General features: G+C 41.9%; 3 protein-coding genes and 2 pseudogenes across 3 annotated transcripts; 3 read left to right on the plus strand and 2 right to left on the minus strand.

The window, feature by feature from the left end:
- The first annotated feature begins 36,930 nt into the window (after positions 1-36,930).
- On the plus strand, positions 36,931-39,552 carry LOC131219150 (G-type lectin S-receptor-like serine/threonine-protein kinase At2g19130). The gene has a single exon (XM_058214159.1). The coding sequence runs from the start codon at positions 36,932-36,934 to the stop codon at positions 38,465-38,467; it is 1,536 nt and encodes a 511-aa protein (XP_058070142.1). The 5' UTR covers position 36,931; the 3' UTR covers positions 38,468-39,552.
- Positions 38,528-39,358, plus strand: LOC131218109 (G-type lectin S-receptor-like serine/threonine-protein kinase At2g19130). The gene has a single exon (XM_058212791.1). The coding sequence runs from the start codon at positions 38,528-38,530 to the stop codon at positions 39,356-39,358; it is 831 nt and encodes a 276-aa protein (XP_058068774.1).
- A 39,756-nt stretch (positions 39,553-79,308) lies between the features above and the next one.
- Positions 79,309-88,820, plus strand: LOC131219151 (G-type lectin S-receptor-like serine/threonine-protein kinase At2g19130; annotated as a pseudogene).
- A 1,012-nt stretch (positions 88,821-89,832) lies between these two features.
- On the minus strand, positions 89,833-90,317 carry LOC131218110 (G-type lectin S-receptor-like serine/threonine-protein kinase At2g19130). Its single transcript, XM_058212792.1, has one exon. The coding sequence runs from the start codon at positions 90,280-90,282 to the stop codon at positions 89,833-89,835; it is 450 nt and encodes a 149-aa protein (XP_058068775.1). The 5' UTR covers positions 90,283-90,317.
- A 7-nt stretch (positions 90,318-90,324) lies between these two features.
- Positions 90,325-92,290, minus strand: LOC131218374 (G-type lectin S-receptor-like serine/threonine-protein kinase At2g19130; annotated as a pseudogene).
- Positions 92,291-144,179: the final 51,889 nt, after the last annotated feature.

Below are 144,179 nucleotides of genomic sequence, written 5' to 3' on the forward strand. Positions count from 1 at the left end.
CACACTAGTTCGGTGACTTGGTTACTTTGATATTGATGTTGCTTACCAAGTGTTTATTGAAATGACTCAAAGAAGTGTGGCTGGTGGCAAGGAATGTATGTATATGAAACTAACACCCTTTTTTTAAAAAAAATTATGCTTCTTAGAAGGTGTTTGATAAAATACCTGTAAACTCATCGGCGCTATCTCAAATACAGTGAGATTTTAAAGGTGCAGTCCACGTGTTTGTGAAAATACCTCAATTGCAAACTAGGCTCGATATTGGCTCGAACTCGGCCAGAGCTGCTGACCAAACTGAGCCGAGCTGGCCAGTCAGGCCTCAAGAATGAGCCAAGCCGAGTTCGAGCTGAGGTCAGTTAGTGGCCGAGCTGAGTTGAGCTGAGGCCAGCTCGACTCATGTACACCTCCAGTCACAGGCAATCCTTACGTCAAAGAGGCTCTTCAGAAGACAATATATACGGTAGGAAGCGCGGGTGTTTCCGTGGTATTGGTGGGTTTTTAGTTTAGATTAGTGAGACCACTGATTAGTTAATCTAGGCTACAGAAAGCTTGAGAATAACACTGGCTTGAGTATCGTCTACTGAAATTCTCAATAAAACAATCTAAACCGTTCAAATAATGGCACAAGGTTATAAGAGAAAACAGCAACAGTCAATATTCAGTGAAAATGTCTCCCAGTTTTGAATGTTTCAATTCTTTTTCCAGCAACACGTATTGGAAATATTCCATCCACGTTGTTGCACTTAAAACCATCCGTGTAGATTATTTAACCATGGCCCTAGTTGTAAGAATAAGAAAAGTAATGCATATAGAAAAATAAGCCCTCAGCTCATCATATAATTTCTCACTTAAGGAAGATAGGATGCGGATTACATGACAATCCCAACGCCACGTAGCTAAAGTAAGGTGATAGTGACCCCACCATTGAAACCTTTCAAGGGGCTCACAGTTGAAACCTTCATAGGGCTCCCCGTGTTGTTTATTTTATCCAACTGGTTCATAAAGTCAGATAGACCTGGATGAAGGGAAAACACAAATATCAGCTTGATCCAAAACTTTTGTGGCTCCCAAGAGTTTTATGATGGTAGGCATTCAATCCTCATTGTTTTCTGTAATGTGGTCCACTTAAGATTTTGATCTGCTTCATTATTGGGCTCATGCCCTAAAATAATTTGTCAAACTCAATGGACTGTCTAGATTAATTAAACACATAGATCATGGTGGGTCCCATAGATCCCCTGATAGGACCAATTGTCTCTAACAATGGCAATTGATCCCAACCGTTAATTTGGTGCCCCACCATTATGCGTGCTTCATTCAGATGGTTCATCAAGTTTAGAAGCTCATTTTAGGCCATTATACAAAATACCGGGGTCATCTCAGCCAAATGTGGACCCCAACAAACAAAGCTACGATTTAGATTTACCTCATTGTTTCAACTCATGGCTTGGAATTATCGTACCAAACATATGGCGGTTTTAATCACTCGGTCGGGTGACGATAGGCCCCACATACTACCCACTCGTCCCAGACATTGGGGTTATATTTGTGAAAACGTGTGCCATTAATGGCAAAAAAGTCATTTTCAAGCCTTAATGGTGATTTTCCATCCACCACCCACAGTGTCTTTTGAAAGAGTCGGGATCCTCTGTTATCAGGTTAACAGAGAAATCCTGTTACCCTAATTCCTTTTGACATGGTGGGCTAGTTACTTTAAATAACTTGAAAGTAGGCGAGTTTCGCAATATCTACTAAAACTCCTGAGAATCTATTTCATTGATATGCTGCAAACAATTTCATCATCAACAGAAACCAGATGAATCCATTGCGTTGCTCCTAAATTTCAATGAACTTGCCTGAAGTGGCTGCAGGGAGATGCCAAAGTTTCTGGAAGATAAAGGCACACACTTTGATTTCTTTGTCCCTGCCGCAACCATAGATGGCTCTACAACCATACCAGTCATAGAGGCTGATCTGATTCAACCATGAGGCGTCACCTGAAGTCAGGGATTTTGAAGGTCTTGACTGATGTGCAAGTAATCCACGTCCGTGTTTCAAAAGTCATCACTGATTTCTAAATGGCACGTGCGTCTGACCCTATCTTGGACTTGGATTGCAATGTGACCCAAATGCCATACAGCTACGTGTGGTGACAGGACTCCATGGGGCCTACCATGGTGTATGAATTTATACACCATATTAAGGGCATGACATGAGACGCCGGCCAATTATGGAATGAGGAGTTCACCACTCTACAGCATTACGTGAATTTACCATGGAGCCCACCATGATGTGTATGTTTTATTCACACTGTTCATCTGCCCAAGTAGACCACACCATAGGAAAACGTGGGGATTGAATGCCTGCCCTTTGCAAGCATCTGTACGCCGATTAGCTACGGATAGGTTGAGTAGCGACACTCGCTACTGAAGTGACGTAAGTCACCTGATTCTGTGGATCTTACCATGATGTATGTTTTGTATCCACACCATCCATCCATTTGGAGATATCATTTTAAGGCATAAAACAAAGAATGAATTAGATGCAAAGCTGGAGTGGACCACACCACAGAAAAACAGTGGAGGGAGTGACCCGCACCATTAAAAACTTCTAAAGGCTAAAAAAGTTTCGATCAAGCTTATATTTGTGTTTTCTCTTCTTTAATGCCTTTATTAACTTATGAATAGGTTGGATCTCAAACAAACATCACGTTGAACCTTAGGAACGTTTCAATGGTGGGTGTTACTCTTCCCACGGTTTTCTATGGTGGGCTCTACTTCAGCTTTCTATCTACCTCATTCTTTGGATCATACACTAAAATGATCTCCCCAATTGGATGGACGGTGTGGATACAACACATAAATTATAGTGGGACCCACAGAACTAGAAAAAGCAAAAAAGAAAAATATTGCATTCCCTTCTATTCAGGGCTTTATCACCAGGTTGAATGACAAATGAACATCACCGTGTACCCTTGAAAGGTTTCAATGGTGGGTCACTATCACCCTACTTTAGCTACGTGGTGCTGGGATTGGACGAGGATTGCGTCCTACTCCGTCCGACCGGGCAAGGCTCTGTGGGGCTCATCCTGATGTAAGTGTTTTATCCATGCCGTTCATCGTTTTTATCAGATCATTTAAAGTACGAGAAAGAAATTTACGACTGTGGACCCCACCTTTTATCCAGCAGTTTTTTTGAAGCAATACAAACTTAGAATACGCAGTTGGACCTCCTCGTACAGAGTCGGAATATCAGGACGAAAATAACCCTCCTCCTGATGGAAACGGGTCTTCCTCTCCATTTCCTCTCTCTGCTTTTCCTCTCCCTTTCTACTGCGACTTTCCCTGCCGTTGCTTTCACCCCCCATTTCCTCACTGCATTTCCGGTAGAAAGACCAAAAGAAACACCCTTTTTGTCAGCCCCATATCAGTATTTTGTCTTTTCTTCTCGAAATGGTGGGTCCAGCGAAGAAAGCACACAAGACAGTTATATATATATATATATATATATTATTTAATTATTATTACACACAGACACACACCGCACACACTCACGCTGCACACACACCCCCACACACTCACGCTGGTGGAATTTCACCACCTATGGCACTCGAACTCTTGACCGGGAGTTGAAACTCCTGAGAGTTTACCACCCGAGCAAGAGTAAGGACCCCACCTTTTATATTTTAAACTCAGTTGGGCCCACATTGAATTTACTATCCACGCCGTCCATCCGTTTTTCCATCTATTTTAAGGGGTTGAGCCCCAAATTGAAGCATATCAAAAGATCAGATGGATCATACCACGGGAAACAGTGGGCATAATGATTTCCACCGCCGAAACCATAGTCGGCCCAACAGTGATGTTTGTTTGTTATCAAACTTATTCATAAGATCATACATATATGGATTAATAGAAAACACAATTATAAGCTTGATCCAAAACTTCTGTGGCCCTTAAGAAATGATCAACATTAGAAGTTCAATTCAAAATTTCATGTGGTGTGGTCCATTTCAACATTGGATATGTTTAGATTTTTCAGCTCAAGCCACGAAATTATTTGTTAAGTTTGCCCCGCTGATTTTCATGTTTGTCCCGCTGATTTTTCAGTTTGCCCCGCTGATTTTCTAATTTCCCCCGCTGATTTTTCAGTTTGCCCCGCTGATTTTCTAGTTTTCCCCGTTGATTTTCTAGTTTGCCCCGCTGATTTTCCAGTTTGCCCCGCTGATTTCCTAGTTTGCCCCGTTGATCTTCTAGTTTCCCCCGCTGATTTTTCAGTTTGCCCCGTTGAATTTAATGATTTGCCCTGCCGAATCTCATGTTTCCCTCGCTGAATATCAAGTTTGCCCCGATCAATTTCATGTTTTCCCCACAGAATTTCATGTTTTCCCCGCTGACTTTAATGTCTCCCCCGCTGAGTTTACTTATTTGTTAAGTTTGCCCTACTGATTTTCATGTTTGCCCCGCTGATTTTTCAGTTTCCCCCGCTGATTTTCCAGTTTCCCCCGCTGTTTTTCTAGTTTGCCCCGCTGATCTTCTACTTTCCCCCGCTGATTTTCCAGTTTGCCCCGTTGATTTTAATGATTTGTCCTGCTGAATCTGTAGTTTGCCCCGCTGATTATCTAGTTTGCCCTCCTCAATTTCATGTTTTCCCCACTGAATTTCATGTTTTCCCCGCTGACTTTAATGTCTCCCCCGCTGAATTTCATGTTTGTTCCGTTCAATTTCATGTTTGTCCCGCTGAATGTCTAGGTTTCCTCCCTCAATGTCTAGGTTCCCTTCCACATATGGGGTTTTGGTGTATACATATTGCGATGAAAACGGATGGGTATTGCATAATCCAATGAACATGATGTATTACAAATAAAACACCATTATGGGGCGTAGCAAGCGTAATCGGATTGCGTACTGAGTTAGTCAGTACGTTCCCATTGTACTATGTAAACTCAGCTGGGCCCACAATGAATGTATGTAATATATCCACACCGTCCATCCGTTTTTTCATTTATTTTAAGGGGTTTAGCCCCCAAATTGAAGCACATCAAAAGATCAAGTGGATCATACCACGGGAAACAGTGGGCATAATGATTTCCACCGCCGAAACCATAGTCGGCCCAACAGTGATGTTTGTTTGTTATCAAACCTATTAATAAGATCATACAGATATGGATTAATAGAAAACACAATTATTAAGCTTGATCCAAAACTTCTGTGGCCCCCAAGAAATGATCAACATTAGAACTTCAATTCAAAATTTCATATGGTGTGGTCCATTTCAACATTGGATATGTTTAAATTTTTCAGCTCAAGCTAGGAAATTATTTGTTAAGTTTGCCCCGCTCATTTTCAAGTTTGCCCCGCTGATTTCCTAGTTTTCCCTGCTGATCTTCTAATTTTCCCCGCTGATTTTCCAGTTTGCCCCGCCGATTTTAATGATTTGTCCTGCTGAATCTGTAGTTTGCCCCACTGATTATCTAGTTTTCCCTCCTCAATTTCATGTTTTCCCCATTGAATTTCATGTTTTCCCCACTGACCATTATGTTTTTATAAAAGGGTTTAGGCATGCCTCTTTAAAGATGACAACTCTCTTGAAGAAGAAAATATGACCAATTCACCAACTATAAAACTAGTTGCAAATACCATCTTCTTGTTGATACTACCACTATAAATGTTCACTAATTTGGCCAACGTTGAACTTGGTAAAATGTCCAGCTTGCCCTGTTCAATTTTCAATTTCTTGTTAGCTCCGATCAATGTATAGCTTATGTTGATGGTTTGTCTCTGTACAATTTTTGGTATTTCCTTGCTCATTTTCTATTTATATTTCATATGAAGCCTGTTCAAATTAATGAAATGCTACATTGTTTTCAGAAATGATTCTAATTTTGTATACTATGTTTATCTTGTGAAATTTATGTTGATATGTTTTTCAATTCATTTTTACAGGCGACGAATATTCTGCCGTAATCTCCAACCCAACATCTAGGTGTATACTGACATGGTGGTTTGACAAGGTGAAGGCTGGAGTGGAAAAGCACAATAGTCGCCTAAATCTGTTTAGGCAATCCCCCTTCTCATTTCTATTGCATGTTACATCCTTTAGATTTATAGGGGCTATATTTCACGTTCTTTTATTAAGATACAAAGGTGATTCAGTATTTGAGATCAGGGGGAGGCGATTGCAGTTTTCGGAGATGGACTTCGCCCTCATTACCGGTCTTAAGATTGGAGATCTTACTGAACCGAAGAATCGTTGCACTAAGAGTACACTAAGAGATTAATACTTCAAAGAATATCCAGTCTCAAAGAAGCACCTAATGGATGTGTTTGAGAGATTAGTTGACACCAAAAAACATGAGGACGTCATGAAGGTTGCCCTACTTCTAGTTGTAGAGTGCTTTCTTAGGGGAACCGAACCGAAAACCATGTGCAACTTGGATTATATTCACCTGGTGGACTCGTTAGATGATTTCTATATGTATCCCTGGGGTAGTTTGGGATACTATACAATATTGTAAGGAATCGAATCTGCCGTTGCCGCATCAAGGTCCCCTCGGTACACTGTATGTGGTTGCGTCCTTCCCCTACAAGTAAAAACACCTTTTATTTTCTATATGTTTTCCTTCTATATTAAATTATGAATTTTTAACCATATACAATTTCATTCTAACAGGTATGGGCAGTAGAGACATTTCTGGCCCTATAAGTGTGTATTGTTTCATATGTTCCCCATCAAATTCCATGGTTCATTCAATACCGAGGCTGGAAATGTTGGAGGTACAACAGAATAAATGATATTTTCGATAGTAAAGTTGTAAGTTTATATATCTCCAGCATTTACTTTGCTTAAGTTGACGTATACGCTTAATTATTTAACATTACTCTTTGTTCTTTTCCAGACATTAGCAGTAATGAAATTAGAGCCAACTCTACGAGAATGGGAAACGGATGCCGTTTGCTCTGTGCGTGACAGTTTCCAAGTGAGATGTCATGAAAAATGAACTATAATTTTCTGTCATTGTAAAGTTATCCTTACTCTTACATATCCATCTATACATCTTGTAGCTTACCGAGACCCAGGAAAATAATGATGATGAGGGTAATGAGACTGATCATGAGGAGGATGAGTCAGATGATAACGATGAGAAAGGCGTGGAGAGAGAGGGACCGAGGGGGGGTGTGGAGGGAGAGGGACCGAGGGGGGGGTATTATGAAGAATGTTGTTTTTATGGAGGAATTTCGAATTGAGAGGGAAGAATTGAAGAAAGAGAGAGAGGAATTGAAGAAGGAGAGGGACGAATTGAGAAAAGAGAGGGAAGAGATGAGAAGGAAAGAAGCAATGTTTGCTGAGAGGGAGAGGTTGTTGAATGAGAAAGAACAATTGAAGAGGGAGAAGGGTTTGTTTTTTGAGGACAAGGAAAAGTTAGTGAATGAGAGGGAGGAGTTTATTAAGGAGAAGGAGTGTAGTCGAACACGGAGGGGATGTTTTGTGATGGAGGAGGGTGAGGAGTTGAGGAAGAGAGGGAAAGTAAATGATATTGAAGATAAAGAACTTGGACATGAGGACCTAGATGTGCAATTGTATAGTAAAGTCAAAGCTAATGTATTGAATGCATCCACTTCTTATCCTGTTTATGAAAGGAGAACCAAAAGGATACCAAAGCCATCATATTATAAGATTTCTCCGTACTTGTCCCTGTCTGCATTCGATACAACCCCTGCGGCGGTTTCCGAACCCGAGCAAGTAACAGCTTCTGCAACTTCTCCGATACCATTTCCGCTACAGATGGATCCTTTCAGGATACTATCCGCACATGAGGTAGAAGAGGCAAAGGACTGGGACGAAGCAAACAAGGCCATGGCAGCGGGAAAATGGTTCAGTACAATATGGCTGAAGGATGCGTGGGTTGATAGCGAGGTAAGCATTACTAATTTATTTTCGATATGCATTGATTGACATATAATTATGTGTTATATTAATCTATGACTAAATCGTACTATCCTATTGATTAGGCTATCGACACATACATCGAGTTTCTTGAGAAAAGGCATAACGACCTTTCAATAGCATATCCTCAAGATTGCAAGTTCTGTCCTACGTATTTTACGGTAACTGTTTATTGCTCTAATCTGTAATCTATTTGAAAATTTAATTTTCTTACATGACGTGAACTTTCATCATGTTTGTAACAGCAAAGCCTTGAGGGATGTTTGCCTATTTTGATTGCATACCAGGCCTCCAAATCGACGTCAGAACAGGCCGAGCTATTAGGTCAGATGGGTATGGCCTACGCAATTGCCAAGCAGCGAGATAAACCATACGCCAAAGCAATTTGGTGTTATGAACGGGTAATGCACTTGTCACAGAACATCATCTCTTACTGTTATGTCTTCTATCATGTTTGACTAATATATTATTTTGTGAATCATGAACAGGTCACGCACCCATAAATCACGAAAATTCACATTGGTTTCTGCTAGTCATCTATCCTAGAATAAGAGAAATTGTTGTTGTGGATAGCTTGTGCACCAATTTATTGCCAAAGTACAAGCAAAAGATGAAGAAGATGACTGATGCACTCCCCATCCTCTTCCATGCCACTGGAGACAGCACTATGCTTGAAGGGAAGAAGTGGACCGTCAGAGTCGATGAATATGCGCCGAAGCAGGACAATGGTTATGACTGTGGCATATTCGTAATGAAATACATCGATATTTTGTGTAGTGGTCTCACCTTGGCGGGAATAGACATGCAAAAATTCACTGCCGTTTGGAGGAAGTCAATAGCATATGATTGCTTATCTCTAGTTTGTAGATGATATTTGTTTAGGGCATGGGATGAATTTTGAAAATATGTTGTATACATTGTATTATATACATCGTTGAATGTGCATTGTAAGCTATGATGTATAGCATACTTTGTAAGTTTTGATGTATAGCATACTTTGTAATTTTGGTGGATAGCATACTTTGAAAAAATTTGGCATATTCGCTGGAATTGTAAGTTATGATGTATAGCATACTTTGTAATTTTGGTGGATGATGAAATGAACTTTATACTTTGTCCCACTATATTTTTCGTTTGCCTCGCTATGCTTATCGATCAAGTATGCTGTTGCTGTGACTCAGTGCTTGAGATTGGCCGGCTCATTTTCATGCTTGCCCCGCTCATTTTCATGCTTGCCTCGTTGATTTTCTAGTTTGCCCCGCTGATTTTCATGTTTCCCCCACTAATTTTCTAGTTTGCCCCGCTGATTTTCTAGTTTGTCCCGCTGATTTTCATGTTTCCCTCGCTGATTTTCTAGTTTCCCCCGCTGATTTTCATGTTTGCCCCGCTGATTTTTCTGTTTGCCCAGCTGATTTTCTAGTTTGCCCCGCTGATTTTACAGTTTCCCCCGCTGATTTTGTACTTTGCCCCACTGATTTTCTAGTTTGCCCTGCTGATTTTCTAGTTTCCCTCGCTGATTTTCTAGTATCCCTCACTGATTTTCTACTTTGCCCCGCTCATTTCCTAGTTTCCCCTGCTGATATTTGAAAGTGATGATGGATGAATGGGATGGAAGGATTGGGGCTAAAGCATAAACGTAGGTAAGAGCCACAATGATTGGTTGAGTTTATTAGAGATTAGGCAATGGAGAGACACTGGAGTTGACTCAACTCTGTTAGCTCCATTAAACCAAAACTGTAAATAACATCCATTTTATCACTTGATTAGTACTCCATGGAGTATGGAGGTCCAATTGGGTAATGTTGGACAATGAAGTTTCCATAAGTGTCAGGCTAGCACATCACGAGATTGCTGCTTCAAATGATAAAGAAGGATTTCTGACTTATGAGGAAGGTTTTAAATAATGATGTGACTGTATCAGCCAGGCCCTAAAATGATACGATACTGGGCGTATCAGATTATAGGATCCATATCGGCCGAAATTGTCTCTTTGCACACACACACACATCAAGAAAATAAGAAATTAATACAATGGAACATGCACAACAAAAAATAGAAAAAGTTAGTGAATGAGAGAGAAGAGTTTATTAAGGAGAAGGAATGTAGTCATACACGGAGGGGACGTTTTGTGATGAAGGAGGAGGGTGAGGAGTTGAGGAAGCGAGGGGAAGTAAATGATATTGAAGATAAAGAACTTGGACATGGGCACCTAGACGTGCAATCATATAGTAATGTCAAAGCTAATGTATATCAAATTGGCCACACCAATGGGCCAAATGTTTATCAAATTGGGCCCACCCTTATGTATTTTGAGACCCAACCTATTCATAAGATAACATAGAGATAGATGATATGAAAACAATTATTAGCTTTATTGGAAACTACCGTGGCCCTTAGAAGTTCGAACGGTGGATGTCACTGTCCACTATTTAAATGGTGGAGTTCACTTGAACTTTAGATTTGACCCGTTCTTTTGCTCACGCCATAAAATGATAGACATGCAAAAATTCTAGATTTTGTAATTTGCCCCGCTGATTTTACAGTTTCCCCATTGATTTTGTAGTTTGCCCCGCTGATTTTCTAGTATCTCCCACTGATTTTGTAGTTTGCCCCGCTGAGTTTATAGTTTGCCCCGCTGATTTTTCAGTTTCCCCCGCTGATTTTGTAGTTTGCCCCGCTGATTTTGTAGTTTGCCCCACTTATTTTTCAGTTTCCCCCGCTGATTTTGTAGTTTGTCCCGCTGATTTTGCAGTTTCCCCCGCTGATTTTGTAGTTTGCCCTGCTGATTTTCCAGTTTCCCCCACTTATTTTGTAGTTTGCCTGGCTGATTTTTCAGTTTCCCCAGCTGATTTTGTAGTTTGCCCCACTGTTTTTCTAGTGTCCCCCGCTGATATTCTAGTTTGCCCCGCTGATTTTATAGTTTCCCTCGCTGATTTCCAGTTTCCTCCGCTGATTTTGTAGTTTGCCCCGCTGATTTTTCAGTTTTCCCCGCTGATTTTGTAGTTTGCCCCGCTGATTTTCCAGTTTTTCCCACTGATTTTGTAGTTTGCCCCGCTGATTTTCCAGTTTCCCCCGCTTATTTTGTAGTTTGCCCCGCTGATTTTCCAGTTTCCTCTACTGATTTTGTAGTTTGCCCCGCTGTTTTTGTAGTGTCCCCCGCTGATATTCTAGTTTGCCCCGCTGATTTTATAGTTTCCCCCGCTGATTTTCCAGTTTCCTCCGCTGATTTTGTAGTTTGCCTCACTGATTTTCCAGTTTCCCCCGCTGATTTTGTAGTTTGCCCCGCTGATTTTTCAGTTTTCCCCGCTGATTTTGTAGTTTGTCCCGCTGATTTTATAGTGTCCCCCGCTGATATTCTAGTTTGCCCCGCTAATTTTCATGCTTGCCCCGTTGATTTGAATGATATGATCGTTGAAAAGATAATATGAATAGTACTCTGGGGTCTTCAGTTTATTCAACTGTTACACATGGTTTGGTGATTCAGTTGAACCTACAACATCTAATAAGTCTTATTTTGGGACACATACCCATCAATGCAATGTGCTTATTGGAATGAACTTTTCGAGTATGATCCAAAGCATTTCTTAGAAGATCCATAAAGTATTCTTTTAAGACACCTCCATAGTTTAATAGTGAAATTAAAGTCTTATTTAGATACGTTTTCCTTGGCTGGTTGCTAAAAAAGGAAGATAACAAGCCATCTATACATCTTCAAAGATAAAGGATAGCACGCATTTAACTGTCATGCGCAAAGACAACAGGCCATTTATACATCTATACAACTTTGAAAATAAATATGAAAATTAAAGACCCGCTGATTTTTTGATTTCCCCCGCTGATTTTCTAGTTTGCCCCGCTCATTTATATGTTTCCCCCGCTGATTTTCTATTATCCCCCACTGATTTTCTAGTTTGCCCCGCTGTGGTTCTAGTTTGCCCCGCTCAATTTCATACTTGCCCCGTCCAACTTTCACTTTGCCCCATAAAACACGGGCCATAGAGCCGATCTGTGCAAATTATACTTGGCAACTGTCTTATCAGGCTATGCATCGCCCAATGAAGGGCAAAAAAATCTGACTGAATGGGAGGTCTTTGGGCTCACTGGGCTTGTGGTACATCACGGACGATAGATCCGGACCGCACCCGTAAATAAACGAATCGCATCGACCAATGGGCACTTGTAAAGTGCAAATCGCTATAGTCCTGAAATAAAATCTTGTGTTTTTTAAACAAATGGCCCTGCCAATTGGGACAGTCAACTGGGGCATTTCGGCCTTCAGATTTCACCTAAATTTACGCTTTGAATATTGAAGATATGTCCTTGCAGCGGGGCAGTCAAATCTGACCCTTGATTGAGAAATGGTGACCGGAATAAAGTCCAACAAGGCCATTTGGGTGAATTAGCGAAAGCCGGGGCCAACTGACCTAAAACCAGGGTATAAAACCCTTTAACCCCTCTCTCTTTCACTCACTCCTACAACAATTCCAGCAACATGGACGAAGTGTGTGTGGGTGTATTCGCCGGGGACCTCGGTCCTACCATAGTAGATGCGAAGTGTGGCTGATAAAAGGTAACAAATTCGAGCTCTCTTCCAATTTTCGTAGCTATGGCCGCATGCATGTGTCCTGACATAACTAACACAAAGAGAACCGGAAGACAAACCGTTCGGGGAATTTCAGCACTAAAGTCTTATGCTATGATTCATGCATGTGCCTCGCTAGAATCATAGCCTAAGAACTCCTTTGTTGTTCGCTAGAATCAACTAAAAGGTGAGATCCGACCCTTGACCCAAATCCTAGGTTAATTGGATTTTCTCTTTCCAACTATCCTTATAAATTTTGTGTGTTGGATAGGTTCTGACGACCCTTAACCCAAACCCTAGGTTGAAGCATTTAATCGAGTTTTCTTTTTCTAAATATCCGTAAAAATACTATACATATGTTATATTTGAGGATTATATAAATATGCAAACCCACCGATGTGTATTGTGTTCGACGAAATGCCTGTGTGGGCCTGATAATAACATTACTTGGTAAGTATGGTTGACAAAATGAGTTGAAACCTGGTTTTGCTGAGTGAGGTTGACAAAAAAGAAAAATGCCATCAGGATTATCAGTCAGGCCCTAAAATGAAGGAAAAAAGAAGAAGCAAATATCAGCTTGATCCAAAACTTCTGTGGCCCACAAAAAGTTTTTAATATATGGTCAATCACCATTGTTTCCCATGGCATGTTCCACCTGAGATTTGGATCTATTTCATTTTTTTTTAATTTTATGGAATATGCCTTAAATGATCTAGAAAATTACCAGATGGACGGCATAGATATAAAATATTTACATCAAGATCGGCCCCACGGTGAGGGTCGCATCATCTTGGGGAGGCCAGGCTACACCTAATCCCCTCCCAATTATCAAACATTTACAGTAATCCTTTGAATGAAATATTTTTCTTTGAATTCAATATCTCGTATCATTATCACATACCCCTAGTTAGTATATAAGGGGCCAACTTTTCCAAGGAATAAGGAACGTCTATTTTGTACATCAAATCTGCACATGTAAGGCCCATGTTTGTTTTATCCACACCGTTGATTTAATGGCACCCTTCTTGGATGGACCCTGCTCAAAAACTTCCAAATAGTAAGATTCTATTTTTGGTCTTTTCACCGTTGAATATGAATTGTTGGTGCATTTCTTCTTAACTACGTATTTGTGTGCTAACACTAGAAGGGGCATGGTCCATCTACAATAGTGATAATTATACTTGTTGTTGCTCGAATTTGGATGGAAAAGGACTACCCTGTCCATCTACAGTGTGACCTTACCCGGTCGATCGAGTGGACCCAGTCGACCCCATCTGGCTCTAATAGCCCTTTACCTGGTCAACCGGGTCTACCCAGTGGACCCCAAATAGCCGTTTACCCAGTCGACCCCATCTTGCTGTGTAAATGGTGACCCGGTCGACCCCATCTCGCTGTCCTCTATGTGTGGCCGGTCGACGGTTTCGACCATTAATCTGCCTAACAACAGGCCCGAAGCCTGAAGCCCGGTCGAAATGTAAGTTATATCATCCTAAACCCATTGCCTAAAACCCACTTCCTCTTCTTCCACATACCTTCTCATCTTCTAGTCACGTTCCCTTCTTCCACAATCCTAAACCCATCTTCATCTTCATTCCATTCTCTAAAATCTTTCCTACTATTTTCTACACCCTTTCTCAAATCCTCCACAAATCCAACAAACCTTCCCTATTTTCTAAATCTTTTATCAAATCCTTCTTTACTCCCTTCTTTACTCCCATACAAATCCCATAACCCACTTTCATTTCCTTCATTTTCTCCATTTTTCTATCTTATTCCACCGAAATCTACAAAATTTCAAACAAAACCCATTGATAATTTCCAATGGGGGCTTCTATTGCTCCCATTAATAGTGAGCCTTATGGCTAAGAAGCGTGGTGCACAGGAAACAGAAGAAGAACAATACAATCGTCGCTCCAAGCGAAGGGAGGACATTGGAGCGCCAACCTCAACGGTCGCAGCTACCCGGGAGAAGAGAGTTAGCTCGGGACCTCAAAAGGGTCCATCCACGTCTCGGGCGAGTCCGTCAACGTCTCGCGGCCGGGGAGTCGGGGCAGAACAAGCAGTGGATTTTGGAAGATTCGCCAAATGCAAGATATGCTTTGAGCGGTACGTGCATAAGGACTTGTTCGCCGATACCCAAGAGCGCAAGTGGCTTGCCTCACTTGGGTGGAATCCCATCTTCACACCCTACAACAATGCCGACGCCGATACTGTGTGACATTTCTATGCTTCAATTAAAAATCCAAGTCTACAGTCAATGACCTTCGACGTGTTAATTGGTAATTCCTTGAGAACTTTTAGTATTACTGACATTGAGAGGATTTCTGGGGTGCCATGTGGGACAGTGGTTGTTCCATATAAGGATTCGAAGAGGTCTAGGTACAAGGAGGAGAGGACTGTTCTTGTTTGTGGTGAAAATAAGCCTTGGATACAGGATGATAATTGTTTGAAGGTAACAAAGATGCTTCCAGTTTATAGGTTCCTCCACCTTGTTTTCACGTACAATGTGTATCCTAGATCGGGTAATCATACACAACTAACACAGTATATGTTGGAGGTTCTATACTTAGTAGGTACCCACAAAAAGGTTTGCTACCCATCTATTGTAATGCGGCATATATTGATGGCGGCCACCAATTCCAATCTGTCCTTACCCTTTGGACGGTTGGTCTGTAAGATGGCGAAGGACTGTGGGTTTAGTTTCATCTGCAATGCGAGGCTTGAGCCGCAGCATTTTATTGACGCTAATTCTATTAAAAGGATGAAATTGAACAAGGAACAAGAGGTTGAAAGAGGAGAAGGATATGAGAAAGGAGAAGGAGAGGAGGAGGAAGAAGAAGAGGAGGAAGAGGAAGACGATGACAAAGACATCGACGAAGATTTTGTGGCCCCCCCGCTTATACATGAGCGCTTCAATCGGGTGGAAGAGGAGTTGACATCGGTTCGGTCTGAATTAACTGATTTTAGGACTGAAATGAAGGCCAAAGTGACCGAACAAGAGCAATGGAACAAGAAGATCTTACGCACCTTGAAGGAAGTGTTATGCTGCGTCCAAAAGGATGGAGCAGCGCCACATCCGACTGATTCACAGGACCATTAGGTCTCGGGTGAAGCCATGGTTGTGGTTATGTGTTTTGTGTCTTGTGGGTTGTAAGAAATGGAGAATTTCCACCTAATAGTTTAATAGTTTGTAGTTGGGTTCTTTATGTTTTTTCTACTGGTTAGGTATATAGGGGAAGAATGTATGGATGTAGTTATGTTTCGGGTGATATTTGCTGGGAATTCTTGAATCTATGGTTTGTTTTTAATGTTCTCTGCTAATATGTATACTAGCAATATCTGAAAATCCCCCCAACAAAAAGTTTGCTCACAATTCGTAGCCACCCTTCCTAGGCAAAGCACCCTAACATTTTGATGGGCTAGATTTTGATGTGAAATTGTCATTATGGCAACTCATCCATGTTACCTATTTGGCAACTCATCCATGTTACCCTTCATAGCTCCGCCCATGTTTGTGAAGGAAAAATGCCATCAGTTGTTTACATCAGATATGCAAGAAAAATGAATAAAGCTATCAGTGCCTTGGTGGCTCAGAAGGGGGGTTGCTCAAAAGGGTGTTTATGCATCAAATGCCCCTTTTGAGGGTGCGTCCAAATGGGCCCAGGAAAACTATTATATTCTACCAGTGCCTTATCATGTTCTAAAATGCAAGGGGCACATCTTCAGGATAATTAATCTGCATTGCTCCAGTAGTGCCTTAGCTATATATTTTTCATGGAAAATTTGAATGCTTCGGTTGATGTTTTCAAAATTTGCATACACCTGTTTTCAGAAATTGCATACACCTGTTTTCAACCAATGCATGGTTCTCCTAAAGGGCATGTGAGGGCATGTGAGAGTGGGGAAGTACTTATTTCAAAATGTAAACAAGTATAAATAGTTAGGAAGGGGGAGAGAGAGTCCTGCAACTATGCCTTGATGTCAAAATCCTCATTTCAGCTACACTTATTCCATGAACACGTAGTTCCACTGTGCTTTCTATGACGTGCAAATGGTCATCTGATTCTTTACACTGCTACTTCCATGGAGAAAGCAGTATCATCAATTAGCCAAACTATTAAAGATAGAATGGAAATCCTTGAAATATCACTAATAAACAACCCCACACCTGTGGACTTTGATCTACTCTTCAGTTAAATGTATGATATATCATGGACATAGTACTCAGTTTCAATTATCATCCAGATTAGTTCTCTATGGATGGCTTGGATACAACATCAACATGCTTCTTCTTTTTGGAGCAGTCATGACAAATCAAGAAGAATTAGTGTTAGCACCATATACAACCTGAGGAGAAGAATGGAAAGATAACGTTTAAATTGTGAACAACAGGTACACCTCTGACATTGGTGGCTTGAATATCACGCGATGTATCTACCTTTCATTTCAACAAATCCAAACATGCCCTTTAGGATAACTATGCATTGGTTGATCCTTTGATATTTCTCTTGCGAGGCTTTTTTGTGGTCCAGTACATTGAACAAGACTTTTACAATTGATATCATTCGAAAGTGTCATCGGTTAACGGGTGTTTGATGTGTAAAAAGGAATCACAATATGCAACCATCTTTTCATTCAGTGCAAGACAGGGTGGTACATTTAGTCATTTTTAGGAGATACTTTGAGGTTGATTGGGTTATTCCAGGATTCATGTGGGGCTTGTGGATGGACAGCACAGTGGTCCCTTTAAAACCAGTTGGTGGATTTCACTACAAATTCTAGGTAGGTACTGTCTTAAAAGTTCAAAGCCTCTAGTTCTGCAATTGAAGTCTTGAGGTCCAGTTGTGTATGCAGCCTCTATTGACAGGGTTCCAGCAAAAGCCCAATGAGTGGAACACTGTGAATGTTAAGGTTTGTCTCCTATAATGGATTTTAGGCATGGATGCACAGTGTTTTGAGAAGGGTGTCGAATGCCCCAACGCAATTCATTATTGAATGCTTAGAAAATCTGGTGACAGAATAATTGGTTCATTACTCTTTCACAGCTGGGCAATACAAACTTAGAATACGCACTTGGACAGTAATTCCTTAGATGGAATGTGTTGTTTGGAATTGGATTGAGTCCACTATCTAAATCAGTAATTCACTGCATGCATAATTTCATTTTAAAATTACATTGATTCATGAGGTGTAGTGGGTTTTTACTTTACATCGTATCCTACACTATTGCTATTGAAATGATGTCTTAGGTTTGTTGCAATTTTGAAAATAAATTGAGGACTTTTACTCTTTCATAGCAAGTGATTTCTCTTAGGTGGCCATGATTGTTAGCTATGAAAAAGATGGACCCGATGGAATCTTGAAAAATAACTTGGTTGGTTGGCTAAAGTAGCTACTCCTACCCCCAAAATCTTATGTGGTAAGTTAAGTAAATCATTCTAATTTAGGAGATATGCATGTTAAATAAATAGACAAAGAAATGAATTAAAAGATAGAAAAATATTTTTATATACTTATATATATATATATATATATATATATATATATACTTATATATATATATATATATATATATATATATATATATATATTTATATAATTATGTATTATAGAAAAATGTAAGGGGGAAAATTTTCTCCATGTAAAAAATAAAAATAAATAAAGATAAAAATAAAAAAGAGAAAAAAGTATATAGCACTACAGTTATGGCTACGGTTATAATCCGTAGCCATAGGCCAAGCTCTGACCCGGTCGACCCCAACTCGCTGGTTCTATTTTAAGTAGGGCAACCTATGGCTACGGATTTATAGGCCTCTATAGCTGCGGTTTATCACCGTAGCCATAGGTAACGAGAATCCGTAGTGATAGGTACCTTGATCCAGGGACCTAATAAACTCAATCAGCTAGATGGGGTCGACCGGGTTGGGACCCGGTCGACCGGGTATGTTGTCCTGCCCACTTATTTTTTTAGATTTGTCTAATTTTTTGTCTTATCTCATAATGAGAGTAGTCAATTCATTTTTTTAGATTTATCTCATTTTTTATATTTATTTATGTTTTTTTTTTATTTTTTATATGGAGAACTTCTTCCCCCTTACATTTCTCTCTAATACATAATTATGTAAATATGTATCTACAAGTATATAAAAATATTTTTCTAACTTTTAATTCATTTCTTTGTCTATTTGATTATAGGATCCATATCTCATAAATTAGAATGATTTACTTACCACATATGATTTTGGTGTAGGAGAAGCTAATTTAGCCAACCAACCTTGTTATTTTCCAATATTTCATTGGATTGGAAAATCTCTTTTGACTCTTCTTTTCAACTATAAACGATGGAATTCTCTATTGCGATATATAAAAAACGATCACTTTGAGAAAACATTGAATGGGGCAAATTAGAAATTTGATCGAGGGAAACATGAAATTTAGTAGGGAAAACATGAACACATACCCCCACACACTCACACTAGTAGAATTTCACCACCTACGGATACTCGAACGCTTGACCGGGTGTTGAAACTCCTAAGAGCCTACCACCCGAGCGGGGCAAACTGAAATATGAGCGGGGCAAACTAGAAAAATAGCGGGGCAAATTAGAAAAGCAGCGGGGCAAACTAAAATATGAGCTAGGCAAACTTAAAAAACAACGGGGCAAACTGAAATATGAGCGGGGCAAACTAGAAAAACAGCGGGGCAAACTGAATTATGAGCGGGGCAAATTAGAAAAACAGTGGGGCAAACTTAAGTATGAGCGGGGCAAACTAGAAAAACAATGGGACAATCTGAATTATGAGCGGGGTAAGCATGAAAAAGTACGGGGAAAATATGAAAAAGAGTGGGGCAAGCATGAAAAAGAGGGAGGCAAACATGAAAATGAGCGGGGCAAATATGAAAATGAACGTGGCAGACATGAAAATGAGCGGGGTAGGCATTAAAATAAGTGGGGCAAACATGAAAAAGAGCGGGGCAAGCATGAAAAAGAGCGGGGCAAACATGAAAATGAGCGGGGCAAACATGAAAATGAGTGTCGTCCATTTGAACATTGGATACGTTTAGATTTATCGGCTTAAGCCATAAAATTATCTGTTAAGTTTGCCCCGCTGAATTTCATGTTTGCCCCGCCGATCTCCTAGTTTGCCCAGGTGATTTTCGGGTTGGGCTATACAAACACCAACCCGATAAAACTTAGGCTGGGCTTAGGTTGAGGTCTCAGGTTGCCCGACCCAACTCAAACCCGATTGTTATATTAGTTACTTATAAATTATAATTGAGTGTGGATTGTTTATGTAGAAGGTACACTAATGATGTCGGGTCCCATTTGTCCACGTCATTTCCAAGGACTCACGTGTGTTCTCCCATCGTCTATGAAATGTTTACAACTCATCCACCGTGCATGTAATTTAAGTCAATTTAGGCAATTGCAGTCATGTGGCCCATTTTGGATGGAGAATCAAAAGTCACTCCTCATTGGATTATCTTAATCATCTAGTTGGTGGCCACTAGAGGCTGGTTTGCAGTCCAAATTTTGTAGCAGATCTCAGGTGGATGTAATTCACCTTATTGGTGTGACTTTTTGCATGTGCTCCAATCCTTAGTTGCATAATCCTTCTATTCCCGGTGCCACTTCGACCTCCGATCGTGCTTTGGAACTGTGATCCAGCCCTGCTTTGTAGCCATTTAAACTTGAGCGGGCCAAACTAGAAACGCAGTGGGGGAAACATGAAATTGAGGGGGGCAAACAAGGAATTCAGTGAATTTCTCATGAAAATGAGCGGGCCAAGGGGTTTCCCTTCTATGCCTATGAAGTTCTTGTCTATCAGCCATCAGTTTTTGGTTTTGCTCATTCTAGTATCTTGGCAATTGCCTTGCATTGAGTTCCATGTGCATTTTCCTTTTCGACGAGCTTAGCGGGACAAATTGAAAATACGGTGGGACAAAGTAGAAAGTTCATTTATCATCCACCAAGATTACAAAGTATGCTATACATCAAAACACTAAAGAATTTACAAAGTATGCTATTTTTCAGATATGGGAAACTCGCACCTCCGGCGATTATGCCCAGTTTGTTTGCATCGCCCACACTTTGTTGTTTTCGATTCTTCTCCACGCGATGGAATTCTAAGTTTTTGGGTCTTCCAGCTGACCTCCTTTATCCTGGGGGTTTAATTTGCGCACAATACTCCTTGAAGCCCAACGAAATTTCTTCCCACTCACTCTGGTCACGTACTGGGTACACCGATTCGCTATACGTGGCTCTGTAATTTTGCACCGTGTAGAATGGGGAACAGTATGAGTAATGAGGGAGATTGTAGTTTATATATGCTGACAAGACATGCATATAAGGATACCCCTTCACGCTAAACTCGCGACATGTACATGAAAACTTACTGAGCTTGACTGTATCATTATAATCTCCCACAACATAGTACTCGTCTCGAGAAATAGGATGACAGCGAACATCTCGCGCCTTCTGCACAAGATCCTTTAACTGCTGCTCCGCCCATGGTGTCAATGGTCCTATAAACGATGCCGCCGATTCTCTTCTCTTATAAAATAATTCCTGTATCTTCAATATAACCCCTTCTATCAATTTCGTAATGGGGTATTTGCATGCTTCTTTGAAGAGGGCATTGACACACTCGGAAATGTTTGTAGTAACCAAGTTGAATCTTTTTCCTGAAAAGTGTGAAGATGCCCATCTCTCATATCTGATTTCTGTCAGCCATGCATGTACTGCGGGGTTGGCCATTTCGATATCATGCATTAATTTTTCGAATTCAGCCACCCTACATGTCTTCACCGCCCGCTAGAAGTACATCTCCAATGACTTGTCTTTAAAGGTGTCCACCAAGTTTCTGTAGATATGATAGGCGCAGTAGCCATGAATTGCACGTGGGAAGACATGGGGTACCTCTTTCAGTAAACCTTTATGTCTATCGGATATAATCACAAGATCCTCCAGAGACCCTATCGCATCGCTAAGGTAAGTAAGGAACCAATTCCAACTGCTACCATTCTCCGATTCCCCGATGCCAAACGCAACTAGAAATATATGATTGTCCCCATCTAAGGCCGTGGCGATGAATAAAACACCCTTTTATTTTCCCTTTAAGTGTGTCCCGTCAATGGCTAATACCCTCCGCAATGATTTTTGAAAACTTCTAATGCATTGTCCGAGCGCAACAAAACATCTTTCGAACCTGAAAGTCTCTTTGTTAACATGCAGGGCAGTCACTGTCCCTGGGTTGACCGTCCTCAATTCATGTAAATACAAGGGGAGTTGATTGTAGGAGTCTTCATAAGACCCCATCACCTGATTCATTGCAAGCTCCTTGGCTGCCCATGCCTTCCTATAACTGATAACAATATTATACTTCTCTTGCATGGCGAAGATAATATCACGTGGCCTCAACCCTAGGCGTTGCTCTATGCGGCTAACAATCAAATCACATGCTAACTTACTGCTTGCTTGCCGGTGATCACTCCTCATCCATGACATGCCACACGTGTGATTTGGCGTATAAGTCTGTATCTTGAAAATTCCTGAATCACCCACGCGTGCTGCATGAACCCTCCATTCGCATCTTTCTTCGAAGCATACAACCGTAAATCTCCTAGAATTTGAGTACAGTACCATGTATTGAAATTTATTTTGAAGGGCAAATTGGCTCAAAACATGCTGACACCGACTCTTGTCCTTAAATGTTTGCTCAACGGCTATCTCGATCGATTCACTCAACGAATCCGTATATTCCAGCATTGCTGCATTAGTGAATGCAGCATCATCAAACGGCACAGGAACTTGACGGGTGTTGAAGTTTGATGTTTTGGGAAGGTTTGGATGTGGGATGTTGCTTTCAGGACTGATGTATCTTCGGGCTGTGGATGATGACGGCAGATCTGCTGTTGTTGCTAGAGGCGGTGTCATGTAATCACAAATGAGGTCAACGTCACGTGCACCGCAGGCTTGGGTACTCACAAATTTTGATGTTTGGGGCGGCTCGGACAATTGATCATTTGTTCCTACTACTTGTAATGGATTTGGCTTATATTCAAATTCCACGCCATGCTCTTCTACCACACTGTCAACGTGTGTTGTCATATTAATGTGTTCGATTGTCTCGATGACTAAAGGGATGAACTTTTTCGAATGCTCCAACTGTGTTGCCAGGAACACTTTGACATCATTGTCGTCCTCAAGTACGGTTGGAGGGATTGATTTATTGGAGCAGGGATACAAAACTTTCATCTGAATATCACAATCTATTGGTGTTCTCTTAATAATCCTATACATTCTGGATAGAAGTTCCTCGTACGTAGTATCAACATCTAGCGAAATAGTTTTCGTACTTCCACTCGTGTACGTCTATTGCTTGTTTTCACATTCTAACTCCCCGCCATAGCAACAGATGATTCTCGTAGCCATTATCTGCAAAATCCAATACAATGACAAATTATCAATAAATCGTTAAACAACGGAAGCTTCCCATAAGACAAAACTCAATTAAATAATAGAAGACCAAAAACTCGCTTTCCCTTATAGATAAGAATGATACAAAGCTTAAGGAAATAAAGAGTAAGCAACGCGTTAAATTTTTATGTAATCAACCAGAGCTTATATGGATTAGGCCTTCTACGAATGATTTCGTATCGTATTTTATTAAATTGAGTAAGGCAATCTAACATGACATTGAGCGGGGCAAACTGGAAAAATGAGCGAGACAACGTACAAATTGAGCAGGGCAAATATGAAATTCAGCGGGGGGGTAAGCATGAGATTCAACAGGGCAAACATGAAATTGAGCGAAATGGAATTCAATGAGCATAGCATGGAATTAAGTAGGGCAAACTATTAATTAAGCTATGCAAGCAAACATTAAACGAGTGTATGTAATCCCCATCAACGCATAAAATTCAATAAGCCTAACGCATAAAATTGATTAAGCCTAACACATGCGCATCAACTTGCATTAAATTGACCGTAGCTAGCATCAAATAAGTACATCAATAAATTCATTGAGGTAGCATCAAATAAACAACCAAAGCTCATACATTGAAAATATGAGCGGGGCAAACTAGAAATTGAGCTGGGGAAACATGGAATTGAGCGGGGCAAACATGAAACTCAGCAGGGTAAACTAGAAAATCAGCGGGGCAAACTAAAATTGAGCGGAGCAAACATGAAAATTGAGCGGGACAAACTAGAAATGGAGGGGGGCAAACTACAAAATTCAACAGGAAAATCTAAAAAATCACCCGGGCAAACTAGAAATTGAACAAGGCAAACAGAAAATTGAGCGAGACAAACTATAAATTCAGTTATGCAAGCAAACATTAAATCGAGCGAGCGTCGCATGATATTGAGCTGGGCAAATGATATTTTGAGCGAGCATAGCATGATATTGAGCTGGGCAAACATTAAATCGAGTGAGCATAGTATGATATTCAGTGGGGCAAACATTAAATCGAGCGAGCATAACATCATATTCAGCGGGGCAAACATTAAATCGAGCTGGCATAGCATGATATTGAGCGGGGCAAAAATTAAATCAAGCGAGCATAGCATGATATTGAGCTAGGCAAACATTAAATTGAGCAATCCTAGCATAAAATTTATCGAGGCAAACATTAAATTGACCTTATCTATCATGAAATTGAGCTAGGCAAATATTAAATTGAGCGATACTAGCATGAAATTTATCGAGGCAAACATTAAATTGAACTTATCTTATCTAGGCATGAAATTAAGCTGGGCAAACATTAAATTGACTGATCCTGGCATGAAATTTATCGAGGCAAACATTAAATTGACTTTATTTTACCTACCATGAAATTAAGTTGGGCTAACATTAAATTGAGCGATCCTAGCATGAAATTGAGCAGGGTAAACATGAAATTCAGCGAGCATAGCATGAGATCAAGTGAGCTCTAACATGGAATTGAGTGAGCTTCAAATGGAATTGAGCGAGCTCCACATGGATTGGACCGATCAACACATAAAATTAACTAAGCCTAACACATGAAATTGAGTAAGCCTAATACATGGAATTGACCGAACTTCGCATGCAATGCAATTGTACGAGCCGAGCATTTTTTTTAAATATTTGTACCACCGACTACCATAGTACAGGTCAAATGTAGGTTGAAGAGAGGTGCTTTGGAGTGAGGGAATATTTTCAACCTTCTCAAGGATTGCAAATGCAGCCACTTCATGGGATTTCACGTAACCCTAGCCAAGAAGAAAATGACAAATGTAGAATGATGATATCTACATGATTCACTAAGATTCGATGAGGAAAATGAGAAGAATAACCTCCATGCGTCAGTTTATTGTTGAAAAGGAGTGAAAGACTGTTATTTTGAGAAGGGAGTGAAAGCAACAGGGGTGACAGAATGGAGTAAGATATTAAGGAAAGGAAACGGATTGGCTACTCACCCTGCCACCACCCAATGGCTATGGTCGGTGGTCTGTGAGCCCCACCATGATGTATGTGTTTCATCCATTCCGTTCATCCATTTTTTCAGTTCATTTTAGTCCTTCTTCCAAAAAATGAGAGGGATATAAATCTCAGGTGGACCACACAACAAGAAGATAATATTGATTGGATATTGATAATTAAATTTCTCCTAAGGCCCAATAAATTGTTTAATTGACATCTAATCTGTTGATTAGTTCATACAGGCATAGATGAAGGGAAAAAATAAAAATCAAGTTCATCCAAAATTTTTATGGCCCTCTAATGGTTTCTAGTGGTTGACGCTCATTCAACACTGTTTCCTGTAACGTGGTACACTTGAGATTTGGATATACCTCATTTTTGGTCTCACACCATAAAATGATGTGGAAAAATATATGGACGGCATGGATGAAAAGCATACATCATGGTGGGGCTCACAGAACGCCGACCGTATGCCATTAGCTGGTGGCAAGGAGAGTACCGAATCCGTTTCCGTCAGGAGGAGAGGTATTTTCATCCTGTTATTCCGACTCCATACCAGGAGGTCCAGCTGCGTATTCTAAGTTTGTATTGCTTCAAAAAAACCGCTGGATAAAAGGTGGGGTCCACAGTCATAAATTTCTCTTTAAAGTACAATACAAAAAGTGAGGCAGGTCTAGAGATTAAGTGGACCACAAAGTGAGGATTGAACGTCCACCATTAAAAACTTGTTGGGAGCTGGAGAAGTTTCGGATAAAGCCGATATATGTGTTTTCAATTCATCCACGTCTACGTGACCTTATGAATGGGTTGGAAGGTAAAAAAAAAAACATCACATTAGCCCTTAGAAAGGTTTCAATGGTGGGTGTCATTATTTCTGCAGCTTCCTTTGGTGCAGTCTACTGGTGCTGTGGACCTGCTTAATTTTTAGGATAACCTTAAAATGATATGAGAAAATCGATGAACGGAGTGGATAAAACACTTACATTACAGTAGACCCCGCAGACCCCTGCCTGAACGGGGTGGGACGCAAACCGCGTCCGCGGGTGCAATCCGCATCCTATCTTCCTTAAACGAGAAATTATATGATGCTCTAAGGGTTTATACTTCTATATGCATTACTTTTCTTGTTCTTACAACTGAGGCTATGGTTAAATAATCTAGACCGATGGTTTTATGTGAAACAAGCTGGATGGAATATTTCCAAAATTCGTTGCTCATAAATGAATTGAAACCTCCAAAACTGGGATACATTTTCACTGAATACTGACAGTTACTGTTTTCTCTTATAGCCTTGTGCAATGATTTGAATGGTTCCGATTATTTTATTGATTTCATTAGATGATATTCAAACCAGTGTTATTGTCAGCTTTCAGTGGCCTGGATTAACTAATCAGTGGTCTCACTTGTCTGAACTGAAAATCCACCGATACAGTGAAAACACTGGCTTTTCTTACTGTATATAGTCTTCTGAAGGGACGCGGATTAGGTAATGACAGGTCTTCCGAAGGGACGTGGATTAGGCAGGGACAGGTTGAGTAGGGAGACTCCTACCGAAGTGACCTCGCTCTCCCATTCTTTTTCGTGGTGTGTCCTTTGGATCTGCCTCATTCTTTAATTCATGACATGATATCTCCAAATGGATGGACAGCACATGCACCATGGTAGGACTCATATAATTAACGGCGTCACTTCAGAAGCGAGTCTAGCTGCTTAACCTGTCAATAGTTATTCCGACTTAACCTGCCGTTAGCTAATATGTGACGGGGATTAACTAGTGGCAAGTTGAGTGGTGAGACCCACTACTGAAGTAACATAACCAAGTTCCATGGCCCCTCATGAGCAAGTTCGATCTCAAATAAGCATCACGGTAGACCTGGGGGAGGTTGAGTAGCAAGAGTCGGTATTGAAGCGCTGTCACTAAGTTCTTTGGGCCATCGTGATATATGTTTTATACCCACACCTTCTGTTGATTTGGAGAGATCATTTTAGGGCATGATCCCATTAACGAGTCAAATCCAACCCTCAAGTGTAATCCACCATAGAAAATAGGAGAGAGTGACGCCTACCATTAAAAACTTACATGGGCCACAAAAGTTTTTGATCAAGCTGATATTTGCGTTTTTTATTCTTTAATGTATGTATTAACTTATGAACAATCATTGATGGAGGTGGGTCTGGTTTTTCTTCTTTGCTTTGATATGCGTTTTTTGAACTTGTTTTTGGAGCAATCGTGCTTTGATGTAGAGGGAAGGAAAGATTTTTTTTTTGTTTAGAGATTGAAATCCATTCTCACTCTCTCTCTCCTTATATGCGTATATGGTTTTATTAATGGATTAGGGTTTTTTTTTTTTGCTTTTAAAAAAAAAAAAAAAAGAACTTATGAACAGATTGGATCTCAAAAAAGCATAAGGGTGGACAACAATAGGCATCGCTCTCTCCTCCGTTTCCATGGTGACGCTCACTATAGCTTTAAATGTCTCTCATTCTTTGAATCATGACCTAAAATGATCTCTCTAAATGGATGGACAATATGGATACAACACATATACTATGGCGGGGCTCACAAAACTTAGTGGCGTAACTTCAGTAATAGCCAATCTGGCTACTCAACCGGTCAGTAGCTAATCCGCGTCCCTTCCAAAAAGCCACCAAAGTGGATTGCCTGCACTGGGTAAGTTGATATTCCTGTATTTAGTGCTGCATGGGCCCACAGAGATGTACTTAACAATAAATAAATAAATAAATAAAGATATACTTGACCAGTCTATTCAGTTCATCTGTTTTTAATGACCTAAGTAGGATAGGAACGTAAAAATCTAACTGATCCAAAACTCAAGTAGACCATCCCAAATGAAACAGTCGGAACAAAAGCGTCCACTGTGGGAACCTTATTGGAGGTGACCATAATATTTATATGCCGTAGAAATCATTCATAGAGTTATTACCCTCAAATAAATTGTAGACACAAATATCATCCTGATACTGACACCCCAGCCGTTCAACCTCTCTGATTTGCTGTGGTATTGTATGGCATGGCCCACATGTGTGTGTGTATATATATATATGTCCTATTTTGGCTCGGTGAAAAATCTACTCCATCCATCCATTTTGAAAGATCACAGTAAAATAGTATTCTAAAAATCAGGAAAATCCAAAGATTATGTGGGCCATATTGTACGAAACAGTGGGGGTTGAACGCCTTAGGGTGAGAAGTTTTGTATCAGGATAATATTTTTTTTCTTACAGTTTATCTGAGTGGTAATAATCCTATGAACGGTTTGGATGGCATATAAACATCATCGTCAGCTCGAGGAAGAAGGCTACAACCTCAACATTTCTCTTCAACTATTTCATTGGTGTGGCCCACTTGAGTTTTGGATGTGCCTTATTTTTAAATCCTGTCTTATAGTTATCTTCTAAAACTGATAAACAGAGTAGATTTTTAAAGACATCTCTATGGGCCTCGAGGACAAGTAAGTTACTCCACTTCCCTCTCCACCGCTCATTATCTTACGGAAGAGAATTTCAATGGTAATATTACTAGCACCTTGGCTATGTATACACGAGGTTCTAGATTGGTGAAGTTGGGTCCTTTTTTAGTAATCCAAACCATTGGTATGCTGAAACACATTGTGGATGAATAAATTAAAACAGTTTTGATTGAAATGTCCTATTTATAAATAAATTTCCCTCATATGAAAATAGACCGTTACTAAATTTCTCTTGTAAAATGTCATTAATAGAAAGAGTAATATTTTCAAATTAAATATTTTTTAAAATCAAAGTTTCATTAAAAACACAGCCAAAACCAGATGAATGGTGTGGATTTCTGAAAAATGAACCCCACCTATTATAATTTAAAACCCATGTATAGTGGACAAACATGAGCCCCACTTGTTATAATTTAGGGAGAAAATGACCACTGTAGACAAAACCTTTTATCCAGCGGTTTTTATGAAGGAATACAAACTTTAGTTACCAACTTAGACTACCACGTGCGGACAGCAACTTTGAGGACGAAACTACCCCTCCTTTTCACTGCGAAGACGAGCGCTGACGCTCCTCCAACTGAGCGTTGTACGAACGGCTTAAAAGAGATCAAAGTTCCGCAGCTATATATTTATTATATCCACAACGTTCATCCATATTTCGAGATCATTTGGGAGCATTGTCCAAAAAAAAAAAAAATCATATCCAAAGATCAACTGGACCACACCACAAAGAGCAGCAGGGAAATTGATTTTCACCCTTAAAATTTTTGTAGGGCCCACTATAACATTTATTTTCCATCCAATCTATTCATAAGGTCACAAAGGCCTGGATGAAGAGGGAAAACAAAATTTCATAATGATCCAAAACTTCCGGAACCCCTAAAAGGGTTTCAATGGTAGACGTTCAATTCCCCACTGCCTTTTACAGTGTGGTCCACTTGATAGTTAGATCTGTCTTATTTTTCATCTCAAGACTTAATATGAGCTCGCCAAATAGATGGACAGTTTGGATATAACACAGACCTCATGGTGGGGCCCAGAAAAGCAACAAAAATTTCAAAAAAAAAAAAAAAAAATCGGCGATGAATCGCGGATTCCGCGATTCCACCGCAGCTCGCTGTAGGATTTGGGGATGGATCAGGGAATCAGTGATTGATCCGCGATTCAAACAAAAGGCTATGGTTACAGATTATAACCATAGCTATAGCCGTATCCTGTGTACTTTTCTTTTTATTTTTTATTATTTTATTATTTTATTTTTTTTACATTTAGAATTTTATTCTACCTATATTTTTCTCTAACACATGTTTATATAAATATGTATATATAAGCATATAAAAAAAAATTTGTCTCCTTTTTTCTTCTAAACCAAAATTAGTTACTTGACATACCATATATGATTTTAGGGCTGAAAGTTGGGCGGGTTCAACTCGACCAACCTATGACCCACCCGACATTGGGTTGGGCTTGGGCAGGATGTATCGGGTTTGGTCTTGGGGTTGGGCCATACAAACACTAACCTGATAAAATTTGGAAACGGAATCACCAGGATTGACCAACAAATGCATGGAAATGATCGTGAAGTGAAGGGAATTGACTGTAAAGTGCATCCAAATGACCGTGAATCTAAACGGAATCATCGGAATTGACCGTGAAATGCATGGAAATGACCATGAAGTTAAGCAAATTGACCATAAAATGCGTGGAAATGACCGTGAAGTGAAGGGAATTGACCATGAAGTGCATCGAAATGACTATGAATCTAAATGGAATCACTGGAAATGACCGTGAAATGCATGGAAATGACCGTGAAATGAAGCGAAATGACCATGAAATGCATGGAAATGACCGTGAAGTGAAGGAATTGACCGTGAAGTGCATGGAAATGACCGTGAATCTAAATGGAATCGCCGGAATTGACCGTGAAATGCATGAAAATGACAGTGAAGTGAAGCGAATTGAACGTGAAATGAGTGGAAATGACCGTGAAGTGAAGGGAATTGACTGTGAAGTGCATCGAAATGACCGTGAATCTAAACGGAATCGCTAGAAATGACCGTGAAATGTATGGAAATGACCATGAAGTTAAGTCAATTGACCGTGAAATGCATGGAAATGACCGTGAAGTGAAGGGAATTTACTGGAAATTGAGCGGGACAAACTAAAAATTGAGCAAGACAAACTGGAAATTGAGCAGGCTAAACTAGAAATTGAGCGGGCCAAACTGAAAATTGAGCAAGACAAACTAGAAATTGAGCGAGACAAACTGAAAATTGAGCGGACCAAACTAGAAATTGAGCGGACCAAACTGAAAATTGAGCGGGACAAACTGGATATTGAGCGGGACAAACTGAAAATTGAGTAGGACAAACTGAAAATTGAGTAAGACAAACTGAAAATTGAGCGGGCCAAACTAGAAATTGAGCTGGCCAAACTAGAAATTGAGCGGGACAAACTGGACTACGTGTTAAAATTCTACGTAATAGGACAATATTAGCTTTTCCGTTTTGGTTTACCATAGACAGTTCACATTCAACTGAAAAAAATAAAGGTCTAGATATTGAAACTGGGAGGTTCAAATGACAGGTTTTCTAGGACCTGCTTTATCCACCGTTGGACACAACAAACCAACAGTCTGGATTAACGAACTATGTGCTTCATTTATTTGAGATGAAAGACGGTTTATACCGTCGAAAGATGTGTGCTAATCATAACATGATTCCTCCTCCACTGTGATGAAACATGTGGGAGATGCCAACCATTCATCAGATGGGTCTAAAACATATGCCTCACCTACTCCAGAAAGCCATCTCTATCTCCTTATGTGGCGACCCACGCATACAAAGATTAACTATAAGGGTCAGGTCTATTTCATGACCCAACCAGTCTGATTTGTGAAGATGTAATACCCAATCTTAAAACGGCCTAGATCTAAGCATGTCAGCATCCCAATATTAAAACGAGGTCAGCTACAACGGGTCATTGATATATTGTAACAGGACAAGTAGGATTATAGCTGTTGGATTTGGGTCATATTGGAACGATATCAGTTTGGCCCACTTAATTTCCAGTTTGGCCCGCTTAATTTTCAGTTTGTCCCGCTCAATTTTCAGTTTGTCCCGCTCAATTTTCAGTTTAGCTCACTCAATTTCCAATTTGTCCCGCTCAATTTCCAGTTTGTCCCGCTCAATTTTCAGTTTGGCCCGCTCAATTTCTAGTTTGTCTCGCTCAATTTCCAGTTTAGCCCGCTCAATTTTCAGTTTGTCCCGCTCAATTTTCAGTTTGAAAATTGAGCGGGCCAAACTGGAAATTGAGCGGGCCAAACTGATATCGTTCCAATATGACCCAAATCCAACAGCTATAATCCTACTTGTCCTACTGCAATACATCAATGACCCATTGTAGCTGACCCCATTTTAAGATTGGGATGCTAACATGCTTAGATATAGGTCGTTTTAAGATTAGGTATTATATCTTCCCAAATCAGATTGGTTGGGTCATGAAATAAACCTGACCCTTATGGTTAATCTTTGTATGCGTGGGTCGCCATGTAAGGAGATAGAGATGGCTTTCTAGGGTAAGTGAGGCATATGTTTTAGACCCATCTGATGAATGGTTGGTATCTCCCACGTGTTTCATCACAGTGGAGGAGGAATCAAGTGATGATTAGCACACATCTTTCGACGGTATAAATCGTCTTTCATCTTAAATAAATGAAGCACATAGTTCGTTAATCCAGACTGTAGGTTTGTTGTGTCTAACGGTGGATAGAGCAGGTCCTAGAAAACCTATCATTTGAACCTCCCAGCTACCAATATCTAGACCTTTATTTTTTTTCAGTTGAATGTGAACCATCTATGGTAAACCAAAATGGAAAAGCTAATATTGTCCTATCACGTAGAATTTTGACATGTAGTCCAGTTTGTCCCGCTCAATTTTCAGTTTGGCCCACTCAATTTCAAGTTTGTCCTGCTTAATTTTCAGTTTTTCCAGTTTGGCCCGCTCAATTTTCAGTTTGTCTTGCTAAATTTTCAGTTTGTCCCGCTCAATTTCCAGTTTGGTCCGCTCAATTTCTAGTTTGGTCCGCTAATTTCCAGTTTGTCCCGCTCAATTTCCAGTTTGTCCCGCTCAATTTTCAGTTTGGTCCGCTCAATTTCCAGTTTGGCCCGCTCAATTTCGAGTTTGCCCCACTCAATTTCCAGTTTGTCTCGCTCATTTTTCAGTTTGTCCCGCTCAATTTCTAGTAAATTTCCTTCACTTCACGGTCATTTCCATGCATTTCACGGTCAATTCACTTAACTTCATGGTCATTTCCACACATTTAACGGTCATTTCTAGCGATTCTGTTTAGATTCACGGTCATTTCGATACACTTCACAGTCAATTCCCTTCACTTCACGGTCATTTCCACACTTTTCACGTTCAATTCGCTTCACTTCACAGTCATTTTTATGCATTTCACAGTCAATTCCGGCGATTCCGTTTTGATTCACGGTCATTTCGATGCACTTCGCGGTCATTTCCATGCATTTGACGGTCAATCCCGACGATTCCGTTTCCAAGTTTTATCGAGTTGGTATTTGTATGATGACATATTGAGGGTTTAGAACATATGGAAGCCTAATGGACAATAGGGTATTTTCTCGTATTCCTCTTGGTTTTTCTTCTCTATAGTTTTGGGATGCCTCTACACTGAGAGAGTTCTTCTTTTTATAAAGAGAATCCGAGAGGATTAGGAAGAGTTGGTTTACAATAGGGATAAGGTCTTTGTATCCAACTTCATCTTTATCCCCTCTCAATTAGATCCCAATTTGAGAGAGAGGCATGCACATAGCTAAAAGGATATCTACTCGGAGATATTCCATGGGAAAACCATGTAGGACCCACCCACTAGTGGCTGTCCACAAGTGGGCCTCTAGGGCCCATATCCAACACAAATGGGTCAGCTTGACTCAAAGACTCAAATGAATCTTTACATGACTTTGCTCAATATCTACTAATTAAATAAATAAAATTTTGTTAACTCGTTGATTATAATCAAACTATGTAATACTCTATTGCATGCGTCTGTGGGAGTTTTTGTGCTCTTTTTGCCAGTCTCATGCCTATATAAAGGAGGGTTGCATTAGGTTGACAGCCAGAGCGTGGTTGCATGAAGCAAAGTAGCATATATATGTTAGCAAGTATAAATGGCTAGGAAGCGGGAGCGAGAGCGTGATTCTGAAACTTGATTTGAGGTGGGAGTTTGCAATAATTTTCATCACAAATCTGCACAATAGGACATTCCAAAGCCCTTGTTAGAGTGGACTGGTAGAACAGGATTCATGTCTCCAATCCCAATTAATTGGGATAAGTCTTAGATGCTGCTGATGAAATAAATAGTTGTTTTAATTAGTAAAATAGTCATCTTTGCATAATATATATACAAGCAAGTAAACATGTTCACGAGCAATAAAGTGCCGGTGGTATATGTATCCTGCAATTTGGGAGGTTGCTAGTTCAAATTTCTTTGTATGCTTATTGTGAAAAAGAATTGTTCTTAGGCTAGTGACTTGGTTTGGGACGTTGTGAGTCAACGAGTCAACTCAAAGAGTCACACTGAATCACATTTGAAATCAAATTCGCCACTGACTTCGCTTGCAATCTCGTCAAGTCGAGTCAATTCTGTCGAGTTTCAAGATGATTCACTGAGTTCTATAACTGTGGCAGAAATAGAAACTTTAGTCTCCTCAGCATTCAGATTGATGGTGTCTCCTAATTGCAATTAGTTACTTTCAAGTTAGACTTGAAAGGAACACAATTGGAATTTGAGGGTACTTCCTCATTATGAATGCTAGGAAACATATTAATTTTTGTCATTTCCTCTTGATTAAACTCGACTATTGAAAATCCAATCAAGTTGTGCTTCCAAACATTCCAAACACAACACAACATGCATACCTTCCTAGCCATTAGCTTTTGTACATTACTTACATAGAGTTTCAGGTCTTCTTTCTCTTGCTTTGAAGGGTAGTAGATGGGCAGGTAGGTCACCTCCATATAATTCACAAATTGACAAAGAAGCAAAATTACATGGCGGACTTGTAAATATGTATAAATATTGGATCTTGTAGATAGTTGAACAAAGACGAGGGAATCAGACATAGTTTTGGAAGATAGAGAATTTGGTGCTAAACACAAATGCTGAAGCTAGTCATCAAGCACTCAATTCCATGCACGTGGCGTGAATGTAAGAAATCCAGACTGTTCATCCATGGGCCCTAGCTACTGTAGACAACTTTTGAGGATTACGATTGGGCAGGTAAGAACGGCACGACCATGGTTAACATTTAATGGAAAAAAGTGTCCTACATGTTAGCTAGCATCATTTGACTGGTGGGTCCAACAAAATAAATGGCCCACATCTCATACGCAGACACTGTGTGCATAGAGATTGATTTGCTTTAGCACTAGACTTTCCCCCTTCAAATACGTATCTTTGCTTTCAAGGATAGATTTCAATACAATCTTTGAAGCCTCTGGTGAGGAAACTCATTAAGCGATGGACTCGCAAGCTTCCAAGAAACTTCAGAAGCCATGCAGATTAAGTAATGAAAGATAAGCTTCATTACCCCAGTCTTTCACACCTAAATGTAAAATCTTGTTGAAGTTATGAATAAACCAAGGGCTTCTCACTCCAAATATAGTGTCCCATGCCGGACTAAATCTTTCGTAAGGATATCTCAGGATCACTGGAAGGACTGGCGTTTTGGATAAAAAAGCACATGTCTTAAATGAAAGGAGGAAATCTCCATTTGTAGTTGTGCCCTTTGCAGTTGGAAATGGAAATAATCAACCATAGTCCATAATGATGCAAAGAAGCACACTGGCGTTCAATTCGCTTCACTTCACAGTCATTTCCATGCATTTCACGGTCAATTCTGACAATTCCGTTTAGATTCACAGTCATTTCGATGCACTTCACGGTCAATTCCCTTCACTTCATGGTCATTTCTATGCATTTGATGGTCAATCCCGGCGATTCGGTTTTCAAGTTTTATTGGGTTGGTGTTTGTATGGCCCAACCCCAAGACCAAACCCGATACATCCTGCCCAAGCCCAACCCAATGTCGGGTGGGTCATAGGTTGGTCGGGTTGAACCCACCCAACTTTCAGCCCTAAAATCATATATGGTACGTCAAGTAACTAATTTTGGTTTAGAAGATATTCTTATTATATGAATAAAGAAATAAATGAAAAAAGGGGATAAATTTTTTTTATATGCTTATATATACATATTTATATAAATATGTGTTAGAGAAAATTGTAGGTAGAATAAAATTCTAAATGTAAAAAAATAAAAAAATAAAAAAATAAAAAAATAAAAAATAAAAAGAAAAGTACACAGGATACGGCTATAGCTACGGTTATAATCCGTAGCCATAGCCTTTTGTTTGAATCGAGGATCAATCGCGGATTCGACGATCCATCCCCAAATCCTACAGCGAGTCTGCGGTGGAATCGCGGAATTCGTGATTCATCACCGATTCTGTTTTTTTCTTTTTTTTTTTTCCCTGTGAAAATTTCGTTGCTTCTGTGGGCCCCACCATGAGGTCTGTGTTATATCCAAACCGTCCATCTATTTGGCGAGCTCATATTAAGGCTTGAGATGAAAAATAAGATAGATCTAACTATCAAGTGGACCACACTATAAAAGGCAGTGGGGAATTGAACGTCTACCATTGAAACCCTTTTAGGGGTTACAGAAGTTTTGGATCATTATGAAATTTGTTTTTCCTCTTCATCCAGGCCTTTGTGACCTAATGAATAGATTGGATGGAAAATAAATGTTATGGTGGGCCCTACAAAATTTTTAACGGTGAAAATCAATTTCTCCGCTGGTCTTTGTGGTGTGGTCCAGTTGATCTTTGGATATGATTTTTTTTTTTTTTTGAAAAATGCTCCGAAATGATCTCGAAATATGGATGAACGCTGTGGATATAATAAATATATAGCTGTGGGGCCATGTAACCTTGATCTCTTTTAAGCCGTTCGTACAAGTCTCAGTTGGAGGAGCGTCAGCGCTCGTCTTCGCAGTGAAAAGGAGGGGTAGTCTCGTCCTCAAAGTCGCTGTCCGCAAGTGCTAGTCTAAGTTGGTAACTTAAGTTTGTATTCCTTCATAAAAACCGCTGGATAAAAGGTTTGTCTACAGTAGTCATTTTCTCTAATTTAGGAGAGCGTTTCATTGTTTCGGGTTGTCGAGGCGTATAGACCTCAGGTTTCAGCCAGCCGCAAAGATACCTTAATGGTGAAACTAAGCCTAGGGTTGTACGGATGAACCCAAAAAGACCAAAAAACCTTTCCTTCTACAGCTGCTTACCCTAACAGTCAAGGGTCTTTTGGTCAAAATGGCATCTTTCAAAACCTAAAAACTCGCTTTTTGTAAAATAAGTTTCCGGCCAGCGAAAATATCTAACTAGTCCATGCATGTTTCAATAGGCATGGATACCGGAAGAAGCATGCCATCTCTCTCTCTCCTCCTCTTCTTCATCTTGTCTCTCAAGGCCTACTTCTCCAATGGTTCAGATTCTATCACCCCAACTCAACATCTTAGTTGGCCCCATAACCTAACCTCCCAAGGTGGGGCATTTGAACTGGGTTTCTTCACACCAGGCAACTCCCAAAAATACTACATAGGCATCTGGTACAAACGAGTCCCACAACAAACAGTTGTCTGGGTAGGCAACAGAGAAAAACCCCTCCCAAACCCCTCCAATTCAATCCTAAAAATTGCAGAAGACGGCAATCTAGTCCTCCTCAGCCCCTCAAATTTGCCAATCTGGTCCACCAATCTAATATCGAAGCCATTGAATTTGACTGTAGCGGTCCTCCTAGACACTGGAAATCTTGTTCTGAGAGACAGATCCAATTCCTCTGTGGTGCACTGGCAGAGCTTCGATCACCCAACTGATACATGGCTGCCTGGAGGGTGGCTTGGATTGAACAAGGTAACGGGTGAAAACCAACGGCTTACTTCATGGAAGAACTCGGAAGATCCAGCCCCTGGGCTGTTCTCTATAGAGATCGACCCGGGCCCGAGCACACAGTATTTTATTATGTGGAATGGGACTAAAAGTTACTGGAGTAGTCGAAATTGGGATGGGGCAATTTTCAGCAATGTCTCCGAAATGCGATTGAACGATTTCGATTTCATTCAAGGCGAACGGAGGAAATACGGTTTCAACTTCATCAATGATGAACAGAGGAAGTTTTTCAATTACTCAGTGAAAAATACTTCCTCCCTTTCCAGATTCGTGATTGATCATTCTGGTCAGATCAAGATGATTTCATGGCTGGAATACTCCTCTCAATGGAATCTGTTCTGGGCGCAGCCAATATCTCAATGCGATGTTTATGCTCTTTGTGGTTCCTTCGGAAGCTGCGACGAGAAGAGCTCGTCCTGTACGTGCTTGCCTGGTTTTGAACCCAAGTCTCAGAAAGACTGGAATTTGAGGAGTTGGTCGGGCGGGTGCACGAGGAAAACCCATCTGGAGTGTGGTCAGAACGGGTCATTCGCTAGTCAGAAAAACGGGTTTTGGGTGTTGCCTGAATTGGAGCTGCCGGACGGCTCACGCTCTTTGGCGGTTGGGAGCACCAGAGAGTGTGAATTGGCCTGCTTAAATGACTGTTCTTGCACTGCTTATGCTTTTCAGAGCAGGTGTTTGATACGGAACGGAGAATTGTTGAATCTGAAGCAGCTGTCTGATGGAAATAGTGAAGGCCGGACGCTTCATCTCCGTCTTGCGGCCTCTGAACTGAAGATTTCGGATTGTAGTAAGGGGACCAGTACATGGGCTGTTATAGGTGTGGTTGCAGGGGCTGTTCTTCTTTTGGGTATTGCTCTGTTTTTTATTTGTAGGTGGCACCGACAACGGAATATGGTTAGTTCAGAGGCAGTTCAAGGCTCTTTTATTGCATTTAGCTACCGAAGCCTGCAGATCGCAACGAAGAATTTCTAAGAGACATTGGGCAGCGGAGGTTTCGGTTCTGTTTTCAAAGGGACTCTCCCTGATCAAGCAATGGTGGCGGTGAAGAAGCTTCAAGGGCTTCGGCAAGGAGAGAAGCAGTTCCGGACAGAGGTGAGCACAATCGGGATGATCCAGCACGTTAATCTCATCCGCCTTCGTGGGTTTTGCTCGGAAAAGGCTAAAAGACTGCTCGTCTATGATTGCATGCCAAACGGGTCTTTGGATTCTCATCTGTTTGGTGAGATTTCCAACATCCTGGATTGGCCGACGAGGTACAAGATTGCAATTGGGACGGCGAGAGGAATAGCTTATCTACACGAGAAATGCCGAGACTGTATCATACATTGCGACATTAACCCAGGAAACATACTTCTAGATGGTGGGTTCTGTCCAAAGGTGGCGGATTTTGGCCTGGCAAAGCTCATTGGGCGGGATTTCAGCCGGGTTTTAACAACCATGAGAGGAACAAGAGGCTATCTTGCACCTGAATGGATTTCAGGGCTGGCAATCACGTCAAAAGCTGATGTCTACAGCTATGGGATGATGGTTTTCGAGATCATATCAGGAAGGAGGAATTCTGAGCACTTGGAAGTAGGGGAAATGGTGTTTTTCCCTATTTGGGCTATGAGGAAAATCACAAGCGGTGAAATCCATTGCTTGTTGGATTACAGATTGGAGGGAAATGCAAATATGGAAGAGCTCGGTCGAGCTTGCAGAGTCGCCGGCTGGTGCATTCAGGACGACGAGAATGACAGGCCGTCAATGGGGCAGATTGTTCAAATCTTGGAGGGTGTTTTGGAGGTGAGCGTGCCGCCGGTACCAAGATCACTTCAGATTCTCGCGGAAAATCAGAACATGGTTTTCCGCTCTGAGTCTTCGTAGTATCATGGGCCGAGCAATGAATCAACAAATTCGCGGTGCAAGACCACTTAGCAGGTTCCAGCGAGTGAAGATTGTCATGGTGAGATCTCAACCGTCCAAACGTTCCAATATAATTCATGGCCCATAAATTAAAGTTTGTTATAGTCGTTCTGGTTTGTTTATTTTCTTTGTATAAGCTGCATTTGGATGTTTAATTGAGTTAAATTGTGATATTTCAGTCTAATATAGTTGAAATGGCCGTGCTTATTGAAAGGTTGCTACCTATCTGTGGTTTAAATTGTTTCGTATGCAACTTGAAACCGTGGAATTTAGCCTCCCCAACGAAGTTAATTGTTTTGTATAAGCCTGATTATCGCATTTCAGTTGAATTGAGGATCTAAACTGGCAAAGGTAAAGTTGATCACCGCCTTCTAGATCGATACTTACCTTAAATCCATGAGGCTCTCTCGAATTCACAAAAGTTTTTTCCATACACGAGAGATAATTTTTTAAAGGAATTGATTCACTGAATTGATTATTGTCATAAAAATTAGTTTAACCACTTTAAATAATCCTACACAAACCTTGAAAATGTAATTAAAGTGTTTTAGTCAAATTAGAAAATAAATTCAGAAAATTGTGTAAATTTTGCATGTTCATGGACCGGTTGAGTCAACAGGTGGAAATAACAAAAAGTGTCCAGAGATTTAAACTAGAAATTTTGTGATTTTCGACTTGTTGAATTGGATTTCGACTTGTCTAAACCAGTAGAAATCAGGCCCCAAGAAATTTGGAATTTCATGTAGAATTTCGACCGGTCAATCAATCTATTGACTGTTCAAACTAGTCGACTTTGGTCGATCGATTGTATGACAGAACCTAGCCGACTTCAGTCGATCGATCGAAGTTTATGTTCGATCAATCGAAAGTGCAAATTTTTGTTCAGCAAACAAAGTAAAAAAATCGTATCGTGGTCCGATTGATGGAAGTCCAAGTTCGATGGATCGAGGGTCTCCTTGGGTGGTCCTGATCTATCCAGGGTACCAATTGAGAATTACCAAAACTGTCCGGCAAATAAATTGAATTAACCTGGCCCGTTTTGATTTCTTTGGCGCCGTCGTAATCATACATGGCTCTACAACCATACCGGTCATGGAGGCTAAACTGATTCAACCCCAGGGCGTTCCCTGAAGTCAGGGATTTTGAAAGTCTTACTGATGTGCAAGTAATCCACGTCCGCGTTTCAAATGTCATCACCGTTTTCTAAATGGTGCCCAACTGACACATGCGTCTGCCCCCTGCTTGGACTTGGATTGCATGGTGACCCAAATGCCATACAACTACATGTGGTGACAGGACTTCGTGGGGCCTACCATGGTGTATGAATTTATACACCCTATTAAGGGCATGACCTGGGACGTCCTTTGTGTAATTGTTTAATGAGGAGGTCACCCCTCTATAGCTTCATGCGAATTTACCGGGAGCCCACCATGATGTATATGTTTTATCCACGCCGTTCATTTGTTTACCATGCTCATTTTAGGAAATGAACCCAACATTAAAGCATATCCAAAGCTCAAATAGACCACACCTTAGGAGAAAGTGGGAATTGAATGCTAGTATTTTGCCGCTCATTTTAGAAAATGAGCCCAAATTAAAGCATATCCAAAGCTCACCCGAACCATATCATCGGAAAAAGTGGGGATTGAATGCTTGCCTTTTCTACGCTCATTTTAGAAAATTGGCCCAAAATTAAAGCACATCCAAAGCTCAAGTAAACCACATCCCATGAAAAAGTAGGGATTAGATACCTTCAGTTTGCCCGCTCATTTTGAGATATGAGCTTAAAATTAAAGCATATCCAAAGCTCAAGTAGTCCACTTCATTAGGAAAAAGTGATGATTGAATATGTCATTGAAAACTATGTGAGAAAAAAAAGTTTTGGATCAAATTAATATTTATGTTGTCCCTTGGGTAGGCTCCATAGCTCAGTGGTAAACAGACTCCTGCTCTACGGACACCGGGATCAAATGATCATGTAATGTGGATGTGGGTGTGTGTGTGTGTGTGAGTGTGTGGGGGTGTGTAAAAAGTAAAAAAGAAAAACAAAATAAAAATAAAAATAAAAATTGCATTCCCTTCAATTCAGGGCATTATCATCAAGTTGAATGACAAATGAACATCAATGTGGGCCCCTTAAAGTCTGGGATGGAATCTCATTGCCTCAATTTTTGGCATCACCATTCCACATGCATTGTCTGTCGAGCAACGACTTCTTCAATGGTGGTCTACGCTGGTTTCTAATGGACAAAAATCTGCTGCCCACAAACTGGCTCCCTGCGTCCTTCTCTGGGAAGTGTGGAAAGCGCGGAACGCAATAATTTTCTCCGACACAAAGCCTCAACCACGCACGTTGCTGACTCGCATTAGCTGGTGGATTAATTTTCTCAGGGAAAAGACCGGCTCGTCAAATCCTCCATCTCCCTATCAGCATGTCACCCATATTTTGGGACCTCCCCACCAATCCTCAGTGGCTCACTCTCGTAGCTCACTTTCAGTTGTAACCTGGTTTTGGCCACATGTCGGGTGGATAAAAATAAATGTCGATGGGTCTGCAATTGGAAACTTGGGACCTACTGGAGGTAGGGGTCTCTGTAGGGGCAACTCTGGAGGTTTCATCTTTGCTTTTGCGGAAGGCTACGGGACAGCTTCTAACACTCACGCGGAGCTTAGAGCCATTCATGACGGTCTACGGTTGGGCCTTTCGAAAGGGTATCGTAAGATAATTATTGAATCGGACTCTGAACTAGTCATCAGTCTACTGTCTGGCTATGCTTCCCCTGGCTGGAAATGGTTCTCTTGGCTTGCCAGAATTCGTGATTTGGTATCGTCTGTTGAAGTGATCTACTCACATATCCTTAGGGAAGGAAACGCTCCTGCAGACACCATGGCTAGGCAGGGTAGCGGGTCGCAGTCCTCTTTTTTCTCGTGCACCTTGGTGGATCTTCCCTCTCACACTAGAGGTCTCATCTTTTTAGACAAGGTGGGACTAGGCTCGATGAGAAATCGTTAGCTTCTTTTGTGCAGATTTTCTTTTCCACATGATAGGTTGCCCTAGGTTCTTTTTATTCTGGCCAATCCGAAGCCTTTGTAGAGTTTTGTATTCTTTTTTTTTTTTGTATGCAATGAAAGAGTGGTTTTCGATTAAAATAATAATAATAAAAAAAAAAATAAATAAATAAAAAGTGGGCCCCTTAAAAGGTTTCAATCGTGGGTTCACTATCACCCCACTTTAGCGGTTTTGGGATTGCCATGTAATTGGCATCCTATCTTCCTTAAATGAGAAATTATATGATGCACTGAGTGCTTATTTTTATATATGCATTACTTTTCTTATTCTTACAACTGGAGCCACTGTTAAATAATCTACACCGATGGTTTTATGCGCAACAACGTGGATGGAATATTTCCAAAACGTGTTGCTGATAAAGAATTGAAACCTCTAAAACTGGGATACATTTTCAATGAATGTTGATGGCTACTGTTTTCTCTTATAACCTTTTTTTTTTTTTGGGGGGGGGGGGGGGGGACACACTCCATGTTAGCCACCCCCGCTAGGGATCGATACCAAAGACCTCAAGTGTTAAAACGAGGTATCTTCACTCAGTCTGCCAATTGAGCTATGGATCTGGGTGTTTTTCTCTTATAACCTTATGCCACTATTTGAAAGATTGTTTTATTAAGAATTGTTAGGGATTTGCTCTGCGGAATCACACAGATCTCGATCTAGGATAGAAATTCAATAGTAACAAGCAATCACAGAAGAACACAAAGTTTTTACGTGGAAAACCCTTGCGGGAAAAAAAACCACGGCACAAAGCGACAGAGCTCCACTATGAAAAGAAAGTTACAAGAGAGGACTTACCTGATTCAAACAACCTTGAATCTCACCCTTGCTACACCCTTTGATAACCCTAGAACCCCTTTAGAAAGCTTTAGAATAATTTTTCCTACTCTAGAAAAGCCCTAGGAACACCTATTTATAGTTTAGGCAACTTTCCTTTCGCATCCTAGTTGCGAAAGGACTCAGATTTCCGCAATCTGCAAAAACATAGAATAAATCTACGTAACTACGACTAGTTGAAGGGGAGCTACGACTAGTCAAGATATGACTAGTTGAACAATCCCTACGACTAGTCGAAGGGCCCGGACATAAAAAACAGGGCTTGCCAGACTTTGAGTCAAACGGGCTACAACTAGTCGAGCCGCTCCCACGACCAGTCGTGGCTGGCCCACGACCGGTCGAACAACTCAAACAATTTCAGATTAAAGACTTCTAACAACAATCTCCACCAAGTCTTCAATCTTCAACCGTGTAGCTTCTTGACCTTTTCTCTTATCTCTTCATTGCATCATAGCTTCAATCAACGCTTCTCGTGCATACTCCGTCCTTCTTTTACGCTATCGCCAAGCCTAGAAAAGTTGCACAGAACTTGAACTTCTTTGTAGGAACGACCTTGGTGAGCATGTCTGCTGGATTCACACTGGTGTGAATCTTTTTCTGTGACGCCTCCTTCCTCGAGCACCTGTCGGATAAAGTGGTGACGAACATCAATGTGTTTAGTACGTGAGTGATAAACAGAATTTTTAGCCAAATTGATAGCGCTCTCGCTATCACAGTTAACTGGCACGGCCTCCTGCTGAAGTCTCAACTGATTTATCATGCCTCTGAGCCAAACACCTTCTTTAAACGCTTCCGTCACTGCCATATATTCTGCTTCGGTCGTGGAAAGAGCCACCATGGACTGAAGCTTCAATATCCAATTGATTGCTCCACCCGATAGTACAAACAAGTATCCTAAAGTAGACTACCTGGAATCTATACTCCTGCGTAGTCAGAATCCACATGCCCTACCAACTTTGTCCCTGTTTTTTGAAAAGTTAAGACGTAGTCTTTCGTACTTCGAATGTATCGAAATAGCCATTTCACCACCTCCCAATGTTGCTTGTCGGGGTTTGACATGTATCTGCTCACAACACCAACTGCCTGTGAAATATCCGGTCTCGTACAGACCATGGCATACATTAAACTGCCAACCGCATTCGAATAGGGCACATGAGACATATCCTGCTTTTCCTCATTGGATTTAGGACATTGTTCTGAGGAAAGCTTGAAGTGAGCCGCGTGGGGAACGCCTACCGACTTTGCCTGGTCCATCCCATACTTGATCAATACATTTTCAAGGTATTCTGCCTGTTATAACGAAAGCCTATTCCTCTTCTTGTCTCTATGAATATCTATGCCGAGAACCCTCTTTATAGTCCCCAGATCTTTTATCTCGAATGTCCCTGATAATTGAGTCTTTAGTACGTTGATTTTAGACATATCATGACAGGCGATCAACATATCATCAACATACGGTACTAGGATAATGAATTTTCCATCACTCAGTATTTTGTAATAGACATAGTGATCGTATTCACTCCGAGTAAATTTCTGACTCACCATGAAAGAATTAAATTTTTTATACCACCGCCTAGGCAACTTTTCAGGTCGTACAACAACCTTATTAACCTGCAAACCTTTTTCTTTGCCCCTTTAACTTCGTAGCCCTCTGGTTGCTTCATGTACATCTGCTCTTCCAAATCACCATGCAAGAATGCAGTCTTCACGTCCATCTATTCTAACTCGAGATCGTATTGGGCAACCAGTGCCAACACGAATCTGATAGATACCTGCTTAACCACCGGCGGGAATATCTCTATGAAGTCGATTCCTTCTCTCTGAGCATAACCCTTTGCTACCAACCATGCTTTGTATCTATCCTGTTTCCTTTTGAATAACCCCTTGCATCCGATCGCTTTTCGGCCCACAGGAAGCTCCACCAGCTCCCATGTGTGATTTTTGTGCAACGAATTCATCTCATCATCCATCGCCGCCTTCCACTTTTCTACATCAGGCTCATCAAGAGCCTCTTGAATAGTAGACGGGTCTCTCTCATCTATAATGAGGGCATATACAATATTAGAGTCGTCCCTGTATCTTACCGGTAACCTGTGATTACGCGGTGGGTTCCTTCCCACAGGTGGCTGATCCACCTGATCTTGTACCTCTGTCTTCGCATCTGTCTTTGCCTGATATCATCTGCGTCAATCTGGACATCTACGATCACCCTTCCTGGTTCATTTTTCTCCTCCTGATCATTCTTACGAAATAGAGAGCTTTCATCGAATTTGACGTCACGGCTAGTGATGACTTTGCGTGTGACCTTATTGAATAACCTGTAACCTTTCACACCAATACCATAGCCAATAAAGATATATCTTTTGGCTCTATGGTCTAGCTTATCTCTCTCAACTGATGGTACATGAGAGTAAGCCTCACAACCAAATATGCATAGATCTGAGTAGTCAAGTTTCTGACCACTCCATACTTCCTCTAGGATTTTACATTCAATTGCCATTGAAGGAGAACGGTTCACCAAATAACAAGCCGTGTCAACGGCCTCAGTCCATAGGTCCTTGCCCAACGTAGCATTATTTAACATGCATCTGGCCCTCTCCAAGAGAGTTCGATTCATTCGCTCAGCCACACCGTTTTACTCGAGCGTATGGTGCACTGTGTTGTGCCTGATGATCCCTTCATCCTTGCAATAATCATTAAACTCAGTGGAAGTAAATTCTCCACCATTGTCGTCCTTAAAACTTTTATTTTTCGTCCTGAATGTTTTTCACCATTGCCTTCCATTGCTTGAATATGGTAAAAACTTTTGATTTATGTTTCATGAAGTAAACCCAAACATTCCTGGAGTAATCATCAATGAATGAAACAAACCATAACGACCCCTCAATGGAAACTTCTGGCAATGGCCCCTATATGTCAGAGTGCATATAATCAAGCACTCCCTTACAAACATGTTTTTCAGATTTAAAAGACGGTCTAGATTGTTTACCATATATACAATGCTCGCATATATCTAAATCAGAATTTTTCAAAGCTGGAATCAAACACTGATCAGAAAGTACCTTCATTCCCTGCTCGCTCATGTGGCCCAGACGAGCATGCCACATACGTAGAGACGTGGAGTCTGCAATAGCTGTTGCTGCTCCACTTGCCGAAGTGCTCCCAATCAACCTATAAAGGTTTTCATGCCTCTACGCTCTCATAACCACGCGTGCCCCTTTTAAAACTTTAAGGACACCATCAATTCCAATGAATTTGCACCCTATAGCCTCGAGTGCACCGAGAGAAATCAGACTTTTCTTCATATCAGGATTATGCTTGACGTCAGTCAAGGTACGTTCCATCCCATTAAACATCTTGATACTCACTATGCCAGTAGCCACAACATTACAAGCATTGTCATTGCCCATAAAAACCTGTCCACCATCACATTCCTTGTAACTGGCGAACCAACTCCGATGAGGAGTCATGTGATAAGATGCTCCTGTGTCAAGTATCCACTCATCTTTATGATTGTCGTGTAAGTGACCAATCATGGACACAGACAGAACATCACCACCACTTGAATCTTCATCAGATGTGACCACATTGGCCTCCTTGGAAGAAGTCGCTGAATTTTTTTTCTTCGTTTTAGGATTTCTACAATCCTTCTTCATGTGTCCAGACAACCCACAATTCCAACACTTTAATTTTCTTTTGCCCTTACCCTTGGATTAGGATCTAGGTCTTGAGGACCCCGTACCTCGCTCAGAATCTCTGCCCCTCGTAATCAATGCATCGGAAGATGCCCCTATGTCACCGTTTAACTTTCTCATAGCCTTCCCTTGAAGGGCTGAGATAACGGTCTCAACACTAAGGGTTTTATTTGCTGTGCACATCGTGTCCCTGAAAGACTCATATGATGCAGGAAGAGAATTCAACAATATACATGCCTGTTCCTCGTCTTTGACCACTTCCTCCATATCCAGCAATTTGCACATCAATTTATTAAAGTTGCTGATATGGGCTTCTAGATCTCCACCCTCTGCCATCTTGAAGGAATAACAATATAGCTTCAAGTGTAAGCGATTTTCAGAGGACTTCTTTGTATAGATGCTCTCTAACTTCACCCACAAACTAGCCGTAGTTTTCTTCCTCAAAACATTATAGAGAACCTCATCTGTGAGACATAAACGGATAGAGGGTAAAGCATTACTATCAAGGTTTTCTCATTCATCATCTTTCATGGTAGATTTCTGCTCCTCAAGAGCCTTAATCTCGCCTTGCTTGGTTAATAGGCTAATCATCTTAACCTTCCATAACTCAAAATTATTTTTGCCTAAGTACTTCTCAATATCAAACTTGCCATTTTCTATTATTACTAATCCTGCAGATTCAGATCTGTGCTCCAACGATTTCTCTGATACCACTTGTTGAGGATTTGCTCTGCGGAATCACACAGATCTAGATCTAGGATAGAAATTCAATAGTAACAAGCAATCACAGAAGAACACAAAGTTTTTACGTGAAAAACCCTTGTGGGAAAGAAAACTACGGCACAAAGCGACAGAGCTCCACTATGAAAAGAAAGTTACAAGAGAGAGGACTTACCCGATTCAAACAACCATGAATCTCACCCTTGCTACACCCTTTGATAACCCTAGAACCCCTTTAGAAAGCTTTAGAATAATTTTTCCTACTCTAGAAAAGCCCTAGGAACACCTATTTATAGTTTAGGCAACTTCCCTTTCGCATCCTAGTTGCGAAAGGACTCAGATTTCCGCAATCCGTAAAAACGCGGAACGAATCTGCATAACTACGACTAGTCGAAGGGGAGCTACAACTAGTCGAACAATCCCTACGACTAGTCGAAGGGCCCGGACATGAAAAACAGGGCTCTTTGGACTTTGAGTCGAACGGGCTACGACTAGTCGAGCCACTCCCACGACCAGTCGTGGCTGGCCCACGACCGGTCGAACAACCCAAACAATTTCAGATTAAAGACTTCTGACAACAAGAATTCCATTCGAGGATACTAAAACCAGTGTTATTCTCAAGCATTCAGTGCCCTAGATTAACTAATAAGTGGTCTCACTAATCTGAACTGGAAACCCACCAGTACTGTGTAAATAGGCTTTTGAAAGATATACCTGTGCTTAGTGCTGTGTGAGCCCACAGAGATGTACTTATCAAATCTACTCCGTCCATCTGTTTTTAATTACCACGAAACATAAACTCATGCAAATCCAAAACTCAGGTGGGTCGTCCCAAACGAAACAGTTGGAACAAAAGCATCCATCATGGAAACTTTTTGGAAAGTGACGGTTATGTTTATATGCCATATAAACCACTCCTGTATTATTACCATCAAATTAATTGTACGCACAAATATCATCCTAATATAAAACTTCTAGCACCCCCAGCCATTCAACCTCCACGGTTTCGTACAATATGGTATGGCATGATCCACGTGAGTTTTGGATGTGCCTTATTTTTTAATTCTTGTTTTAAAAATAAATGAACAGAGTCAATTTGTCAAGGACATCCCCTGTGAGACCCACACAGCCCCGGGCACACAAATATCTGAATGCCGATTAGCTACTGATAGGTTGAATAACGAGACTCGTTACTGAAGTGATGTCGCCATATTATGTAGGCCCTACCATGATGTATGTGGTATATCCACACCGTTCATCCATTTTGGAGAGATCATTTTAAGGCATTATCCAAAGAATGAGTAAGATCCAAAGCTCGAGTGGATCCCACCACAAAAAACAGTGGAGATTGAATGCCTACCATTAAAAATTTCTAAGGGCCACAGAAGTTTTTGATCAAGCTAATATTTGTGTTTTCCATTTGTTCTATGTTAACTTATGAACAAGTTGGATCTCAAATAAATGTCATGGTGGACCCTCGAAAGGTTTCAACCGTGGGCGTCACTCTCCCCACTGTTTTCTGTGGTGGGGTCTACTTGAGCTCTACATTTGACTCATTCTGTCTTATGTCCTAAAATGATCTCTCCAAATGGATGGACGGTATGGATACAATACATACGTCATGGTGAGGCCCAAAACATAGGGTGAGGTCACTTCAGTAGCCAGTCTTGCTACTCAACCTGTTAGTAGCTAATCCGCATCGGAAGTATCTTTGTGCTCCAGTAACAAGCAATTCGCTTCACTTCGTTGTTTGCCACTCTCCACCAAAAGCGGATTGCCTGTGACCTTCGAGACAATCCACTTCTTTAACTGCCCCCTTTACAACCGGAGAGGATGGCTCGTGGCAGATATATTCCTATGCCTCGGCTGCATGGGTCGACAACGATATTTGTGAAAAATTCATTCCATCTGTTGTTGATGCAAAAATCTGGTTCACCCTCTCTGAGCTCCTAGATCCGAGCACCTGCACGGATGAACGATAATGGAGACCCTGGCTAGATCAGGGGACCCTTCGATGACCCTTCAATGCCAAAGTTAGGCCTGAAATTTGGGTCCAAGTTATGTGGATGGGATTCTGGGGTGAGAGATTTTGCGTACCTATCTCAATGGTATAACTCTGTATTTATAGTGTGTGGTAGGACGTGGGAGTTCATCAATCTCGGCATGATCGTAGCCATTAGGCTAGACGTGCGTGAACGATGACGCTGGCGGTTATGCTAAGATTGCACGCTGGATGTTACTCCTATCGTGTGTTACTGGAGTTGGTTTCTGGGCGTGACTCTAGGTTATCTATCGTCCGAGCCGAGCTTATCAAGTTCAAGCCGAGCTTATCAAGTCCGAGCCTGATGGCTCTTTTGACAAGGACCTAATCTGAGCTGACGTCGAAATAGATGGTTGGTGTTGATTCCTTATCTAATCTACTTGGTTTTAGAATCGGTTTATATCTGAAGTTGGTTTGGTAGAGAGTGACTTTCGCAAGTTACCCCATGATCGGCCACGCCGACATTGTTATAACTTCGCCGAGCTGCAGGACCATATTTCCTCTAACAGAAGTCCCCTACTCTTTGAGTCCGAGTTCGGACTCAAGGAGTAAATGCCTGGGAAGGTGGTTCATCGCACCTCTCATGATGGTGAAGTCAATAGAATCGAAGCAAATCTTGCAATCATGACTCACTGCCATCGAGACGTCGTACTGTGGTGGCAGCTTTTCGGTTGCTGACCAAAGGGAGGTAAGCATGTGGCTACATTCGAGGATTTGTATCGCCAAGGTGAACAAGAAGCCGCCGCGTGGACATTGGCAAATGGAGGGATGACTCTTTGCGTGCAGCATTAACTACCACTTACTGCGGCTGGCGCGGGGCTCTGAAGATATACTGCCAGGGCTAATAGGGTACTGCCACGTGCGATCCTTTGCTCAGTGAGTCAACTCTTCGCATACTGCAATCAATGTTTGTCATGATTGATCTTCGGCTGAGAACAATATAAAAGCCCTTATGACATTCATTCGTCTTATCATTTTCTTGTTGTTATTCTGCTATTGTAACTTCTTGAGTGAGTGAATTCTTGTGAGTCTCCCCATACTCTTCTCTTTACTTTCTCAATTTTTCACTTTTCCATCATTCTCAATGCTGAACGATTTGGATGACATCCGTGAGGGATATGCTTTCGAGGGCGATAGTGAGCCAGAGAGTGTGGATTCTAGGCTTGGGGGATCAACAGAGATCTTGACTGTAATACCTCTGATTCCGCGGGCTAAGAAAACTAAGGGTTCGAAGGTTACCACTCGGGCTAAGGGAAAAAAGAGGATTCCCTGAGCCCCCGCCTTAAGGACGGATGTTGGACCTGTGGATGGGCGACTTGCTGAGCTTGTCCCAGGGGGTTTAGTTTTAATCGACTACCAAATGGCTAGTATCCGAGTAGTATACCAGATCCCAGACTCTGTGAGTATCCGGGCCCTTGCTCCGTTTGACGCTCTCGGGAATCCGGCCAAGGGCGAAATAGCTATCTTCATCTGTGCTCTTCAGTGTGGGCAATAGTTCCCGGTTCATTCGTTCGTGCGGGAGATGATGGCACATTTGAAGTTGGCCCCTGGTAAGCTTGCCCAAATGCTTGGAGGTCGCTACTCGCCGCCTACATCATCTAGCATCAGCTCGGGGACAAGGATCTGACGCCAGATGAATTTATGTACCTCTACCAAGTTAAACAAGACTAGTAAGAGCTGTGCTATTATTACTTCTCGACGATGCCTCATCGCGGTAAAGGCCTTGTCGTCAGGCTCCCAACCTCCAATAAGGACTAGAAAAATATGTGGTTTTGGGCCTCGGGGGAGTGGGAGGCGCCCACCTCCAAGCTTAGGAATCTTGGGGCTAAGGTTCCCACTAAATTCTCCACTCCAAGTCAGACATTTTGGAGGAATTTGTACTTATTTCCATGCACAAGCTTTTGCAGGATAATAAACTGAATTATGTCTTTCCTTGCAGTTTATGCAAAGGGCCGGCCAGAGATCTCCTCCTTTCTCCAAGCCCAGGTTGACAGAGCACGGGTGTAAAAAGAGGAGTTCCGTGTTTGGCACGAGCTAATCACCCTCGAGAATCTCCATAAATCTGGCCTTTGTAGATTATTCCTCTTCCTTCTTCTCTCGATAAGCGTTCGTCTGCATTTCGATTCTTAATACTTGAAGTTTTTCTAAGCGGAACTACGTTATGCAGGTAGGGTCGATCCTTCAAGAACCAAGAAGAGAAGGCAACCCCCACCCCTTAACGAAATGTTTCGGGTGAAAGTTAATGCTTGGAAGAAAGGAACGTCTTTCTTCCCCTGAGCGGTCCCTGATCAAGCCTTAGCTGAGCCCATGCCCAGCCCAGCTCCCGCCAGTGTTACTAGGGAACCTATAGTCATCTCGTCCCAACTTGAGATGCGGGGGGACGAGCTTCCAGAGCTCGCTACCCCTACTCTGTCAGAGGCCAGGAGGGAGGTTGAGAGGATGGACGAGAATACACCCATATATCTCACACCCGCGGAAGTTGACTATCTGATTAACAAATGGGTTCACCGATCAGGAGGGTAGAGGCGCCTGCAGCCGAGCCTCAGGCATCGGTTGCCAGTAGTGTCGGCAGTGCCACTGAGTCCGCTCCTCCCTCTGGCATGGAAGCTCTTCCTCCAGACCATTATATGTCTTGCTTAGTCGACTGGGCGGCCAAGCATGTTCCAGAGGTCAAGATCACTAACCTCCTCGCCCGCCAACCTGAAGCTTTTCTGATCGACCTCGCCTCAGTTTGCTACAGGGTAGGTGCTTTGTTTCATCCGAGCAATTTCCCTTGATTTCAAACTGTCCTCCTTCATTCTGATCCATTCCGCATTTTATCGGTCCAGACGGTCCCTATGCTCCTATCTACTTGGGAGAAATTGAGGGAGATGACCAAAAAGGCAGAGGCGACCCTCCAAGAGAATGAAGTTCTTCGGAGGGGGAAGGCAGAGATTGAAGTGCTCCTAGTAGCCGTTGGTGAGGAGCGAGACGCTCTGAAGGGCCAGCTAGGGGAGTGCCTGGTTATGGAGAGGTTGGTGATGGAGGAGCTTGGCGGGACCAAGTTTCACTTGGACACGACTCAAACCGAGCTTATGAGGGTGAAAGCCTGCCTTGGTTCCATTGAGGATGATGCTTCCAGATTGGCGGCTGATCTGAAGCATTCGAAGGCCGATGCTGCTGCTAAGATGGAGAAGGCTCTTGCTACCCAATGGGCTAAGTTTGATGCCTCGGCTGCGTCCATTACCACTGCTACTGTTGAAGAGTTCAAATCCTCGACAGAAAGAGTTGCCGAGGCCGAGAGTGCCTATCATTACGGCTATGACGCATGCCTTGGGGATGTCAAGGATCTTTATCCCGACCTCAACCTCGACGCTCTTGCCGCCGAAGAAGCTTGAAAGGAACCTGCCGAGCAAACTCCTCCTACAGACCAACCTTCTACCCAGGCTGATTGATTCACCCCTTGTTATGTTAAATTCTTTTTTTTGTTTGATCGGATATTGTGGAAACTTAATGCCACCCTTTTGGAGAATACTTGGATTATTTTGACACTTTTATTTTATGGCCATGCTTTATTTCATTTTTGATTGTAGTCGTAACTTTGCCGCTTAGATTGTCCTTTATAATTGACGAACTGGCCACTTCTTCAAGGGTCAAGTCATCGGAGGTTCATTTTCCTGCACTTGAGGAAAAGTTCTCGGTAGTGGGCAATTTTTGATGAACTGACCTTTTCTTTAAGGATCAGATCATTGGAGGCTCAATTCCCTGCATTTGAGGGAAAGACCTCGGTAGTTTAAAATGGTTAACGAGCTGACCACTTCTTTAAGGGTCATCCCATCAGTAGGGCCCCTTATGTGTTGGAGGCCTTATGTAGAGCGAATAGTGGTATGAAACGTAGGATTGGACGAGCTCGTGCTGAAGAATACATCTTTATATTAAGGAGTAGATTCATCAAAACAAGCGAATAGTAGACTTTTAAATGCTCGACGTTCCATGGGTGTGGTAGTGGTCGACCTTTGGAATGTCCCCGTCAGTTGCTGAGGCTACCTTCATAAGAGCGTCAACCCATGAATTGTCAGCCCTCAGAATTTGGCTGATTTTTCAGCTCTGAAATTTGCTAATCATCTTTCGAGCTTCATCTAAATATGCAATCATTTGAACTTCCTTCGCCTAATATTCCAATGATACTTAGTTAACGACGAGCTGTGAATCGCATCGAACCTTGAGTCTCTGGACTCTTACAGAGGCTGCTAGCTTGAGCCCGGCTAATAATGCTTCATACTCGGCTTCATTATTCGAGGCGCGAAAATTGACCCTTACAACATACTGGATGGTCGTCTGCTTGGGGGCTTGAAAGACGATCCCTGCTCCCCCACGCCTCGAATTAGACGACCTATCTACGTAGAGTATCCAGCTGTTAGAGTCATTCCTTGTCCCAGGATCTTCGATCAGATGGTCGAGCTTGCTCGGATGTGACTTCTAAGCTAGATGGCTCTCCCGAACTGCCTGTAGTGGACTCATCGTCTTGGTTGGAAAGTTCTGCGATGAAATCAACCACCGCTAGACCTTTAATAGCCATCCTGGGCTGGTACCGAATGTCGAATTCTCTGAGCTCGACCGCCCATTTCGTCAGTGTCACACCCCAAACTCAGAAACTAGGCTCATAAAATTTTCGATTGCTGAATCTGGTGCCGACAGCCTTCGTAGTACCCCATTCTCGGCTCCCAGCGTGCATGTGCTAAATTCAATCCTGAGATCTTACAAGGAGGATTTTCCAACGTACATTTATCTCGTAAGAAGCATAACCACAAGTATACCCAAATCACAAGAACAATATTATCATCACATATCCACTAATATAATCATTCGTGTACAATGTTGAAAGAGAAATATAAGATAAATGTCAAAAGCTCCAGAAGCTCTGCCGCATACTCCTGTCTCAGCTCAGCTGCATCATAACGTCACCTACACGCATCTATCGTGTATAAGCTTATAAAAAGCTTAGAGGGTGGTGTAAGTGTGTGAGTAGTATATGCGTGCTCAGAATATAATATCAGAGTAAGCGAAAATACTAACAAGTCCATAAAATATCATCAATCTCATCCAGCATATGCGATGAAAAGACATAGTAAGATGGTGTCATAAACTGAGAAAGTAATGTGGGTTAGTTATGCAATGCAAAGACAGAATGAGTCAAATATCAGATACTGATGATGCAATACCATACGCAATTCTGAAGAGCTACGAATACCATTAGCCTCATCTAAGTCATATGATTGCAGAAATATAGCAGCTCAAAATGTCATATGCCGAGGATGTAATGCAATATGTAATATGTAGTGTGAATGAAATGACCAAACTGCAATGTAAACTCAGGATGATAGTACGTGGTATCGCAGGCTATGGGGCCTATCACAAAGGACTTCTATCTAAACCAGTCTCATACCTAAATTTGGATAGATAGACTCAATGTGGGAAGCTCCTGATCTCAAGTTAGTCGCGCGCCCCAATCAAAATCCTGGTCATTGCGAAAGTACACATAACAATTAGTTGCGCACCACCAGCCCGAGTGGATAGTGAATAAATGAATAAATGAGTATAATCATGAGAATATAACTCCTGCCCAATCAGTTCACAAATCAGTACTGTACATCTATGGGATCATGACCAGGGTCTAGTACACTCTACATGCAATCGCCGCTCACTGACGCGCCACCATGCAAGTGGAAGAGACCTCACCATCTGCCTGACCAGTAGTCAGCTAATATCTACTCGGCATGTTGATGGCGGACCCAATCACGAGCTGGTCAAACTCAGCCTAGCATGCCCCATACTCTCGAGTGGGTAAGGCCACACCCCCTCCCAAACGACCACGACACAGTAGAAGATGTGGCCTACTGGTATTTTGCACTCAAGCGCTCGTGTATCCACTCGGTCTCGACATGGGGGCGTCTGCTGGCCACGGAGGTTTAAGGACTTTCACCTACGGACATCTAAAGTATCCAGATGCTCGAACCAAACATTTTCAGTGTCCCATCTAGCCATCCACGACATACCTGTGGAGGCTACGACCCTGATGTCGCTAGGGCGTACAATAATCCTAACACACAATGCAAGATGCATGAGTCATACAAACCATTCATGCATTAATCCTGCGCATACCATGCACTCTTGTGAGACAATCTCTGCCTATTAGGGAGTCTCATAACAACCTGCCCAATGACATATGCAATGGTCAACCATATCTCATAACAAACATGTAGATGGTGCATATGGGCATGTATCATGATGATATGCTGTCAGATACTCATAATCAGCATCGATAATCGGTCTCGATATCACATACTTATAATCGATATCGATAACTAGCATCGATAATCGGCCTCGACAATCGGAATCAGCCTCAACAATCGGAATCGGCTTCGACAAACAGAATCGGTCTCGTCAATCAGACTTGGTCTTGACAATTGGAATCGACAATCAAGATCGATAATTGGAATCGACAATCTAAATCGGCCTCGACAAACAGAAATCAGCTTCGTCAATTAGACTCGGCCTTGACAATCGGAATTGGCCTCGACAAATAAAATCGGCCCCGACAATCGGACCCGGCCTCGACAATCGAAATTGACAATCGGGATCAATAATCAGAATTGAAAATCGAAATCGGTCTCGACATTTGGCCTCGATAAACGGAATCGGCCTCGTTAATTGAACTCGGCCTCTATAATCGGAATCGACAATCGAAATCGGCCTCAACAAACAGAAACCGGCCTCGACAATCGGAATTGGCCTTGACAATCAGCCTCGACAAATGGAATTGACCTTGTCAATCGGACTCGGTCTCGACAATCGGAATCGACAATCGAAATTGACGATCGAAAACGGCCTCGATAATCGGCCTCGATAAACGGAATCGGCTTCGGCCTCGACAATTGGCCTCGACAATCAGAATCGGCCTCGACAAATGGAATCGCCCTCGTCAATCGGACTCGAGCTCAACAATTGGAATCGACAATCGAGATTGACAATCGAAATCGGCTTCGACAATCGGCCTCAACAAATAGAAATCGGCCTCGTTAATGGGACTTGGCCTCGACAATCGGCCTCGACAATCGGAATTGGCCTCGACAATCGGCCTCGACAAATAGAAATCGGCCTCGTTAATGGGACTTGGCCTCGACAATCAGAATCGGCCTCGACAATCGGAATCGGCCTTGACAATTGGCCTCGACAAACGGAATCGGCCTTATCAATCGGACTCGGCCTCGACAATCAGAATTGATGATCGAAATCGGCGTCAACAATCAAAATCAGCCTAACAAATGGCCTAAGGGAAGGTCATAATGTGGACATTTAACCATCATCGCTCATCAATGTGGACATTCAACCAACAATGCTCCCAAGCAGTGGCCCACATAGAGGCAAACATAAAGTGGGCCCATACCCTCACACAAAGGCCTAATATACATCGCAATGGGCCTTATATAAGGGCTACATACATATCACTATGGGCCGCAACACATGGTCCTAATACACGTCAGGTGGGCCGCATCACATGGGCCTAATACGCATCATGATGGGCAGCAACCCATGGGCCTCATATTCAAGCAGGTGGGCCCCATCATATGGGCCTTAAATAGAAGGCAGGTGGGCCCTATCACATGGGCCTCAAATATACACATGATGAGCCTCATGGATGGGCCGCATCAATGGGCCTCAAGTGGGCTTGGACCACACCAAAAATCATTTCAATAGTTGTAGGTATAACATGTATATCATTGTACACTGTCATTCCATGAGGCACATGGCTCACTAATGATGATCAACACTGTCCAAACTTTGTCCAAGTAAATCAATCCAAACATTGTCTATGTAAATCAGCACCATCCAAACATTGTTGACAGTGTGGATATGGAACATACATCGAGGTGAGGTCTACAACACTGTCCAAACATTGTCCAGCACCGTCAAAATGTCTGGACGGTGTGGATGAAACAAATACATCACTGGTGGTGTCCACGAGACTTGCTAACGTCCCACATATGCATAGTTGGTGTGAAATACACCAGCCAGTCCTCATCCACATGAATGGGTCCCACGTAGGGCCCACCATCATATGAGATAATATATTATCATTATTATTATTATTATTATATATATATATATATATATATATATATATATATATATATATATATATATGAAAAACAAACGACCAGCACTGGACAATCATTGATGGACGGCTAGGATAAAATATATAAATCAGGGTGGTCCAGGGCTGTCAAAATGGACCGATGGTGTAGATATAAACATACATCATGGTGGCCCATACAACAGTGGACGGTGTGATCTCACACACTATGAAAGGTGGGTCCCACAAACTGCTGTCGTCAGCAGCAAAATAGATGCATGGCGTGGATGAAACCCACATCACGGTGGGTCACGTCCAGACGGATGGACGGACGGTTGATACAACACATTCATCGTGGTGGGGCCACATACATGATGACGTTGGATAACAGTGGGCCCCGCCATTTCCAACGGACAGATGGTTTGGAATACAACAAATACTTCTAGGTGGGTCCCATGCTGGAAAACAGAAGAACGGCCTGGATATATCTAGTGGGTCCCACCGTCCCATGATGTTGGACGGTGTGGATAAAACACATACGTCATGCCCATGGCACCGTCCAGACCCACCTGGACGGTGCTGATCTTCACATATATTAAAGGTGGGTCCCACGTGGGAGTGGCCCACCATAGTATTCTTTTAATATAATATATATTATATAATATTATATATTATATACTTAATATAACATATTATATTATAACTTTAATGCACCAGCGTCCAGAGAGTCTGGACGCCGGATGGAAGGTTGCCTGCACGATGTGGGCCCATCTCCACACGTGTAGCACGTGTGGAGTGGTCCCCACTCCTTGCTGTTGTATGATAGAGACGTACATCATGGTGGGGTCCACGCGTGTGGCCCACATCAGCTCTAAATCAAACTGATACTTGTGTTTCCTTCATTTGGGCCCGTCCAAACGGACTACCATGTGGGCCACTCGGTGGACGGCACAGATCAAACTGATACTTGTGTTTCCTTCATGGTGGGCCACACACCTCACCATCATCATCACTATTCAAAAAGAAAAGAGAGAGAGAGAGAGAGAGAGAGAGAGAGAGAGATCGGATGGTGGAGGGACCCCGCCACTATGGGCCCTTCATATAATCACAACACATACATGAAATGGGTCCCATTTGTCCCAAACATCAAAGGTCAAGATCTACTCTAGAACACCCACCTTTGATCTCCTCTTTCTTCTTCCACCTATAGCCTCTAGAGCTCCAATAGAACGATCCCAACGGTCGAGATGAACTTTGGATGGTGGGGATGGGAGGTAGGAAAGTGGTAAGGAGTGGGCCACACTTGACTCTCTAGTAGGAGGCTTAGACGTTGGCTCTCCTTTGGTGATTGGGATGGAGTGAGAAATGAAAGAGATGATGGGTTGTTGTAAGGAAGAAGGGATGGAGGGAATGGTTTCTTTTGACTTTTAGTAAGAAGGGAATGGTTAGGTATGGGTGTTGTTGACTCGGTAAAGAGAGAGGTATAGGTGAGTGATGGCTTGTGTAAGCCCCGTATCCTACACCGTACCGTTCTGTAGGCTTCCGCGGTCGAATTTCGACAACCTTCGACCCTTAACCGTTATTTGCGCGCGACCCTGCATCACACACCGTCAACCTGAATCGACTCAAACCGAAACTTGAACCCTTGCGACCGCGCCGTCGCCGCGGTTTCGATGCTGCGTCTCGCGCACTAATCCGATACTCTGGCCAGGAGATGTGGGTCAGCATTCGGTGCAAGGAAAATGACGCGCGTACGAATTTTGAGAGAATCTCTACAATATGTTACATCAATCAATCAACCAATCAATCCTATCATGTCAAGTACACATCACCTGTCACCCTTCCCTAAGCAACCTCTAAAGTCAAAAGTTTGTTACAAGCCCATACCCTTTCTTACACAATCTACTACAAAAGTCAAAAAGTCTCTTACACATCCATCACTCATCTCTCTCTCCCTTTACAACCCTCTCTCTCTCATTCCTCAAATCACTTTTCCAAGCAACAAAAAAAATCCCACGTATGAGCTGCCCAAGCTCTCATGGAGGAACTCTAGCGTGGCCCACTTCCTACCCTCTCATCACCCATCTCAACCATCAAAACTCCATCATCCTCCATTGGGATCGAAGCTAAGGAGCCAAGGTAGCCAAGGGAGCAAAAAGAAGGCGGTGGCTGATTTGGATTTTTGTCTTTCATTCATTTGTTTGATTTAAGGGTCCATCTATGTGGGACCCACCTTGATATATGCCTTGTAACAAGAGGGACCCATAGTGGTGGGGCCCCTCCATCTTTGCCGATCTCTCTCTCTCTCTCTCTCTCTCTCTCTCTCTCTCTCTTTCTATGACTATGGCCCACCTATAATGTGTGTATATCATCCATGCCATCTACCGGTGGACTCCATCTATGTGGGACACACCATGATGCTTATATGCCATCCCAACCGTCCATAGGGGGTCCACCTTGAGGTGGCTAACAGTGGGGGTGGCTGCCAGTGAAGTGTGATTTGACGTGGGCCCACCTAGCTCCATAGCTCAGGTGGCAGACCGAGTGAAAGATGCCTCGTTTCAACACTGGAGGTCTTAGTATTGATCCCTGTGGAGGTGGCTAACATGGAGTGTGTACTGACATGGGTGTGGACTGACGGTGGGGTCCATAGGACCCACCCACGTCATCCATTCATTTTGGTGGGCCACACCATACTGTATGTGTTTTATCCAAACCGTCCACCACCCCTGGATAGTGGGACCACGTCCGTGTGGGCCCTCTTTGGTGCGTATGCACACTCAGATCCATGGCTCAACTGGTAGACTGAATGAAGGTACCTCGTTTCAACACTTGAGGTCTCGGTATCAATCCCTGTGAGGGTGGCTAACAGAGAAGTGTGAGTGACGGTGGGGTCCATGAGACCCACCCCCTGTCCTCCATCCATCCAGATGGGCCACGCCATCATGTATGTGTTGAATCTGAACCCTCCACCGTCTCCAGACGATGGAATTACGGCCGTGTGGGGCCCAAACCCTAGCTCACGTGGTGGCTGTGTGAAAGATACCTCATTCCAACGTTGAGGTCTTGGTGCGATTCCCTAGTGCGGTTAGCTATCTGTGAAGTGTGATTGACGGTGGGGTCCATGGGACCCATCCTAGCCATGTAGTCCACCCATTTGTTGGGCCACACCGTGGTGCATGTGGAGTGTCCACCGTCCGAGGACGGTGGGACCCACCCCACATGTGGGGCAACACCGTGATGTATGTTGCTGTCCTGGCCTTAGACGGCCTGGACGTTAGGTATATATATATTATATTATATTATATTATATATATTAAATATTATATTAGATTATATATATGATATATTATATTATATAATATATATATATATATATTATAAGATAAATGTTATTGTGGTGAACCCTACGTGGGACCCACCTTTGTTTTGTTGCAGAGCAGGAAAAAAATAAAAAAATAGAAAAAGAAAAGTAAAAGCAGCTATGCTGCTCGCACAAGCAGCACGTGGCTGCTCTCTCTCTCTCTCCCCCTCTCTCTCTCTCTCAACGTCAGTAGCTAATTCCGTGGGTCCCATACCCACCATGGTGCATGTGTTGTATCCAAACTGTCCAACCATCGGTGCGATCATTTTAGGACATGGGGTAAATGAGTGAGATCCAAAGTTCAAGTAGACCCCACCAATTGCAATAAATAGTGGGGTACAGTGACATCCACCGTTTAAAACTTCTTAGGAGTGACGGTGGTTCCCACTCAAGTTGATATTTGTTTTCACTTCATCTATCCCTATGTTAAGTTATGAATAGGTCAGGTCTCAAATTACATAAGGGTGGGCCCAATTTGACGTACATTCGGCCCATCCAATTCAGCCCAACTGATTTGACCCATTTTATCGACTCATTTGAATTGGCCCATTTGACTCGGCCCATTTAATGTATATGAGACCCAATGAGACGTATTTTAGGCCTTTGTGTGGGTCGAATGCGATGTATATAAGGCCCATTCGATGTGAGAGCCTACAACGATGTATGTGATGATGTTTTTGGCGGTCATGCCTTGGGAACAATGATGGTTTGATGTCCACATTGTAGAGCAATGATGGTTAAATGTCCGCATTGTAACTCTCCCAAGGGCCCATTGTTAGGCCCATACTTGTAGTGTGTAGGCCGTCTAGGCCCATCTTCGTTACTAATAAGAATTCATCACCATATAACATGTTTAGAATAATTCCATGATTCATGATCATACGCATCATATGTATGCTTGATATGAGAAGTGACTGATTATAGCATATATCTTCAGGCAGATTGTTTATGGACTCCCGGATAGGCGGTGTTGCCCTACATGTGCGCACGATACGCGTAGGATTTATTGCATGATTGGATAGTATGATTCATGCATTTCGCATTATGTGACATGGATATTGTACGCCCTAGCAACATCAGGGTCGTAGCCTCCACAAGCGTATCGTGGTTGGTAGGATTAGATATCAGAAATCTTGTTCTACATGGGGTGCTATAGATATCCTTGGATAAAAGTTCCTAAACCCTTATGGAACCAGGAGGTTGCTCCAACTTCTAGACCGAGTAGGTGCATGAGCGCCGAGTGTCGATTACGAGAAGGCCGCGCTTTCTACTGTGTCGTGGTCGGTTAGAAGGGGGTGCGGCCTTACCCGCCCGAGAGGAGGGGGCAAAGGTAGGCTGAGTTTGACCAGCTCGAAGAATGGGTCCGCTATTGATAAGCCGAGCCCGATATTGGCAGGCGGATGTGAGGTCTCTTCCACTCACCTTATTGCGCGGGATGAGGCAGCAATTTGGTTTAGAGTGTACTAGACCCCGATTATATTCTAGAGTTGAGCCATATTGATATGTGGACTTAGATGAGGGTTCACACGTTTGAGTTATATTTCACACCGCATGGCCTTGGTATGGCCGACATCATTCATGCCTTACACCGCATGGCCTTGGTATGACCGACATCATTCATGCCTTGCATGCATGGCCTTGGTACGACTAATAGCATTCATGGATTCATCAGCACATTCCGCATTACTCTGATACTGCATAATTGTATTACTACCTTATGCACACACTTACACCACCCTCTAAGCTTTCCATAAGCTTATGCATGACCGTTGTGTGCAGGTGACGTTGGACCACAGCAGCGCTGAGGCAGGAGCACATAGCAGATCATCTTAGAGCTTCTTGTCTATTATCATTGTATTTCCCTTTATGCTCATTGTACTCATAAAGTTTTTGATCATAGTGGAAATGTGATGAAGTTTTTGGTTGTTGTTTGTGGGTTATGCCTTTGGTTATGCTTATTACGAATCAAAATGATGTTGAAAATTCTCCTCGTAGCATCCCAGGATTGAAACCTAGCGAATGGGCACTGGGAGCCGAGATTGGGGTTCTATGGAGGCTGTCGGCGCCGGATTTGGCGATCGAAAATTTTGTGAGCCCAGTTTCCGAGTTTGGGGCGTGACAGAAGTTAGTATCAGAGCATAACTTGGGGATAACTGAGAACAACATTATATGTCTACTATGAGTTTAGAATGACTAAGTCCCAAAGTTTAGATAGCTTAGTGATCTTCCGTTTTAGGCATTTAACGTGCGTGCCTTCGAGAGTTTTCAAAGTTGATAGGCGCCTTCGCTCTTTCCTATAAGACATGCTGCGCAGGAGAGTGACCCGATCGACTCCCGCTTCACCACCTATGACTCTCGCCCTACCACCTACGATCCCTACTCCACCACCAGACATTCTTACTGCCCAGCCTGAGGATGACGCTCCTATACTAGAGACCGATGCAGATCCGACTGTATCTATGAGTGCCTTCTAGTTACAGCAGATGTTGCAGGCTGTGACGGCCGTACTTCAGGGGCAGGGCAGGCACCCCGTTGTTTCACCGGCCCAGGCAGAGCAGGAGCGCGCGAGTGCCCTCCTTCGAGAGTTTCGACGGCTCGATCCCCCGCGTTTTCAGGGCTAGCCAGACCCAACAGTAGCTGAGAGCTGGCGCTCCGATTAGCAGTATTTCTCCTCCATGGTGAGGCTGAGCACTGGTGGACATCAGTCTCTTGAGCAGCAGGCACCGATTTTGTATGGACCTGGGAGGATTTTGTGGATCAGTTTGATCGACAGTATTTTCCTAATTACATCCGATGACAGCGGGCGTTGGAGTTCGAGGCCTTGGTGCAGGGTGATATAACAATGGCTCAGTATGCGGCTCATTTTGTAGCGCTGTCCAGATTTGCACCATATCTGGTAGATGATGAGAAGCGGAGAGCCCGCCAATTCGAGGACGGCTTGCGTTACGGTCTTCGAGGTCGTGTTATTGGGCATGAGCTTCCGACTTTCGAGGGAGTGGTACGGAAGGCCCAGATTAATGAGGCTGAGTGTGCCGGTTCTCAGTCTGATCGCGGTCAGAGGAGAGACCGGAAGAGGCAAGCTCCTTCTATTAACTCCTAGCAGCGTCGACCACAGCAGTAGAGGCGCACAGGTCGCCCAGCCTTCCGAGCGCCAACAACACCTCCAGCACCACCTCCGAGGCAGTTCACCGGCACCTGTTTTGGGTGCGATGCAATAAAACACCGTATATAGCAGTGTCCTCGCCCCTAGCAGCAGCAGTAGAGAGGTCCATAACAGCCTCCACCATAGCAGCAGCAGAGACCCCCACAACAGTAGTGATAGAAGCCCCCACCACCGAGGCCACCTCTGCAACAACATCAGTACCAGCCTCCGATGCCGCAATAGCAGAGGCAGCAGTTTCAACCACCTCAGCGACAGTAGCAGCAGTACGCTCAGAGAGGACCGACTCCTCCCTATCCGGCTCAGGCTAGGTTCTATGTGGCTCAGTAGGACCCGCAGTTATCCGGAGGAGTCGTCAAGGGTATACTTTTAGTATCTGCATGCATTGTACGTGTGTTGTTTGATTCTGTTGCATCGCATTCTTTTGTGGCTGAGAATTTTTACCGATCGACTAGTTTACCGTTGGAGTTTGCTTGTGAGGGCTTGTCAGTATCGACTCCCTTGGGAAAGATATAGTGTTTGGCCGATTTTGCTCGTCTTGCCCCGTTCTAGTTGGGGATACCTTTTTGCCTGTCGATCTGTTTGCATTGCCGATGTCCGAGTTCGACATTATCTTGGGCATGGATTGACTTGCTAAGTACCACGCCATCTTGGACTGCTCCGCGAGGATAGTCACGTTCTGTATACCAGGCTTGCCGCAGTTTCAGTTCGTTGCAAAGCCCCGAGGAGAGCCATTGTCATGCTTGATGTCCTGCGCTGTTGAGGAGCCTGTTGCCGCTTGTATCAACCAGTTGCCCGTGGTTTGCAATTTTTTTGATGTGTTCCAGGAGATTCCGGGATACCGCCTCGCCGACACAACAAGTTTGAGATTGATCTCATGCTCGGTAGCGCACCTATTTTGAAGGCCCCATACCGTATGGCACCGTTGGAGTTGCGGGAACTGCAGAAGCAGTTGGACGAGTTGCATGAGTTGGGCTTTATCCGTCCAAGCAGTTCGCCATGGGGAGCGCCGGTACTCTTCGTGAAGAAGAAGGATGGCTCTTTGAGGCTCTGCATAGACTACCGCGAGCTCAACAAAGTCACGATCAAGAATAAGTACCCGCTCCCGAGGATTGATGATTTATTTGATCAGATGCAGGGTGCACAGTTCTTTTTGAAGATTGACTTACGTTCCGGTTACCATTAGATTCGGGTCCGAGAGGAGGACATTCCGAAGATGGCTTTCAGGACACGCTACAGTCATTTCGAGTTCCAGGTCATATCCTTCGGACTGACCAATGCACCCGCGGTCTTCATGCAGTTGATGAACAAGGTCTTACGCCCTTATCTTGATCAGTTTGTTGTAGTCTTCATCGACGACATTCTAATTTATTCGAGGACTCGTAAGGAGCACGAGCAGTATCTGGAGGTTACGTTGCAGACCCTCCGCGCACACCAGCTCTATGCGAAGCTGGAGAAGTGAGAGTTTTGACAGGAGAAGGTGAAGTTCCTCGGTCACATGGTGATGAGGGAGGGTGTTGCAGTAGACCCCTCAAAGGTTGAGGTAGTGCGTCAGTGGGGTCAGCCCACAAACGCGTCCAAGATCCGCAGTTTCCTTGGTTTGGCGGGCTACTACCGGCATTTCATTGAGGGTTTCTCTCGTATTGCAGCTCCGTTGACCAGGTTGACTTGGAAGGGCACAGAGTTTATTTGGAGCGACGCCTGCAAGCGAACATTTATGGAGTTGAAGGACCGCCTCACGTCCGCTCCTGTCCTCACTCTTCCCTTAGGAATGATGGATTTATTGTATTCACCAATGCCTCGCATATTGGTTTGGGTCTGTCCTGATGCAGCACGGGAGACAAGTGGCCTTCGCGTCTCGCCAGCTCAAGATCCATGAGCTGAAATACCCCACGCATGATTTAGAGCTGGCTGCAGTTGTCTTCTCACTGAAGGTGTGGAGGCACTATCTCTAGGGGTTAGGTTCGAGCTCTTCTCTGACCACAAAAGTTTGAAGTACCTCTTCTCGCAGTCTGAGCTGAACATGAGGCAGAAGCACTGGATGGAGCTCCTAAAGGACTATGACTTCGATCTTCAGTACCACCCGGGCAAGGCGAACGTGGTGGCGGATGCCCTCAGCCGTCAGCCACGAGGTCTGGTGGTGCATATGATGATTCAAGAATGGCAGATGCTTGAGGATATAACAGAGTATGATTTTGAGTTTGGCTTGCAGTCTTCTATCGTGCAGTTATCGAGCCTGTCGATTTAACCCTCTCTTGTCACAAGGGTGATCAAGGCTCAACAGGCTGATGAGTCGTTGTAGAGTTATATGGCTGAGGCGGCATCCGAGAGTCAGACAGATTGGCAGATTGGTTCAGACGGTGGACTTCGCTTCAGAGGCCGATTATGTGTCCCGGATATTCTTGAGTTACGTAGAGATCTTATGATCGAGGCACATCGATCGTGATTTTCTATCCACTCTGGCTCGACGAAGATGTACCGTGATATGAGGCGATAATATTTTTAGGAGGGGATGAAGCGCCAGATCGCCAGTTTTGTGGCCAAGTGTGACGCATGTCAGCGTGTCAAGGCCTATCATCAAAGACCCCCTAGTCTATTGCAGCCATTGAGCATCCCGATGTGGAAGTGGGAGCATGTGTTGACAGATTTTATTATGGGCTTGCCGAGGACTCAGCGTGGTCATGACGCCATATGAGTTGTTGTGGATCGTCTGACGAAGTCAGCGCATTTTCTTCCGATTCGTGCGACTTGGCCTTTGGATCGGCTTGTGAGGTTATTCGTTGAGGAGATTATGAGGTTGCACGGCATTCCAGTCTCGATCATTTCTGACCGAGACCTGAGGTTCACATCTCAGTTTTGGGGGAGCTTTCAAAGAGCAATGGGGACTGAGTTATAGCTCTGCACGGCATACCATCCGCAGACCGATGGCCAGACCAAGAGGGTAAACCAGATCCTTGAGGATATGCTTAGGGCCTGTGCGATTGATTTCGGGGATAGCTGGGATGAGTATTTGTGATTGGTTGAGTTCGCTTACAAAAACAGCTATCAGGCGACCATCGGCATGACTCCTTTTGAGGCACTATATGGCAAACCATGCAGATTACCAAGTTGTTGGACCGAGGTTGGAGAGCGCCGTCTCCTAAATCCCGAGCTTGTGTAGGAGATATCAAAGGCTATCAATATCATCAGGCAGAGGATGCGCACAGCTCAGAGCCGACAGAAGAGTTTTGCTGATCGTTGGCGTCATCCCTTAGAGTTTGATGTGGGGGACCATGTATATCTCAAGGTCTCACCCATGAAGGGTGTAGTTCGATTTGGAGCGAAGGGCAAGCTTGCTTCAAGATTCATAGGACCTTTTGAGATCACTGGGCGCATTAGCGTCGTGGCCTATCGGCTTGCCTTGCCATCTCAGTTGTCTAGTGTCCATAACATTTTTCATGTCTCCATGTTGAGGAAGTGTGGGTTAGACATCATTCCTGTTGTTGATTGGCAGTCGTTAGAGGTTCGTGAGGACACTTCCTATATTGAGCAACCAGTTCGTATCCTTGATCGGAAGGAGCAGGTCCTCCGGACCAAGGTCATTCTATTGGTGAAGGTTCAGTGGGGTCACCATTCTGTTGAGGAGGCTTCTTGGGAGCGCCAGGTGGAGATTCGAGAGTGCTATCCCCATCCCTTTGATGATTGATATGTGTTGTATTTTGTATACTGTCTTTGGTTTTATATGATGATGATTATGTTTCTTATTCCTCAAGAATTATGCCTAGTTGCGATGATTATGTAAATTTTGAGGACGAAATTTTTATTGAGAGGGGAGAGCTGTAAGCCCCGTATCCTAGACCGTACCATTCTGTAGGCTTCCGCGATCTTTCCGGTCGAATTCCTGCAACCTTTGACCCTTAACTAGCATTTGCTTGTGACCTAGCGTCACATACCGTCAACCTGAATCGACTCAAACCGAGACTTGTACCCTTGCGACCGCTCCATTACCGCGGTTCCGATGCCGCGTCTCGCGCGCCTATCTGAGACTCCGGCCAGGAGATGTGGGCCAGCGTTCGGTGTGAGGAAAACGTTGTGCATGCGAATTTCGAGAGAATCTCTACAATATGTCACATCAATCAATCAACTAATCAATCCCATCATGTCAAGTACACATCACCTCTCACCCTTCCCCAAGCAACCCCAAAAGTCAAAAGTTTCTTACAAGCCCATACCCCTTCTTACACAATCTACCACAAAAGTCAAAAAGTCTCTTACACATCCATCACCACCACATCCATTACCCATCTCTCTCTCCCTTTATAACCCTCTCTCTCTCATTCCTCAAATCACTTTTCCAAGCAACAAAAAAATCCCACGTATGAGCTTCCCAAGCTCTCATGGAGGAACTCTAGTGTGGCCCACTTCCTACCCCCTCATCTCCCATCTCAACCATCAAAACTCCATCATCCTCCATTGGGATCGAAGCTAAGGAGCCAAGGAAGCCAAGGGAGCAAGAAGAAGGCAGTGGGTGATTTGGATTTTTGTCTTTTATTCATTTGTTTAATTTAAGGGTCCATTTATGTGGGACCCACCTTGATGTACGCCTTGTAACAAGAGGGACCCATAGTGGTGGGGCCCCTCCATCTTCACCGATGTCTCTCTCTCTCTCTCTTTCTATGACTATGGCCCACCTATAATGTGTGTATATCATCCATGCCATCTACCAGTGGACCCCATCTATGTGGGACACACCATGATGCTTATATGCCATCCCAACCGTCCATAGGGGGCCCACCTTGAGGTGGCTAACAGTGGGGGTGGCTGCCAGTGAAGTGTGATCTGACGTGGGCCCACCTAGCTCCATAGCTCAGGTGGCAGACCGAGTGAAAGATGCCTTGTTTCAACATTGGAGGTCTTGGTATTGATCCCTGTGGAGGTGGCTAACATGGAGTGTGTACTGACATGGGTGTGGACTGACGGTGGGGTCCATAGGACCCACCCATATCATCCATCCATTTTGGTGGGCCACACCATACTGTATGTGTTTTATCCAAACCGTCCACCACCCCTGGATGGTGGGGCCACGTCCGTGTGGGCCCTCCTTGGTGCGTGTGCACACTCAGGTCCATGGCTCAACCGGCAGACTGATTGGAGGTACCTCGTTTCAACACTTGAGGTCTTGGTATTGATCCCTGTGAGGGTGGCTAACAGAGAAGTGTGAGTGATGGTGGGGTCCATAGGACCCACCCCCCGTCCTCCATCCATCCAGATGGGCCACGCCATCATGTATGTGTTTAATCCGAACCGTCCACCATCTCCGGACGGTGGAATTACGCCCGTGTGGGGCTCAGACCCTAGCTCATGTGGTAGGCTGTGTGAAAGATACCTCATTCCAACGCTGAGGTCTTGGTGCGATTCCCTAGTGCAGGTGGCTATCTGTGAAGTGTGATTAACAGTGGGGTCCATGGGACCCATCCTAGCCACGCAGTCCACCCATTGGTTGGGCCACACCGTGGTGCATGTGGAGTGTCCACCATCCAAGGACGGTGGGACCCACCCCACGTGTGGGGCAACACCGTGATGTATGTTGCTGTCTAGGCCTTGGACGGCCTGGACATTCGGTATATATATTATATTATATTATATATATTATATATTATATTAGATTATATATATGATATATTATATTATATAATATATATATTATATAATATAGATGCTATTATGGGACATCCACCGTTTAAAACTTCTTAGGAGCCACAGTGGTTCTCACTCAAGTTGATATTTGTTTTCACTTCATCTATCCCTATGTTAACTTATGAATAGGTCGGGTCTCAAATTACATAAGGGTGGGCCCAATTTGACGTACATTCGACCCATCTTTGGGCCATTTTATCGGCCCAACTGATTTGACCCATTTTATCGGCCCATTTGAATCGGCCCATTTGACTCGGCCCATTCGATTGGCCCAATGAGACGTATGTTAGGCCTTTGTGTGGGCCGAATGCGATGTATATGAGGCCCATTCGATGTGAGATCCTACAATGATGTATGTGATGATGTTTTTGGCGGTCATGCCTTGGGAACAATGATGGTTTGATGTCCACATTGTAAAGCAATGATGGTTAAATGTCCGCATTGTAACTCTCCCGAGAGCCCATTATTAGGCCCATAATTGTAGTGTGTAGGCCGTTTAGGCCCATCTTCATTACGAACAAGAATTCATCACCATATAACATGTTTAAAATAGTTCCATGATTCGTGATCATACGCATCATATGTATGCTTGATATGAGAAGTGATTGATTATAGCATATGTCTTCAGCCAGATTGTTTATGGGCTCCCAGATAGGCGGTGTTGCCCAACATGTGCGCACGATACGCGCAGGATTTGTTGCATCACTGGATAGTGTGATTCATGCATTTCATATTGTGTGACATGGATACTGTACGCCCTAGCGACATCAGGGTCGTAGCCTCCACAGGCGTATCGTGGTTGGCAGAATTAGATACCGAAAATCTTCTTCTACATGGGGTGCTATAGATATCCTCGGGTGAAAGTCCTTAAACCCTTATGGTACCAGGAGGTTGCTCCAACGTCTAGACTGAGTGGGTGCATGAGCACCGAGTGTCGATTACCAGAAGGCCGCGCTTTTCACTATGTCGTGGTCAGTTGGAAGGGGATGCGGCCTTACCCGCCCGAGAGGAGGGGGCAAAGTTAGGTTGAATTTGACCAGCTCGAGGAATGGGTCCGCTATTGACGAGCCGAGCTCGATATTGGTAAGCGGATAGTGAGGTCTCTTCCACTCGCCTTATTGCGCGCGATGGGGTAGCAATCTGGTTTGGAGTATACTAGACTCCGGTTATATCCCAGAGTTGAGCCGTATTGATATGTGGACTTAGATGAGGGTTCGCATGCTTGAGTTGCATTTCGCACCGCATGGCCTTAGTATGGCCGACATCATTCATGCCTTACATCGCATGGCCTTGGTATGGCCGACATCATTCATGCCTTGCACCGCATGGCCTTGGTACTGCTAATAGCATTCATGGATTCATCAACATATTCTGCATTACTCTAATACTACATAATTGTATTACTACCTTATGCACACACTTACACCACCCTCTAAGCTTTCCATAAGCTTATGCACGACCGTTGTGTGCAAGTGACGTTGGACTGTAGCAACGCTGAGGCAGGAGTGCATAGCAGATCATCTTGGAGCTTCTTGTCCATTATCATTGTATTTCCTTTTATGCTCATTGTACTTATAAAGTTTTTTATTATACTGAAAATGTGATGGAGTTTTTAGTTGTTGTTTGTGGGTTATGTCTTTGGTTATGCTTATTACGAATCAAACTGATGTTGAAAATCCTCCTCGTAGCATCCCAGGATCGGAACCTGGCGAATGGGCGCTGGGAGCTGAGAATGGGGTTCTACAGAGGTTGTCGGCGCCGGATTCGGCGATCGAAAATTTTGTGAGCCCGGTTTTCGAGTTTGGGGTGTGACAACTTGTGATGGAATGTACTTGACTTATGATTGATGTGATTGATGGGACATGTCGTAGAGATTCTCTCAAAATTTATGTTGAACATGTGATTGCCATGATTATTTGTCGTGTACTTATGCTAGATGTATGTGCGACAACTCCTTGGTAAGAGGAATTGTCCAAATGTATGTATTTCAACATACGTCATGTATGTTGAACTATGTATTCTAAGTGTTTGTAGAAATGTCTAAATGATCTAAAGTGTTACTTCTTAACCTAATCGCGGGCGTTGAGAAGCGATTCTCAACTCTCTCACTAGTGTGTATGATTTCCTTCTTGCAAGTTACATTTCTTGTTATTAAATTTCAAGTCTTACTTATGCTTAAATCCATGTTAAGTTGATATTCTTCAGATGCTTACATACCATATGATTTGAGTTGTTGTTCCATTACTATTCTATATTGTTGATATCAATACCTGTTATAGTGGAATGTGTTTGGGACTATGAATAGTCCAGGAAATCGGTAATCGGCCTTAAGTTCGTGGCTAAGGTTGCTTTCGCCACGTAGGACGTAATTAGACGAACCTGAGTCGTATTAGAGTTGTCGGCAGTGGTTTGGCCACACGGAGTGTTTGCCACTCTATGTCGTTCAACATAACGTGCGCTCGTGCTAGTCGAGTTTGTCAAGTAACCCGATTGTCCGATGTATGTTCACCATGTATGGACGCTATTGTTTGAATCTAGGGTACCGAACTTACCTGTGGAATCCTATTAACCTTGGTACTTTGATCCGCTAAGACTCATGAGCCGGACATGGTGGTATGGGACACCGTGGTCGAGCTGTCGGCCTACGCTGGGGTGACGAGCCTCCCCGTAGTGACCAGTGAGCAACCAAACTCGTGACCCGATTATGGTGGTATGGGACACTATATTCGTACTGTCGGCCTACATTGATTGGTGACGAGCCCCTTGTAGTGACCTCGAACATGCCTGGATACCGCATTGAGGTGACGAGCCTTAGTGTAGTAACAAAGGTATGACAGGCGTGCATTGATTGGTGACGAGCCCTTTGCAACGACCTCAAACCATATGATCGTATGAGATGATCTAAGACTGACGACCCTAGAATGGATCACTGTTTGGATGGTGATATGAGGAAGGTACCTTAGCTTCCCAATCCTGCTGTATGAAAAGGTCTAATAACAACTTGGTAATCATGCTCATGCACCGCATTTGCATGTGCTTTGTAGACGTGACACACTTTGAGGTGGTGTCATGCGTAACGTAAGATGAAGACGCTAAGGGTGTACGCGTGAGGGCACGCATCATTCTGCATACATCCTTGCATTAACAAGAGTACTTAGGACATGTTTGATTATTCTGGTTTATCATTACTGCTTGATTGAATTGATAACATGTTAACATGTGCTTTATTGTTCCACTGAGTTGATCACTCACTCCCACGTTCTGGGCGGTGTTAAACACCCACCAGACTCTGTCTTAGTTGCTGATGTTGCAGATGTTGATGCAACCTTTGAGGCAGAGCCGGAGATCGATGATGATGAGGCTGCTTTCTCTTTTATGCAGTTTTCAGATGGGTTCTAGTGAGCCTAGTGCTGATGCGCGGGATACTGGGATTTCTTTTGGGAATTAAATGATGTAATTTGATACTTGTAATTTTGATAGCAACACTTACATTTCAACCTGGTATGTGTATGTATTTCAGGGATTTGCACATGTACACACTTATATTTCTTTAAGTCTTCCGCTTGCTTTCTTCACTTATCCCTGAATTATATCTGCACTTTGGCTTAATCTATTCCATGTTTTACTCGCTAATACAGACAACATACATCCATCATTCAATATGTTGCATAAGTGATGTTTTGGAACTCAGGAGCTGAGTTATGCTCCACCCCCGAATTTCAGGGCGTTACACCCGGGTATCGCCTTGGTGCATGAGATGCAGCATCAGAACTACGGTGACGGCGCGGTCGCTAAGGTATAAGTCTCGGGTCGAGCCGACTCTGGTTTATAGGACTTGGTTTAGGATCACGTACAAATGTCGGATACAGGTCGATGGTTGCCGAAATTCGATCAGAAGGATCGCGAAAACCTATGGAATGGTACGGACTAAGATACGGGTCTTATAGTCAGTCACCCCGACACCTCGGGTTTCTGGAGAACTTGGCGAAGAGGTTGATTGGTGAGGACCACTATGGTGTGTGCTTGGAAGTAGGGGTGGAGTTATCCAGATGAAATTACTAGGGCCAGAGTGAGCTTCTCTATACTCGGATATCGGGTCTCGGCGGGGACCAATGCCTTGTTGACATAATAAACAAGGTATTATTTTCCTTCCATTTCCCAAACAAGGGTTGAGCTTATGACTAAAGGGGACACGACCAAGTAGAGTTGTAATGATTCTCCTTACACCGGCTTTGACAGTAACAGGGGTGATCCCAGATACCCCTTTAATTGTTGGAATGCTTGATCATAGTCCGAGGTCTACTCTGCCTTCTTATTGCCTTTTAGTTGTTGAAAGAACGGGAGACATTTATCTGTGGCCCGTAAGACGAATTGACTGAGGGCCGCCACCCTTCCAGTGAGACATTGGATCTCTTTCAGTGTTCGGAGAGACCCCATGTCTAGTAGAGCTTTGATCTTATATGGATTCACCTCCATCCCCCTCTAGCTAACATGGAAACCGAGGAACTTACCTGAGTTGACCCCAAATGGGCACTTGGTCAGATTCAGTTTCATCCGGTACTTCCTCGAGATAGAGAATGTTTCTCCGAGCTCATTTAAATGGTCGGCCGCCATGACACTTTTTACTAACATGTCATCGACGTACACTTTCAGTGTGTGACTGATCTGCCGAGCAAACATCTTGTTCACTAATTGTTGGTACGTCGCCCATGCATTCTTTAGACCAAACGACATGCCCTTATAACTGTAAAGGCCTTTGTCAGTGACAAAAGTAGTCTTTTGTTTGTCCGAGGGATGCATTGCTATTTGATTGAACCTCGAGTACGCATCCATGAATGTCAGGAGCTCATGCCCGGCCGTACTGTCGACCAGTTGGTCGATTCTGGGAAGATGGAAGCTATCTTTCGGGCATGCATTGTTCAGGTCGGAGTAATCGACACAGACGTGCCATTTCCTATTGGACTTCTTAACAAGCATGATGTTGGAAATCCACTCAGGATAATATACTTCCTCGATGAAGCCCGCGTCAAGTAGTTTCTCGACCTCCTTGGCTATTGCCACATATCGTTCAGGCTCAAACATCCTTCTCTTTTGCTTGATCGGTTTGAAACTCGGATCCACATTTAGTTTGTGGACCATCACCTCGGGATCAATACCTGATATATCCTGATGAGACCAGGCAAATACATCCTTGTTTTCCCTAAGAATACTCATCATCCGAGCACAGTGGTTAGGGTCTAGAGACGTTCTGACTTGTATAGTGTTGCTCGGGTCACTTTCGTTGAGTGGAATGGTTATGAGTTCCTCCATCAAGTGAATTGATCATCAGAGCTTACTTGGGTATACCTTTCCTTACCGAAACCGACTAGCAATGCCGAGCCTCACGCTGGTCTCCTTAGAGGTAGCCGACCCCATTTACAGTGGGGAACTTCATCATTAAGTGGTATGTAGATACCACTGCCCTCATGGAGTTGAGTGAAGGTCGTCTGAGGATAACGCTGTAGGTCGACGGGCAGTTCACCACTATGAAGTCTACCATCAAGGTGACCTGGTTCTGTCCCTCTCTGGTTGTGACGGGTAGAAGAATCGCACCCTCAAAGATGACCTTATCTCCTGCGAAGCCGTGCAGCGGGGTTTGGATGGGTCAGAGGCGCGATCTGTCGATTCACATTTATCGAAGGCCTTGAAGTATAGTATATCAGCCGAGCTACCTGTGTCGACCAGGATACGGTATACCTTCCTATTCGCTATGGTCATAGTCATCGCCAAGGCATCGTCATGGGAATGCTGAATGCCTCGCACGTCATCTTTGGTGAAAGTCAAGCTGCACAGATTCATACATGGTTCTTTGCTAATGCTCAGGATCATGCTCCTTACATGTTCTTTGCATGCCCGGTTTGAATCTCTGCCCCCCGATGGTCCTCCGTGAATAGTTTGGATCTTGACCTTATCGTCTACCATTTTGCTCGGCTACTCGTCTCTCTGAATTTTTTTATCCTCCTTGACATACTCTTGCAAGTGTCCCTTGCGGATCAGGGTTTCAATCTTTTCCTTAAGATCAACATAGTCACTGGTGTTGTGGCCATGGTCGTGGTGAAATCGGCATTATTTGCGCTTATCTTGTTAGCTTGCGTTGGTCTTCATACAGCTCGGCCGCCTCAAAAGCTTCTTGTCTCGGATCTCCAAGAGAACTTGCTCTGGAGATGTGTTGAGAGGAGCGTATGAGCTGAACCTGCTTTCAGGCCTTTTGCTCGGCCTCTGGCCACTTGAGGTGTCTTCATCCGACCTCCTTTTGTTTGATTGCTGCAGAGCTTCTTCTTTGTGCTTCTTATCCCATGGGGGATTTCCTGAGTTTTGAGAATTTTTTCGGGAATTGAAGAACTCTTCGGCATTTGAATACTTCTGAGCTCAATTTATAAGTTCTCCTAGTGTGGTTGGAGGATTCTTTCCTATAAAGAAGAGGAACTTTCCTTCCTTGAGTCTGGCAATCATTGCGACTAGTGCAATCTTATCGGAGTAGTCGTCGATTTGCATCGCCTCTTTGTTGAATCGGATGATGTAGTCTTTCAATGCTTCTCCCTCCTTTTGTTTGATGGTCAGCAGGTGGGTAGATGACTTTCAACACTATTTTCCGACGATGAACTGTGTCAGGAATGCTTTGCTGAGCTTGGCAAACGAGCTGATCGACTTTGGCTTCAATTGTCTATACTAACCTCGTGCGACTCCCGTGAGAGTTATGGAGAAAGCGCGACACATGATCGGTCCAGAGGTTGATTGAAGCTCCATCCATGACCGATAGGATTCTATGTGCTTAGTTGGATCCTTAGAACCCGAATGCGGCGCGATGGGAGGCATTCGAAACCTCAGAGGCATTGTTGCACTCATTATCTTGTTAGTGAATGGGGGCTCCGTTTCTTCCATCATTGCTTCTATAATGGTCAGAGCCTGTGCTTGATAAGCTCGACGCATGGTGTTAATCTAACCTCGTAGTTCATTGATTTGTGCTTCCCAAGGGCTCTTGTTCTCAACAACTGTTTCGCGAAGTGACTCTGCTTTGGGAGTCTTCCCGCATCTCCTTTTCTCCAATTCATGTCGGAGATAGGAGCTAGCAGCAAGGTTCCCGAGACATGGGTTGGTGCTTGTGCCGGTAGGCTCCGAGATGCTCCCCTTTGGGAGCCAACAGGGGCGGAGCTTTCCACTGCTACTGGGGCAACTACTTCCTAAGCGGGAGGGGGGAGTTGCCTTGCCATCTGTTGCCTCATAAGAACGAGCACATTTGTCAAGGAGTGATATCAGCTTGTTTGTGCAATGAGCACTTGGTTTTGCAATGAGTGATATCGGCTTCCTCGATTCCGAGGCCATTGTGTTGGACCCATTGGAGCTGATTCAGCATGCAACTGAGAAGACGAGTTTCGCTGCCCAGCTTGATCGAAGTCTGCGACAACGGTAGGAGGGAGTGTTTTCTTCTTTCCTTTTACCATTTTCTCTGGTAGAGTAGGAACGGTCTTTTATTTCACTTCCCATAGACGACGCCAAAATGTTGATGCAAAAATCTGGTTCACCCTTTCAGAGCTCCTAAAGCCGAGCACCTGCACAGATGAACGATAATGGAGACCCTGGCTAGAGTTGGGGACCCTCCGATGCCAAAGTCAGGCCTGGAATCTGGGTCTAAGTTATGTGGATGGGATTTTGGGGTGAGAGATTTTGTGTACCTGTCTCAATAGTATAACTCTGTATTCATAGTGTAGGGTAGGATGTGGGAGTCCATCGATCTCGGCACGATCTTAGCCATTAGGCTAGCCGTGCTTGAACGGTGACACAGGCAGTTACGCTAAGATTGTGTGTAGGATGTTACTCCTATCGTGCGCTACTGAAGTTAGTTTCTGGGCGTGACTCTAGGTCATCTATCATCTGAGCCAAGCTTATCAAGTCCGAGCCGAGCTTATCAAGTTTGAGCCTGATGGCTCTTTTGGCAAGGACCTAATCTAAGCTGACATCGGAATAGATAGTCAGTGTTGATTCCTTATCTAATTTGCTTGGCTCTAAAATCGGTTTATATTTGAAATTGGTTCGGTAGAGAGCGACTTTCACAAGTTACCTCATGATCGGCCACGCCGACGTTGTTATAACTTCGCCGAGCTGCATGAGATGAGCAGGACCATATTTCCTATAACACCATCTATCCATTTTGAAAAGGTAGAATAGAATAGGATTCTAAAAATAGGAAAGACCCAAAGCTTATGTGGGCCCAGTTATGCGAAACAGTGTGGATTGAAAGCATTAGGGTGATGGAAGCTTTGTATCAGGATGATATTTCTTCTTACAGTTTATCTTACTGGTAACAATCCTATGAACCGGTTGGATGGCTTATAAACATCATCGTCAGCTTCAGAAGGCTTCATCGTCAACATTTCTCCTCCCACTGTTTCGTTGGTGTGACCGACTTGAATTTTTGGATCTACCTCGGGTACAAGTAAATTACTCCCCTTCCCTCTCCACCGCTCCCTAGCTTAAGGAAGAGAAATTCTATGTAATGTTGCTAGCACTTTGGCTGTGCATACACGAACTTCTAGTTTGGTGTAGTTAGGTCCTTTTTCATACCCCAATCCATTGGTATGCTGAAACACAATGTGGATGGATTAGTAAAGAAAATAGTTTTGATTGCAATGTCCTAATTATAAAGGAATTTCTTCAAATGAATGTAGACCGTTGCTAAATTTCTCTTGTAAGCAGTCATTAATAGTAAACTAATGTTTTCAAATTAAAGATATTGTTTTAATCAAAGTTTCATTTAAAACGCAGCCAAAACCAGATGAATGGTGTGGATTTCTGAAACATGAGCCCCACCTATTATAATTTAAAACCCATGTATAGTGCACAAACATGAGCCGCACCCCCACCTATCATAATTTAGGAGGGCATTTCAGTCACGGTAACTTCTCCTTCTTACATCCAAGTATGTTTCAGTAGGCATGGATACCAGAAGAAGAATACCATTTCTCTCTCTCTCTCTCCTCCTCTTCTTCTTCATCTTCTCTCTCAAGGCCTACCTCTCCAATGCTTCAGATTCTATCACCCCAACTCAACATCTTACTTAGCCCCATAACCTAACCTCCAAAGGTGCATTTGAACTGGGTTTCTTCACGCCAGGCAACTCCCTAAAATACTACAGAGGCATCTGGTACAAACGGGTCCCGCAAGGGTAGCCAACGGAGAAAAACCACTCCCAAACCCCTCCAATTCAATCATAAAAATTGCGGAAGACAGCAATCAGATCCTCCTCAGCCCCTCGAATTTTCTACTCTGGTCTACCAATCAAATATCTAAGCTCTTCAACGCGACTGTAGCGGTCCTCCTAGACACTGGAAATCTTGTTCTGAGAGACAGATCCAACTCCTCTGTGGTGCACTGGCAGAGCTTTGATCACCCAACTCATACATGGCTTCCTGGAGGGTGGCTTGGATTGAACAAGGTAACGGATGAAAACCAACGGCTTAGTTCGTGAAAGAACTCGGAAGATCCAGCCCCTGGGCTGTTCTCTATAGAGATCGACCCGGGCCCTAGCACATAGTATTTTATTATGTGGAATGGGACTAAAAGTTACTGGAGTAGTGGAAATTGGGATGGGGCAATTTTCAGCAATGTCCCTGAAATGCGATTGAATGATTTCGATTTCATTCAAGGCGAATGGAGGAATTACGGTTTCAACTTCATCAATGACGAACTGAGGAAGTTTTTCAATTACTCACTGAAAAATACTTCCTTCCTTTCCAGATTCGTGATTGATCATTCCGGTCAGATCGAGATGATTTCATGGCTGGAATCCTCCTCTCAATGGTATCTGTTCTGGGCGCAGCCAATATCTCATTGCGATGTTTATGCTCTTTGTGGTTCCTTCGGAAGCTGCGACGAGAAGAGCTTGTCCTGTACGTGCTTGCCTGGTTTTGAGCCTAAGTCTCAGAACGACTGGGATTTGAGGAGTTGGTCGGGTGGGTGTATGAGGAAAACCCATTTGGAGTGTGGGCAGAACGGGTCATTCGATAGTGAGAAAAATGGGTTTTGGGCTTTGTCCGACATGAAACTGCCCAACGGCTCACGATCTTTGGCGGTTGGGAGCATCAGAGATTGTGAATTGGCCTGCTTAAATGACTGTTCTTGCACTGCTTATGCTTTCGAGAGCAGGTGTTTGATATGGAATGGAGAATTGTTGAATCTGAAACAGCTGTCTGATGGAAATAGTGAAGGCCAGACACTTCATCTACGTCTTGCGGCCTCTGAAATGAAGATTTCGGACCGTAGTAAGGGGACCAGTACATGGGCTGTTGTAGGTGTGGTTGCAGGGGCTGTTCTTCTATTGGGTATTGCTCTGTTTTTTATTTGTAGGTGGCAGCGACAACGGAATATGGTTAGTTCAGAGGCAGTTCAAGGCTCTTTTATTGCATTTAGCTACCGAAGCCTGCAGATTGCAACGCAGAATTTCTCAGAGACATTGGGCTGCGGAGGTTTCGGTTCTGTTTTCAAAGGTACTCTGCCTGATCAAACAATGGTGGCGGTGAAGAAGCTTGAAGGGTTTCGGCAAGGAGAGAAGCAGTTCAGGACAGAGGTGAGCACGATAGGGATGATCCAGCACGTTAATCTCATCCGTCTTCGTGGGTTTTGCTAGGAAAGGGCTAAAAGGCTGCTCGTCTATGATTACATGCCAAATGGTTCTTTGGATTCTCAACTGTTTGGTGAGATTTCCAACATCCTGGATTGGCCGACGAGGTACAAGATAGCAATTGGGACGGCGAGAGGAATAGCTTATCTTCACGAGAAATGCCGAGACTGTATCATACATTGCGACATTAAGCCGGGAAACATACTTCTAGATGGTGGGTTTTGTCCAAAGGTGGCGGATTTTGGCCTGGCAAAGCTCATTGGGCGGGATTTCAGTCGGGTTTTAACAACCATGAGAGGAACAAGAGGCTATCTTGCTCCTGAATGGATTTCAGGGCTGGCAATCACATCAAAAGCTGATGTCTACAGCTATGGCATGATGCTTTTCGAGATCATATCAGGAAGGAGGAATTCTGAGCACTTGGAAATAGGGGAAACGGTGTTTTTCCCTATTTGGGCTGTGAGGAAAATCACGAGCAGTGAAATCCATTGCTTGTTGGATTACAGATTGAAGGGAAATGCGAATATGGAAGAGCTCGGTCGAGCTTGCAGAGTTGCCAGCTGGTGCATTCAGGACGACGAGAATGACAGGCCGTCAATGGGGAAGATTGTTCAAATCTTGGAGGGTGTTTTGGAGGTGAGCGTGCCGCCGGTACCAAGATCACTTCAGATTCTAGCGGAAAATCGGACGGAAAATCAGAACATGGTTTTCTTCTATGAGTCTTCGTTGTACCAGGGGCCGAGCAATGAATTAAAGGATTCGCGTTACAAGATCACTTCGTCAGCAGGTTCCAACAAGTGAAGATTGTCAGGGTGAGATTCAACTGTCCAAATGTTCCAATATAATTCATTGCGCGGAAATTACAGTTTGCTATAGTAGCTCCGGTTTGTTTATTTTCTTTGTATAAGCTGCATTAATTTGGATATTTAATTGAGTTAAATTGTGATATTTCAGTCTAATATAGTTGAAATGGCCACGATTAATTAAGGGTTGCTCCCTATTTGTGGTTTAATTTGTTTCATATACAGCTGGAAACAGTGGAATTTAGCCTCCCGAACTAGGTTAATTGTTTTGTATCAGCCTGATTACCGCATTTCAGTTGAATTGAGGATCTAAACCAGCAAAGGTAATGTCGTGAAGAAGTTGATCACCATCTTCTAGATCCATAATTACCTTGAATCCATGGGGGTCTCTTGAAATCACAAAAGTTTTTTTGCAATTCCATGAGAGATAATTTTTTTAAGGAATTGATTTATTGAATGAGTCATTCTCATAAAAACTATTTTAACTACTTTAAATAATCCTACACAAACCTTTAAAATGTAATTAAAGAGTTTTAATCAAATTAGTAAATAAATTAAGAAAATTGTGTAAATTTTCCACGTCCGTGGACCGGTTGAGTTGACAAGTAGAAATAATCAAAAAGTGTCAAGAGATTTAAATTCGAAATTTTGTGATTTTCGACCTTTCGACCTGTGTAAACTAGTAGAAATCAACCCGCAAGCAATTTGGAATTTTAGGTTGAATTTCGACTTGTCGATCAAATCAATCGACCGTTTAAACTGGCCAACTTCGGCCGATCAAATGTATAACAGAACCTAGCCGACTTTGGTTCATTGATCGAAGTTGATGTTCGATCGATCAAAAGTGTCAATTTTTGTCCAACAAACAAAGTCGAAAAATCGTATCGTGGTCCGATTTATCAAAGTCCAAGTTCGATCGATCAAGGGTCTCCTCGATCGGTTCCAATCTATCCAGGGTATTGATTAAGAATTATCAAAACTATCCAGCAAATGAATTGAATTAACCCGACCCATTTTGATGGATCGACAGGCAGGATCGATCGATCGAAGGTGACAAAAAATGTCTAGACACTTGAAATGTTAAATTCTAAATTTCACTAATCTATAGCCGATCAATTAGAAGTCAATAAAGGGCCATCGAGTTAGCTTGATCGATCTACTGCATTGATCAATAGTTCCTTTTTTGTTTTTAAATTTAACTTAAAAGAATAATGGTGGGTTATCTTAGTTTGATCAAAGGTGGACCCCACTTGATGGGATAACTTAATTGAATTCATGAATTGTTAAATCATCTTAATAGGGATTTGAATTCTAGATTATAAAGCATTCGACTACTCGGTGGATTTGATTCTAATGGGAATAGGTGAGTGGATCCTATGAGTACTATTGTAATTGTTATGATTGTCATAACGGATGTAATTGATAATGATTTTATTTGCTTATAATTCATGTTGTATGATTTACATTCTGAATACTTAATATGAATTCTATATGTGACATGCAAAGCATTGATGACATAAACCCATGTTTTCCTCTTAATGAGATTTATATGTTGGTCACTTATGACAAATCATAGATATGAGCGTACATGCATTCATAGCATTCTTATGCTGACTCCTAGAGGTATGCTATAGATGCCTGCATGCACTCCTCGTGCTTAGGCTCTAGAGGGATCTCCCTGGATGGTTCTTCTGGTAGGTTCATTGTAGATGCCCACATTAGTGAAAGCCTACCCACAGAGTAGATGTGTACACTACCTATGCCTAATTAGGTGGATGTCTGATGGGTACAAATTGCCCATGCCTACCTACGGTGGAGTCAAATGGGTACAAATTGCTCATGCCTACCTACAGTGGATGTCTGAAGGGTAAAGATTTGGGTTGACGAATATTCAACCCAAGCAAGTGGACAATTATCCCACTTAACATATATCCCATGACATCTCAACATCGATACTCATGTTTGCATGTATACATACCATTCCATGTTTGTTGTGTTATATTATATATTTTGTTATGTTTGAACCGTGCAAGGTTCACTCACTAGTTTGGCCAGTTAACATTGTGGATCGACAACCGTACAGATGAACAAGACAGGTAAACCGCATCAATTGCCGAAGAATGAGGTTGGGTTATTGGATGAAACCCAAGACCAATGGTCGTATATGATGGAAGATGAACTTACCGCACTGGATGGATGATCTATTTATGTAGTTGATTTATAAAAGATTTAGCTTCCGTTCATTGTAGTAATTGATGATTATATTAAATCTATAACTATGCTTTTATTGTACAATATTTAATATTCCAGTTAAATAAAGTCCTAAATGGGTGGTCATAGTTTGATTCTTTTGAGTTTTATTTTGTGGTTGTGGATGTGATGGAATAAGTATCAATTCAAGACATGTAGTTGTGTGGATGTATCAATGTTAATGTGTGGAGACTTATAATAAATCAAATTGTGCCCCTTAACAATTGTTTGATGATAGGAATGATGTACACTTGGTGTACGAGTCTTGAACCATAACTCGGTTATAAGGGTGCGCACTCTATATCCAATTTTTGGGGCATGACACATATAGTCATGACCCTAACCTTCACACATCTTGGAGTCTAAGGATTAATCAAGTTCCAATGTATTATCAAACTTATTCATAGTATAGATAAATATGCCGCCCTTGGAGTGACTTCATGATCATCAACAAATGAAAGTGCCCAAAAGGTCCAACAGATATTTTGTTCATGACATACTTACACTCCCATGTGGGGTAGAGTGAAGGCATACTAACAAGAAGTTGAGCCTGATGGTGGAGACAGTCCAACCTAACCTAAGTTGGCTCTCTCATACAAGATGACTATTCCTTTCATCAAAGCATGATCACAAGCTTCTACTAAAATGACACGGTATACAATGTATAATGGTCTACTTAACTCACAAATTTTCCTTGCCTAATGAAGACCATTGAAGTCTTGTTAAAGTCTGTCAAAGTGAGACGAATTATATTTAGGTGCTTGTAAATCCCATCAAAGTCCAACTAAGTCTCTTTAATTAAAAGGACATTGAAGATAAACTTGTTGATTAGGTCGATATTGGAGTTGAATGGTTGGATTTGGTTGATATTTATTAAAAAAAATGGTAGGATGAGGCTAGTACTAAAGACCAAAGGTTTGATTGCAATTATAATGAAATGATGGGTCCAAACAAACTTATAATGAAGATTAATGATTTGATTAGGTTGGTGTTTAAGAGAAACATCCTCATTATGTTAATATTGATTACAAAATTTCAGATGAAGTATGGAGTGGTCAGGTAGCTGATTACTCAGGATTGGGATATTTGGTTTTGATGCTTACTCTCATGTACTACCAGTTGAAAGAGATAAGTTAGACCAAAAGGGCGAAGAAGTATACTTTTGTCGGCTATGATAAGAAGTGAAAGGTTACGAATTGTATGATCGGGTTTCACAGAAAATCATATTTAGTCTGTATGTTAATTTTGATGAAGGGCCCTTGTTTCGGAAGGATAAGCACAAGGAAACAGAAAAATCAATTATTAATGTTGAAACAGACAAGGGTGAAGCACTTAAAGAACTTGAGTTGTAGGTAGAGATATAAGAAGATGTGAAGCAATCACCTATCAAGAAAAATCCACCAAGGGATTGCAAATTACTATTGAGATACAGGAATGATTCAAACGTTGCATTCGTTCTCATTACAGATGAGAGAGATCCGTTTACTTTTTAAGAAGCACAAGAAGACAGAGATGCAGAGAAGTAGATGGCAGCAATGCATGATAAGATATACTCTCTATACAAAAATGAAACATAGAAGCTGATGGAGTTGTCCGTTGCATAGAAAGCAATCAGTTGCAAGTGAATTTACAAGAAGAACTAGATAAGTACAAGTCCTGATTAGTAGTCCTTGTGTTGCTTTTGTTGACGTTTTTTGGAGTCTTGGATCTAGTACCTGTGTTTGCATCACACCTGGTGCATTGAATTAGAGTATGATGGCTGCAGTAACAAAAATCATCTGACACGATTTACATGAGTTTCGAGCTTGGCTTGCTTGAGCAAGTGTGCTGGTTGACTTGAGGATCTGTGTTTTGCTCCTATACATGGAGCTCTAATGAGCCCAAACACACCTCTACATTCAGTTACAGGTGCCAACCTTGCACATGATCAGGGTATCATAACTGTGCATCAGGTGGATCCCACCATGTAAATGACCTTGTTCAAAAAACAATGGAAGTCTTAATTTTCCAATCTACTATGGATTTGGCTCCACATCTGCATCCAAGGCCTAGACAATGTCTGTATCCATGCTAAATAAATTTTCTTCAGAGAACACATTTCCAAATTATTCCAGTATTTCCCACATGAGAGTAAAATAAAGTTAAGAAACCATGTTGTACATCCTTGATCAGCGTTGTTGCCTATGCTCCTAAATTTGTTGCTATGCTATGTATTCTTATTCTGTTGTTTTAGTTTTAGTGAAAGTGGTGAATTGTGTGCAATGAAGGAGGTTACACCCTTCTCTTATGATGCCCAGTCAAAAGAAAGTGCAAAGCAATTGATGCAGGTAAGTTCCTTTTCTAACGGAATTATTTGAAACTTGTCATCCAAAGCTCTTGCGGATATTCTTACCTTTGTAACTTCTTTTACCGTGGCTTCTTGATTATTTCAATATGCAATTTCTTATTTTCATTTTTTTGATAAGTTTTATTATTCTACTCTGCTTCAAATATTGTTTTCGTCCTTTAATCATGTGCATTGGCTCCACAATTCTTTGTGGTGTGATATTTCTCTCATATTTTTTTAAAGGTGTCTAAATTCCTTACGGAAGAACAAAGTGTTATCCTCACTCTTTTAGCACGCTACTTATCATCATGTTCATTATTATTATTATTTTCTTTTTCTCTATGTGCTACCATATATGTATTATGATTTCTACTTAGCAACATACTCCCTTATCGAATTTGATATGTTGCATTGACTTTGACATGGTATCCTTCAGTATAGTTGGATATATTTGTTTTTAGCAATTCTTGGAAATGCTAAATTCTTGAAAAGGCCTCGTATCAATATATGTTGATTGATTATGTGGTTTATGGTTTGGTTTCTGACATTCTTGAACTGTTTGGTGTTGCTTATCAATTCCAAAGTCATTGTGGCTCTTGTGGAGGCTTTGGCAATAGTACCCATTCACTAGGTTGCATTTGGATGAACATTTTTAACTGAATTGCAGTGAATGGTTCAACAAATTAAGAGGAAATGGCCAGATTGTAGTGAAGAATTGTAAGGTCCTTGTTTGGTGATGCAAAGGACTCCTTACATGTGGGGAGTTGGTTTAGTGATCCAAACCGTTAATCTGATGGGTTCCTACGTGGGTGGGAAATGTACCTATAAGATCTGATATCAGATGATCATAACCCCCAATATCTGGCCTTTTCCATTGAATGTGGACCCCTGTTGTAATTTTCATCTTCACCATCTGTTTTTTGGGAGCTAATTGAAGCGCTTGATCTTCTATATTTAGGAGATTTCCAATGGATTCTGATGTAGAGCAGGTCGTGGACAGTTACATGGCCAAGATGGATCAGAAAAGGCCCGGTCGACGACAGAAGTGATCCAGACCATCAAACCTTAAATCGGGCATATCTTGCAATCCGGAAGGAGTTATCTGACGTAAAATATATGATTTTGGGGTAGAACGAGCTACTGAAGCCAACCAACCCGCTACGCCGGGTTGCGCAGCCCGGAATTGCGAAAAACCCCTGGATCGATGGTCGTTTCCCCGTTTTAATTTTGCTTTTACTATAAATAGTAAGTTTTAGTTTGATTATAACTCTTCATCCGTCGGGCTTTAGGAGTTGCGCCCAACGTGAAAAGAGCTTAGAATAATTAGGAGAACGGTTTAGTGAAGCCAAATAGGACACTTACTATTTTTGGCTGAAAACCTTGCGCACTAGTAGACATCAGAACCGTCTATAAATAGTAAGTTTACTATTTATAGTAAGTCGCGGATTCTAAGAGTTTGAGTTGTAGTTTGATTCTGATTTCTTTCCTATTGCTTGGTACCCCTATTTAAAGGGTTGTGAACTCGTTTTTATTCATCAATTAATCAATTTCGAATTTATTAGAATTTATTTCTATTTTCTGCTTTCTTTCCTCGTGGATTCGAGAAGTCTCTGTGAGGAGTCCAGAGAAGCTCCGTGGATTCGGAGTAGTTATCCTCATCACGTTCATCCCTGCGTCAGATTCCCATTCATGGAGGGCCCCCTCAGATTAACAGCTTGGATCACTGAATCATGTGCACTAGATGTCAGAGATCTTTATCTTTGCGGATGAGCTAGAACTTGTTATTTCTCACTTGTAATTAACTTGGAATTCATAATAAGAATGGAACCAAAAACTACAGTCATATTCCTCGTAAGTCCAACTGTGTAGTTTCTCAAGGTGAGAACTACGTTAGTTGCAATTTGTGGGAAATTTTTTATATGCTTTCTATTCATTGATATTTTCTTTTTTAACAGGGAAATGACTCGGTAGTGCTGGAAGATGGTATAGCCATCTTTGGATAACACATTTGGCAGGATTATGTTTCAATTGCTAACTTCCATACACTAGCAGTTTTTTTATTTTTTCCTGAGAAACCTATATTGGGTTAATGGGATATAATTCAAGGGGTCATGTGGTTCAAATGGGAGGTGATTTCTGTTGATGCACTTAATCCAGTGCAATTTATATTTGTGTTGATATAAGTGCAAAATTCTACGGTCGCTCTTTGAAGAGGAAGAAGAATTAAAATAAAATAAAATCTTTCTAGATGTCTGTGATTGCATGGAGCCACCCATAGAATATCAACTATTTTGGTTACTCCCGGTTGGCCTCACTTTATGTCCCTAATACAAAGCATCTGCAGTTTTTTTTTTTTTTTGCCAGCACCTTGCATCATTTCCTTCGTATGTTTGTCTGCAGTTAGTTTATCTGATTGTGAGTTGTGGGTGTTTGCTCAAATTAGATATCAACGTTGTCCTGCTGTTAATTTATGCTGCAATGGGGAGTTCGACGAGGGAGATAGCCATCGCTCCGGTTGCAGTAGTTTCGTTGCTGCTGTACGTCTTCCATGCTTCAGAAAGTGGTAAATCCTTCTGCTAATCCACTCACATACAGAAAGTTGGCTTTCACTGCAACTTTCTTCGCTGGTATCTTCCAATCGACATTTGGATTGTGCAAGATCGAGTCCATTAATCTGACTGGGTCACTAATCAGTCAGGCAACATATGTATGTTGAATATAAAAAATGTAGTTATTTTTGCTCTAGTTGTCTATGAGTGGACCTGCCTGATTTTGGGTATGTGCCCTGATTGATGGATATTTCAGATCTTTTGCATGTGTTTCAATTTAGACGTGTGGCGAGAACATCACAGGGACAATTTGATGACCTGATGGTCTTGATTTCTGTTTTTGTTGGGTCCTTGCAGGCTTGGTTTTCTCGTAGACTTCCTCTCACATGCTGCAATATGGAAATATTCAATTGAACACACTGAATGATAGGATGCTTGATTGGGGTGCAAAAGGGTTATGCAGGTCAATGAATGTTTTCGACCCAACCTGTCTAATTTTATTGGGTCTAAATATCAGCCCCAAAACAAACTATGTTGGTTGGATTCAACTCAATATAAGCTAGATCTGGTTGGGTCAGGATTGTTTTAGGTGAAATCTGGACCAAAGATGATCTGTATCTGGACATAGGTAAGGTCTAGATTAAGTTTTCCTAATTTTGAACCCCAATTTAATCTGGACACAGGAGGCTTTTGGATAGTGTGAGCAGCAATTTATGCATGTGTTTTGCATATGAATATGTACAAAAATTTTTGTGTAAAAAAGAATGCAGATTTTAATCAAATATAAATAGTGACCATCACGGTTACGATCCCGGCACTTTGGCAAACCTTTACCAGTGCTTCGAAATACAAAACAATTAGCTCAGCGGGGAGGCTAAATTCCATGGTTTCAAGTTGAATCTGAAACAATTTAAACCACGGATAGGGAGCAATCCTTCATTAAGCATGGCCATTTCAACTATATCAGACTGAAATATTGCAATTTAACTCAATTAAACATCCAAATGCAGCTTATACAAAGACAATAAACAAACCAGAGCTACTATAACAAATCGTAATTTCTGAGCCATAAATTATATTGGAACATTTGAACGGTTGAGATCTCACCATGACAATCTTCACTCGTTGGAACCTGCTGACGAAGTCGTCTTGGATCGTGAATTTTTTAATTCATTGCTTAGCCCCTGATACACGAAGACTCAGAGAAGATAACCATGGTCTGATTTTCCGACTGATTTTCAGCAAGAATCTGAAGTGATCTTGGTACCGGCAGCACATTCACCTCCAAAACACCCTCCAAGATTTGAACAATCTGCCCCATCGATAGCCCGTCATTCTCGTTGTCCTGAATGCACCAGCCTGCCACTCTGCAAGCTCGACCAAGCTCTTCCATGTTTGCATTTCCCTCCAATCTGTAATCCAACAAGCAATGGATTTCACTGCTCATGATTTTCCTCACAGCCCAAATAGGGAAAAACACCGTTTCCCCAACTTCCAAGTTCACAGAATTTCTCCTTCCTGACATGATCTCGAAAACCATCATCCCATAGCTGTAGACATCAGCTTTTGACGGGATTGCCACCCCTGAAATCCATTCAGGAGCAAGATAGCCTCTTGTTCCTCTCATGGTTGTTTAAACCCGGCTGAATTCCCGGCCCATGAGCTTTGGGCAGAACCCACCATCTAGAAGTATGTTTTCTGGCTTAATGTCGCAATGTATGATACAGTCTCAGCATTTATCATGGAGATAAGCTATTCCTCTTGCCGTCCCAATTGCTATCTTGTACCTCATCGGCCAATCCAGGGTGTTGGAAATCTCACCAAACAGATGAGAATCCAAAGACCCATTTGGCATGTAATCATAGACGAGCAGCCTTTTAGCCCTTTCCAAGCAAAAACCCACGAAGGCGGATGAGATTAACGTGATGGATCATCCCAATCGTGCTCGCCTCTGTTCGGAACTGCTTCTCTCCTTGCCGAAACCCTTCAAGCTTCTTCATCGCCACCATTGTTAGATCAGGCAGAGTCCCTTTGAAAACAGAACTGAAACCTCCGCAGCCCAATGTCTCTGAGAAATTCTTCGTTGCAATCTGCAGGCTTCCATAGCTAAATGCAATAAAAGAGCCCTGAACTGCCTCTGAACTAACTATATTCCGTAGCCTCTGCCACCTACAAATAAAAACAGAGCAATACCCAATCGAAGAACAGACCCTGCACCACACCTACAACAGCCAATGTACTGGTCCCCTTGCTACTGTCCGAAATCTTCAGTTCAGAGGCTGCAAGACGGAGATGTAGTGTCCGGCCTTCACTATTTCCATCAGACAGCTGATTCAGATTCAACAATTCTCCGTTCCACATCGAACACCTGCTCTCAAAAGCATAAGCACTGCAAGAACAGTCATTTAAGCAGGCCAACTCACACTCTCTGATGCTCCCAACCACCAAAGTTCGTGAGCCGTCCAGCAGCTTCAGTCAGGCAAGGCCCGAAACCCGTTTTTCTCACTATCAAATGAGCTGTTCTGCCCACACTCCAAATGGATTTTCCTCATACACCCACCCGACGAACTCTTCAAATTCCAGTCGTTCTGAGACTTGGGCTCAAAACCAGGCAAGCACGTACAGGATGAGCTCTTCTCGTTGCAGCTTCCGAAGGAACAGCAAAGAGCATAAACATCGCATTGAGATATTGGCTGCGCCCAGAACAGATTCCATTGAGAGGAGTATTCCAGACATGAAATCATCTTGATCTGACCAGAATCATCAATCACGAATCTGGAAAGAGAGGAAGCATTTTTCACGGAGTAATTGAAATACTTCCTCTGTTTGTCATTGGTGAAATTGAAACCGTAATTCCCCCGTTGGTCTTGAATGAAGTCGAAATCGTTCAATCTCATTTCAGGGACATTGCTGAAAATTGCCCCATCCCAATTTCCACTAGTCCAGTAGCTTTTAGTCCCATTCCACATCATAAAATACTGTGTGCTCGGGCGGGGTTGATCTCTAGAGAGAACAGCCCCGGGGCTGGATCTTCCGAGTTCTTCCATGAAGTAAGCCGTTGTTTTTCCCCGTTGCCTTGTTCAATCCCAGCCACCCTCCAGGCAGTCATGTATGAGTTGGGTGATCAAAGTTCTGCCAGTACATGACAGACGAATTGGACCTGTCTCTCAGAACGAAATTTCCAGTGTCGAGGAGGACTGCAACAGTCGCATTCAAGGGCTTAGATGTTAGATTGGTAGACCATATTGGAAAATTCGAGGGGCTGAAGAGGATCAGATTGCTATCTTCTGCTATTTTTAGGATTGAATTGGAGGTGTTTGGGAGGGGTTTTTCTCTGTTGGCTACCCAGACAACTGTTTGTTGTGGGACTCGTTTGTACCAGATGCCTATGTAGTATTTTTAGGAGTTGCCTGGTGTGAAGAAACCCAGTTCAAATGCCCCACCTTGGGAGGTTAGGTTATGAGGCCAACAAAGATGTTGAGTTGGGGTGATAGAATCTGAACTATTGGAGAGGTAGGCCTTGAGAGACAAGATGAAGAAGAGGAGGAGATAGAGAAATTGCACGCTGCTTCCGGTATCCATGCCTACTGAAACATGCATGGACTAGTCAGATATATGTAAGAAGGAGAAGTTATTGTGACTGAAACGCCCTCCTAAATTATGATAGGTGGGGCTCATGTTTGTGCACTATACATGGCTTTTAAATTAGGGTAATTTGCGAATGTACGACCCATTTATGGCCCATTTAGGAGACCAAGCCCACCTTATTTTCCCTCGCGAGAATACGCCCCAGCTGTACGGATGGGTTGCCAAAGGTCGAAAATGCCCCTGCTTGTTCCTTCAAGCGGATCAGCCGCTGCTCGAAGACGAGCGCTGACGCTCCTCGAACTCCGGGTTATACGAACGGTTCAAAAGAGATCAACGTGACATGGGCCCCACAGTTATGTATTTATTATATCCACAACGTTCATCCATATTTCGAGATCATTTCCGAGCATTATCCAAGCAAAGCAAATCATATCCAAAGAGCAACTGGACCACACCACAAAGAGCAGCAGAAAATTGATTTTCACCGTCGAAACTTTTGTAGGGCCCACCATAACATTTATTTTCCATCCAATCTATTCATAATGTCACAAAGGCCTGGATGAAGAGGAAAAACAAATTTTGTAATGATCCAAAACTTCTGGGACCCCTAAAAGGGTTTCAATGGTAGACGTTCAATCTTCCACTGCCTTTTACAGTGTGGTCCACTTGATAGCTAAATCTATCTTATTTTTCTTCCCAAGCATTAGTACGAGTTTGCCAAATAGATGGACGGTTTGGATATAACACATACCTCATAAAAGGACCCACAAAAGCAGTGGGGATTACAAATGGAAAAAAAAAATGCATGGTATCTATGGCTACGGGTTATAACAACTGCAGCCAAATGCTCTTTCAACATGTCTTCTACTATGCATCGAAGGTCTTTCGATATCTACTTCGATATATCGAATGTCTTTCGATTAATCAAAAAAGGTCCAAAACTGTCCAGCAACTTTGCATAAAAAATCCTGGAATTTTCAATTAATCGAAGTGTATTTGATATGTATCGAAGATATAGCTACAGATTATAGCCGTAGCCATAACTGCAATTCGTAAAAGTCTATGCAAATTTTTTTATTTTTTTATTTTTATTTTTTACATGGAGAACTTTATTCTACCTACAATTTTCTCTAATACATATTTATATAAATATGTATATATAAGCATATATAAAAAATTCTCTCTTTTTTTCATTTATTTCTCTATTCATTTAATAAGAATATCTTCTAAACCAAAATTAGTTACTTAATGTACCCTATATGATTTTGGGGTAGGAGAAGCTACTTTAGCCAACTAACCTAGTTATTTTCCAAGATTCCATCAGGTCGATGGTCGAAAATCCATTTCATTCACTTTGAGTTCAATTTCAATCAGTTCGTGGTCATTTCCATTCATTTCATTGTCAATTCCCTCCACTTCACGGACAATTCCATGCATTTCACGGTCATCCCAAGCTATTCTGTGTCAATTCATGGTCATTTCGAGGCATTTCACGGTCAATTCCCTTCACTTCACGGTCATTTGCATACATTTCACGGTCAATTCGAACCATAATCATTCCCATGCACTTCACGGTCATCCCAAACTATTCCGTGTTGATTCACGGTCGTTTCGAGGCATTTCGCGGTCAATTCCCTTCACTTCACGGTTAGTTACATGCAACTAACCCTGAAGTGAAGGGAATTGACCGCGAAATGCCTCGAAACGACCGTGAATCAACACGGAATTGTTTGGGATGACCGTGAAGTGCATGGGAATGATCATGGTTTAAAGTGAATTGACCGCGAAATGCATGCAAATGACCGTAAAGTGAAGGGAATTAACTGCGAAATGCCTCGAAACGACCGTGAATCAACATGGAATTGTTTGGGACGACCGTGAAGTGCAAGGCAATAATCATGGTTTGAAGCGAATTGACCGCGAAATGCATGCAACTGATCATGAAGTGAAGCGAATTGACCGCGAAATGTCTCGAAATGACCGTGAATCAACACGGAATTGTTTGGGATGACTGTGAAATGCATGGGAATGATCATGGTTTGAAGCAATTTGACCGCGAAATGCATGCAACTGACCGTGAAGTGAAGGGAATTGACCGCGAAATGCCTCGAAACAACCATGAATCAACACGAAATTGTTTGGGACAACCGTGAAGCATGGGAATGATCATGGTTTGAAGCGAATTGACCGCAAAATGCATGCAACTGACCGTGAAGTGAAGGGAATTGACCGCGAAATGCCTTGAAACGACCGTGAATCAACACGGAATTATTTTGGAGGACCGTGAAATGCATGGGAATGATCATGGTTTGAAGCGAATTGACCGCAAAATGCATGTAACTGACCGTGAAGTGAAGGGAATTGACCGCGAAATGCCTCGAAACAACCGTGAATCAACACGGAATTGTTTGGGACGACCGTGAAATGCATGGGAATGATCATGGTTTGAAGTGAATTGACCGCAAAATGCATGCAACTGACCGTGAAGTGAAGGGAATTGACCACGAAATGCCTCGAAACGACTGTGAATCAACACGGAATTGTTTGGGACGACCGTGAAATGCACGGGATGATCATGGTTTGAAGTGAATTGACCACAAAATGCATGCAACTGACCGTGAAGTGAAGGGAATTGACCGCGAAATGCCTCGAAATGACCGTGAATCAACACAGAATTGTTTGAGATGACCGTGAAATGCATGGAAATGATCATGGTTTGAAGTGAATTGACCGCAAAATGCATGCAACTGATCGTGAAGTGAGCGGAATTGACCGTGAAATGCCTCGAAATGACCGTGAATCAACACGGAATAGTTTGGGATGACCGTGAAATGCATGGGAATGATCATGAATTGAAGCGAATTGATCGCGAAATGCATGCAACTGACCGTGAAGTGAAAGGAATTGACCGCGAAATGCCTCGAAACGACCGTGAATCAACACGGAATTGTTTGGGACGACCGTGAAATGCATGGGAATGATTATGGTTTGAAGCGAATTGACCGCGAAATGCATGCAACTGACCGTGAAGTGAAGGGAATTGACCGCGAAATACCTCGAAACGACCGTGAATCAACACAGAATAGTTTGGGATGACCGTGAAATGCATGGAATGATCATGAATTGAAGCGAATTGACCGTGAAATGCATGCAAATGACCATGAAGTGAAGGGAATTGACCGTGAAATGCATGGAAATGACCGTGAATCAAAACAGAATCGCTGAGATTGACCATGAAATGCATGGAATTGATCGCGAAGTAAATGAAATGAATGAAATTGACGGCAAACTGATTGAAATTGACCGCGAAGTGAATGAAATGGATTTTCGACCATAGATCTAATGAAATCTTGAAAAATAACCAGGTTGGTTAAAGTAGCTTCTCCTACCCCAAAATCATATAGGGTATGTGAAGTAACTAATTTTGGTTTAGGAGATATTCTCGTTAAATTAATAAAGAAATAAATGAAAAAAAAAAAGAGAGAGAAATTTTTTTTATATGCTTATATATGCATATTTATATAAATATGTATTAGAGAAAATTGTAGGTAGAATAAATTTATCCATGTAAAAATATAAAAAAATAAAAAAATAAAAAAATTTTCATAAACCGGCACAGACTACAGTTATTGCTACGGTTATAATCCGTAGCTATTGGTCATATCACCTTCGATACATATCGAATACTCTTCGATATGAATCGAAAATTGTAGGATTTTTGAGGCAAACTCGCTGGACAGTTCTGGACCTTTTTCGATTAATCGAAAGACCTTCGATACATATAAAAGGACATATCGAAACGGTAGGGGCTACGGCTATGTCTACGGTTATAATCCGTAGCTATAGAAAACACTGTAGCCATAAGTTCCTGGCCTATTTATTTATTATTATTTTATTTTTTTACTATTGTAATCCCCATCGCTTTTTGTGGGTCCTATTATAAGGTATGTGTTATATCCAAACTGTCCATATATTCGACGAACTTGTATTAAGCCTTGAGGCGAAAAATAAGACAGATCTAGCTATCAAGTGGACCACACTGTAAAAGGATGTGGAGGATTGAACGTCTACCATTGAAACCCTTTCAGGGGTCACAGAAGTTTTGGATCATTATGAAAAAAAATTTTCCCTCTTCATCCAGGCTTTTGTGACCTCATAAATAGATTGGATGGAAAATAAATGTAATGGTGGGCCCTACAAAATTTTTAACGGTGAAAATCAATTTTCCCGTTGCTCTTGGTGGTGTGGTCCAGTTGATCTTTGGATATGATTTTTTTTTTGATAATGCTCCCAAATGATCTCGAAATATGGATGAACGTTGTGGATATAATAAATACGTAACTGTGGGGCCCATGTAACTTTGATATCTTTTGAACCGTTCGTACAATTCGGAGTTCGAGGAGTGTCAGCCTCGTCTTTGAGCACCACCTATCCTCTTGAAGGAACAAGCAGGGGCATTTTCGACCTTTGGCAAGCCATCCGTACACCTGGGGCGTATTCTCGCAAGGGAAAATAAGGCGGGCTTGGTCTCGTAAATAGGGCCATAAATGGGTCGTACAGTCGCAAATTTCCCTTTAAATTGTGATAGGTATCCACACCATTCACGTGGTTTTGTCTGCATTTTTAATGAACATTTGATTAAAAAATCTTCAATTTGAAAATCTTCAAAGTGAAAAAATTATTCCTTTTATTAATGACTGCTTACAAGAGAAAGTTAGCAACGGTCAACATTCATAAGAGAAATTCCTTAATAAATAGGACACTGCAATCAAAAATATTTTCTTTAGTTATCCATCCTCATGTGTTTCAGCACACCTATGGTTAGATTACCCAAAAAGACCCCATTCACCAAAAGGGAAGCTCGTGTGTACACAGCCAAAATGTTAGCGGAAACGGATTGGCCACTCCTCCGCCACCGTCTCTGTGGCTGATGGTCGGTGCTTTTTGGGCCCCACCATGATGTATGTGTTTCATCCATTCTGTTCATCCATTTTTATAGATCGTTTTATGGCTTAATCCCAAAAATGAGAGGGAAATAAATCTCAAGTACACCACACCACATGAAAACAATAGTGATCAGATGTTCACCATTAAAATCCCCCTAAGACCCAATATACTGTTTATTTGACATCCAATCTGTTGAGTAAGTCATACAGGCCCAGATGAAGATAAAAACAAAGATCAACTTGATCCAAAACTTTTATGGCCCCCAAAATGTTTCTAATGGTCAACCCTCATTCAACACTGTTTCTGTAACGTGGTCCAATTAAGATTTGCATATACCTCATTTTTGGAATTATACATAAAATAATATGTAAAAATAGATGAATGGCATGGATGAAACACATACATCATGGTAGGGCTCACATAGCACCGACCACCAGCCATTGGCCGGTGTCAGGGGGAGTAGCCAATCCGTTTCCAATGTTTGCAACATTACCGTAGATTTTCTCATACGTAAGCCGGTGTAGCGGAAGCCGAATAATTTGCTTGTCACCTGGAACTGAACTCGAACTCAAACTCAAAAACTTGTCTCAAAATTTTAAACTCGATCTCAGCTCGAACTGGCCGAAACTGCTAACTGAGCTAAGACAAGCTGGATGAATGACTCGGTCACCGAAATAAGTCAAACTCGTGATGGGGTAGCAACTGATCGAGTTGAACTGAGTTGAGCTGCTCAACTCAGTGTCCAGCTCCACTTGCCTCTGAGGCCATAAATGTCTTTGAAAAATCCACCCTATTTATCTGTTTTACAAGATCATAATATGAAAGGATTCTAAAAAATGAGGCAAATCCAAAACTCAAGTGGGCCACACCAACGAAACAGTATGAACAGAAATGTTGACGTTGTAGCCTTCCTGGAGCCAACAATGATATTTATATACCATCCAAACCATTCATAAGATTATTACAACTCAGATAAAGTGTAAAAAAAAAATATCATTCTGATACAAAACTTCTGGCACCCTTAGGCATTCACTCCCCACTGTTTGGTACACTATTGGCCACATAAGCTTTGGATCTTCTTGATGTTTTAGAATCCTACCATAGTAGTCTTTCAAAGTGGATGGATGGAGTGGATTTTTTTCACGAACATTCTTGTACAATCCAAGCATATGAATATATTTGTCACGAGCAATCCTCTCTTGGTGGTAGGGGTGTACATGAACCGAGCTAGCTTAGTTGGCTTGCTCGACTCAACTTGAAAAAGCTTGACTTGACTCAGTTCGAAGCTGAGTTCGAACTGAGAAGAGTTGATTTTTGGAGCTTGAAAACGAGTTCGAGCTTGCCCCAGCTCGACTCAACTTGGATCGAATCTACCTCGAACTTGGCTCGACTCGGTGCAGGGTTATATATACCCGTCAATGCCTCGTCTTTTCAAAAGAGCATCGACAGGGCTGCTCCCACCGGCCATTTTATCAAGCTCCATCTCGTCCATTCCCTTGTTCTGAGGCTGACTTACCTCCCCTGTCATGCTCCCAGGTTTCTGGAAAGCCGTCACCATGCTCCAGATCCCAGTAGAGTGACTCATTGAAGAACACCGCCCAGACTGCATCGTCACCGACATGTGCTTGCCATGGACAGTCGACATTGCTCGCAAGCACGACATAGTGAGGCTTGGTTTTAGTGCAAGCAGCTTCTTCTCCATTGTTATTTGGAACTGCATAAGACGTTACAGGCCCCATGATTATGTTGATAGTGACTTGGAGAATTTTGTTGTGACTGGTCTCCCACATTGAATAGAGATGACAAGGTCTCAATTGCCTGACTTCTTAAGAGTCCAAAGCGGTTTCACGGACTTCATAGATCGTATTCACAAAGCTAACGACATGAGCTATGGCATCGTGGTGGCGAACTCGGCTCAAATTGGCCCGAGCTACTGGCCAAACCGAGTCAAGCTGGCCAGTTAAGCTCGAGGACCGAGGTGAGCCGAGTTCAAGCTGAGGTCAGCTAGTTATGTACACCCCTACTTGGTGGAGAGCGGGCAGTCAAAGAAGTGGATTGTGTCCAGGGTCACATGTTATCCGCTCTTGGTGGAGAGTGGCAGCCAACAGCGTGAAGCTGAAGCTGATTGGTGAATGCTGGTGACTGGAGCACAGAGATATTTCTCTGCCTGGGCCTGTGTGGGTCCCCCAAGGGATGTTCTTGACAAATCTACTCTGTACATTTATTTTTAATGGCTACAATAGTGACGCCATATCACACAAAACTGTGGAGGTTGAACGGCTGCAGTTGCCAGAAATTTTGTATTAGGATGATATTTGTGTCTATAATTTATTTGATGGTAATAACCCTAGGAATGGTTTATATGGCGTATAAACATAATGGTCACCTTCAAGAAGGTTTCCATGGTGGACGCTTTTGTTCCAACTGTTTCGTTTGGGATGGCGCACCTGCGTTTTGGATCTGCTGGGTTTTAGGTTACCATCCTATCGTGGTAATTAAAAACAGATGGACGGAGTAGATTTGTCAAAGACATCTCCACGGCCCACACAGCACTGAGGACAGGTATATCTCTCTATCCAGGGTCACCGGCAATCCGCTTCCCTCATGGACGCCCTTCGGAGGACTATTATACGGTAGGAAATGCCGGTGTTTTCGTTTTATTGGTGGATTTTCAGTTCAGATTAGTGAAACCACTGATTAGTTAATCCAGGCCACTGAAAGCTTGAGAATAACATTGGTTTGAGTATCATGTAACGAAATTCTCAATAAAACAATCTGAACCATTCAAAACGTGGCACAAATAGCAACCGTCAATATTTACTGAAAATGTATCCCAGTTTTGGAGGTTTCAATTCTTTCATGAGCAGAAAATTTCGGAAATGTTCCATCCACATTGTTCCACATAAAAACATCGGTGTAGATTATTTAACCATGGCCTCAGTTGTAAGATTAAGAAAAGTTATGCATATAGAAAAATAAGCCGTTAGGCATCACATAAATTTTCATTTAAGGAACGATAGGACGCCGATTGCATGGCAATTTCTGCACCACGTAGCTAAAGCAGGGTGACAGTGACCTCATTTAACCTGATGATAAGGTCCTGAATTGAAGGTTCCGTTTTACTTTTTACTTTTTACCAACACCCACACACCACCCACGCTACATGGACATTCGATCCCCGGTGTTATTGTAACAAGAGTATCCACTACGCGCGTGGATTAGTTACTTTCAGGTTAAGTAGCGAGACTCGCTAACGAAGTGACGTCACCAAGTTCCATCGGCATCACAATGATGTATGTTTTGTATAGATGCCTTCCATCCATTTGGAGAGATTATTTGGGAGCAATATCTAGAGGATGAAATAAAACAAAAGTTTCAGTGGACCCCGCACAGGAAAAAGTGGGGACAGTGACGCTCACCATTAAAAACTTCTAAAAGCCATGGAAGTTTTAAATCAAGCAGGTATTTGTCTTTTCCTTTTTTTCATATCTTTTTAACTTTTGAATAGGTTGAATTTCAAATAAACATTATGGCGGGCCTTAGGATAGTTTCATCGGTGGGAATCACTCTCCCCACTTTTTTTTGTGGTGGGGTCTACTACAGATTTTTATCTGCTTATTTTTTGAATAATACCTTAAAATGATATCTCAAAATGGATGAATGGTGTGGATACAACACATACATTATAGTAGAGCCCACAAAACTTGATGATGTCAGGGGACTTGCTACTCAACTTGTCAGTACCTAATCTGCCTCCATCTGCGACTGTGCTATGGAGCCCGCCCCAACGGACAACATAACTATAGATTACTGTTTTTTTGCCCCTCATGGTGTGGTTTACCTGAGCTTCATACGTGCTATAATTTTGAGCTCATTTTCTAAAAGGAGGGGACAAAAGGCTGCCATTCAAGCCTCACTTTTACCGATGGTATAGTTTACTTGGTTTTTGGAAATCCTTTAATGTGGCTCATTTTCTAAAATAAGCTAGCAAAATAGACGGACGGTTGGGAGAAAACATATATATCATGGTAGGCTCCACTGATATTCCATATGCTACTATAGCGTGGTGAGCTCCTTATTGCACAATCGGCGTCACAGGTCATGCTTGAGTGGTATAAATTCATACACCATGGTAGGCCCATGGAGTCCGGTCGCCACGTAGCTGTATGGCATTTGGATCACCATGCAGTCTAAGTCCAAGATGGGCCAGACGCATGTGTTAATTGGGTGCCATTTAGAAAGCGGTGATGACTTTTCAAACGTGCACGTGGATTACTTGCACATCATTAAAGACCTTCAAAATCCCTGACTTCAGGTTACGCCCCTGGTTTGAATCGGATTAGCCTCTATAACCGGTATGGTTGTAGAGCCATCTATGATTGCGGCAGGGGCAAAGAGATCAAAGTATGTGCCTTTATATTTCAGAAAATTTGGCATCTCCCTGCAGCCACTTCAGGCAAGTTCATTGAAATTTAAGAGGAATGCAGTAGATTCATCCAGTCTTTGTTGACGATGAAATTGTTTGGAGCATATATTTTGCTTATGCCGTGGTGGTCTTTGTTGTTGATTTCTTAAATCTGTAAACAATAGGATCTTTTGATGCCATCGAGTAGTGGTCAATGCCATAGATAGGTACACGATATCATCAGAAAAATCTAAAAAATTCATGTTCTACTGCTGGAACATGTTGGTGTTTTTCTTGATTTCATGGAAAGTGTTTTGATGCCATCAAAGTCCCATCAAAAGTGCCATCGAGCACACGGGCAGAATTGCGTAAGTGTGGAATTTGTTTCCTCATCTGATTGTAATACTATATATATCGGGTGTAATCGGGATTTGGGAGAGAGAAGAAGAGTTAAGGCTTTCTAAATTCATTTCTAAAGGTTTCAAGGGCATAACTTGGGCTTGTGGAGTAGATTTGAGGTTTGATTGAATCAGTAATATCTCTCTTGTAATTTTCGCTTTCATAGTGCATTATTCATCGCTTTGTTCCGTGGTTTTTTCTCGAAAGGGTTTTTCCACGTAAAATTTGGATTATTTATATTTGGACTTGGTTGTGCGATTGGTATTATCTTTGCTTAATTCATTTCTAGGTGCTTCCACGTAAAATTTAGATTGTTTATGTGCATTCTGATGTATGGGGGCCGACGCCTGTGGTTTCGGGTGGAGGGTCAACATAGTTTGTTATATGAATTGATGATTATTATAGGAAAGTATGAGTTTATTTTATTAAAAATAAATCCGAAGTTTTCACCAACTTCAAGCAATGGAAGGTGATGATGAAAAAATAGACAGGACGAAAGGTAAAAGTGTTGACGATAAATAATGGTGGAGAATTCACTTTTAGAGAATTCAATATATACTGCAAATACGAAGGGATCATGAAGCACAACACAGTGTGCTATACATAAGAGCAGAACGGTGTGACTGAGAGGATGAATCAGACTCTCTTGGAGAGGGCCCAATGCATGATCAATAATACTGGGTTGGGTAAGAAACTGTAGACTGTGGTCATTAATACCGCTTATTACTCGGTAAATCAGTCTCCTTCTATGATCATTGAATGTAAAATTCCAAAAATAAGTGTAGAGTGGTCATCAGGTAGACTACTCAGGATTGTGTGTATTTGGTTGTGATGCTCACTCTCATATACTCTCAGTTGAGAGATATAAGCCAGACAAAAGAATTAAAAAAGTATATCTTTGTTGGATATGGTGGTGGTGTGAAAGGGTACAAGCCGTATGACTGGGTCACACAGAAAATAATCCTTAATTGTGATGTCAAATTCGACGAAGGATTCTTATTCTGTAAGGATGAATGCAAGGAAGTGAAAAAGCTGATTGTGGACGTTCAGGTAGATAGAGATGAGACACAAACTGATACAAAGATGCTTGTAGAGGTACAAGAGAGGGTGGAGCAGCCACTTGTGAGAATAAAGTCGCCTCGAGATCGCAAGTTACCGACAAGATATAAGGATGACTCAAATGTTATATTTTTCCTCATTATAGATGAGGGGGATCCGTCTACTCTTCAAGAGAATCTTGATAAATCAAATGTTAAAAAGTGGATAACAGCGATAGATGATGAGATGAAGTCCTTGTACAAGAATTAAATGTGGGAGCTAGTGGAGCTTTCCATCGACCAAAAAGTAGTCGAGTATAAATGGATCTTCAAGAAGAAATATGATAGGTACAAGGCAAGGTTGGAAGCAAAAGTATGTACTGTAAGACCCGTATTCTAGCCTATACTGTTCCGACGACTCCCGCGATCCTTCTCGCCGAATTCCGGCAGCCTGCGACGTATAATCGATGTTTGTGCACGATCCTAAGTCGTATCCCGTAAATTTGAGTCGGCTTAATCCGAGACTTGTATCATTGCAACCACACCGTCGCCGCGGTTCCAATGCTGTGTCTTGCACACCGATGCGATACCCTGGTAGGAAGATATGGGCCGGCGTTTATTTAGAAAAAACGCCGCGCTTTTGCGATCCTACGAGAATCTCTACAACATGTCCCATCAATCAATCAATCCTCCATCAATCAATCACATCATATCATGTCAAGTACAAGAGTAACTCATGCTTCCTTTCTCCACAAGTCAAGCAAACCCCAAAGTCAACCAATCACTCACCTCACATCCATCACTCTCTCTCCTTACATCTCATCTCTCCCTCTCTTTTCCTTCACATTTTCCAAGCAAAAATCCAAGCAAGAGAGTGGACATCCATGGTTTTCCAAAAGAGGAAGTGCATGTGTGTGGCCCACCTTCCCATTCCAAACCCATCATCCTAACCATTCAAACCTCATCTTCCACCATCAAAGTGAGGCACAAGGAGGTTGGCTTTCCAACGGATCAAGAAGATCAAATGGTGGGTACTTCTATAGGCTAGTTTTCATGTTTTTACGATGGGCCAAGTGAGGCCTACCGATCGATGGTATGGATCTCACTTTGGACCCTAAGAGGTGGCCGATGGCCCACCTTGATTATCAATATCATTCCATGATGGGGCTATTCTCTATCATGATTTTTACTTTCTAGTTTGAAAAGGGGTCATCTAGACCCTCTATTTCGGTGGAGAAAGGATCTCCACCGTTGATTTGGATCGGCGGGCCCATATGAAATGAGACCTACTTGATGTATGCTTTAAATTATGGAAGGGAGGGCCCATAGTGCCGGGGCCAGTCCATCACTCGATCTCTCTCTCTCTCTCTCTCTTTCTTTCTCTCTCCTCCTCTCTTTTTCCTTTTGTTGAGTATGATGATGTGGCCATGTGGCCCACTTGGATGGACCCACCTTGATGTTTGTCTTATCCGCACCATCCAACCATTTTGTGGCCCACCTGAGAAGGGCCCACCCCTCCTTAGCACATCTACATGTGGGACCACCTTGAACTTGTGTTGTATGCAAACCGTCTAGCGTCTAGAGAAGCTGGACGTTGCTGCACCGTGAAATGTGAACTCGGTGTGGTGTGTGGACGGCCAGACAAAACAAAAATATAATATAAATATTAGCTTGGTTTAAGCTTTTAGAGTGAGCTGTCCATGTAGGCCCCACCTTGATGTATGTGTTTAATCAACACTGTCCATGCCATTCTCCAAGTCTTTTTAGGCGTTGAGATGAAAAATGAAGCTGATCTGAATTTCTGATCGGCCATAGCATGGCAAATGATGTTTTATACTGTTGAAATCCACCTGTCTTTTCCACGCATCAAAACACATTGAATATTGGACTCATTGGGTTGGTCCCAAACTGTAGAATCCAATGGCCAAGGTGGATCCCACTGATGCGGGTCCAACATATGAAAAACCTTGGAAATTCATGTTTCTTTGAAAAAATAAATAGTTAAGCAGCAGACGCAGCGTCTGCTGCTGCTGACAAGAAAGGATGCCCAACAACGTCCTAGGCGCTGGAAACAGGGGTGCCATGCGTGGGCCCCATCGTGATGTGCATTGAATATCCACACCGTCCATTAGGTAGCCCCCTTGGGTACAGTGGGTCACCCCCAAAAATAAGCCTCATCCGGAACTCAGGTGGCCCACACAGCAGGAAACAGTGGTGATTGACAACTGCCATTGAAACTCCTTTCTGGATCACAGAAGTTTTGGAACATTATGAAATTTACTTTTCCTATTAGTCTGGGCCCGCGTAACCTTATCAACGGTTTGGATGGAAAGTAAACGCTATGGTGGGCCCCACATGGGACCCAAGGATGTATGTTTTACACACACCGTCCACGGATGGTGGAACCACTGTGGTGTATGTGTTTTTCCCACGCCGTCCACACCATTGGACGGTGGGACCATTACGAAGTATGTGTTTTATCTGTGCACGCCCACCCCTGCACGTGCACGTGTGCTGCGTCCGTGCAGCGTGGGACCCACGTGATGTATTCATTTATATATGCTGTCCACTGTGTGGACGGTGGAACCCACCAAGCATGTGTTTTATAAATGTCGTCCAGACACTTGCTGGACGGCCAGTATAGGCCCCACCATGTGGGTTACATCCACACCGTCCATCCATCCGTAATGACCCCACCATGATGCAACATCCAGGCCGTCCAGGGCCTGGAGGCTGCTGTCCTCTTAAAAAAAAAAGGGGATACGTATCATTATTATAATGATATAATATATGTTATATACGTAGTGGCTCGTTAATGTATATATAAATATCCACATATTTATATATAGTGTACATTGTGGTGGGTCCCACATGGGACCCACATTGATGTATTTTATCTGCACCGTCCCTCTGGACGATGCTTGTGTGAAACCCAACATGATGTACATGTTTTCAACCGTCCATCTATTTTTACATACCATCTATGTCGTCCATAGCTGATGTGGGCCCTGATCACGAGGTATGTGCTATACCTAAACCGTCCATATCTGTGGGACCCACTCCCATGTATGTATTGTACATCCAATCCGTTCATCCCTGAACAGTACCGTTTGGGGCCCACTTTAAATCACATTTGCACCATCCATGGGACGCACAGTGGTGTACGTGTTTCATCCTTGCCATTCAGCCCACATGCATGGGTCCCACCATAATGTAAGTGTTGTATCTCCCTCGCCCACCTTGCACGTGAGCTACATCTAGCATGTGGGGCCATGATGTGTGTTAGCCATGCATCTGCAATGGTGCAGATCAACACCAACCATGAAGTATGTGTTATATACATATTGTTCATCCGTTTAGAGTCTTGGGTTGTCCATGAGGCCCACCATGATATCTATGTTTTATCCTTGCCATCCATCAGTTTTCTGGCCCATGCAATGTGGCCCAATGCGACATATATGAGGCCCGTTGTTAAGGCCCACCTTGATATGCATGAGGGCCCGTTATTGAGGCCCACCTTGATGTGTATAAGGGCTCGTTATTGAGGCCCACCTTGATGTGTATGAGGTCTCGTTATTGAGGCCCACTGTCATGTGTATGAGGCCCGTTGTTGAGACCACCTTGACATATATGAGGACCATGTGATTAGGCCCATTTTGATGTATTCTAGGGCCTATGGGTTGAGGCCCATTATGATGTATTAAGGCCCATGGTTTGAGACCCATTGTGATGTATAAAGGCCCGTGGGTTGAGACCCACTGTGTGTATATAGGGCCCATGGGTTGAGGCCCATTGTGATGTATTTGGAGCCCATGGGTTAGGGCCCATTATAATGTGATTCCACCATGGGTTATGTAATGACATTTATGGCGGGTCATGCCTTGGGAGCAATGTTGGTTTGACGTCCACATTGTAAGAATAATGTTGGTTAAATGTCCGCATTATAACTCTCCCTAGAGCCCATTAATAGGCCCATACTTGTTGTGTGTAGGCCATCAAGGCCCATCTTCTTCGTGAGGATTGTTCATCACCATATAAAATGCTTAGTATAACTCCATGATTCATACCCATACGCATCATATGTATGCCTGATATGACGAATGTTTGATAATAACATACGCCATTAGACAGACTATTTAAGGGACTCCTTATGAGACGGTGTGCCCACATTATCGCGCCATACGCGCAGGATTGCTGCATGACTGGATAGTGTGACTCATGCATCTTGCATATATATGAGTTGATTATTGTACGCCCTAGCGACATTAGGGCCGTGGCCTCCACAGGTACATCGTGGATGGCCAGATGGGACATTGAAAATATTTGGTTCTAGCACTATGGGCACTTAGGATGTCCTTGGGTGAAAATCCTAGAACCTCCGAGGCCAGGAGTAGCCCCAACGTCTAGACCGAGTGGAACATGAGCGCCCGAGTGCCGAATACCAGTAGGTCGCATCTCCCACTGTGTCATGGTCAGTTGGGAGGGGGTATGGCCTTTTCCGCCGAAGTGAGGGGGCTATAAGCTAGGCTGAGTATGACCAGCTCATAAATGGGTCCGCTATCGATGAGACGGGTAGGTGTTGGCAGACTACTGGTCAGGCGGATAGTGAGGTCTATTCCGCTCGCTGGGCTGTGCCGCTGGGAGGAGACAGTCGGTGTCGAGTGTAATAGACCCCGGTAATTTTTTCAGAGAGTAACCATACTGATATGAGGACTTATTGAGCAGAAATTGCATATCCATCCATTCATTCATTCACTATCCACTCGGGCTGCTGGTGCGTAACTATTTGTTACGTGTACCATCGCATGGCCAGGATTTCGGTTGGGCGCACGACTAACCTGAGATCAGGAGTTTACCACATTGTGTCTGACTATCCAAATTTAGGTATGAGACTGGTTTGGATAGAAGTCCCTTGTGATGGACCCCATAGCCTGTGATACTTCGTACTATCATCCCGACTTCACACTCCATCATGGTCATTTCATTCGCACCGCATATCATATTGTATCCGCAGTACTGCACATTTTGGGTTACTATATTTTTCCACTTATAGCCTAGATGAGGTTAATGGTATTCATGGCTCATCAGGATTTGCATATTGCATTGCATCATCAGCATCTGTTATTGTCTTTTTATGTTTCATATCGCATGGCCTTGGTATGGCCAATAGCATTCATGCCTTGCATCACACAACTTTGGTACAGCTGATAGCATTCATGGACTTACCCCATATTTTTGCATTACTCAGATATTGTATGATTCATGATCTTGCAGTATTTCCGCTTATTCCGATGATGTATGATTTATGGGTTTTATGGTGTACTTGACACTTACCTTGGCCACACACTTTCACCACCCTCTAAGCTTTTGTAAGCTTATGCACGATAGATGCATGCAGGTGGCATTGGGTTGTAGCAGCGTTGAGCTTGGGGCGTGCAACGGTCTTTTGGAGTTTTGATTTTCGACATACGTATTTTCCTTTCAACATTGTATTCAAATATTTATATTAGTGGATATGTGATGATGATGTTGCCTTTGTGATTTGGGTAAACTTGTGGTTATGCTCCATACAAAAAAAATCATACTGAAAATCCTCCTTGTAGGATCCTAGGATCGAAATCTGGCGCATGCGCGCTGGGAGCCGAGAATGGGGTACTACGGAGGCTGTCAGCACCAGATCCGGCGATTGAAAATTTTGTGAGCCCAGTTTCTGAGTTTGGGGCGTGACATGTACTTAGAGAGAAATGTTGAGTGTGAAATATCGCATATTTCTCCCTATTTATACCTTAGTTTTATAAATATGATAGTACTTAATTGATCTAATTATACATGTTTTCATGTGCGAGGTGATTTCGAGAGCTTAAGGTGAAATTGATGCTAAAAGGAAGATTTATGCTAAAAAAATTACTAAATGAATATTTAAAGATTTGGAAGTCATTGATGAAGAATTCACATGCGAAAGATCCAAGAAAACCAAGTGAAAAATGAAGAGAATTAAAGATTTGAAGTGAAGAAAAGAAATCTTGAATTTGTCCTGAAAGAAAATATATTCCTAAAATTGTCATGAAAAAACATATTCCGGAATTCTGAGTCTGAAACAAAAATGTCCTGAAACACCCTTCGGTCCAACTGAAATTCAATTCGGTCTGACCAAAATCGGGTAAAACAGTCCAACGAGAAATAAAATTTTTAGCCATAATTCAGTCCGACTGAAGTTAACTTCAATCCGACCGAAATCGCGCAGAATTGTTCAGCGAGAGAGTGGGATTTTCAGCATTAATTCGGTTCGACCGAACCCAACTTCGATCCGATAGAAGCGTAACTTTTTACGTAAATTTGTGCGGTTTCAAAGTCGGTCTAAGCAAATACTATAAATATGAGTCTCTTAATTATTTCTAAGCACAAATTAGGGTTCAAGAAGCAGATTCAAAGGGTGGAGCAGCCTTCCAAGAGTTTTTATTAATCTTCCTTAGTTTATTTTCATGTTTTGTTTAAGAGTTTTTAGTTCAATCATGTTTATGGTTAACTAAACCTCTTAGTTAGAGCTAAGAGGTGAAATTGGAAGTATGTTGGGATGTTTATTTTTCTTTGATTCTTATTTACGTTGAACTTCATTGATTTCTAGTTTGATTATTAAGGAATATTTTCAGTTTTTTATGATTTATTATGACTCAAATTACAATAGATGCTGCAATATCTTTGAATATCTTCTTTCCCATTCTGAGATTATGAGATTGGAAAATTCTGTTGCTCACCATTGTCTCCTGGGCATGGTAGAATGATGGAATCCCTTCCAATCATCACGATACTCCTTCATGTGAGAACTAGTTCAATGAGAAGTTCAAATTGTGCTTTAAATCTTTTATCTTCTAATTGAATAAGATAAGTGTAACACGCTCGTTCTCGGAACCCGAGTACACTAATCGTTTTCCAAAAATCCGAGTGTTAACTTATAATAGTGGCTCAAATATCACGTACATTTTTTTTCTTCCTTATCAGATTTAATGAATTAGCAGAATATGAGCAATCAAGTATAAGTGGGAGTCTAAATATACATAGCCAAATATTCTTGTGGTTACCCAAAAAACTTGTACAAACCAATGTCTTAACTTATTACAAAACAAGACAGTACAAATTTAAACACAAATGAAATTAAGAATAGAAGGTCGCAAGATCATCTAGCTCCTCCTATTCCACATAATCACTGGCATGCACATCCTTTGCATGTCCTGTACACTGGATACGGTTTGATAGCGTCAATGGATATCCCAGTGAGGTATAACCCCCAAGATTTATCGTATCATCAAGATAATTTAGCCGCGATTATTGGAGCTTGTGCTTTCTTCTTTTCTCTTGCCATTTTCTCTGGTAGGGTAGGAGAAGTTTTTATGTCACTTCCCATAGACGACGCCAAAATCTTGATACAGAAATCCGGCTAATCCTCACCGAGCTTTGAGCACTCGCGCCGAGCCTTGTAAACCTACACAGGAAGAGGATAAAGGAGACCTTAGCTTAAGCAGGGGACCCTCCGATGCTAAGGTCAGGCTAGGAATCTGGCTCTAAGTAGTGTTGGTAGGTTTCGGGTGAGAGATTTTGCATACTTGTTCCTGTGGGTGAATCTCTTATTTATACTATTTGGTTGGAGTGAACATGTCCGTCAATCTCGGCATGATCTCTGTCATTAGGCGAGAACTATACGTACGCTGATGTCATCGGTTATTCCATGATCATGGTGCATCAGTTAATACCATCGTGCATGACTTGATTAAGCCCGGTTCAGCCGCAGTATCTTGACTGATCATCTGGATTCAAACAGAATAGACGAATCAGGCACAACTATCCCTGACTGGGCTCGGATCACGTCAAATCAATTGTAAATAGGTATGTCCCGATCACTTGCAATTGGTTCGGCATAAATCGTCTGAGCCCATATCACGTCACAGGTCAAACTTACCTAGCTTTGTGATCTTGCCTAATGAAGTATCTGATGCGGCTGCTCGTCTAGTCGAGCAGACCTTGAACAAAGCTCTGTTGAACCATCCGAGGATGTGGCCGAGCCGAGCTGACTTCAATTGGGGTCAGCTCAGATTCTCCCATAACATACACTACTCAATAAAATACCGAAATTTTCTCTCCTATTTTCTTATGGACCCAAGAACTTTCCTTGTGGATTAAGGTTTTAACCTCTTGATAGGAAGATAGTGATATTTCTGTTATTGTTTTAATCTCTCTCCTGCATCACTTTGATAGAGGTTGCATGTAACAGAATGTCAAAGCTTAAAATACCCTAACATTCTAGTCAGGCTTAAAAGTGGCTTGGTTCGTTATGACTCAAGTATCTACATTAGTTGTTTGTTTAAGAAAGTTCAACTTAATTGCATCCAAGGGTGAAGGAATGAGGTAACTACCCTGCATATATTCTATGGCTTTATAGGGATCCAACCACTACACTGATAAAAAAGACATGAAAGGTATCCCCTGATTCATGGTTGCTCTAGAATTTTCTTTGAGTTTGATTTTGAAATGACTAGTTGATACTCATCTTAATTTTGCTATTTGAACTGTGATTTTGACACTTATGTGACAATGGGCTTTCCATTAATGACAAGTGATTGCCCTGACCATAATGCGAATCAAATATTACTTTTATTCACTAATCGGACTGACATTGATACTCTAAACCGACAGTTGCATTGCCTATAAAAATTTGAAAAATCAAAAGTTAGAAATACCAAATCCAAGTTGTTGTTCAACTTGTGACTACTGAAGAGTAGGAAGAAACAAAAGGCGAGGAAAGTAAAAACCCTTCACAAAAGGCTAACCTTAGGAGAAAGAAAAAGCTCATGTCTAAGGCTAGGAAAGAATAGAAAATAACCCACACCTTAGGTCAGGGAAAGGAATGCCCACGACCAGACCCAGCAAGAAACAACCAAAGCTTCTGACAAAATAGAGGAGGGCTAGCTTAAGAGAAGAAAAGAGGTGAAGCAAGGGAGAAGGATAAGGGACAAAATAGAGCTTCACAATCAGCTTTCTCTTTCTCAAATTCAATGGAAATAAGGTCGATCTTTACGCACTTAACTTTAGAATTCAGAAATCGAGCATACAAACGCATACCCCACGAGGAGCAGGCCGAATCTTACATTGGATTGATTCCTTATTGTAGAGGTCAAAGGAAATATATGAAATGAAACTTGAAACCAACATCCTTAAGTTGTAGAAAATAATTTTAAGGCATTGATCTTCAGGGCAATGCCACTATATTGTAAAGATGCACCCTAATAGATATGTCCTGTGAAGGAAAAGCAGAAAAGCTGCACAAGACAAGTTCCAGCATCTGGCAGAAATACTATTATGGCATTGTATAAAGGGTCTAGGATGGGTTTCATTAATGGAAGTGGGAAAATTCCAGGCAACAAGGGGATTTGCAGATGTATTACTTGCAATGTTAGGACTAAGATAAAGCATGGCATTACTTCCTACATTCTTCAAAATGCATCTTAAGATACTTTCCTTTCCCTCCAAGCATGTCAAACAATACCAAGAAGCAAAGCCTACAATTTGACGCTGTTTATAGGAATTTTTCCAGTATTATCAGGAGAGAATCACAGTCTGTCTCTTATGGAAGATCCTAATAATGGAATGAGATTAAATTTATAGTGAATTTTCCTCCAAAGCAAAAAAGGAAAGGGAATTGAAAGAAAATATACTTAACAGATTTAGTCCCGCAAACGAAAAGTACAATTTTCATCCGGTATATTATTAAATCCTTTTAATCTATTTTTTGTTTTAAGTCAACCAAGAAAGTTTAACCTAGTGATAAAAGAGTGCTTTGGAATAAGCACTGTTATGGGAGAATTTGAGCCAACTCCTGTTGAGATAAGCCCGGCTCGGCCAGTTGGGCGATCGCGTCAGGGAGAAGGGATGGTTGAGCAAGTCAAGCTGACCTGTGGCCCAGAGCAAGCTATATTATATTGTCCAAATTCTTTTGTAGAGCTTTCACATCAACCTGGAACCCAAAAGAAGCCATTACACACCTCATTTGTCGACTCTGACTAAGTGCTCATCAACAACACAACCAAATTGTCATAGGAAGGACTCAGATTATAGGGTCGGCTCAGATGGAGATATGCCTTACAATCACACACGAGGCTTAACTCCAGTTACGCACATATGGAGCAATATCCGGCACGCGATCTCAAGGCAACTGTCAATTTCAGCGCATGCATCATTCTCGCTAAATGGCATAAGTTGTGCCGAGAATGATGGGCACGTGGTCATTCTATGCAAAAGGTATAAATATGGGACTCATTTTCATAGACAGGTACACAAAATCTCTCACCCGAAACCTACCCAGATTCCTAGCTTGACTTTGGCATCGAAGGTTTCCTTTTTCTAGTCAGGGTCTCCTTTGTCCTTCTCCTGTGCAGGCTTACAGGTCTCGGCGCGAGTGCTCAGAGATCGGCGAGGGTAAACCAAATTTTTACATCAACATTTTGGCACCGTCTGAGGGAACTTGAACAAAAAACTGCTTTTACTACAATGAGAGAGAATGCCAAGAGGAAAGAAGAAAATGCATACGCCAATTGTTCCTGTTGATCCCGAGCTATCCAGGGCACGAAATTCAACCTCTGGACTACAGATGGAATCTGTGCCAACAGAACCTACTCAGTGATCCAGGAACCGAGGAGGCAGATACTAAGCATTATAGCACTAGATGGAAATGCTGGTCAATAAGGTTAGCTAGATGAGGTAGTAAATGAAGAGGCAACATCCACCTCTAGACCAGGAGGTAAATGCTCTGACAATTGCAGAACGTCAGGCCCCCTTAGTGTCTCGAGATGCCTCGCAAGGAGCGTCTGCTCGAGTCCCGATACGACCACGAGTGTCACGCCCCAAACCCGGTGACGGACAGCTTCCATGATGCCCCGAATTCGGCACTCGACTTCCATACACCAAGTCCCGAGTTCGGCACACCACAAGGAAGATTTTTGACTGAATTTTTTTTTTTTTAATATATACATAGTAATACCTGAGCATGAAGATCCATGATCAAACTACCAAGCAACACTCTCCATCATAAGTCCCGATGGTTATAAGTATAATGCTTTACAAAAGATACGTAACGTCAACATTGCCTAAATCGAAGAATAGATGCAATGCATCAAGAAAGCTAAGTCTTCCAAGCTACTCCAACCCTGAAAAAAATGGGAAATAGGAGGCTTAGGCAAAAAGCCTAGTGAGTACACACGTATGTGCAGTGTATCCTACATGCAGGCAAGATAAATATGCTACAAGGAAATCATACCACAGCCATAACCATATTACATGCATCCGTAATCACATCATCATCTTCATATTGTCATGCCATAATTATACAATATCGGAAATACTGACAAGTCCATGAGTCATACAATATCAGAGTACGCAATATAAATCAGTATGTAAATGAGGAGTTATAAAGAGCCAAATATCAGATGTCGAGGATGCAATGCAATATGTGGTGCGAATGAAATGACTATGCTGGAGTGAAGTCGGGATGGTGGTACGTAGTATCGCAGACTATGAGGTCTATCACAAGGGACTTTTATCCAAAATAGTCCCATACCTAATTTGGATAGTCAGACTCAATGTGGTAAACTCCTGATCTCAGGTTAGTCGCGCGCCCCAATCGAAATCCTGGCCATTGCGAAGGTACACACAACAAATAGTTGCACACTACCAGCCCGAGTGAATAGTGAATGAATGAATGAATGAGTATGCAACTCCTGCTCAATAAGTCCACATATCAGTACAGTTCATCTCTGGGATCATCACCGGGGTTTAGTACACTCCAAATGGCACTGTCTCTCTCCCAGCAGCACAGTCCAAGTGAGCGTAAGAAACCTCACTATCCGCCTGGCCAATAGTCTGCCAATACCTATTCGGCACGTCGATAGCAGACCCATTTACGAGCTGATCAAACTCAGTCTAGTAATGCCCCCTACTCTCGGGCGGGTAAGGCCACACCCCCTCCCAACCGACCACGACACAGTGGGAGACGCGGCCTCCTAGTATTCGGCACTCGGGCGCTCATGTATCCACTCGGTCTTGACATTGGGGCATCTCCTGGCCTCGGAGGTTTAGAGATTTTCACCCAGGGACATCTATGGCGCCCGTATGCTAGAACTATATATTTCCGGTGTCCCATCTGGCCATCCATGATATGCCTGTGGAGGCTACGGCCCTGACGTCGCTAGGGCACACAATGCAAGATGCATGAGTCAAACAATACAGTCATGCATCAATCCTGCGCATACCGTGCACTTATGTGAGATAACCTCCGCCTATCAGGGAGTCTCATAACAATCTGTCTAACGACATATGCAATGGTCAACCACATCTCATAACAAACATGCAGATGATGCGTATGGGCATGTATGATAATGTTGTGCTGTCACATACTCATAATCAGTATCAATAACCGACCTCAACAATCGGCTTCGACAATGTAGATATTTAACCAACATTGTTCCCAAGGAATGGCCCACATAAATATCAATACATATATCATGGTGAAATCACACCACATCGGCCCTCAGATACATCGCTTCGGGTCTCATGTAAGGGTCGCACATTCATCGCATTGGGCTTCACTCATGGGCCGCATATACATCACATTGGGCCGTATCATATGTGCACTACACATTGCAATATGCCTTGGCTCATGGGCCATGAATACACCACATCAGGCTTCACGACCTATGGGCTTCAAATACTCAAGAGGTGAGCCCTACACATGGGCCTCAAATACATCACAATGAGCTTCATCATATGGACCGGAAATATATCTCAATGGGCCTTGCCTATAGGCCACGAATACATGGCTACACTAATTATGATAAGTCTTATACCACAACCGATTCACACGTCACATAGTTAATGACTCATATTTAGTGTCGCATGGTTAAAGGCCAAGAGCCACATTTCATCGTACCATTTACGGTTTAGAGATCACAGTGTATAGAATCCAAGACCTTGATAGCATTAGCTTGGGTAACATAACCCTACATCACATTCGGTTTAGTGTACAACTTAGTTATATGTGATTCAAGCGGCGGTATCTATATCGATAAGCACAAACCTACGCTATTGGATGACCATCAATGCCACTTGATTTCATACGGTTAGGTGGCCTTGTATGTATCTCTCATTCATATAATTAAATGACTACATATACTACATATACTCCACCATTGCCTATGATTAGGTGGCTATATATATGTCAAATACCTACATCATTAATGGTCCAAACAGGGATATCACACCCTCACACCACTAGAGTCTACATATTTGTTATAATTAAACATGTTTAAGGGTTTAAACACAAGTCACATGATCCTATTACTTAGGACCATACTCTAACCAAAGTGCCAAGTGATCAAGGGCTGTCCACAACCAGCCCATTAAAGGGATTATTCATCATTACTCCAAAAATTATGATACTAGTTCGTCATATGTTCAACACATGGAGATTACCAACCCTTGTCGAAGAGGCCCAATAGTTGGCCCAAACAAGGCTACCACTGATGGGCCCATATAGCATTCACTTAAAATGGGCCTTAACATTCTTGGACCCACAAATAAATGGAATTTACAATGAGTTCTATATGGTGGAGCTCATAGGGCTTTCCCATGAGGTTAAGTCGTATGTGACTCACTTAAGACTTAGGTCTACTTTGATTTTAGCACAAATTCTAAAATGATATGAGGAAGTGGATGGTCCGCATGGATTAAATAGATACCCCATGGTGGCCTTAGGTTGGATTCAATAGTTAGGTCCTTATTCTCGCAACCTTGTATTATATGGTCCAATTCAGGTTAGATTGACTGATCTTTGGGACAATGGGGACCCGGTACATGGGCTAGATGGGTTGAATATGTAATACATCATTAGGATGACCCATAATAAATTTTTTTTTTTTTTAGTGATGAGAGTTCAATTTATATTATTTCATAATGTACGGCTGTCTAATCATTAGATGGGCTTGCTTCATGGTAACATACCGTTAAAAGGGTTAATAAAATAGATAAATGATGAGGATCTTAAATATATATCGTGTCATAGCCATGGTAGATTAAGTGGCATAACACCTGCATCAAAGTGGGCCATACCACACACAAGTTGAGAGGTTTACCCTCCATTAAATATTCATAATCGGGTCTACAGAGATGTGTTTCATAAATCCGGCCCATCCATTATGTGTGTCCCATTTGGTTGAGGGGTCAGACCAAGTTTTAGATATATCCATATTTCAGGTGGACCTAACAAGTGATTTTACATGCTCGAGCTTCGAGTTGTACGAATGGTTCAAGGAGATCAAAGTTACATGGGTCATAAAGTGATGTATTTATTATACCTACACCTTTCATTTACTTTTAGAGATCATTTTAGAAAATTATCTAAAAATGAATCATAACCAAAGATTATCTGGACCTCACCTCAATTAGCAGTGAGGATAATGATTTCACCGTTAAATCATTCATAGGGCCCTCCATAATGTTTACTTTCCATTCGATATGTTCATGAGGTCACCAGGACCTGAATTAAGGGGAAATACAAATTTCATATTGGTCCAGAACTTCTTACCCAAAAGGGTTCCAATGGTAGATATTTAATCCTTGCTACTTTCGTAGTGTGGCCCACTTGATAGTTAGATCTATCTTATTTTTCTTCTCAAACCTTAAGACAAGCCCACCAAATGGATGGATGGTTTAGATATAACATATACCACATGATCAGACCCATGAAAATTGCTGATTTATTCAGCTTCATGAATTTATTTTTATTTTCATTTTTTTGATGGTGTGGGCCACATGAGTTCCGTGTACGGCTGAATTTTGAGGGTGACCCATTTTTAAAGGGGACCCATCAAATGCACGGTGCTGATGTTCGACATACATCAAGGTAGGGCCTGTGGTGGGGCCCATCTTCTTCCAGCATGAACAGCAGACGCTGCTTGCTGCAGCGTCAGGCTGTTTTGCATTCTTTTTTTTTTTCTTTTTTTTTTGTTTCTCATATATAGGGCCCACAACAAGACGATCCAATCCATCTGCTGTATGTGTCCCTCGTGGTTGACGGGTCAGTCGAAGTTTCAAATGCATCCAAATTTCAGGTGGGGCCCAGCAAGTGCTTTTATATGTTTTAGCCATGTCTGCATATTATTTTAGATGGTGTGGGCCACCTAAGTTCTTTGTACAGTTGATTTTTTGGCATGACCCATTTTTAAGAGGGGGCCCATCAAATTCACGGTGCTGATGTTCGACATACATCAAGCTAAGGCCTGTGGTGGGGCCACCTCTTTCCAGCGTCAAAAGAGACGTTGCATGCTGCAGCGTCAACAGAGACGCTGTGTGGTTATGTTTTTTTATTTTTGTGTTTTTTTTTTGTTTCTCATATATGGGGCCCACAACAGGATGATCTAGTCCATCTGTTGTATGTGTCCCACATGGTGGAGCGTCCAATCCAAGTTTCAAATGCATAAAAATTTCAATTGGGCCCCAGCAAGTACTTTTATATGTTTTAGTATATCTTCACATGATTTTTGATGGTGTGGCCTACCAAAGAAATGGATTGACTTCATTTTTTTGGCTCAACGCCTAAAATGATCTGAAAAATTGAATGGACGGCGTGGATTTAATACATACATCATGGGTGGGGCCCATTGTGGACCCACACCTCTTCCCTTCTTTTTCTTTCAAACGGCGGCAGCCGTCCAAACGCCTGCCCTTTTTTTTTTTGGTGTGTATGCACGTGTGCATGTGTGAGCGTGTGGCTAACCAAATTGCCATACTTGAACAGTTTGGATGGTTACAACATTTTGGTGGGGCCCACTATCAATGGGTCCCACATAAAGCCTATAATAAATTATTTTATTATTATTTTTTTTTCCATGCATCCATACCATTAATCACATCCTTATCATCATATCATCACAAGTATTAATTATTATTATTTATATGTACTCTCTTATGTATCCACACCATTGATCACATCATTATTCTCAAATCATTTCCACTAATAATCATACAAATAATTAAAAGAAAACAAATAAACCAAGAGTGGAGTGGGTGTACTCACATTGATGAATTAGATAGATGGTTGCGATGGATGGAAGGGATGAAATTGATGGTTGAGATGGATGGAAGGTATGGGATTGATGGAGTTGATGGCCCACCAAGATCACTCCTCTCTCTCTCTCTCTCTTATGGAAAAATGGTGAAATGCTAAAGGATGGAGGGGTATTTATAAAGAAATGGATAAAATTTTGGTTAAGCTAATGTGATTAATATTAGTTTAGACTAGGATTATGGTACTTAATTCATGCTTTGTAATTAATGGTGGATTAAAGGAGCATAGGATGACATGGTGTGGTGATGTCATGCATAGTGTATGGCATGGAAAAAGGTTGACTTTTCATGCACATGAGAGAGAAGAGGTATGGGTATGTGACATCACACACATGGGTAGAGATTCTCTCACCCATGTGTGGCATGTACATGTGTGATGGCATGTGTTGTGCACATGTGTGGAATAAAATACATGGTGCCATGCGCACATGATATATTTATTATTCTTCACGGCGTATCTCACTAATGGAGTATCATACCGATGCACGGGTGGTACCTCCACGATCGCGGCGATGGGGCGGTCAATATGAGATAAGTTTCGAGGTCTTAGGGTTCCGGTCAGTTGGATGTGTACTATGAATGATCAATCCATGTCTAGCTAAGGGCTTCAATCATCATAAGCATGGAAAATAGTACCGAATGGACCAGGTGTTACAACGAGAGCCATCGAACCGAGCCTTGATGCATGACTTTGAAATATCATCACTGGCCTCGACTGACCTTTGTCACGAATTGTAACGGAGAAGACGTGAAAGGACTCCCGAACCCAATTGGGATCAGGAAGCAGTGGCTAAAAACAGAGATACCTGGGAGACCCAGCTCGAAGAATTGCGAGGCCAGATCGACATGATGCATCGGACATATCAAACTTAAGTCCCGACCGCCGTGGACGCGATGATGGAGGAAACTAAACCCCCGTTCACTAGAGAAATAATGGACGCAGTGATGCCTCTAAGGTTCCGAATGCCTCCTATCACGCCCTACTCGGGCTCCGGGGATCCTACCAAGCACATGGAATCGTATCTTTCGTGGATGGAGCTCTAGTCAGCCTTCGGACCAATTATGTGTCGAGCATTCTCAATAACGCTTACTGGAGCTACGTGTGGCTGGTATTGACAACTAAAACCGAGGTCGATCGGCTCGTTCGCTAAGCTAAGTAAGGCATTCCTCACTCAGTACATCGTAGGGAAGCAGTGCAGGAAACCCTCCCCACACCTACTCACCATCAAGCAGAAAGATAGGGAGGCTCTGAAAGACTACATTCTCTGATTTAATGAAGAAGCAATGCAAGTCAATGATTACTCGAACAAGATGGCTTTGGCTGCAATAATGTCTGGGCTCAATGAAGGAAAATTCTTATTCTCGATAGGGAAAAACCATCCGACTATGATGGGAGACTTTATGAACCGAACAAAAAAATATTCGAATGCTGAAGACTTCTTCAGCTCTCAAAAAGGAACCCATTATGTAGGAAGCTCCTCCAGAGACAAAAAGCACAAGGACGGACCTTTTCCCACTAAGCACAAACAAAAAGAGGTCGGATGAGGATGGATCCCACCGCCAAAGACTGAGTAGGAAACCCGAAAGCCAATTTAACTCGCACACTCCTGTCAACACATCTCTAGAGTAGATTCTCTTGGATATCCGAGACAAAAGGCTATTGCATTGGCCGAGCTGCATGAAGACAGAAGCGAGCTAGCGAGACAAGCACATATATTGTCACTTTCATCGTGATCATGGCATAACACTAGTGATTGTGTCAACTTGAAAGAGGAGATCGAGACCCTCATTTGCAAGGGTCACTTGCATCAATATATAAAAGAAGAGAAATAGGCTCGAAAGGACGAATAGTCAAGCAGAGCAACAGATGATGGTATCGAGATTCGGACGATATACGGAGGATCGTCCAAAGGTGGAGACTCAAACTAAGCCCTAAAAGCTCATGCTCAGAATACTGACCCCGAGCACTACACCTACTTAGCTGACAGGCTGAGGAAGGAACTCCGGGTGAGTCCGTGTAGTCTTACGTTTACAGAGGATGACGCACATGGAATTTAACATCTTCATGATGATGCCTTAGTAGTCACAATGACGATAAGCAATCGTAAGGTGTACCACATCTTGGTCGATACGGGAAGCTCAGTCGACATCTTGTACTACGAAGCGTTCGACAAGATGGGTATTGATAGGTCACGCCTTCGACCTGTTCGGACCCCGTTGCACGGCATCGCAGGCGATAAGGTTATTTCGCAAGGGTCGATCTCTCTCCCAATCACAGCAGGAGAGGGACAGAACCAAGTCACCCTATTGGTAGACTTTCTGGTAGTAAACACATCGTTAACATACAATGTCATTCTCGGACAACCATCTCTTAATGCCATGAGAGCGGTAATATCCACATACTATTTGATGATGAAGTTTCCCGTGACCAGAGGGATTGACTACCTCCAAGAAGATCAGAGAGAGGCTCAATGTTGTTACACCATAGCAGTTAGAAAGGGCTCGACATGACAAGCCCTCACAGTTAACACCCTCGACCCTAGAGAAGATCCTTCAGAGAGGGGTTCCTCCATGGAGGAGCTTTTGACCATTCGGCTTGATGATACCGACCCGACTAGAATGGTCCAGCTTGGATCGTCATTAACCACTGATCAGCAAATACAGATGTTGGAGTTTCTATGATAGGACAGGGACATTTTCTCTTAGTCTCATCATAATATGCCAAGTATCGCTCCTGAGGTAATGGTCCACAGGCTGAATGTAGACACGGAGCACAAGCCAGTCAAATAGAAGAAAAAGAGCATTTGAGCCCGAGAGATATGCCGCAATCGTCGACAAGGTCATTGAGCTCCTCGATGCAGGTTTCATTGGAGAAGTTCATTATCCAGACTGAATTGCAAATGTTGTGCTCGTAAAGAAGGCCAATGGAAAATGGAGAGTCTGCGTGGATTACTCGGATCTGAACAAAGCCTGTCCTAAGGATAGCTTTCCCCTTCCCAGGATCGATCGGCTAGTCGACAGTACAACCGGGCACGAGCTCCTCACTTTCATGGATGTGTACTCTGGTTATAATTAGATCGCGTTGCATCCTTCAGACAAGTAAAAGATGACATTTGTCACAAAGGACTTTACAGTTATTGAGTAATGTCCTTCGGCCTAAAGAATACGGGTGCTACATATCAAAGGCTAGTAAACAAGATGTTTGCTCAACATATCGGCCGAACCACTGAACTGTAAATTAATACTGACCTAAAGCGAGAGGAGTAGGTTTAAATCAACAAAAACCAGACTGATAAAGGTCGTCCAGATTGATGACGTGGTGTCAAACGCGTTGCTCGACGTTAAGCAATCTCACCCTGGCAACCTGAGTTCGAAGAAGAGAAGAGAGATCTATAGGACCCTTCGGGTATCCTTCCAAAGAACAGCTAAGATCAGATAAGAACAACACGAGTTAAAATTCAGCGGTAGAAAAGGCACATCAAGAAATCAAACATAGATTAGAGAATTTGGCGGGCACTCTGACCCACAGACCACTGAGTTAGGTCGCCAAAACCACTTGTTCTTCCAATCTTTATTGGAAGAAGGAAGCATAATGATGAGGCTAGGACCTTGTTGAGTCCTTGTCGAGAAATAATACCAGCATGGCTCGCAGTGGTTGTACTTAACCTGATAGATGGTCATAAACTCGTCAGGTGTCAGCTCTTGGTTCTTGATCCGGCGCTAGATCAGGTAAGCGGCTACCAGCGTCCTCCAAGCATTTGGAACGAGCTGACTTAGAGCCAACTTTAGGTGTGCGGTCATAGCGCGTACAAAGGGATGAATGGGGAATTGAGCTCTCATTAGAGGGCACATATGAACACCGCTACCTCACCTTCATCCGGATCCCCTAGAGCATCCAAAGGGCCCGAAGTACAGATATGCACCGAGCTTGAAATTTGATAATCCGCTCGGATCTCGACCATCTAGGATTCTACCAAAACCGAGCCCCCAGGGATGAGCTTGGCAGGTCAGCCACCTGATGGCCTAGCGATCGCCCTTCCCATCAGATCTCAAGTTATCCTTTTCGTGCCTTTAGAGCGAGCACCGGCTTTAGCGCCCTTATCTTTTCTAGCACGAGTTCAGAGGGGTATCGCTTCTAGTGGGCCTTCCGAAGCCTCACACCTAGAGTCTGCATTCTTTGGCTCTGAATCACCCTTAAATGCATAAACTTCTCGAGCTTCGCCCGATCCATTCGACATCGTAGACTGAACGGGAAAAGACAAGATGAAAGAAAAAGGGGACCAGAAAGAGAAAAGACTCACCGAAAATCGCTTACTCTAGGGATTTGCTAACGGCAAGCGTCCTCTAAGAGAAGTAGAGGAGAGAATTCAAATGAGGGGAATAGCCGCTTTTATAACCTCAATCGACCATCTGTAATCATGATGAACAGTTGTATCCAAAGCTGGAATGTTGTAGAGTCGAACCCTACGGGGTACGTGGCAGTACACCATTGGTTCAGGCTTAAATCCACAGAGCCACGTGTTGCTTGCATTTAATGGCAATCAGTGAGCAGACGTCTTTCCACCTCCTGAAGTCCATGCGGCAGCACTCCGTTCGTTTCAACGATTCGAATCCTTAACCGTCGCCACGTATTCGCCAACCATAGGTTCATAATAAAAAAGCTATTGCCGTAGTATGACACCTTAGTAACGGAGAACCATGATTACGATTATATGCCTCGATTTTGCTGACTCATCATAATGGAGGGCGCAGCGGACCATCTCCCCAGGCATTTACTCCCCGAGTCCGAACTCGAACTCAGAGAGTAGGGGGCTTCTGTTATGAGAGAATTTGAGTTGACTTCTATTGAGATAAGCTCGACTCAGCTAGTTGGGCAACCGCATCAGGAAGAAGGGATGGCCGAGCAAGTTAAGTCAACCTGTGGCCCAGAGAAAGCTGTATTATGTTGTCTAAGTTCTTTTGTAGAACTTTCACATCAGCTTGAAACTCAGAAGAAGTCATTACACACCTTGTCCGTCGACTCCAACCAAGTGCTCATCGACAACATGGCCAAATTGTCATAGGAAGGACTCAGATTATAAGGTGGGCTCGGATGGAGATATGCCCTACAATCACGCTCGAGGCTTAACTCCAGTAACGCACGTATGGAGCAATATCCGGTGCACGATCTCAGGGTAACTGCCAATTTCAGCGCATGCGTCGTTCCTACAAAATGGCATAAGTTGTGCCGAGAATGACGAGCCTGGTCACTCTATCCAAAAGGTATAAATAGGGGACTCATTTGCATAGACAGGTACGTAAAATCTCTCACCCAAAACTTACCCACATTACTTAGACCCAGATTCCTAGCCTGACTTTGACATCGGAGGGTCCCCTGCTCTAACCAGGGTCTCCTTTGTTATTCTCCTATGCAGGCTTACAAGGCTCGGCAAGGGTGAACCAAATTTTTTACATCAACAAGCCCTTTGCTCCATATAAGATCAGGCCAGCTTACTACAGGTGCTACATATCACCTTGATAGATGCAAAAGATATGCAATTGCGGTGGTCTGGGTCCAGTCAATTTCATCATCAAAATAGGCCATGCGGATCTTTGGGGTTGTCCTAAAAGCTTCAATGAGCTAGGCCGAAGTGGTCGCAGGGAGATGCCAACATTTCTCAAAGATAAAAACAACTAGTTTGATGTCTTTGCCATGTCCAAATCATAGATAGCTCTGCTAATGTGCTTGTCATAGAGGTTATCTGATTCAATCTAGGGTCTAATCAGAAGTTAATGGAATTTCAAAGGTCATGGTTTTTTCTTCTTCTTCTTCTTTTTTAAAAAATAAAATAAAATAAAATTTGAAAGGTCATGGTTCTTGTGCAATTAATCCATGCAAACATTTGAAATGTCGTCACCATTTTGTAAATGGTCGGTACTATCACAGGAGTCTAGTCTCGTCTTCAGTGGACCAGATTCCATCCTGAGTACCCCAACAGCCACTGGATGTCGGCACGCTGTGATTTATGTCCAGTTCATTTTAGATTACTAGCTTAAAAATGAAGCGATGATAAGCTCAAAATTAGAGTATATCCAAAGCTCAAATGGACTACACCATGAGAAATATCGGAGATTAATTGATTGGCTACCTTAGAAACTTATTGTTGCCACTGACGTTTTAGATCAAGCTGATATATGTGATTTCCCTCCGCTAGGTTGGATTACAAATAAACAACACTTATACCAGAGGAAGGTTTCAATAGTGTACGTCATTATCACCCCAAGGTTGCGGACTCGGATTAGATACTTACAAGGTAAGTAGCCAATTCGGACTGAAGTGACGTCACCAAGCTCTGTGGACCCCACCGTGATGCATGTGTTGTATCCATACCGTCCATTTATTTTTAGAGATCATTTTATGGCATGAAAAAAACAATGAGATAGATCTAAAGTTCAAGTAGGCCCACCACAGAAAACCGTGGGATCAGTCACACTCACACTCACCGTTGAAACATTTATAGGGCCCACCATGATGTATTTTTTAGATCCAGCCTATTCATAAGTTAAAATAGAGATAAATGAAGTGAAAAAAATATAAGCTTGATCGGGAAACTTCTGTAGCCCCTAAGAAGTTTTGAACGATGGATGTCACTGTTCACACTGTTTTCTATGATGGGGTCCACTTGAACTTTAGATCTATCACATTCTTTTTCTCATGCCATAAAACTATATCTCTAAATGAATGGACGGTATAGATGCAACAAATGCATCGTCGTGACATCACTTCAGTAGCCTAGTTAACTACTGACGTTGTCAGTATGTGATCCGCGCTAAGGTAGCTGGGCGCGGATTAGCTACCGACAGGACACGTTGAGTAGTGAAACTGGCTACTGAAGTGACCTTACCAAGTTCTGTTGGCCCTACCATGATGTATGTTTTGTATCCACACCTTTTACCATTTTGGAGAGACCATTTTAGAAAAATATCCAAAAGCATGAGTTAAATCCAAAGCTGCAATGGACCCAGCACAGAAAACAGTAGGACAATAACTTCTAAAGGTCACAAAGGTTTCCCATCAAGCTTATAGTATTTGCGTTTTCCCTTCTTTCATGTCTTTTTTTAACTTTTGAGCAGGTTGGATTTTAAATAAACATTACGGTGTGGCTTAAGATAGTTTCAACGGTGGTGGGAATCACTCTCCCCACTGTTTTTTGTGATGGGGTCCACTATGGATTTTAATCTACCTAATTCTTTGAAATCGGATTGCCTGCCGAGTTACTCAGTACATGAGTAAACTCAGTTGGGCCTACCGTGAATGTGTGTGGATTATCCACACCGTACATCCATTTTTCCAACTAATTTTAGTGGTTGAGCCGAAAATTGAAGCATGCCCAAAGATCAAGTGGAGCACACCACAGGAAACAGTGGGAATAATGACTTCCACCGTTGAAACCTTGGTAGGCCTCATAGTGATGTTTATTTGTCATCCAACCTATTCATAAGATCACATAGACATGGATGAAAGGAAAACACAAATGGCATATTGATTCAAAACTTCCGTGGCCCCCAAGAAATTTTCAACGGTATAATTTCAATTCACACTATTTCCCATGGTGACGTCCACTTCAGATTTTTATATACTTAGTTTTTGGTCTAGAGATCTCAAATTATCTTTTAAAATGGATGGACGGAGTGGATAAAATATGTAAATTATGATGGACCCCATAGAGTTTACTCAGTACGCTTAGCGTGCTGAGTTACTCAGTACGCAATCCACGTCCTAATTCCTTGGCTAATACCCTAAAATAATATCTCAAAATGGATGGACGGTGTGGATATAAAACATACATCATAGTGGGCCCACATAACATGGTGACGTCACTTCAGCAGCGTACTCGCTACTCAACCTGTTAGTATCTAATCCGCGTCTAAGGTAACTACGCCTACGGGTGTCAGGTAGACCATACAACCAGAGTCTTCTCCGGTTCTTCCTTGAATGAGAAGCTATGGTGTTGGGTCACCATGCAGTATGCGGAGTAGCTACTGACCCTCACAGTAGCGAGTCTCCCCACTGAAGTGACGTCCTTACGTTGGACCCGCTATAGGCTGTCCATCAATTTGGAAAGATCTTTTTGGACTTGAGCCAAAGAACGAGGCAGATTCGATGTTCAAGTGGACCACAGAAAATAGTAGGACAGCATGATGTTTACTCGAGATCCAACCTGTTTATAAGTTAACACATACATGGAACAAGGGAAAAAAAATACAAATATCAGCTTAATCGAAAACTTTCAGGGCTCAAAGAAGTTTTTAATGGTAGGTGTTCAATCCTCATTGTTTTCTATGGCAGGGTTCACTTTAGCTTTTGATCTGGCTCATTCTTTGACTCATGCCCTAAAATAATCTCTACAAATGGATGGACGGTGCTGATACAACATTTACATCATGGTGGGGCTTACAGGAGTTGGTGACGTCACCTCAGTAGTTAGACTTGCTACTGTCGAGTTCAGTAGCTAATCCACGTCCCACCATGCAATCCCGTCCATCTTCTATCTGTGTTCTCCATGCATGACTTATTTTCTCATATGCGTTCCCCGAGGAATGGAGTTTTCCCTTCTTAAGCACGATGGATGCTTGTGATTGATGCATGAGTGATTGTATGATTCATGCATATGGCATTGCATAGCATGTGGATATTCGCACTTGCTTCATCAGGGCCGTAGCCTCCACAGATATATTGTGGATGGTCGTGTGTGGACACCGAAAATGATACTTGAGCATTTAGGGTGCATAGGATGTCCCTGGGTGAAAGCCCCTAAACCTTCACGGTATTGAGGAGATGCCTCAACGCTGAGACCGAGTGGAAATCATGAGCGCTCGAGTGCTTTATACCGTTAGGCTGCGACTCCCACTGTTGCGAGGTCGGTTGAGATGGGGTTTGACCTTACCCGCCTGAGTGAGGGGGCATAGCTAAGCTGAGTCTGACCAGCTCGTAAATGGGTCCGCTACCGTCGAGCCTCACTGGTGATCGGCTGTCCACAGACAGGTAGTGAGGTCTCCTACGCTCGTTTGACTGTATGGGTCTTGGAGAGCGGCATTCATCCTGCAGTGTACTTGACCCCAGTGGATTCCTTATGATGAAATTGTACTTGATGTGTGGATTGGATATGAGGACTGACATTATTTCGCATTGCATTGGAATCGACTGTATAAGCCTTATGTTGCATTGCCTTGGTATGACGCTCAATACTCATGTATTGCTTTGCATAGTCCTGATTACGGCTTACTGTATTCATAGCTTAGCCTCGGTACGGCTAGTATCATTCATGTTTCCTTCTGCATTCTCATTTATCTTCTTCTGAGCACCATTGTCACACACCTTCACCACCTTCTAAGCTTTCTATAAGCTTATGCATGATTGATGCGTGCAGGTGATCCTAGGTCGGCACAGTAACAGTGGGGCATTGGATTGGAGCGTGCTGAGGACCCGTTGTAGACTTTTCTCTTCCTTTCTTATCTTATGTACTTCCTTTTGAGCCTTATGTACCTGTAAAAGTTTAAATTTCTAGTGGATTTTGCAATGCGTTCCTATGGTTACTTTCCGAGATTTACTTGCTACGATCTTGGGTATGCTCGATTGAATCGGATTTATGATATAAAAATCCTCCTTGTGGGATCCTAGGATCGGAACCTGAGCTAGGAACCGAGAATGGGATACTACGGAGGCTATTGCGACCGGAATTAGCTATCGGGTTCATTATCACAACATAATGAAATATACATGTTGGTCCACTAATCAATCATTTTCAATCTATGGATAAAGAAATTGACAACTAATATTTAAATGATTTGTAATATCACATGAAAAAGAATATTGAGTAAGTTTAAAAAATTTAACAATGTTTGAGAAAAAAATTAGATTTTGAAAAAATAAAAATTGTGGTTTAATAAAAATCTATTTTGTGGGAACAAAAAAGAATATTGAATAAAGTTGACAAATTTGAAAAAAAAAAAAAGCATTTGATTTTGAGAAAAAAATAATATCCTGAAAAAGAAAATTAAAAATATTTTAAAAAATGTGAAAATTTTCACAATGTTCAAAAATGAAAATATTTTAAAAAAGAAAATGAGAGTTTGAAATTTGAAAAATAAAATAAAATTGAGAAGTTCAATAAAAATTAACAAGTTCGAATAAAATTCTTTTAAAAAAAATGGAGAAGTGAAAAGGAACTGAAAATTTTAAAATAAAACAATATTAAAAAATCAATACTTTATCAAAAAACAAATATTTTGAAACGAAAAATAAATAAGTCGAAAAATTTTGTGATTTTGAAAAATAATTGAAAATGTTCAAAATTCGAAATTAAAAGAAAAAGTTATTTATAAAAACACTACGATTTTGAAAAAATATATATAATTTAAAAAAAAAATTGAAAAGTTGAAAACAACATAATGCTTTTGAAGAAAAAAAATCGGCATTTTGGAATTTTTGGGGAAAAAAATTAAAATTTGTGAAATTTTTTGATATTTTGAAAATAAAAATTCAGAATTTGTATTTTAATTTATTTTTTGAAATATTTTATAATAAAAATGATATTTTATTAAAAGTTTTCAAAGAAAAATTAAGAGTAAAAAAATATCTATTTTGAAAAAAAATGTTATTTTTAAATGGAAATTGAAATTTATCTGTGAAAAAAAATTATATTTTTTAATAAATTATTAAGCACATCCACTAATTGAACATTTAATCGTTTTTGGACAATCTAACCAGTCTAGATTTAGATTGAAGAATAAAAAACTTCAAATGTTTAAATCAAATTTCACTCAAATTGTTGATTAATCTTGTATGCCCAATATTTTTCTCATATGTAGCTTCATTGGGACGAGTAACTAGTCAAATTGAGGGTATTGATCAGTAAAATAGAGTAAATGGACCGGATATGTAAAATGGGCCAACCGAACTTATTGACCTCGTGAGAACCTAAGAATTGATGTTTGTAAGTTTTGTGGGCCCCATCATGATGTGTGTCAAACATCAACATTGCGCATTTGATGTGTCCCCTTTAGGTTATGAGATATCTCAAAAATCATCTGTATACGAAACTTAGGTGGACCATACCATCTAAAACTATGTGAAGACATTCTAAAAAATATAAAAGCACTTGGTGGGGCCTACATGAGTTTTTGATGCAGCTGAAACTTGATCTGACCCCTCATGCAAGTGGGACACACATAATGAGTGGGTTGGATGTGTGAATCACATTTAGGCAGGCTCAATATATGATTATGAATGTTTTAAGGAAACTCGTCTCTACTCCATTTAGGTGAGTTACTCATTACCCTTAGCATACTGAGTAAACTTTGTGGGGTCCATCATTATTTATTTATTTTATCCACTCCGTTCATCCATGTTAACAAATAATTTGAGGTCTAAAGAACAAAAAGGAAGCATATCCAAAGCTCAAGTGGACCACACCACAAGAAATAATGTGATTGAACCTCTACCATTGAAAACATTTTGGAGGCCATAGAAGTTTTGGATCAAATAGATGTTCGTGTTTTCTCTTCATTCACATCTTTTTGATATTATGAACAGGTTGGATGGCAAATAAACATTACTCTGGGCCCAAGGAAGGTATCAACTGTGGAAATCATTATTCCACATTGTTTAGTGTGGCATGGTCCACTTGAGCTTTGGATTTATTGGAAATTTGGGATCAACCCAAGCTGTTCATCCATTTTTCAAGATTATTTTAGAGAATTATCCAAAAAATGAATTATATCCAAAGATTAAATGGACCACACCACAAATAGCAGCAGGGGTGATAATTTTCACCGTTAAAAAATTTGTAGGGCCCACCATAACGTTTATTTTCCATCCGATCGGTTCATAAGGTCACAAAGACCTGGATGAAGAGGAAAAACAAATTTCATATTGATCCAAAACTTCCATAACCTCCAAAAGGGTTTCAATGGTAGACGTTCAATCCCCCACATGCTTTGGATCATGTGGTCCCCTTGATAGTTAGATCTGCCTTATTTTTTATCTCAAGCCTTACGACGAGCTCGCCCTATGGAAGGACTCGCCATATGGAAGGACGGTCTGGATATAACACATACCTCATGAAAGGAACCACAGAAATTGCTGACGTCATCCGCCCCCTCTTAAGGGCGCGGATTGGCCACTGACAAGTTGAGTAGGGAGACTGCTACTGAAGTGACGTCACTAAGTTCCGTGGACCCCACCATGATGTATGTTCTGTATCCATGCCGTCCATCCATATGGAGAGATCATTTTAGGGTAAGTTCCAAAGAATGAGTCACGAGAAAACAGTGGGCAGAGTGATACCACCGTTAAAAACTTCTAAGTTTTAACTGGTTAAGGCGCCGGCCCTAACCAACCCCTCTCTCATCCGCGTCTCTCTCTCTCTGCGCCTCTCCCTCTCCCTCTCCCTCCATCTCTCCTCTCTCTCTCTGCGCCTGCGTTTAGAGAAGTCGCTGGATCTAAGACTGTTGTGGGTGAAAGTAATTGCAGTGGCGAATCTGTGTTGTTGTTTCCTGTCAGCAATAGTAGCAGGTATGCCGGATCTGAATGGAAAGGGTGCCTGGTGGTGTGCTCACAAGGGTTCCGATGGAGATGGGATTCAGCAAAGGCGGCGATGGCTGAAAAAAAATGCAGAGAGCGAGATTGTGGGCTGCGAATGGGATCTCAGAGACGGAAATGATGGCGGATCTGAGTGTTGGTCTAGCAGGGCAGTGTCTGAGACAGGGTTTGGCCGGATTTGCAGGTGACGGTTGTTGTGGCTGCGGTGGTGATGTGGCAACGTGGTGGTGCTTGTGATGAGAATGATGGAGATGAATGGTGTGGATCAAAGGCCCCAAATCAGGTGCTGTAATACCTTGACACACCTAATTCCTTTTTTGAATGTTTTCTAATATGGAACATCCACTTCGTTGTCAGGCATTCTGACTCGAAAGTGCAGGCTTCTTTCTTTTGCTTTGCATTACTAACTGTTGCTGGAGAGTCTATAAAATTTGTTGAAGCTGATATTAGTTTGTGCTTGCAACTGTTCCGAAGTATATTTTATTTTGTACTCCAGTTGCTGTGTATCTGCCTTTCTTTTGTTAATCTTATGCATATATTGTATCTTCAGGCCACGGGGGTGCTCGAGCTGCAGAGTATGTTAAACAACATTATCTTACGCCACACATGCATGAAAGTGGTGGTATGGATACAGAGAATAGCACTTTACCAAGCATGAGTTTTCTCAAGCAAGGTAGGAGTAGCCGCCACGTGGACCAGTCACTCCACCATCTCTCAAGTTCGAGGTTGAAGGAGCAAGGTGCACCATCTTCTCCAACATGTATTTATGGTCCAATCCATGAATTTTCAGGTCACCCTCATGCTGAAGTTGTGTTGATATGTTCCATTGAATTGAACTGCAATAATACTAATTTAATAAGATAGCCCCAGTCAGCTCTGTTCATGATGAGGGACTAGCCCCCAAATTGCAACTACTATCGAGTCCAACATGAAACGCACAAAATTGAAATTTTGATTGTCATTGCAGGTTAAAAAAAGCACTAGCCCACTTCAATAATTTCCTCTGATAATGAATTGAATGAATTATAATTCAATTCAATCAAGCATCCAAAACACTTTTGAGTGAAACCAACCTATCATACGGTTGGCATTAATGCCTGATCTTGATAAACAAAGTGCATGAGATCAGTGTACAAAACTGCATGGAACAAATATGATAAGAAAATGGAAAAAAGAAAAGGACAGAAAGGGCCAAATGATACCAATTCACTTGTATGTTTACCGGAAATTCAAAGGTGTGATGCATATGTTTTCACAGTCCAGTCACTCAACTGGTGGTCACTAATCACTATGTTTTTGTCATTCCTAAATATGATAAAATCATCTCTGATCTGGTCAATATATTGTTGAACCAAAGAGCAGGGAAACAAACTTTAGATATCCACAAGGACATCTTGCCTTAAAGATGAAAAGGATGGCATCAGTAGCTCATATTCGTTGAAATAATTGCACCCAGCCAACGGATGCATTACACGGGTTCCCAACTGAAAACGGGAGAAAACCCGTGCAGCACACCAGCACCTGATTCTGTGCATGCCCATGAAGTACCAAACCAAATCAGACATCTAACATGAATATCAAGAGTCTTGGATTACCAGAGTGACCAGAAATTCACCATCACCACCTACACTTCCAGTTGTGTTGTAAGCTCTCTCTCTCTCTCTCTCTCTCTCTCTCTCTCTCTCATTATGGAATTTGTACGGGTGGGACCCATGGTTTTGTGATCCCTTTCTAATTCAGGAACTGTTGAGTTTTATTAAGTCTGGATATCCACTGAAGCTCATTTGGGATTGAATGGTATCTTCTGTGATGCCTTAGATTGGTTGATAGTGTTATTGGATTTTGCTCCAGCTTTTTACAACGATTACAGTCAATGAACCTGCGCCCGGGCTCAAGACAATTTTTAGCTTCACTGTTCCTGATCAAAAGTCTGGCAAGGTAAGGGACTTTCTTTGCACTTTTCCTTTCATTTGTAAGTTCTAATTTCAGTGTTGTAAACTTGTAAGGAGTTATTGGTTTTTGTTGTTTTTATGAACCAGAAGAACGCCTCATTTTATTTTATTTTATTTTGAAGGTTTAGCTTATGTAAGGTTGTTAATTGTTAATTTGAATAGAAGTCTCCATTCATATATGTGGCTGATATGAACATTCCTAAGAAGTCAGAATTTTTTCCATGAATTGCAGTGTAATGTGGCTAGTCCGGTCCTTTGCAACCTTCTATTTACACTTATTTAGTATGTTTGCTTATTTTTGGGTTACTAGAATGATATGCTTTTATATTTTTGTTATTGCATGGTTAACGTTTTCCCATTTACTATACTGGAAAAAGTAGAGCATATCACATTTTCTCCTCGTGTTCCTTGTCAAATGTGAAATGATTCACAATTTCTTTCTTGGAGGGTTGCAATATCTATCATATTATTTATTGTGCATTTGCTGGTACCTTTTCTTTCAGTTGCTTCAGATGCATTTGTGTTTTTGTTGCTCAGATGACTTTCCCATGTTCATGTCTACTTCATACTCTCTCAATTCCAAGAATGGTTACCATCTCCAAATGACATTCTTATAAAATGTCAGGTTTTTTTAGCATTCATGCTCAGTATTCCTCAAACTAAGTTGAATGTTTTGATTTGTAATGGTTGCAAACGGACACCTTTATGCTCATAGACTTGTCACACTTCATCATGTTTGCATCTAACTTCATATTGATCTGCTTGTATGTTCTATGTCAAACCAGATCTTGGACTTATACTGCACTTTGCACTCTGACTAATGCATCTATCTTTCTCCCTTATGGAAGCCCTCTATATGATTTCATATGCATTCCACAATGTTTCTGTCGAAGATATCAAAATTACGAGAGTGTGCATGGGTGTGGGTGACATGTTGTTTCAATTATATTCCATTATATTAGATTTGCTGTTTCTGAAGTAACAGTGATTAAAAAAGTAAAAAAGAAAAGTTGGCCATGGGGCAAGCCTATTGTGAGTGACCCACTAGCCATTTCCTCAGCCACTTCCTCAAACAAGTCTGTCACCATCGTGAATCCACATGCAACAACACAAACAAACGGAATGGTCTCCATTCGAGCATGATGTCCTCACAAGAGCACCACTGAATATCAAGCATAGAGAGCTACTAGCGTGCAATAGTTAAGGTATGCATGCCTGAGCTTGTTTTTGGCCTAGAAGAAAAAGAAAAAAGAAAAGTAAAAAACTCTCTTATATGCTGAGGTTTGCTAATTTCGCATGCCTGTGGATTCATGCATATTCACACGTGGACACAAGTGCAAATATGCATCGCATGTGTGAGATTTACACTTTTGATAAGATTGGAAATAATGCTTAGATCTTCTGCCTTAAAAAATAAGAGAATTTACTTCTAGATGGGCTAAAATGTAAAAAGTTATTTGTCAGTTTTTATTTTTATTTTTATTCTCTTGCAATTCATTTGTTTTGATATGCTGTGGTACAAATGAGCTATGAAATAGCTAAAATGTAAAAAATTCATGTGGATGATGAAACATGTAATGCATGTATGTGAGTAATTAATACTGTTCATCTTTGAATGCAAGTGTGGATGCGTGTTAAAAGGCACATCGGTTGGATCACCCTACTCCATGTCTCACTGAATCTTGACCGTTCACCGGATGTGGAGTTTGTAGAAGTCATCCATTCTGCCGTAAGACATTACGGTGCATGACGGTTCCCAGTAGGTTAAATTGCAAATTATTATTAAGAGTTGGTTGGATATCTTTTATTTTTTATAAATGTTGTTAATAGTTGGATGGATGATGAATGTATTTGCGAATGTAAATAAAAATAAAGAACTTATAATATAATATATATATATATATATATATATATATATATATATATATATATATATATATATATATATGTTATCAATGGAGGATACCTTGTTTAGGGGGACATGAAATTTTGTAGCTTATGGTATGGTGCCCCAATATTGGTTGTATGTTACTAGTATGTAGTAGATAATACTAGGTTCAATAGTAGATCATACTAGGTTCATCTTGGTGTGAAGACTCCTTTGAATGAATTAGATATAATAGTAACTTCATCCTATTAAGTTTCATTATCTACTCTAAATATACATATAGTCATCTCACCATATATAATGATTATTTAACTTTTTCTATTTCTATGCAATTACATAGGTGATCCATCAATTATTGCATGCATTGTGAACAAACATGGATTCTTGCAAGTAAAAAAAAAAGCCAATGCCACTTCTTTGGGGCAAGCGTGAATTGTTATTAGTGGATTAGGTACAAGGAGTTTAGATTTTAAAAAGAAAAAAAGTAATACTAATTGCTGCATCTCATATTTGTGCAAACTTACAATGAATGGGTATATTCACACCCAAACAATCACCTAGACAAAGTTTCTCATGCAATTCTCATTCTAGTGGGCATAAAGGAAAATACTAATCGCTGAATTTCATAGGGGAACTCTTCTTCTTCTTCTTTCTTATAATAATTATTAAAGGAATTCTGTTTTGAAAATGTAATTCCTGCTTTCATCATCATCATCTAAGCCTTAACCCAACACTCTTAGATTAGGCAAGAATTGAAAATGACAAATCCAACAATCTTAGATTAGGCATGAATTGAAAAAATTCATTGTTGATCTTTGCCAAAGGCTGATTCCACTTAAAAATGAGTTCGTCTCATTTCATTTAATAAAGATTGCTGGCTATTGAAATTATAGAAACACGTGATTTCTGATACACAATTACGGTTAATCAAAATGAGATGAACTCATTTGTAAGTGACACCCAAACAGGCCTTAAGATTTAGAACCAAGAGAACAAACGGTATGCCGATGAACTGGCACATTTCTTTCCCTTTCCCTTGCAGATACAAGATTCAAACAGAGACAAGCAGGTTTTATGGAAAAAAAAAAAAAACAAGCCCATTCAATCCACTATGCACATGGTGGCAGCAAATTTTTCGAATTCATCATCTTAACGCTTTGAAAAGAGGAAGCAAATTAGACTTGATTCCATCTTCTTCCCACTCCAAACCATCCCACCATTCTTTCTCACCTATGATCTCCTTTAGAGGATTAATGGCTCTTTGGAGACTAAGAGAGAGCTTCTTTAGCTTTGGGCATCTTACCACCAGTAAGTTCTTTGAGGAAGGGAAAGCCAATGCCTGATTACAAATGCTTGTTAATTCTGGTAGGTCAATTGGACTCAAGACTTTTGAACAATCTTAGGCATGCCTCCCTAACCAAAAAAAAAAAGGCGTGCCTCCCTAACTGGAATCCTGATATCACATGTACCTATTACTTCTAGTCTTCTGCTGTCCTATATCACAATTTCTTCGAGATTTTGAAGCTGTAGAATCCATGTAACACTCTTTCAGTTTGTGGCAAGAATAACATTTCTTTTACTATAGCTTGGTTTTGAGTTGAGGACAAAATGCCATGACTGCATTAGGTCCATCCTTTCTTATGACCTTCATTTCACCAACCCATCAATTGCCAAACCAAGCATACAATGAAGCTGAGGAGTAGTTTGCAAGCATGAGAATTCTTTGGTTATTGTGGTTTTATTATTTAAGTTACCTCATGAATGTCATAGGCTTGTAGCCGAAGCATGTGAGAGCTCAGAAACAAGATTTAATGCATATACAACCTCGAAAAAACAAATGCATGTTGCTTGGGAAGTGAGATTGTTTCCAAAACAACAAGATCAGAAATCTACTGTAGCAAATTCCCTTCTAAGTTCTTGGTGGGCAAGGGACTTCAATTAGGTTCCTATCATGTAGGATGACATTCTTGTCCCTCATAGAGCTATGTATTCTCCAAGTGCTACATTCTATGCACTATTTGGGTTTTCTAGTTTGTAAATCTTTTGCCGGATCTGTGCACATTCTTCTAATCACATGGGAGGTGCATTTGGTCTCTCAAAATGTTTATATTGATTTGACCATGGTAGATTCCTTCTGCATTTTAGTCACTTAATCTTAGTACTAATGTGTGTACAATTGCCATTGATGGCTACAGGTATTAGGATATTGCATCTAGGCTCATAGATCTCTCCATTATCACTTGCATGCAACTTGCAGATAAGCTTTAGTATTAGAACTAATAGACTATATTTGCATTTTGCAACTTTCAGGTATCGAATCTGTTTATTTGTGGGAGGGTGAGGTAAGAATACCATGCATACTGAGTTATATCATTAACTGATATTTTATGACCAATTCAACTGTCAGATTAATGCGAATGAGCCTCAATGACATATCATATGTGCATCAGAATAGATTAATCGCACATATGGTATGCTGTAAAGCTCGTTAATCTGGCTATCAAGTTTGTTTTTCCTTCTTTTTTTTATGTTCAACTTCTCTTTTATATAGATTTTTTATTTTAAAAAGCTCTGATTTTTCATTGTCTTTATATGAAGGATGAGTTGTTGTGGGGAGCTGCTTAGCTGCACAAAGCCACTAAAAACCCAGCTTTTCTGGACTACATTCAAGCGAATGGTCAGACACTTGGAGCTGATGAGACTGACAATACCTTTGGTTGGGATAACAAACATGTTGGGGCAAGAATCTTAATTTCCAAGATCTGATTTTTTCTTTTTCTTTCTAATTTCTATCCTTTTTTTTTTCTTTATATATATATATATATATTTCATACAAAACTTCACTCTTTAACTTCTTAGTAGCTACTAGCTACCATTCAAAAAAAAAAAAACCTTAGAATCTGACTTCATGGTACACTAAAGCGGTTGCACTGATCTGAATTTATTTTGCTTGTACAGTTGTATGTGCCAAGATAAAGTTCAAAATGTGAATATACAACTCATTTCTAAGGTTTCAATGGTTGATATTTTTATAAACATTTGCTCCACGGACGGTTATGTCAAATTGTGCTTTAAAAATACGGCCGATTCAAGTTTGGGTCATTGAGTTTTGCTTGATTGATTTATGCATCAAGGCTACAAAGAAGTTAGTTCTCAGTCACTATCTGCGTCTAGTGCTGCAGACTCAAAGAGGTAACAGTGAAGCTGGAAAAGAAGCTAGAGGATTTGCATTTCTCAGACAAACACGTCATCATTCCAAACCATCTTCATGTCCCTGAAGCTGAGAGAAGTAGATTTGAAGCTGAGAGAAGTGGATTGAGTTTCAGAAGCTTTGATGCTAGTTTTGGGCTTAATGCAATCTTCATAAATGGCCCAGATACTGACAAGAGCTCTACACCTTTGTCTGAGTCATCTTAGGTGATCGAAGAGTCAGCTACGGAGCCTTCTTCAAGGTCTGAAACTTTTTCCCGCCTGTTATCACTTTTCCTATCATGTGTAGAAGAGTAGTTTTGAGCTCTTTTGGCGGATGTTTGTTCCTCTTACATGGACAGTTGCAAATGCATCCCTTATCTGCATATTTCAGTGATAAATGATCTTTAACTTCTGGTGACTTTTGAGAAGTGGTATTCTGAAAGAGAGAACGCCCTGAGAATTGTAGGTTGATCATGGGTTTTGAAAGACCTGCTCAATGTCAATGTAGATGTAACCTATAATATAGGTCTTGCCGCAATTCCAATGCAAAGTATGACTATTTTCCTCTGTTTCTGAAGTACAACAGTTAAACTCACATTCATTTAATCTTGCTTGTTTAGGTTGCCGCCAACCATTCCACATAAGAGGTCAAAGGAGAGACTCCTTCGAGGGTAGTAAGGTCTATCATTGTCATGACAGGTAACTTTTTTGTTGGTTTTGTGCTTTTATAAATGGATTAAAATGAGTGATTGTATTTGATTGAATGAATGAATGATTATGCACAGGTTTATGAATGAATTAAATTGAATGACTTAGCCTCAATTGTTGAGAACTGAGGTAAAAAATTGAATTTGGACTCAGTTGATGCTAACAGAGGCTAAATCCATCTTTACCTCAGTTAACTAAACCGAGACTGCAACTCCTATGGCTAAAGGCTTTAGCTTCAGTTGTTGAGAACTGAGGTTAAAAATAAATAGAATTCTTATTAAACAATCGTGTAAATTATTTTTTGAATGACTATCAGGTGTAATGTTCAAAATAAATAAATAAATAAACAAATAATCTGGTGATATTTATTTAACTCACAGATATTTTAGCGACGGACTAATTTTTGAACAAGCCTCCTCATATTAGCGACGGACCTTATTTGTCGCCAATATTATTAATGACGAATAATTTGGGTGGTTTTTTCTGAAATGCAGCAACGGAATTTTTATTTTTGCGACGGATCTTATCCATCGGTACTTACGATGGACCTTATCCGTCGCAGAATAAACGACGGTTTTTATCCGTCGGGAAAAAGTGACCAAGTAAATAGTGACGGACCAAGTGACGGACGAAATTCGTCGTTTATTTGGTTTTACGGCGACTATGGTCCGTCACAAATCCACAATTTTGGCGTAGTGTATCTAAATTAGGTATGAGACTGGTTTGGATAGAAGTCCCTTGTGATGGACCCCATAGCCTGCGATACTACGTACTATCATCCCGACTTCACACTCCAGCATAGTCATTCCATTCGCACCGCATATTGCATTACATCTGCGGCATATGACATTTTGGGTTATTGTGTTTCTGCATTTATATGGTCTAGATACGGCTGACGGCATTCGTGAACTTATCAGGAATTGTATATTGCATTGCATCCTCGACATTTGATAATTGACTCTTTATGGCTTCTTATTTGTATAACTGATCTGTATTGCGTACTCTGATATTGTTTGATTCTTGGACTTATTAGTATTTCCACTTACTTTGATATCGTATGATTCATAATCTTACCAGTATTTCCGATATTGTATGATTATGACATTGTATTGAATACTTGACACTTATCTTGTGCACACACTTACACCACCCTCTAAGCTTTATATAAGCTTATGCACGATAGATGTGTGCAGGTGATATTAGGTTGCAGCAGCGTGGAGTTTGGAGCATATAGCTGACTTATAGAGCTTTGATTTTAACATATGTATTTTCCTTTCAGCATTGTATTCAAATGTTTATATTAGTGGATATGTGATGATGATGTTGCCTTCGTGATTTGGATAAACTTGTAGTTATACTTCTTATGAGATAAATGTACGTTGGAAAATCCTTCTTGTAGGATCCCAGGATCGGAACCCGGTATATGGGCGCTAGGAGCAGAGAATGGGGTACTACGGAGGCTGTCGGCACCGGATTCGGCAATCGGGATTCCTGGGAATCCGATTTTCAGGTTTGGGGCGCGTGACAGGAATGCTTCTGTTTATAAAACAAAACCCTCATTCGTATAATCTCTTCAAAACCTTCTGTATTTGGAAAGTTTTATGTTCTTGTAAGGCTTTGCATCTTCTGGGTTGATCTGTCCTTGAGGTATTACTCTTCTAAAATCCATTTTCTTATAAAATGCACTCTTTCTTTTTGCATTTTATCGATTTATGATGGCCCTTTTAAGATGAATCTCTCTTGATAATATTTTTTCATTTTCAGTAACATATTCCTTGTTAACTGTCGGATTGATCAGTGTATGATGTTCCCCGATAACATTGTTATATGCACAGTTACAAGTGCGGCGGCTGCAAGGTTATATGTGGCTATCCTGAGAGAATTAATGGTAGCTTCATGCCTTTCCAGTTTTGAACTTATTAGCTGTTAAAATAACTTCATCCCTATTCATCGGTGTGTGGTAACAGAGACATGATTCGGAAGGGCGATTAAATAGATGAAAGGTCCTCTGAGAATATGTTTTCCTTATTCACCATTGTTTACATTTCTATATCAAGGCATGCATGCTATGAGAGCACGCATTTTTAACTGTCATCTCCTTAATCAAATGTTTTAATCGCTGAATCAAACCCTAACCCCTAAAACTAATCATGCGTTGATGCAGACATTAGAAGTCTTATAGCTCTCAGTGCAAAATTTTCAACTCTCTACAATCTCCATTCTAGAGAACAGGTATATGATTATTGATTTTGATATTCCCGTGTTTATTAGAATGTATGATTTTCATTGACAGGCACTTAAAACAAAATAATTATATGTAAATCAAAAACTTTAAAAGATACATGTAGACAGTAGATTAGATGCTTCAAGTAATCAATGACGATTAGCTGGTGGTAACAGATTAAATTGTTATTCATGTAGTCATAAATTACTGTAAATATATATATTCATGTATGCTTAAATAATTGTAAGCAGATATTGATATGATAGCTTAAATAACTATGGATAAAATATACATGCATGTATAAACTGTAAGCAGAGTTTTTAAGGTTGAAGTCCCTGAAAACCGACATTCATGGTTGGATAACTAACTGTAACCAAATATTCATGTATGCTTAAATTACCGTAAATAGATATTCATGGTTGAATAAATAATTGTAAATCGATATTCATATATGCTTAAATAACTGTAAACAAATCTTCATGTATGCTTACATAACTATAAACAGTAGTCACATGAAAGCTTAAATATTTGTAAACAAATATTCATGCTTCAGTAAATTGTAAACGGAGATTCATGTTAGTAGATCATGAAAATCGAGCTTCATGATTGGATGTGTAACTGTAAACAGATTCATTTATGCTTATGTAACTGTAAACAAATATTCATGATTGAATAAAAAACTGTAAAAAGAGATTCATGCTTCATTCAACTGTAATCAGAGATTCATGCTTCATTCAATTGAATAAAAAACTATAAACAGATATTATGATGGTTTGCATAAAAACAGATGCATGAAATACTTTGAATTCTTCTCTGTAGTGACTGTTACACATCATTTTCATACATGAATATAAATTTTATTATTCATTGTAATTCCCATTCAGATAAATTTCTTCTCCAATAATCTTATGGCTTTCGATAGTGTCGAAAATAGCGATGAAAGGTCCTCTGCTAGTGAATGGACTGTAAGTGAAGTAGCTGTTACATTAACAACCATTGCAGCCTTTGCATGTATAATGGTTGCTGCTGAATATTATCGCTGTTACTGCATTAAGACAAAGCATATGGATTGTCACAATGAGAGGGATAGATTTGTCAATGGCATAATAAGCAAAAGCGATGCTGATTGTCTTGCGCAGCTGAGAATGGGCAGGGACAATTTCTTCGAATTATGTTCATTGTTGAGAGATCGGAAACTCTTATCCGATACTAGGAGGTGTAGTATGGAAGAGCAGGTTGTAGTGTTCTTACATACTATCGGACACAATGTACGTAATCGGGTAATTGGTCATCAATCTACAAGATCTGGTGAGACTGTAAGCAGACACTTTACTAGGGTGTTGGATGCAATTATCGGTTTATATCCAGAATATGTGAAGTTTCCTGAGTTACACATACCCAAAGAAATATCTAACAATCTTTTATGAAGTGCATACTTTCAGGTAATATTATACAAGTGTTGGATGTCATTGGTAAGAGTTTTACTTCGTAAAAGGAAGGAACTGATCATGTGGCACAAGTTTGATTGTAAGACTGCATTGGGGCCCTAGATGACACCCAAATCCCTACTTATTTGCCAAAAGAAATGAGCTCAACGTTCAGAAATGGAAAAAGATTTCTGTCTCAAAATGTTCTTACTGCATGTACCTTTAATATGAAATTTGTGTACGTGCTTACTAGTTGGGATTGCTTTGCATCCGATGCACGTGTCTTACAAAATGCATTAACCCGTCGCCCTGACTATTTTCTTATTCCTCATGGTAATAATATATAGGGGGTGTTTCTTTACATTTTGATATTTTATGTATGAAATATAACTGAAACATATCTTACAATGTGTAGGAAAATATTATGTCGTTGATGCTGGATATGCACATTCGCCTAGGTTTATGGTCCCCTATCGAGGTGTGCGATATCATTTGAATGAGTTCCGTATTAGAAGAAAGCCTGCCAATAAAAAAGAACTTTTCAATTATTGCCACGCCCAATTGTGAAATGTCATAGAACGGTCTTTTGGGCTATTAAAGGGATACTTTCCTATTCTATGTACTCCTCCTCAGTTCAAGTTTAAAACTCAAGTAAAAATTGTCATAGCTTGTTGTGTCATTCATAATTTCATCCGTGTTAGTGGTGACGACGGACTAGCTGAGGTAGTAGAGGACAGTAGAGACGGTACAGAGGATGTTTCACCATCTCCTATAGAGATAATGACAATGAAGAAAGGACGAGCTTTATCTCAGGTGACGGACTGCGGTCGGGAAGAGTGGGCGAGGAAGAGAGACGAGATAGCTGAGAGAATATGCAATGACAGTCCTATACACACCAGACAACGTATTTAGTTTTCATTGATTATTTATTGATCTGCTATGTCTATACCCAGAATATTTTAACACATATTTACTTTTTGTGTGGATACTATGATTAGATAACGTGC

The sequence above is a fragment of the Magnolia sinica genome, chromosome 11 (genome assembly GCF_029962835.1).
Source record: "Magnolia sinica isolate HGM2019 chromosome 11, MsV1, whole genome shotgun sequence".
NCBI classification, from domain to species: domain Eukaryota; kingdom Viridiplantae; phylum Streptophyta; class Magnoliopsida; order Magnoliales; family Magnoliaceae; genus Magnolia; species Magnolia sinica.

What these genes read in the sequence shown, in the direction of transcription:
- LOC131218109 (XM_058212791.1), top strand. Translation starts at nt 38,528, where the DNA reads ATGGTGGCGGTGAAGAAGCTTCAAGGGCTTCGGCAAGGAGAGAAGCAG.
- LOC131219150 (XM_058214159.1), top strand. Translation starts at nt 36,932, where the DNA reads ATGCATGTTTCAATAGGCATGGATACCGGAAGAAGCATGCCATCTCTC.
- LOC131218110 (XM_058212792.1), bottom strand. Translation starts at nt 90,282, where the DNA reads ATGAGAGGAACAAGAGGCTATCTTGCTCCTGAATGGATTTCAGGGGTG.